This window comes from Zootoca vivipara, chromosome 5 (assembly GCF_965207765.1).
Source record: "Zootoca vivipara chromosome 5, rZooViv2.hap1.1, whole genome shotgun sequence".
In the NCBI taxonomy this organism is placed as follows: domain Eukaryota; kingdom Metazoa; phylum Chordata; class Lepidosauria; order Squamata; family Lacertidae; genus Zootoca; species Zootoca vivipara.
Genome location: NC_142588.1, coordinates 96,466,675 through 96,610,853, shown reverse-complemented (window position 1 = coordinate 96,610,853; position 144,179 = coordinate 96,466,675). Strand labels below are relative to the sequence as shown.

Here is a 144,179-nt window from a genome sequence, read left to right as displayed (position 1 = left end):
CCAGTCAGATTTTGGATGGCCATCTGCCGCCAGAGATTCTCCAGCTGTGATTCCTGCATTGGCAGGGGGTTGGGCTGGAGTTTTCCAGTCAGATTTTGGATGGCCATCTGCCGCCAGAGATTCTCCAGCTGTGATTCCTGCATTGGCAGGGGGTTGGGCTGGATGACCCTTGGGGTCCCTCTTCCAACTCTACAGTTCTAGGGCTCTAAATGGGCATATTGATGAAAACAATGCACCAAGATGCATTGCATTTGGTTTCTTGCAAAAATAAATAAATGTGCACACTAGGGCAAAACTGTGAATGAAAAATGTGCATATTAGGAGTAATGCATATGGAAATATTTGTGAATATTCAAGCTGGCTTTTAAAGAAGTAAATAGATCACAAACTGAAGATGGGTGGGGGTGGAGGAGAAGCTGAATTTGACACATGTGTCCATTTCAGCTTTTGAGTACCAGTTGTCAGTGACCAACCCCCCCCCCCCCAAGAAAAGAAAAAAACAAACCAAAAAACAAACAAACCAGGATTGGAGCTCTTGCCCTCTCCTTATGTTCTTAAGAAGGTCTGCAGAACCTGGTGGTGTAACCCTCCTATTATTCAACTCCATTTTCTCCAGAAATCAAAGTGCCATTGATTTTATTTTTTTACCCGACTTGCTATTTACTGAGCATGAAAAGGCTTCTTTGCCTGCATCCCTTCTGCTCCGCTTATCAATCAAGGAATGTTTATGCCATAGAAAAGCATTTGTTAAGACAACAGCCTCTCTCTGGGTGGCACTTTAATACCCTCACTGTGGAAAAGAAATATAAGAAATAATAAACAGATCTCAGGGGTTTTAATTCATCGTTAATGAGCCTTTCAACATGACTGTAAATGTGTAGGAGCATTTTTTTAAAGATGGAAGGCAACATGAAACGAAATAAAAACTGCAGCTGATATTAAAATCAATGAGACTTAACTACTTTGGAAAAGCGTTTTCTCTCTCTCTCTCTCTGCGTTGGCTGTCAATTAAAGTGTCAGGCATAATTGGTCTATTCTGTAGAAAATGCATCTTCAATAATGTGGAGGGGGGGGGAAGGGAGATGTCGATATTTTCCCTCTCATCCTCTCCTCTTCCCTTTCAGCTTTACATAATAACCATCTCACAGCTAAAATGCATTTAATTTGATCTTAATGCCAGGGTAGCTAGCAGGTTTTAAACTGTGTAAAAAGTTCTTCTTGTCTGTTAACTGCAGAAAGTGCTTCTCTGACACCCGGCTAATAAACTCCACATCTGAAAATGGTCTTTCTCTTGAGTTGATGCTTCTTGGTTGCCGGTTTTGCAATAAACAAAACACTTAAGAGGTTCACCCCATCCAACAGTTAATGGGGACAAATGTCTGCTTTCCATGATTGTCTCTGCTTTTGGCATGGCCCCAGTTCAGGCTGATTCCAGGTTAGCTGACCCACTGACTCCATTTCCAAGCTGCCCTTCAGTGATCGCGATCCTAGGGCAGCTGGCATTAAGACCATAATTAAAAACCAAACCAATGGATGGAGCAACTCCCCAATGAGGAAATGGGGCTTTTTAGCTTAGAGGAAAAGCAAGACATGATGGAGGACACGATGGAGGAAGTGGATAAAGAAGAGTTTTTCTTCCTCTCCCCTAACACTAAAAATCATGGACATGCAACGAAGCTGAAGTAGTTCTTCATGCAGCACATGGTCAAACTATCATAGAATCATGGAATTGTAGAGTTGGAAGGGACCCCAAGGGTCATCTGGTCCAGCCTCCTTTCAATAGAGGAATCTTAGCTAAAGAACCCATGACAGATGGCCACCCAACCTCTGCTTAAAAACCTCCACGGAAGGAGAGTCTGCCAGCTCCCAAGGGAGTCCATTCCACTGTCGAAGTTCTTCCTGGTGTTTAGTTTGAATCTATGGAACTCCCTTCCACAGGAGGCAGTGGTGGCCATCAACTTGGGTGGTCCTAAAAGACAGTTAAGCAAATTAATTAAAGGTAAGGCTGTCGATGTCTACTAGCCAGGATGGCTGTCAAAGGCAGCCATGCTTCTGAATCCCAGTTGCTGGAAACCACAGGAGGGGAGAGGACTCTTGTGTTTGAAGCCTCCTTGCGGGTTTCCCTTCGGGGAGTCTGGTTGTCTACAATGAGAACAGGATGGTGGACTAGATGGGTCATTGGCCTGGTCCAGCAAGGCCTTTTCTATGTTCTTAGGTCAGACATAGGCAAACTTGGCCCTCCAGATGTTTTGAGACTACAATTCCCACCATCCCTGACCCCTGTTCCTGTTAGCTAGGGATGATGGGAGTTGTAGTCCCCAAACATCTGGAGGGCTGAGTTTGCCTATGCCTGTCTTAGGTTCACTAGCTGATTTGGGCTACAATTCCTATCAGCCCCAACCAGCATATGGTCTGGGGCTGGTGAAAGTAGTAGACCCCAAATGGCTGGTGGGCTGTGGAAGGCTGCCTTAGAGATCCAGCAGGCTTTTCTTGTGCCCTTACAAGACAAAGAAATTATATGCAACAAAAATTGGCTTTAGAAATGCAAGCAAGCAAGCTCCCTCTTAATTGACCCCTTCCTATCTTCCCCGTGCAAACTAGGGATAGGTTGGTTTTTTTTAAAAAAAAAAATCTTAACAAATGATGCCTCAACAGTTCTCCTGAACAGACTTAAAACCAAGCTTAATGATAATGAACATCAGAGTTCAGAAGCTCAGCCAGAAATGGCTGCTGCAATGGTGAGGAAGTTGCCCAATTAGGCTAACAAGGTGCAAGTGCTAACATCAGGAAAGCCCTCGGAATAACTGATAATTGAGATGGGAAAGTGAGCGTGAGGCCGGCAGACAAGATAATGGCCGGCATGAGCAATGGGTGGTCGAAGCAGCCTAGAGAGCTTTGTTTTCATCTTGACCCTAGCTAGAGAGGCATCTTGAAATTTCTCTCCATCCAGTTACAGGTAGGTAGCCGTGTTGGTCTGAGTCGAAACAAAATAAAAAAAAATCCTTCAGTAGCACCTTGGTATCTGACGAAGTGTGCATGCACACGAAAGCTCATACCAAAATAAAAACTTAGTTGGTCTTTAAGGTGCTACTGAAGGAATTTTTTTATTTTCTCTCCATCTTGGACAGAGTCACAAATCTCCGAGCTAAAATTCAAGCACCCTGCTCTTCCTCACTTGGGTGCTGTTTTCATGTTTAAATTTAAAGAAAGAGTTCAAGCTGTACGGATGTCTGATCACAGAAGACAGGAAGGAGGGTTCGGCAAACCACAATACTCCTTCAGGGTATGATGATCAAAATCAGAAGCAGAAATGGAGAGATCAGTCCGTTTCACTTCTCTCGGTTTCTCATTTATGCCCCCAGTCTTAAATTCAGCACTCATTTCGTGTTGCTGTGAAAAGTTTCCCAACACCCTCAATCTTTCCCAACACCAGGGTCTTTTCCAGGGAGTCTTCTCTTCTCATGAGGTGGCCAAAGTATTGGAGCTTCAGCTTCACGATCCGTCCTTCCAGTGAGCACTCAGGTTTGATCTTCTTGCAGTCCATGGGACTCTCAAGAGTCTCCTCCAGCAGAATGTAGGCATCCTATATATCGAAATGAGCAAACCAGTCATATTTTAGGGAGCAGGATAGCAGGCAGGGCCCATGACTTATATCCTAGGAGCCTACACAACACAAAACACTGTTGCTGTATGTAGGTTTTATTTTAGTTGTTTTTTATCTAATATCAGGCATCCCCAAACTGCGGCCCTCCAGATGTTTTGGCCTACAACTCCCATGATCCCTAGCTAACAGGACCAGTGGTCAGGGATGATGGGAATTGTAGTCCAAAACATCTGGAGGGCCGAAGTTTGGGAATGCCTGTCTTATATTTTGGAAATGTACATCCAGGTTTTTTTCCTTTAAATTTTTAGGGCCCCCAAGAGAGTGGGGCGCTAAGCTAGAGCTTGTTTAGCTTAGATGTAAATCTGGCTCTGCCATCCAGTCCAGCATCCTGTTCTCACAGGGGCCAACCAGGTGCCTGTGGGAAACCGGCCAGCAGGATCCAAGCACAAGAGCCCTCTCCCCTCCTACAGCCTCCAACTATTGCAGCTTCCAGCTTCCAGCTACTGCTTTGAGTTTTTCCCTACAATCAAGCAGTAGATAACTTTTATGAAATGAATGAATGAATGAATGAATGAATATTGTCCGATCTTCTTTTAATGCCATCCGTCTGTGGGAGCAAGCATGTTGGCCTGCATCTGCTTTGGGTAAAAACTCTTCTTTTACTCTTATCTTTTTAAGACTAGCCCAATGATTTAAACATTACGTGGCAGTGGATCTGGATCACAAGAAATCCAAATAACTGTTGATTAATTTTCCTGTAGAGAAAAGTGCTTGTTGGAAAGAAGGTTTTGTTCTCGTCAGGGCTGATGGATGGCCGCTTAGAGGTACATGCCATTGTCCGCTTTTCACAAACAGATCGGGGGTAAAAATAGGCATTAGGCATCCATCAGGCATCTGGTGACGGAAACTGTGTCACACATTCATTCGAGGTGCCTTGAATTGTCTGAAAGGAGGACTGGGGGAAACGGAATGGGGCAGCCGTCAAAATAATGTCCGAACCATTGAATTCAGCTCCAGCGCTCCATTTTTCAGTTTCCTATATTCAAGTTTGAAAACTTGACACTTCTCCTTAAAAGTCAGCAGCTAAGAGCAGCTGGAAACCTTCAAAATGTGCACTTTGGTATATTTTGAGGAGAAGCAACAACACGGGCGTTTTGATTGAAGCGCCACGGAGCACAGCTCCTGGCCAGCAAACTGTTATCAGTGACCATCCCATGAGAGATTCAGTCAGACTCTCCATTCAACCTCGGGGATCCTCTCTTGCCTCAAAGGCAACAATTTGAAATCACAGCCCAAGTGTTAAGAGACAGCGGCAGAAACGACTTGGGCACTCTTTTAATGAAGGTCGCCTTTGATTTCCCAGAGTCGAGATTTCTGTCCCTAAAAGGCGATGTTCTTGCCTTCCGGTTTCCATGGCGCTATGCAATTTAGCTGACCAACACATACGGACAAATGCTATCGATAAGATGTGATTATAGAGCCCGTCTTGCAATCACGGCGGGAGGCGGCGGGGACATAATCAGCTTCAAGACATGCCCTTTGGCAGACTTGTCTCGCGTCTCTTTTCTGCAATTCCGTGGCCTTTGCCTCGGCACCGGAAATTCTCCCTCCACGCATCTTTACAGCACACAGATGAAGGAGACAAGTTTCGGGGGAGATCTTGGCTTCCTTCCTTCAAGAAGGACATGACGTCCCTTGACCCGATGGCTAACAGTGGTTTGGCAACATGGTTGACGCTTCTGGCATTGGCCCAGCTCAAGAGATATTCTTATCACATGGATAAGAACAGAGCCCTGATGGTTCGGGTTGAAGGCCCATCTAGTCCTGCATCACGCTCTCACAGTCACCAACTAAAAAGTAGGGTCTCTCCCCACTCATGTTCCTCTTCCCTAGCAATTATTAATTAATTTGTTTGTTTGCATTGGTGTCCCTTGGAAGGTGGTGGACTCTCCTTCCTTGAAGGTTTCTAAGCAGAGGTTGGACGGCCATCTGTCGTGGGTGCTTTAGTTCAGATTTCTGCATTGCAGGGGGTTGGACTAGATGACTCTTGGGGGTCCCTTCCCACTCTACAATTCTATGATTCTATGACACTGAGATGCTGCAAGAAAATAAAACAGAAGCCCCTAAGTATGATCAGTGCATTGCGTCTTATTTTACTTGATGGCCATTCCTTGTTGTGGTTTCTCATATTTGCTCCTGATATTTTAATGTCTCTGTTATTTGATTTCCCTCTGCTTCGCTGTTCTATATGATTTGTTCTGTAACTTTGTGCCTCGCCCCCCCTCCTGCTAATATCCTTTCGTCAGCAGCTCAGCAGTCTGCCACTCTTTCATTGTTGATTTTATTGGCTCATTATTATTGTACTAATGTCATTTTCTTTGCATGGAGAAATATTCGTCTCAATAAAAATAATAATGTTTCCTTAAAAAGGAGAAGGGGGCTGAGCAGAGCAGTGACACATCTGTGAATGGCTCCTCTGCATTATCTCTCCCCAACTGGGTTTCCGTTCTGGCTCACCCCAGCTAAGGAACATGTCTCATAGTTGAGTCTTTATTGACAAAATAAGAACTTGCAGCAACTCCCACAATTCTCTGGACACACACACACACACACACACACACACACACACACACACACACGGCTCTAGCCAGTAAGCAAGTGTTCCCCACAGATCTGTGCCTTGTGCAGGAGTTGCAGCAACAGTGAGACCCCTCCCCTTTGCCAGCTTATATACCCTCCCCTGATAGACTGCACACACTCTACCTGAGACTTCTCCTGTACGGACATCATTGCTGCTCTTCCCATTCCAAGGCCCTCCTGGTTCTAGGAGACAGTGGGGTTAGGAAAGATAGGGCATCTACTGGCCCATCGGTTGCCCGAACAACTTTTCTTCTTCCACCACATCCTGTGCACCTTCTTCCATCTCCCCCCCCCCCCGGCTCCTACCTTGCAGGTTGCGAAACCCTCCCATCAATCCCTGGTTCCCTCACCTATTGCTGATATTAATATTGCACATCTTGAAGCAACTGGGTGCATAATAATTGGTTCGTTTCGGAATAAAACATTCTCCAGACCCATAGGTTTGAGTCAACGCTTTACTTGCGGAACTTTCGTCAAAACAGAACAAAAAAAACTAGTAATGACACATCGAAATCATCTCATAAGACAGGGGTTTTCGACCTTTTTGAGCCCACAGCTCCCTTGACAAACTCCCTTCTTTCTGCGGCACCCCGTGGGACTCAGGAGCCCAGTTAGGTCGCCTGCAGAGCTGGCAGCCTCTCACCCTTTTTCAAACACTCTCCTTTGTGTTCCCTCAGCCTCTTCTCCTCTCCCCTCTCCTTGGGAGTCCTTTGAGCAGCCGCTGCTGCCGCCCCCTTGGTTTCTGAGCTGCCCCTCATGCCCCAAAGAGAGGTGCCTTCTCACACTGCCCCACAGGGGCCTAGGACTTGACTGTCCATTCCCAAGAGCAAGGGCTGACAGACTGGCTGGCTCAACTCCCTTGCCTGTTTGCTTGCCTACCCTGAGGCTGCCTCAGCTCCTGGCAACCGGTGTCCCCTGGCCAGTCCCAGAGGCACCGTTCACCTGAAGAGCTTGTAACCAGGGCTGTGGCAACAAGCTGTGTAAGCCTTTGGGTGGCAGAGAGGGCATCAGAGGAGAGAGGGAAGGAAAGAGGGCCAGAGGCCAGGGTTGCCCACAACACCCCTGGCCACAATTCAAGGCACCCCAGGGTGCCACGGCACACTGGTTGAAAACCACTGCCATAAGACATATGCCAGTCCCAGGCATAGGTTCATCTTCTGAGATATAAAATAACTTATAATCGGAGGTGACAAACATAGTTCTTTCTCACGCATACAGGCTCCATTAGCCTGTCTTCCAGCCCCAAAGCTGTTGAGCTACTGAAGAGCCATTATCTCACATCTTACTCCCACTCTGGCTGGGAACAAAAGACCAAAGACCAACTCCCCAAGATGCTGATTTGCAATTCAATAGCCTCCCATGGGATCTAAGGTTAAACACACACGTGTTAGAGCAGAGAACAATAACTGTTTATTATCAACCCATCTAGGTTCTTAGAGGCCTCTTCTTGCTCTTCTTTAGCTTCAGTGGAAACTTCCTGTTAAGCAATACACACAGGCACCCTCCATTGCAGTGTGATTTAAACAATTATTCTTAACATCACCTGTTGCTTCCCTGATCCCCTGCCTCCTCCACATGCTCTTCAGAGCCAGTATCTCTAGGGGATGTGACCCTGTTCCCACAGTGGCCAACCAGATGCCCCAGTAGGACCCTCGTACCTACGGGACCGCCTCTCCTGCTATGACATCTTTCCACAGGGCCTGCAAGACGGAGCTGTTCTGACTTCCCCTCCCCTTTCATAAAAACTTGCATGAAAGTGGCCTTCCAATTGTTCTCACAGGCCCATATAAGTTCAGCATAAACAGTTGGGCCTGGTGAGCATTTAAGGTCCCCAACACAAATCTGCAGATTGCCATTTGATTGGATTTTATTCTGATCCTGATCTGATTTTAAGATGTATTTTAATTGATTGCCTGATTTTATGTTAATGTGTTACCATATACATTTGATGTTAGCTGCTCTGAGCCTGGTTTTGGCCGGGGAGGGCGGAGTATAAATAACAATTATTATTATTATTATTATTATTATTATTATTATTATTAGCTCTCAAGCAGGACCAGAATTCAACAGCAGCTAATATTCACAGAACTGTAGAATTGGAAGGGGATCCCAGGGGTCATCTAGCCCAACCCCCCTGCAATGCAGGAATCACAGCTAAGTTCAGAGTGACCAATAAATGAAAGCAGCATTTTATCTTTCATATGTACGATTATTTCATTTTTTTTTCTGAACAGGAAGCGAAGAAGGAGAAATACACCCATCTAGGCATGCTCCAAAGTAAGCCCCGGGCCATCTTACCCATAGGTGCTAGGGGTGCGGGGCACCCGGGTGCCGGGCTCTCAGGCGTGCCAGGCTGAGAGTCCGGGGCTCGCGAGTTGAGTCTGCGGAAGAGTCCGCCCGTTGTTCAGAGTGCCGCGGCAGGCTCTTCTGCTGCGGGTGGTTCTGTGCCACGTATTTGGGGGCGTCCGAGCCAGCGAGATACTGAGGCGGCCGGCTAGCTCCGCCCTCCTGCGCACCTGGGAGTGGGCAACGGGGGGGCGCGCGCGCTGGGTGGATCTTTGCACCCCGGGGCTGCATATGCTTAAGACAGCCCTGAGTAAGCCGAATGGAGTTCAAGGGAAAGTAAGTGAGCTGGAGATTGCAATTGTAGGCTCTTGAAAAGTCTAGGAAGCTATAGGGTCTTTAAAAATGTATGCTCATTTAGATTATTTTGCTCAATGTATTCAGGCTGAGCTGAATTTCTGAGCAAGGTTTGCTGCTAGGGGCATTCTGTTACAATTCATAGACACAATTTCGAAAAATAATAACAACAGTGGAATTGATATGAAAATGGTATTTTAAAAATTTATTTACTCCAAAGCCAGAAAAAAATTAGATACTTCGGGCTGCTGTATTTTACAGTGGGTGAGTGCCAAAGTGGTTTGGGTGGAATAAGCCCAACAACCTCACGCCCCTGCTGTCAGAATCCTGATGTGTATAATTATAAAAGAGAAACTCAAAAGCCCCCCCTCTCCCCTCTCCCCTATTGCCTTGTGTTTGTCACTATTTCTGAAATGCAAGTATTGGAGAAAGATGGTCCTTCAGGGAAAGAGAAACAAATGTTTTGTTTTAAAGAAAGTGCTTTTGGGGGGGGGGGTTGTTTGCAGAGAAATATAAAATCTTCTTATGTTCAAGGTCTCTAGCATCCACCGGTTGTGGATTTCAAGAGACAAATCTCCAGGGTTTCCTGAGATGACCCTCATAATTATGCCATGGAAGTGACAAAGACTGACGCTAAGGAGCATCTCAACATTTTATCTTGAGAGCTGTTGCGGGGGGGGGGGTTCATTTGCACTCGCTGGGATAGCACACCCACCCACCCATCTGAAGGCACAGGGAATATTTAGTCAGGCTGAATTATGCACACATTAAAGATCAAGTAGCCTGCATATCAGGGCTGATAACTGCAGCGTGTCTGAGAAGACAGGGACCCCGGGAGGAAGTTGAGAGCTGTCACAAGCAAGGATGAGTTTCAGTTGCTAAGGCTCGAGGATGTGGACAAGGTACTCGGATCGGTCAGCTCTAGACACTTGCCCCTCTTGGCTGATAAAATCCAGCAGGGAGGGAACAGCCGGCTGGGCCAGGGAGGTGATCAATGCCTCTTTACAAGAAGGGGTGGTCCCTACCTGTTTGAAGGAGGCAGTGGTAAAGCCACTCCTTGAGAAACCTTCCCAAGCCAGTGTGGTGTAGTGGTTAAGAGCGGTAGACTCATAATCTGGGGAACCAGGTTCGCGTCTCCGCTCCTCCACATGCAGCTGCTGGGTGACCTTGGGCTAGTCACACTTCTCTGAAGTCTCACAGCCTCACTCACCTCACAGAGTGTTTGTTGTGGGGGAGGAAGGGAAAGGAGAATGTTAGCCGCTTTGAGACTCCTTGTTGTTGTTGTTGTTTAGTTGTTTAGTCGTGTCCGACTCTTTGTGACCCCATGGACCAGAGCACGCCAGGCACTCCTGTCTTCCACAGCCTCCTGCAGCTTGGTCAGACTCATGTTGGTAGCTTCGAGAACACTGTCCAACCATCTCGTCCTCTGTCGTCCCCTTCTCCTAGTGCCCTCAATCTTTCCCAACATCAGGGTCTTTTCCAGGGATTCTTCCCTTCTCATGAGGTGGCCAAAATATTGGAGCCTCAGCTTCACGATCTGTCCTTCCAGGGCTGATTTCCTTCAGAATGGAGAGGTTTGATCTTCTTGCAGTCCATGGGACTCTCAAGAGTCTCCTCCAGCACCATAATTCAAAAGCATCAATTCTTTGGCGATCAGCCTTCTTTATGGTCCAGCTCTCACTTCCATACATCACTTCATATATCTTATTCATCTTATTCATATATCTTACATCATAACTTATGATTTAAACCTTAATCTGCAAATTTAGTTATTAAAACGAACTCAAGAGGGGGGATGCGGGGAAGTCTACAGTGTCAAGAATTATGATTGGATAATGGAGATTGAATTTTTTTCTTTTTTCTCTTTTTCTTTTTTCTTGTTTTCCTTTTTCCTTTGTATTTTGGCATAAAATCAATAAAAATTATTATAAAAAAAGAAGAAAAGAAAGTTATTCCTGATGTTTAGCTGGCATCTCCTTTCTTGTAACTTGAATCAATTGGTTTGAGAAAACAAGCTTGCTCCATCTTCCATGTGACAGCCCTTGAGATACAGTAGTACCTCGGGTTACAAATGCTTCAGGTTACAAACTCCGCTAACCCAGAAATAGTACCTCGGGTTGAGAACTTTGCTTCAGGATGAGAACAGAAATCGTGCTCCAGCGGCGCAGCGGCAGCAGGAGGCCCCATTAGCTAAAGTGGTGCTTCAGGTTAAGAACGGACCTCTGGAACGAATTAAGTTCTTAACCAGAGGTACCACTGTATTTGAAGATCAAAGTTATTCCAGCAACTCTGAATATCTCACAGGAGATATTCTGGTGTGATCAAAGTTCTGAGTCATGCAGGGAGCACCCATGAGTTAAACAAAATCCCTGCTCTAGATGACCAGCACATAGAGCCAGAATGGGGCCAGACCATCACAGGATGCAGCAAAGCAGGGATGGGGAGTCTGTAGCCCTCCAGATGTTCTAGACTTTGGATAAACTGCCCACAGTCAACAGGGAGCATTTTAAAAAGAGAGGTGAAACATGGGCCACTTTCCAAGTTCTTCGGCTGCCATTTTTAATGTAGAGGGCTGATGCTATGGGGTGGGGGTGGGGAACTTGATAGAGGGCTGCCCTTTTGATGGCAGTGCCCTCTTCTTTCTAATGTTCAGCCCCACCCAAACCATCGTCCTTGTATCCATTTGGCAACTATCAAGAAAGCCTTATCGGACCATACCAGTGGTAGCCATTCAAAGATCTGCATATGAATGAGCACGCCTTTCAGCTGACCTATAAATAAGCAGACAAAACGAAAGCCCTCTCCCTCATTGGCAAACGGGGAGTCAAGGGAACCCCCTTTAGCCGGAGAGCCTTGTGCCTTAATGCCAATAAACACCCCGACCCAATTAATTCAACTTGTGCTCAATAGACCATTAAATCTTTGTTGTCGCTGGCAATTCCCTGTGCACTTTGATTTCCACAAGGTAATTAATCCCATTAAAATGTAAAGCATATTGGCGGGGTGGAGGGGTGGAGAGGAGCCTTCGAAATGAAAGGCGGTGTTGAATCACGCCATGCCTGATAGCTCCGATTCCCCCTGCTATTTCCTCGATGTTCGTTAGTGCCCATTCATCAGCTGTTTTCAGACGCGGTCTTCACGGTGCGGCGTTCAGCTGGCGTTGAAGAGGCATGCCATTCTCAATGGAAGCCAGGAGAGTTACCCCCCTGGCTTGGAAAGTGCTGCAGCTGAATGACCCCCCCCCCCAAATGGGAGAAAATGGGCAATCAGAGGCACTTTCAGATGGGCGCATAACACAGGCCTGCTATGCGCAACCATTTCCACTGGGGGCACATGACTTCCAAAATGACAATCTGGTGGGAAGCAGACTTATCATCCAGGTGACCACTCCCCAAAACTGGATATACCCCAATTGTGTCTATTTAACATTAGTAAATTGCAATGTACATTGTACAAGATGTTAGGCTTGGTAATACATCCATTTCTCCTTTTTTAATATGATTTTTATTAAATTTTCTGTTTTACAATTTAAAGCACTCATTTTTACATCCTTGAACTATCAATGACTTCCCTTCTTCTCTTTCCATGGTTCATTTTACATAAATCCCTGCATATTTTACAGAAACTATACCATTCAGTATTCCATTATTACATTCATCAACACTGTTGAATTTATCTGAATGCTGCCAGCATTTTCAGCTGTACAGTTATTTCCCATATATTCAATAAACGTTTTCCAATCTTCTCTAAACGCACGTTCTTCTTGTTCTCTAATTCTATATGTTAGGTCTGCAAGCTGAGCATATTCTGTCAACTTGAGTTGTCATTCTTCTTTGGTTGGGACCTCGCTCATTTTCCATTTGGGGGCTAACGAAACACGGGCCACAGTAGTAGCATACACAAATAACCTTTTTTGACACCTGGGAATTTCAGTCTGAATTATCCCCAACAGAAAGGACTCTGGTTTTTGGGGGAAAGTACTTTGAAACATTTTTTTCAAGTCATTATAGATCATTTTCCAATACTCTTTTACCCTTTTACAAGCCCACCACATATGAAAAAATCTATTCCCTCAACCTCTTTGCATCTCCATTTCAATACATCCATTTCTCAAGGTGGCTGACTAGAAACACTCTCCCCTCTTGTGGTTTCAAGTAACTGGTACCCACAAGCTGTGCCGGATTTACGTATAAGCTAAACAAGCTATAGCTTAGGGCTCCACTCTCTTGGGCCCTCCAAAAAAAATTAAAGGAAAAAAAAACCCCTAGATGTACATTTTCAAAATATAAGATAAAAAAACAAATAAAATAAAACCTACATACAGCTACAGTGTTTTGTGTTGTGCATGCTCCTGTAATGTAAGTCATGGGTCCCGCCTGCTAGCCTGCTCCCTAAAATATCACTGGTTTGCTCATTGCTACGTATATACAGTGGTACCTTGGTTCTCAAATTTAATCCGTTCCGGAAGTCTGCTCCAAAACCAAGGTGCGCTTTCCCAAAGAAAGTAATGCAAAACGGATTAATCCGTTCCAGACTTTTAAAAACAACCCCTAAAACAGCAATTTCTTCTTAATTGTATTTCACTATTAATATACTTCCTCTTAATTGTATTTCAGTTCAACAGTTGCTTTGATAAAATACATATTTTGTTATGTGCAAATGGCTTGAGATACCTATTAGGTCCATCGGTGACCATATAGCATAAATTCAACACAAAAAAACAGTGACCATTTGTTGTTGACAAAGGACAGCTGGATATATAAAGGGCCCCATTACCTTCAGTAGCTTAGGGCCTCATCAAACCTAAATCTGGACCTGTCTACAAGCCTTGCTACCTCCAGCTGTGGAGGCAGGGCAGAGCCATCCTAGCTAGTAACCACTGACAGCCTTGTCCTCCATGAATTTGTCTCATCCTCTTTTAAGGCCACCTGGTTTGGTGGCCATCCCTGCCTCCTGAGCCAGTGAGTTCCATAGTTTATGTGCTATGCAAAGAAGTACTTTCTTTTACCCTTCAGCTTCATTGGGTGCCCATGGGTTCCAGTGTTGTGAAAGGGATGCAGACACTCCTTGAATCCTGCTTGTGGGTTTCCCATGAGGGCATCTGGGCCCTACGAGAGCAAGATCCGTACTTCAACTACGTGCTGCATGGAGAAGGAATTTATATTATCTGTCCTGAATCTTGCAACATTCAGCTTCATTGGATGTTCACATATGGGGGTAGGAGGTGGGGGTCAGTCATGTAGAAAGTTTAGTATTCTCTTCTCTAGTGGTTTTCACTATTTCACATGCAAGATCAGGTTTTTGTTGGTGCTTCTGGGTGGGAGACGGCCTTCTGCCGGTACCGGTCCGGAACGCATAGCACAGCATTCACCTCTCCGGACGTTCAAGCAAGCAGCAGAGCTTAGCAGAAGCTGAGGCTGAGGATATGTAGCATCTGGGTTTAGTGATTACAGGGTCAAATAAAGAACAGAGCAATCATGGCGTGTCTCTTCTCCTCCGAGAGAGCACAGCAACAGAACAGAACAAAGAAGAAAGAAGACGAAAGTGGCACAGAGTTCCTTCGGTTCCCACACTTCGAAAGAATGGAATGTCAACACAGAGAGCATGCGATCTAGTAGTCACACATTCTGCAGCTCAAGAGAGAATGAAACTCCTGGCAGATTTAACCCACAGTGAAAACCTCCTTTCTCTGTTTTTTAAGATTAGACTGTTGATGTCCCACCAAAATGACAATGGAATTCTGGAAGCAATGATGGTCCCCAGAGCAAATTTCACACAATTCACTCCAGTTTGGTGCTTCCCAGGCACTGCTCACTAACTTAACTTGTTATTTATTTATTTAGCAGGAGTCCATTCATCGTCACATCCCAGTCATCCCATTTGGTTTAATTTAACTGTGGAGAAGATAAAGAAACATCGATCTCTTCCCTGCTCTCTTTGTTTGCAACCAAATCCACCCCCCACCCCAAGTCTTTAAATAAGGTTGCCGTCAGTGAATCGCAACCAAGACGGTATAATTGCTTTCCATATTTATTCCTTCTTGCCGAACCTCAATCAAATTTTGCTCCATTTCTGAGCTTAAAAAGACGGTTGCTTCTTTCCTCCCCCCTCTCCTAATTACGAGCGTGATGAAAACCGCCGTCAGTTCGGCAAACCCAGCTGCGTCCTTTGTTTCTGTCTGACACCATCGTCGATATTTAAGACTTTGCAATCAGATCTGATGCAGCCAGTGTTTTGTTTTCAACAATGCGGAAGAAAATAAAGATCATGCAGTGAGCATATGCAAAGGTGAATTTTCTGCGGCTTGCAAACAAGCATAATGGCCACAATTCGGCAAAAAATGTTAGAGGTACTTTAGCCAGCTGGAAACACTAGGCATCAGTTCCCAGCCCTTAATCCAGCCTTTGCTAACGAGGTGCCCTTCAGAAGTTTTGGAAAACAGTTTCCACCAGCCCTAGTTAGCACAGGCTGTATGGTTATGGGGCTAATTCGAGTTGCACCCCAAACATCTGGGGGGGGGGGTTAGGTTGGTAAAAGCTGCTTCACTTTTCCTTTTTTCAGAAGAGGAGCCAGCAATGGAGCCGTTGCATTATATGCAGAAGGCATCAGGTTCAACCAAGAGCCTGAAGTTGAAAAGGGGTATCTGTCAAGTAGCGTTCCTGCAAAAAGTCTCAGACATCTGCTGCCGGTTAAAGCAGGTACTGGAATAGATGGGCCAGAGGTTTGACTCATCATATACCAGCTTTTGTATTGTTATAGTTTTTTTGGGGGGGGGCTCACCTCAAAACCCTAGAAATTAATAAATGGTAGGATTTTGATTATTTGGGAAGGGAGAAATAGCTGCAGAGGAATCGCTGGGCTATCCTAATACAAAATGAGCTAGCCAAGCTAGGGCCATTGAGAAATGATACAGGGCCATTGAGAGCCATTGGCGATGCGAGAGAACTGTCCTTTCCCCCTTGCCCTGAGGTGTGAACAAAGACTGGAGGTTTGGAAGGTTACCAGGGTCACCGGGTGTGATGGAAAAGAGAGTTCTTTTTAGCAGGGTGTTCTGGGAAGAAAAAGGTACGAGAAAGACTGGGGTCCATCTTGGGCAGGCTGGCTGAAGGCTGGGAGAGATGCCTTGGACTTCAGGGCTACACTGCTGTGGGGGCAGAGGCGTAGGAAAATAGGGGTGGTGGGGGCAGTGTGCCCCAAGCGACGCGATCCCAGGGGCGCCATCACCACTGCCCGCCCCGCCCCCAAAATACATGCCCCGCCCAAAATGTGCATGGCGAACCCCACCCCAAAACGCGCGCCCCGCGCCCAGAACACGCGCCACGTCACTGGGGGCAGCGCATCTGCTCTCCGCCCCCGGTGGCGGAGCATGAAGCTCCGACGCTGGGGTGGGGGGCAAGCCCCTCTTGAAATGACCAGGCTGTAAGAACGGGACTCCCTCCATGCAGACCAAAGGTGTAAATAGGTGAATAAGCCATATTTCTTAAAGCTACGACAGTCTCCAAAGACCCTGCTTGAGTGCCTAGGACCTCCCTGGGATCTTGCTATCGCTGGGCAGAGAGCGCAGCTCACACCCAACTTTTGTAACCATAGGTTTCTAGTAGCGGAGCCCTAGCTCAGAGTTAAGAGCACCTCTTTGGTCCCAGGTTCCACTCCACCAACTCGAGTTTGAAGATAGCTGAGAAATAACCTACCTAAGCTGGAGGTGGCATGCTTCTGAATACTGGTTGCTGGAAACCAAAGGAAAGGAGAGGTCTCTTGTGCTCGGCTCCTGCTTGTGGATTTCCTCCAGGCAGCTGGTCAGTCCCCATGAGACGCTGGGCTAGATGGGCCATTGACCTGATCCAGCAGGGCTCTCCTTATGTTCTGAAGTTTTTGTTCAACTGCTCCTGTACATGGGATGCAGGGGAAATGCCATGTTCTCTTTTGCGTCAGACCCCCCTACTTAAAAAAAAAACCCCACCCTGCTGGTGATGGCCACTTATTTGCAGAGTGAAAATGATTTCACCCCAGTCAGTATTTGAGCTTCCATCCCAGATAGAAAGGCTGACTTTTTCAGCATCTCTAGATGGCACCGAAATCAGGGAGCATTATATCAATTGTGAAATTACTATGTAGGAACCAGGGTGGGAAACCCAGCAATTCGTTAATGCATAGAAATAACTGGTCGGTTTTCATAATACATTGGAATGATAACGCTTTATTCTGGAAAGTTTCCACCCTGCCTTGCAGTCCCCAAAAGGGACCCCCCCCCCCGGGAGGATTCCAGATCAAAGACACAGAATAAAAAATAGATACAAACAAATGCAAGACACCCATTACATTATTATAACAGTAGCATGCGAGTAGCACAAAGCAACTGGGCCAGTTTAAAAATACATTACAACAGCAGGAGGTTAAAACAAATTGAAGACACAGAGGAATTAATAAATCTTTGCCACAGCCAGTATGATAATGTTGCGCTAAATTCATTATTTTTCCCAGCATAGTATTCTTTTTAAAATTATTTTCTCAGACTTGAATAAAGTGTCCAGCATTAGAATAATAGAATTATGGAATCATAGAATTATAGAGCTGGAAGAGACCCCAAGTTGTCATCTCGTCCAAGCCATTGCCAAAGCAGGAATCACAGCTATAGAATCTCTGACATGTGGGTCCCCTAACTTCTGTTTAAAAAGCTCCAATGAAGGAAAACCCAGGAACTAAGAGGACGAAAACTTTTAAAAAGAATTGGGAAAAAATTATAACTTATCTAGGAGACCACTGCAAGCAGAGGGAAACACTAGCAGGATTTGAAACCCACTTGTACTGTAACAAATACTATGGACAATATGGATTGATATAAAATATAGAATATGGAATAATATTGCACTTGTAAATGTTGACAACAAGACCCATGGAAGGGAAGGGGGGGAGTATCGAGAATCATAGTACTCTCTATATATGGATATGTATTTGGAATGTTATAAATTCATATTTGTAAAATTGAATAAAAATGATTTCCCCCCAAAAAAGAAGCTCCAATAAAAGGAGAGTTCTCCACCTTGTATCCACACCTCACACAGACTCCTTATACAACCTGTTGTTTTTATTTTTAAAGTTTAGTGGGGCTATCAGTTCACACTGCAAATTATTTTTCATCCTGAAGAGGAAGAGAACAACCACCGGCAGATGTTGAAAAATCCTCAAGTATATTTAGTTTTGGAAAATGGCAGAGATTGTGCTTCCTGCACTCAGGGCCTTTTAAAAAAACCGACATAAAGGCGATGATTGTCTTATATAAGATAGCGGGATTGAGGAATGTTCCCCTGACTGCACGGAGAAAGGCGTCTTTATTTGTCGGGCTCATTTCCATTTACCGTAGCTTGCACGAAACGCTACCCATTTTCTCCCTTTCATGCGAGCGCCTTGCCTTTTGTTCCCAGCCTGAAAGCGCAGAGATTTGCCATCTGCGGGACACATGGACTTCCGCTCCTTTGCTTGTGACATCGCCTGCTGACTTGGCTCCCCCCAAAAGTCTTCCCAAAGCCTGAGATCGTTTCAAAGCAGAATCCTCAACTCTGAGAAGCATCCTTGGGTGGGATCCAAGCGAGTCATTGCAAGAGCAGAACGGCTTCTGCTTGCACGACAGAACGGCCCTCTCGCAACCCCAGGAGACCTGCCTGGAATGCCCTCTAATTCAGTTCTGGAGCAGTTGGGGAGTATTTGGGGGGGTTAGTCACCCCATTTGTGCAGTGACTTAGGTGCAGACAACCGTAAGAACATAAGAGCTGGACAAGGAGCTTGCCTGCTAGTCAAGGAGCTTGCCTGCCACTGCCCATTGCTGGCTGGGATGCAGAGAAGACAGGAGGCAAAGGAAGGAAATTACTGTACTTTTCTGTGTATAAGACGAGGGGGGGTTGTTATAAAATAATGTTTAAAAAGGGGGGGTTGTCTTATACATGGATGGTGCATGGGGGATTAGTTGCTGCCTCGAGCAGGAGATTTTCAGCGATCATTGGGCGGGTGATTTTTGGTTGCGGCAATGTCTGTTGTTGATTGGCTGTTGCTGCGGCAATTGGGTGGGTGATTGGCGGCTGCTTGTGGCAAGCGGGCAGACGGTTGGTGGCTTTTGCGATGTGTGCGAGTGGCAGTGTTGGTCAGGTGGGTGAGTGATGTTCGGCAATTCCCCCCCCAAAGGTTAACAACTCTGGGCAATTTACCCCCATTTTCTTAATTTGGAGTTCCCAAATTTGGAGTCCCATCTTATACACGGGGGCGTGTTATACAGTGGTACCTCGGTTTATGAACACAATTGGTTCCGGAAGTCTGTTCATAAACTGAAGTGGTCATAAACTGAAGCGAACTTTCCCATTGAAAGTAATGGAAAATGAATTAATCCGTTCCAGATGGGTCCGCGGCGTTCATAAACCGAAAATTCATAAACCGAGGTGTTCATAAACCGAGGTTCCACTGTACACAGAAAAAATATGGTACTCTTCTATGTTTTACACACACACACACACACACCGATATATCAGCACCCTTTACAAACTATTGTATTGAGATTGAATCCTGACAAGACAGAAGTACTGTTTGTGTGGGACAGGAGGCGGGCGGATGTGGAGGCCTCCCTGGTCCTGAATGGGGTAACTGTGCCCCTGTAGGACCAGGTGTGCAGCCTGGGAGTCATTTTGGACTCACAGCTGTCCATGGAGGTGCAGGTCAATTCTGTGTCCAGGGCAGCTGTTTATCAGCTCCATCTGGTACGCAGGCTGAGACCCTACCTGCCCGTGGACTGTCTCGCCAGAGTGGTGCATGCTCTAGTTATCTCCCGCTTGGACTACTGCAATGCGCTCTACGTGGGGCTACCTTTGAAGGTGACCTGGAAACTACAACTAACCCAGAATGCGGCAGCTAGACTGGTGACTGGGAGCGGCCGCCGAGACCACATAACACTGGTCCTGAAAGACCTACATTGGCTCCCAGTACGTTTCCGAGCACAATTCAAAGTGTTGGTGTTGACTTTTAAAGCCCTAAACGGCCTCGGTCCAGTATACCTGAAGGAGCGTCTCCACCCCCATCGTTCTGCCCAGACACTGAGGTCCAGCGCCGAGGGCCTTCTGGCGGTTCCCTCCCTGTGAGAAGAAGAAGGAAAAAAAAGGGGGTGTTAAAAGGTGGAAGGTGGAGATGATAAACGGTAGTAATACTATCTATATCCATATCTCACCCCCTCTGGGACACCGGCGCTCCGCAAGGCGGGCTCCCCCAGGCCTCGGGGCCCTGGAGCTCCTGTTCTGAGCCTGCCGCAATCGCCGTGTGTGTGTGTGTGTGGTAATGGTTCTCCGGGCTCCCCCCAGCACCCGTGCGGCGGCGGCAGTGGTTTTGGCGGCCCGGGAACCGCTCCGGCAGCGCAGGCACATTGGTCGTTCTCAGGAGCTCCACGGCCGCGTCTTATGGACTCACTGTTAAGACTGTGTTCACGGAAGACAATCTTACTCAGCTACAAGGGATCCTCATTTGCTTGGAATCTGCTTTTTAAACAGTACCACTGTACAGATATTGCCCGTAGTGGAGCAGGCCTGGAGTCAGAAGAGCCATGGAATTGCTTTAACCCTCTTGCAAACCCCCTTATCTGCTTTGAGAACTTCTCGGAACACCCATCGACCTAGCAGAGCCACCAAGATGAGATCATATGAAGATCTTGCTGGACCTGCCCAATGACCCATTTAGTCCTGCCTCCTGTTCTCATGGGCTGTTCTGCCACTTTTGCCAGGGCAAGAGGGGAATCCTGGCAGAAGCTGGCACCTGCTTGGGGGCGCCTGCTTGCGCCCCCGGAATTTTGCACCCGGGGTCATGGCCCTCCTGGTCCCAGGGCCGGCACCTCCATTTAGGCAAACTAGGCCTTGGCCTAGGGCGCCGAAATGGAGGGGGCGCTGTCGAGCCTGCCCGCCGCCCGCCCGCGCTGCCGCCAGCGCCGGGAGCAACGAGCGAGCGGTGGCGGCGGCGGCAGCACCTGTAGCTGAAGCCTTCAGCTATGGGCGCTGTTGCTGCCAACGCCGCCGCACGCTCGCTGCCGCGGCCGCTGAAGAGCTCACAGCGTCCCCTCCATAGGCGGGAGGCGCACGAGCCGAAATGAGAGCTCAGCTCCCTCCCGCCTATGGAGGGGACGCACGCGTCATGACATACGACACACGCGTCATGATGCATGTGCCGGGGGGAGGCGCCATAAGGTGATTTAGCCTAGGGCGCAAAAAGCCCTAGCACCGTGCCTGCCTGGTCTCCACGCCACTGTCTCTGTGATTTCTAATCGTCTCTCCCTCCCACCATGCCTTTCTAAGTGCCTGAAGTCTTTAACATTTCTGCTTGTGAAAAAACTCTCAAAGAATTTCCTTGGCTTTTATTTGAATCCAGTCCACGGTACAAGTACTTTTCAAGCATTAGCATACCGTTATCGGCCTTGTGCATCAATGGGCCTCTCACACTCTCTTCTGAGAATGACTGGAACTCTTTGAGGCTGTAGATTCCTAATTTATCAGATCTCGGATCAGAGCGGTTGTCGGCCCAGGCAGCCGGGCTGAAGCTGTGAGAATGTAATTCTCCTCTTGTCATCACCATCGGGGAGGAAGAGAAGAGGTCAACCTGAGCTATGAAACACCTTCCTCTCTCCAGAGGCCCTGATGCTGATAAACTGAATGGTTTTCATGACGCTCCGAACCCTCTGAGTTTAATGGATCAGAAATTAAAGTGACTCGGGATGAGAAGCACGGCAGGGTCTCAGGGACTGTTGAACAAAGATAAAAATTTGGCATTGTAATCTTCGCCCCTGATAAGTCTCTGAGCGTCTTGCCAGTGGAGGGGTTGGTGTTCCCTGGAGGGGTTTGCTTTGTGGGTTTGCTTTTGAGCATCAAATCCTTGCACACGGGGAATCAGTTTGGAAGCTGCCCTTGATGTCTGGGCAAGGAGAATGGGAACCAATCTAGCAGCGGAAAACTCCAAGGCCTGAAACTTTTTTAAAAGGCACACACTATTTACCGTGTTAGACTGGAGATTAACTTTCAATGCTAAAGCTTTCTTCTTGACCCTGAAGCTGCCTGGCTACAGAGCTGCAGGGCTTCCTTCTGTGACATCAGAGCAGCTGAACCAATGGCAGCCAGTGTTCCAATGACGCTGCAAGCAAATTTGGTTTGGGAAGAGATTTATTGCTCAGACTGAACAGCCAGGCCACAGTCAGCAGTCAGCCCTCTTGGCTTCCTGCATTGTCTGCTGGTCGCTGAGCTTATGGCTGCAATACTCTGTTGGGCCATCTGCAGTGGGGGCGCTGCAGTGTAGCAGAGAGGAAGCGAGTCACACTTTCCTCAGGTTGCTGTGGTGGTTGCTCAAGGCAATTGGTATCTTGTCCTACAAGGAAATAGTAGTTTCCTAGCACAATCGCTCCCTGTTCAGCCATCTGCCTCTAGTCCAGGGTCCCCAAACTACGGCCCGGGGGCCGGATGCGGCCCAATTGGCCTGCCAATCCGGCCCGCGACAACCCCCGCCGCCCGCTGCCGCTCGCTCTTATGGCGCGCAGCGCGGCAGTGCTCTTCCGGGTCGGGAAAAAAGCGCTGAAAATCCTTTGTGCGCATGCGTATGGGCCTCTCCCGACCCGGAAGAGGTCATTTCTGGTGCACGTCCGGGTCGGGGGAGACCCATACGCATGCGCACAACGGATTTTCGGCGCTTTTTCCACCCTGGAAGCGCGCCGCCGCGCCAGTAAGCGCCCGTGCGCATGCGCCCGAGCGCGCACTACCCCGCCCGCCGGCCCGCACAGGCGCGCGCTCCCCCATCCTTTGGCCCCTCGCGCGATCGGCGCGGTGGGAACCAGCCCAAACGCCGGTAAGTCTGGGGATCCCTGTTGTAGATTCTCTGGAGACGTGTTCCCGAAGGAAGGTGAAGAAGAAGAAGAAGAGAGAATGGCTGCTGGCTAGGGGCTTTTATCTGCCAGCTAATCCATCTCATCTGCATGTCTGGAGGAACAGGAAACTGAACTTAGTCAGGTGTTCCTCCAGGTGAGTTCCCTTTTGTGGACACTCTGGGAACTGTTGTGACTTGTCTGCCCCAGTATTTCATCCCACATCCTGATTAGGAAATCACCTGGGGATGAGCCATTAGGAGAGCAAAAAGATGGTGATGAGCCATTAGGAAAGACAAAAGAGAGGGAGCTCTGTGCCTGGTGGCAAATGGGAGGACCCCCTCCTTCAACTCAGGGTTAGTTAGAAGACAAAGGGAGAGTCTAAGGTAGAATTTTAGAGAGGGCCATGATGGAAAAGGGTTGCAGGCTGTTGAAGGCAGCAAGCTGGAGAGAGAGGCTCAGAGTACAATGTCTGATATCTGTTTGCATCCACGTCTGCAGCTACAGATGAAACAAGACCCTCTTGAACACCTCCATCATAGGCTCAAGTTGTATATACGTGTAAATAAACCATATATCATAAAGACACCACAGTCTTCTCTGTACCTCATTTCCAAAAGGTAGCACAAACCCTGGGTAAGCCACATTGGACTCCTGGAATCTCTCGTGCTCGAAGACTGGGGTGGCGTGCAGCAGTACGTATGTCTGTAGTTGTGCTAGGTTCTGAAGAGTGCCTTTTTCTCAAACTCTCTCGTGAAATTTGCCACGCTACTTCCATCGTTACAATGGGACACATAATAGAGGCAATCACGACAAGCATCTAGTCTTACAAAACATTCCACCTGGACCTCTCATCTCACAGAGAGAAAGAGAGCAAATCTCTTTCAGGTGTATTTAAAAAACCTGCCCCCCCCCTTCCTGGAAGCACTAAAGCAAACAAGCAAACAAAAATCATGTAGTATTTGATAGGCAAACTATTCAAAGGCTTTAATCTCGAGTCTTTTATGCAGCTCTCATGACTATAGGAGGGGGGGAAATAAAGTCTCTTCCTCTTTTCCAGTTCCCTCTCCTCTGCCAAACACAAAATGTCTTCCATGTGGACAGCCTTAGAATTTCTATATGTAATGATTTATTTTTAATGGTATTATTGGGAACAGATCCAGAGTGCTTGCAGTGGGAGTCAGGAGGGATGGGTGCAATTATTAGCATGTTTTGAGATCCTACATCTTCTGGGGTTGGGTGCCTTTTTGATGGGTAGATAATTGCCACTACAGTGGTGCCTTGGTTTTTGAACGTAATCCGTTCCGGAAGGCAGAGTCTATTATCAATCCAAATTCCTTTTCTGCACCCACCACAAGGGTAGGTCTTGGGTCCACGTAGGATAGAAAGTTTGAGGATTCCTGGCCTACGGGGAGCCCAAAGAGTGGCTCAAGAGCTTTTCCCATTTGCTCCATCCCCATGTCTACACCTCAGCTGTCCATCTGACCCTCCTGGTGCCCTAATCTGCCCCACTGGACACTGCCAACCTCCACCCCCGATCTGCAGAGCACCGCCTTGTGTTTCTTAGTTGTGGATCCTGAGATTCAGGGGGTTGAGTTTAGCTCCCACCGCTGGCGCACCCCCCTGGGACATGCGCTGCCGCCGCTAACTCTACCTCTGCCAGTCCCTATGGGCGCACCCCATCCCTAGCCCCTATGGGAAGTTTGTCCTGCCCCTATGGGTGGTTCGCCCTGCCCCCGGGCGCACCACCCCAGGTGCCCAATTGGCTTCCTCCATCACTCTCCACAACTTAAGAAAGGTGGTCCATGTTTGCAGTCCACTACAGCATCCTAGCTTCTCCTTTACTCCATGTGTTGAGCTGCTATCTAGAAGAAAAGGAGAGGGGGGAAATGCTGGGGATTTTGCACAAGCTGAGCAACAGAACTTGGAACATTTTGAAAGATGCTGTTGATAAAGTCCAAAGGAACCTGCAGAGTGTGGGGGAATGTTGCTTTGTGTGTGACAGAGGAAGATATTTGTTGAAAATGCCGGCCTCTAATCTTTTTCTCTTCATGTCCTTTTGTTCAGCTGCGGACTCTTTGTCCTGATAAGGCGAACGAAAACCTGTGCATTGCTGGGGGTTGAGCATTTCTCTCTGTGTGTCTGTCTTCCATTTTAATTTTAAATGAAGCACATGCAGAGGAAAGCGGATCTTAGCCGGCTGCGGGAAGCTATGCCAGGCTGGAGAGTTTTACTGGGTAGAAAAGGGAGACTTCTCAACTGGTGAATTAAATGCCCAAGTTTAAGTTGGGGAAGATCCTGGGGCACGTTCTGCTGTACATGGTCAGCCCATGTGGCATGCTGGTTGGGTATGGTAAAAGGTAAAGGTAAAGGACCCCTGGACAGTTAAACCCAGTCAAAGGTGACTATGGGGCTGTGGCGCTCATCTCACTTTCAGGCTGAGGGAGCCAGCGTTTGTCCACAGACAGCTTTCCAGGTCATGTGGCCAGCAGGACTAAACCGCTTCTGGTGCAACGGGACACCGTGACGGAAACCAGAGTGCACAGAAACGCCGTTTACCTTCCATCTGCAGTGGTACATATTTATCTAATTGCACTATTTGGCATGCTTTTGAACTGCTAGGTTGGCAGGAGCTGGGGCAGAGCAACGGGAGCTCACCCTGTTGTGGGGATTCGAACCACCAACCCTTCTGATCGGCAAGCCCAAGAGGCTCAGTGGTTAAGACCACAGCGCCACCCGCATCCCATCCTTGTACACCAGCCTCCTTTCCCTGCCTGGGTAAGGCTTGACCTGGCGATGGAGCTGCTGTGGCCGGGTGTGCCATGCGCCACAGCCCCTTCCCCTCCATGTGTCAGGCTTGACCTGGGGGTGGAGCTGCTGTGGCTGGCAGCCTCTCTCCGGTGTGGCCTGCCCGGCCGAGGAGAGGGGCAGCAGCTCTCTGCAGCCGACCCTCTACTCTGCCCCCAGCGTCAAACATGACCCAGGAGTGGAACTGCAGCAGAGCTGCAGCTGGGCGCAAGGAAGCTGTCTTGGCAACTCCCTCACATGTCAGAGCCAGGCTCTGATGGGGGTCTGTTGTGGGTGTGCCTGGTTGTGCTTCCTCTAGAAAATGTGTGGCACCCCCCCCCCCAAGCTACACGACTGAGAAGATCTCTACTGGAACAGGCCAAGTGGGGCTCATGGTAGCCTAGCATCCTTTTCCAGTGGCCAACCAGGTGCGTGTGGGAAACTCGCAAGCAGGATCCGAGCACAAGAGCCCTCTCCCCTCCTGCAGTTTCCAGAAAGTGGGGTTCAGAAGCATTACTGCTTCCAACAGAGAGTAGCCATCCTGGCTTGTTGTTGTTTAGTCAGGTCCGACTCATGAATTTATCTAATCCTCTTTTAAAACCACCTAGGTTTGTGGCCATCCTAAGCTTTCCAAAGTTTATGCGCTACCTGAAGAAGTCCTTTCTTTTACCTTTCCTGGATCATCCAGATTCCAGCTTCATGGGATGTCCATGGGTTCTAATGTTGTGAGAGGGACACGGACATTCCTCGAATCCTACTTGTGGGTTTCCCATGAGGGCATCTGGCTGGCCACTATGGGAACAGGATGCTGGACTAGTTGGGCCGCTGGCCTGATCCAGCAGGCTTTTCTTATATTCTCGTGTTCTTGTTAAGATAGTGAGGAGATCAGTGCAGTGCAAACACTGGCAGACACAATCTGCCGCTCCTGCTGATGTGTTTGCATCACCTCCCCATCCCCCGTCCCCCAGTAAGAAACAGCAACCCATTCACAGGGAAGCTGCCATAATGGCCCCCTCTCCCAGTGTGCCACTTCCACCTGAGTGGCAGGTCTCAAGGCTGCCCTTTCACCTCCTTCATGAATAGGCCCTGCTCATTCTGCCTTCACTGCTTCTAGGGTCTGACCCAGCTGGGGCCGATGCAAATTGCTGTTATTATTTTCCTGTTTTTCACCCAGGGTGGTCACAGGGTGTGTTACACCAATGAAAACCCACAATAATACAACCACCAGACTTAACATGGACACTGGTACCAGAGCCTGCAATAAACCCAGATGCCAACTTTGCTGCCACATACACCCAGACAACACCATTACTGGCCCCAACAACATCCAACATACCATCTCAGGACTATTTAATTGCTCATCCTCTAACATTGTGTATGCCATCAAATGCCAACAGTGCCCTTCAGCTCTCTATATTGGACAAACAGGCCAAACCCTACGCCAAAGGATAAATGGACATAAATCTGACATCAGGAACCAGAAGACAGAAAAACCAGTAGGAGAACACTTCAATCTCCCAGGACATTCTATACAAGATCTCAAAGTAGCTGTCTTACTACAAAAGAATTTCAGAAATAGACTGGAAAGAGAAGTTGCTGAATTGCAACTTATCACCAAGCTCAAAACCATGGAGGGACCTGGTTTGAACAGAGATATCGGATTCTTATCTCATTATACATGATAAGCGATCTTCAGCCATCTCAACCCTTGCTTTTTCATGCAAAACCATTTGCAGTCGTTTGCGGTCATCAACAGCTATCAGTCAGTCAATCACCCATTTCCACCACCCTTCTGAGTGATCCCCCCTCCCCATCCCCACCCCTCCCCACCCCTTCTCTACATAAGTGCCTGGAAACTTCCATTTCACTGTATCTGAAGAAGTGTGCATGCACACGAAAGCTCATACAAAAATAAAAACTTAGTTGGTCTTTAAGGTGCTACTGAAGGAATTTTTTTATTTTACTTCGATCCAGACCAACACGGCTACCTACCTGTAACCAATGAAAACCCAATATCGAAAACAATTTAAAATAACCAGATCACAGTAATGGGATGTGGGTGGTACTGTGGGTTAAACCACTGAGCCTAGGGCTTGCCGATCATAGAATCATAGAATCATAGAATCATAGAGTTGGAAGAGACCACAAGGGCCATCTAGTCCAACCCCCTGCCAAGCAGGAAACACCATCAAAGCATTCCTGACAGATGGCTGTCAAGCCTCTGCTTAAAGACCTCCAAAGAAGGAGACTCCACCACACTCCTTGGCAGCAAATTCCACTGCCGAACAGCTCTTACTGTCAGGAAGTTCTTCCTAATGTTTAGGTGGAATTTTCTTTCTTGTAGTTTGAATCCGTTGCTCCTTGTCCGCTTCTCTGGAGCAGCAGAAAACAACCTTTCTCCCTCCTCTATATGACATCCTTTTATATATTTGAACATGGTTATCATATCACCCCTTAACCTTCTCTTCTCCAGGCTAAACATACCCAGCTCCCTAAGCCGTTCCTCATAAGGCATCGTTTCCAGGCCTTTGACCATTTTGGTTGCCCTCTTCTGGACACGTTCCAGCTTATCAGTATCCTTCTTGAACTGTGGTGCCCAGAACTGGACACAGTACTCCAGGTGAGGTCTGACCAGAGCAGAATACAGTGGTACTATTACTTCCCTTGATCTAGATGCTATACTCCTATTGATGCAGCCCAGAATTGCATTGGCTTTTTTAGCTGCTGCATCACACTGCTGACTCATGTCAAGTTTGTGGTCTACCAAGACTCCTAGATCCTTTTCACATGTACTGCTCTCAAGCCAGGTGTCTCCCATCCTGTATTTGTGCCTTTCATTTTTTTTGCCCAAGTGTAGTATTTTACATTTCTCCTTGTTAAAATTCATCTTGTTTGCTTTGGCCCAGTTGTCTAATCTGTTAAGGTCATTCTGAAGTGTGATCCTGTCCTCTGGGGTGTTAGCCACCCCTCCCAATTTGGTGTCGTCTGCAAACTTGCTCAGGATGCCCTCAAGCCCATCATCCAAGTCATTGATAAAGATGTTGAACAAGACTGGGCCCAAGACAGAACCCTGCGGCACCCCACTAGTCACTACTCTCCAGGATGAGGAGGAGCCATTGATGAGCACCCTTTGGGTTCGGTCAGTAAGCCAGTTACAAATCCACTGAATGGTAGCATTGTCTAGCCCACATTTTACCAGCTTCTTTACAAGAATATCATGGGGCACCTTGTCAAAGGCCTTGCTGAAATCAAGATAGGCTACATCCACAGCATTCCCTTCATCTACCAGGCTTGTAATTCTGTCAAAAAATGAGATCAGATTAGTCTGACATGACTTATTTTTCAGGAACCCATGCTGACTTTTAGTGATCACAGAGTTTCTTTCTAGGTGCTCACAGACTGTTTGCTTAATGATCTGCTCTAGAATCTTTCCTGGTATTGATGTCAGGCTGACTGGGCGGTAATTGTTTGGGTCCTCTCTTTCCCCCTTTTTGAAAATAGGGACAACATTTGCCCTCCTCCAGTCTGCTGGAACTTCACCTGTTCTCCAGGAATTTTCAAAGATTATTGCCAGTGGTTCTGAAATCACCTCTGCCAGTTCTTTTAATACTCTTGGATGTAGTTCATCTGGCCCTGGAGACTTGAATACATCTAAACTAGCCAAGTATTCTTGTACTACCTCCTTACTTATTCTGGGCTGTGTTTCCCCTGCTGAATCATCTGCTCCATATTCTTCAGGTCGGGCGTTGTTTTCTTTCTTGGAGAAGACTGAGGCAAAGAAGGCATTGAGGAGTTCTGCCCTTTCTCTGTCCCCTGTTTGCATTTCACCATCTTCTCCTCTGAGTGACCCCACTGTTTCCTTGTTTTTCCTTTTGCTACGGACATACCCATAAAAGCCCTTTTTGTTGCTTTTAACCTCTCTTGCGAGCCTGAGTTCATTCTGTGCTTTAGCTTTTCTGACTTTGTCTCTACACGTGCTGGCTATATGTTTGAATTCCTCTCTGGAGATTTCCCCCCTTTTCCATTTTTTGTACATATCCCTTTTAAATCTTAACTCAGTCAAAAGTTCTTTAGATAGCCAGCCTGGCTTCTTTAGGCACCTTCCATGTTTCCGTCTCATTGGTATTGCCTGAAGGTTGGTGGTTCGAATCCCCGTGATGGGGTGAGCTCCTGTTGCTCAGTCCCAGCTCCAGCCAACCTAGCAGTTTGAAAGCATGTCAAGGTGCAAGTAGATAAATAGGTACCGCTCTGGCGGGAAGGTAAACAGCGTTTCCGTGCACTGCTCTGGTTTGCCAGAAGCGACTTTGTCATGCTGGCCACATGACCTGGAAGCTGTACGCCGGCTCCCTCGGCCAGTAAAGCGAGATGAGTGCCGCAACCCCAGAGTCATCCGTGAATGGACCTAACGGTCAGGGGTCCCTTTACCTTTACCTTTACATCACAGTAATAGGGCGGTTCCTGAAAATACACATCCCAAGTGTTAAAAGCCAGGGTAAAGATGTGTTTCTTCAGCATTCGCCAGAAGCTATACAATGAAAGTGCCAGGTGTACCTCTGTGGGGAGGGAGTTACACATCTTAGGGGCCACCACAGAGAAGGTCCTCTCCTAGGCCAACTCCTCCGCCGGACTTCTCAGGGTCTCCTCTACTGATCTCAGCACCTGAGAAGGTCTGCAGGGAAGAAGGCGGTCTTTCAGGTATTTGGGGCCTGAGTCATTTAGGGCTGTGAACACTCATGTGAGCACCTTGAATTGGGCCCTGAAATGAAATTGCAACCAATGCAGTGGTTTTAAAAAAGGGGTTATGTGAGATCTTAATGGCCGCTGCATTTTGGACCAAACTCAAGTATCCGAGTCGTCTTCAACGGAAGTCCCACATAAAGCACATTGTGACAATCCAGCTGCTGTCCCAAAACAGCTGGAGGGCACCAAGTTGGCGAAGGCAAGCAGCCCTTGCATGGCGTGCGGAGCTGGCTGGGATCCAGCGATGAGACTACGGCTTGAAAAGGTTTTGTTGTTTATTGGGAGAAGTTGACAAGCTTTCCTCTTATTTATCAGGAGGGGAGGGGAGGAGGGGGCCAGTATCTTGAGGCCCAAGGAGAGACAGGTTGTCACTGATCTGCAACAAAACAAGGAAGGGACAATTATATTGTCTGAAGCCAAGCGAGATGCATTAGCATATTGGCATTTAGATGCTAACTGTTATCTGTGCCTCAATTGTTAATTAAAAGGAGTTCCGGTCCTGATTCCTTCTCCGGCTGTGCTCTTTGCCGGTTCCTCCACTGTTATTTATGGCCATTCTTTGCTCCTGCCTGCCCCCCTCTCCAGTGCCCACAACTGGAGTGCCTCGGTGGTCGTCCTTCTGTGGGGAAAGAGAGAGGAGGCCAAAGGAATGGGGAAGAGAGGGACTTGCGCGTAGCGTAGCGGGCCTTGTCTCCCACGAGCACTTGTGGGACCCGAGGCTCCGTGTCAAGCAGATAAGAGCCGGCAAAAGGGGAGAGGACAAAACGAAACAAAACACCCAAGCGGTTGTCGCCCGTCACAATGAAGCGCTATCCTGGGGGCGCAGGATGCTAATCGCTGCCAAGTGTGCCGCTCAGATAACAATGCCCATTTCAGCTCAGCAATGGGGATGGATTTATTCAGACTCCAAAACAAAAACCCAAATGCACACATATACACACTGCGTTTCAAGGCAAGAGGATGATATCCCAGATTCCAAATTAGGCAGGGATACACCCCCCCACCCCAATGGAAGTGGCCTTGTGTCCTAATTCCTGGAGGCTGTCCCACTAGGTATGGGGTCAGCAGGGAGCCGGTCCACTGTCCCTCAGGCCTTGGGGGGGGCAGGTGGACTATATAAGGAAACAGTGGGGTCACTTAGAGCAGTGTTTCTCAACCTTTTTTGGGCCACGGCACACTTGTTCCGTGAAAAAAATCACGAGGCACACCACCATTAAAAAGGTTAAAAAAATTAACTCTGTCCCGCCCTATATTATAATTATGACCATAAGAAACACTTGCCAAATATTGCTTTCCGGCGGGTCAACGTTGTGTATTGGCGGCCGCCAGGCTCGATTGCACTGAGCTTTGGGAAAGAGGAGGAGAAATATTGCTTTCCGGCGGGTTAGTGCCGGGTATTGGCGGCCGCCAGGCACGTGACAATGCAAATCGCCCTTCTCGTCGCCGCACGTCGCGGCACACCAGCCAGCGTCTCACGGCACACTAGTGTGCCGCGGAACAGTGGTTGAGAAACGCTGACTTAGAGGAGAAGATGGTGAAGTGCAAACAGGGGACAGAGAAAGGGCAGAACTCCTCAATGCCTTCTTTGCCTCAGTCTTCTCCAAGAAAGAAAACAACGCCCGACCTGAAGAATAGGGAGCAGATGATTCAGCAGGGGAAACACAGCCCAGAATAAGTAAGGAGGTAGTACAAGAATCCTTGGCTAGTTTAGATGTATTCAAGTCTCCAGGGCCAGATGAACTACATCCAAGAGTATTAAAAGAACGGGCAGAGGTGATTTCAGAACCACTAGCAATAATCTTATCTCATTTTTTGACAGAATTACAAGCCTGGTAGATGAAGGGAACGCTGTGGATGTAGCCTATCTTGATTTCAGCAAGGCCTTTGACAAGGTGCCCCATGATATTCTTGTAAAGAAGCTGGTAAAATGCGGGCTAGACAATGCTACCATTGAGTGGATTTGTAACTGGCTGACTGACCGAACCCAAAGGGTGCTCATCAATGGCTCCTCCTCATCCTGGAGAGTAGTGACTAGTGGGGTGCCACAGGGTTCTGTCTTGGGCCCAGTCTTATTCAACATATTTATCAATGACTTGGATGATGGGCTTGAGGGCATCCTGAGCAAGTTTGCAGACGACACCAAATTGGGAGGGGTGGCTAATACCCCAGAGGACAGGATCACACTTCAAAATGACCTTAACAGATTAGACAACTGGGCCAAAGCAAACAAGATGAATTTTAACAAGGAGAAATGTAAAGTACTACACTTGGGCAAAAAAAATGAAAGGCACAAATATAGGATGGGAGACACCTGGCTTGAGAGCAGTACATGTGAAAAGGATCTAGGAGTCTTGGTAGACCACAAACTTGACATGAGTCAGCAGTGTGATGCAGCAGCTAAAAAAGCCAATGCAATTCTGGGCTGCATCAATAGGAGTATAGCATGATAGCCATGTTCAAATATATGAAAGGATGTCATATGGAGGAGGGAGAAAGATTGTTTTCTGCTGCTCCAGAGAAGCGGACACGGAGCAATAGATTCAAACTTCAAGAAAGAAGATTCCACCTCAACATTAGGAAGAACTTCCTGACAGTAAGAGCTGTTCGGCAGTGGAATTTGCTACCAAGGAGTGTGGTGGAGTCTCATTCTTGGAGGTCTTTAAGCAGAGGCTTGACAGGCATATGTCAAGAATCCTTTGATGGTGTTTCCTGCTTGGCAGGGGGTTGGACTGGATGGCCCTTGTGGTCTCTTCCAACTCTATGATTCTATGATTCTATGATTCTATATTTTGGGTGAAAAAAATGAACGAATTCCTATGCCCCACAAGTAACCCAGAGATGCATATTAAATAAAACCACACATTCTACTCATGTAAAAACACACTGATTCCCGGACTGTCCGTGGGCTGGATTGAGAAGGCGATTGGGCCGGATCCGGCCCCCGGGCCTTAGTTTGCCTACCCATGCGCTAGGTGTTCCTCATCTGTTGTGAAGACTTGATCAGGCATTCCCCTTCTGCTTTCAAATACAGTAATACCTTGGGTTACAAATGCGATCCATTTCGGATCGCAGTTCGTAACCCGAATAGTTCGTAAACCGAACACGACCCGAAGCGCCATTTTGCGCATGCGCAGACCGCGCGCGCCCCTTCTGCGCACGCGCGTGCCGCGAAAACACTTCCGGGTTTGCGCAGTTCGTAACCCGAACTGTTTGCAAACCGAGGTGTTCGTAACCCGAGGCACGACTGTATATTTTAAAATTTCATATGTAATACTCCTCACCCCCAAGCCCCCATATACTCTCAGGGAAGGGGGGGGGTTCTGCCATCCTCTGCGTCCTCCTCCCCTCTCCCAATTAACCTCCGTCTCCACGGCTCAGTGGTGGGAGGGAGCACACAGGAAGGGTCGCCAGGGGCCTCACCCCCCCCCATGTGGCATTGCCAAGGTGCCACCCCAAACTAGGTCTCAGGTTTGGGCCCTGAAATCTCAGGATCTGGGGTGCGCCTGACCTGGCAGCCCTGGTGCCAATCCTATGCAGACTGCCAGACCTAAGGTGGGCATAGACTGAATTGGGAACGTGAAGGAGAAAAGCCCTTTAGAGCTGCGGTATTTGCCATCTCTTGGAATAATTGGGGTCAGGGCAGGCTCTAGCTTTGAAGTAAACCCCCCCCCCCCCCGCAAAAGTAACCTCTAGTTGGATCCTTCCAACCCCACGTGGTAAAATGTATTTCTATTCATTTCATAGTTGTCATTTCTAAAATTGCAGCTATCCTTCTCAATTAGCCTGTCTGGATTTTATTATTATTTATATATTATTATTTATTGTTATTATTATTTTGCAAGGCATCAGCGGCTACCCTATTCCTATTCCACAGCTAGGGGTTCATCCCCCCTGTCTCCAAGGTCTTAATATTCCCCTAATGAGGCTTCACCGAAATGACAGATCCTTCCCCCCACCCCGCATTTTTTTTTTTCAAGCAAAGGCAAAACAGCCTTCAGATGTAATTGCCATGAGTTTTTATGGCCCTAAAAGGAGCAGTAAGATAGGATTAGTCTTAGTTAAGTGTGACTCACCCTTCTATCTGTTTCGGATTGAAACAAATGACAATGTTTGCTTTCGATTATTAGATTAGCCATATTGAAATCCTTATTAGGGGCTTACGATTGGGGTGGGTGGGCTGGGGAGAGGAATGCTTCTGCGTGGTGCCTGGAAAACAGCAAGTACTCTAGGCATGCCTTATCACAACATGGGGGTACCCCTACTCCGCTGAATCTGTGACAGAGTGTTACCATTATTCACCAAGAATTGTTGGGCTGGGTCTAATCTGGACACAAAGGGTGCCACAAAGCTCTGTCCTGGGCCCGTAGTTCTTCAACATCTTTATAAACGACTTGGATGAAGTAAAATAAAAAAATTTCTTCAAACTTAGTTGGTCTTTAAGGTGCTACTGAAGGAATTTTTTTATTTTACTTCGACCCAGACCAACACGGCTACCTACCTGTAACCAGACTTGGATGAAGGAATTGAGGGGATGCTTATTAAATCTACAGGTGACACCAAACTTTTTGGGGGGAGAGGGTAGGGTAGCCAATGCCGCAGAAGACAGAATCAGAATTTGAAATGACCTTAACAAATTGGAGAACTAGGCCCAAGCTTTGCTTTGATACTTTGAATGCTTTGGTGGTGTTTCCTGCTTGGCAGGGGGTTGGACTGGATGGCCCTTGTGGTCTCTTCCAACTCTAGGATTCTATGATTCTAAGACTGCGTGACAAAGCCCCCCAGAAATCCCAATAACTCACAACTGACACAATATTTTAGGTTTGGTTTTTGGGCATTATTTTGGCCACAACTTTGTTCAAAATACATTTTAATTCTGAGTGTTGGCTTAGGCTTTGGTTAATCCATCTGTCTCCTCTAAGGGACAGGACCATTTCCATCTGACCCCCATTGGGTCAGGACCATACCATCTGCCCGGTTGGGCAGGACCAATTCCATCTGACCATTTGGGTCAGGACCAGCTCCGACTTACCTAGTGGTTGGTAAGTCAAGTAAACACCCCAAGGGATTAGAGGTACGGTTCGCAGGCACTCTCCTTCCCCCAAGGAGTGTTCCCCAAGGCTCGGCTCTGTAATGGACACACCATCCTTGCCTATGGCAGGATGAATGGACTAGAGTCCCTGAGCCCCAGGATTCCTTTAATGGAATACTTCTATAAGGAGCAAGTAAGGGGGGTAGGCATTTTATGCCATGCCCCTCCTATACCATTTTAACCAAAGCCTAACGGCCAACCTAACAAGTTGTGACAAATTGCTTGTCAGTAGGCAAAAACCAAATGGCAACAGCCAATCAGCCAAGTGGGAAAATTCCTACTGGGCCCCTGAATACAGGCGACCCCCGCAAAATGGGCAAGCAGTGTCCACTAAGCCTAAAGGCAGCGGTGGGCGGGCGGGAGATTCGCAAGCTTTTTCAAGAGTGGGGAAAAGCGAGACTAACTTGGTCATTAAGTAAGAAGTGGCTGTCAATCAAATTCAAGGCACGCCCCGTGACTCAGCCTAAATAACAGCCCACCCCCTCCCAGATTTCTTTTGGGCTCGTCCGCAAACGCCACTACACTCTATGAGTGTAATGGTCTTTCTAAGCTAACAAAATGAATTTCAGTAGGGACAAATGGAAGGTTCTGCAGTTAGGCAGGAAGAACCAGCAGACAAATATAAGAAGGGGGATACTTGGCTTACGAGTAGTACATGTGAAAAGGATCTAGGGGTCTTAGTAGACCACAGGCTTAACATGAGTCCACAGTGTGATGCAGCAGCAAAAATGCTAATGCTATTCTAGGCTACATCTACAGAATATAGTGTCCAGATCAAGGGAAGTCATAAAAAAGGTAAAGGACCCCTGACAGTTAAGTCCAGTCGCGAACGACTCTGGGGTTGCCGCACTTATCTCGCTTTACTGGCCGAGGGAGCCGACGTTTGTCCGCAGACAGTTTTCCCAGGTCATGTGGCCAGCATGACTAAGCCGCTTCTGGCAAACCAGAGCAGCACATGGAAACGCCGTTTACCTTCCCGATGGAGCGGTACCTATTTATCTACTTTCACTTTGACGTGCTTTCGAGCTGCTAGGTTGGCAGGAGCTGGGACTGAGCAATGGGAGCTCACCACGTCAAGGGGATTTGAACCGCCAACCTTCCGATCGACAAGCCCTAGGCTCAGTGGTTTACACAACAGCGCCACTCTATTCTGCCTTGGTCAGACCACACTTGGAATACTGCGTCCAGTTCTGGGCATCAGAATTTTAAAAAGATATTGACAAGCTAAAACTTGTGCAGAGGAGGGCAACCAAGATGATTAAGGGTCTGGAAACCAAGCCTTACGGGGAATGGTTGAGGGAGTTGGGGATGAGGGAGTTGAGACTAAGAGGAGATAAGATAGCCATCTTCAAATAGCTAAAGGACTTTCACATGGAGGACGGATTAAGTCCCCAACCTGGCTCAGCAGAAGAGACAGTGACTTGCTCAAGGACTCAGCTGGCAAAGCCAAGACCACAGAAAGCCCCCAGAGGCCCCAGTGGACAATTTTGAGCTAGAACAGGCATCCCCAAACCGTGGCCCTGCAGATGTTTTGGCCTACAACGCCCATGATCCCTAGCTAACAGGACCAGTGGTCAGGGATGATGGGAATTGTAGTCCAAAACATCTGGAGGGCCGACGTTTGGGGATGCCTGAGCTAGAGGGACTCACAGTCTTGCTCACTATAAGGTAGCTTCCTATTCTTTTGTCCCATAAGGCACAACAGACAGGCACCGGTATCTTTCCCCATTGGCTGGCGCTGATGGGATTTGTAGTCCAAACAATCTGGAGGGCACCAGGTTGGGGAACACTGGAATAGGAGGCACTTCTGTTTGCCTGGCATATAAATAAATCACCACCCCAGCCTCAAAACCTAAATACATAGAAAGTAGAGTTTGGGGTAGCTGCAGCGTTCCCCTTAGTTTTCATATCCTAAACACCTTTGGACACTGTTTATGTTTGGTGGAATAGAGAAATGTTTCTGCAGTGAGGAATGGACAACCAGCCAGAAGCACTTTGTCAGCAAGTTGCACTGTGGTGCACTTTTATGGCTCTCTGCTTCAGGCATTCCTAAAACTCTGAGGGCTGCCAGCGCCATTGGGAATCCTTCAGACAGGCTCTCCTCCAGCACATCAGGTTCTTAATTCTCTTGCCAGGCATCTCTGTGTTTGTTAGACAGGCAAGCAGGCAGATAGACAGACAGGCAGGCAGAGAGCACAATGTGAGAAGCAGTCTGTGCAGCCCAGTCTAAGGGAAAATTCAACATCCCAAGTCCATCGAAAACATCCTAGCTCTGTAAAGGGCCAGGCCGCACATCCGTGGTTCCCCAACCCACCCAGAAATAATGAGCTATGAGGGAGCTTAGTTAGTTAGAGCATGGTGCTGATAACAACAGGGTCACAGGTTCGATCCCCATATGGGACAGCTGCATATCCCTGCGTTGCAGGGGGTTGGACTAGATGATCCTCAGGGTCCCTTCCAACTTTACAATTCTAAGTTCTCCATGAGGTTTAACTCAGAGTAGACACACTTAAATTAATGGGATCCTAGATGGCTTGCACTTTCCACTCACCAGCTCAGAGGTAGTGAAACACATGCCTGCGGGTCAAATGTGGACCTTCAGGTCTATCTGTTTGGCCCTTAGGAATCTCTGCGGGCCACGCTCCTGCTGTAGCCACACACACCTTCCCCAGGCTACACTTTTCGCTAGCCCTGCTTCACACCCACCTGCAGTATTTCTGGCTGGCTGGAATGGATCCTCAAACCATGATGTCATGGGCTGGATGGGCACAGAGGAATGGTGGGAGGAACCAACTGGGAAACCATGGAGGGAAGGAGGCTCAGAGCCCAGGGAGTGGTGTGGGACGATGACGAGTGGTCAGAGAGAGAAAGAGAAGACTGGGAAGAGGAGGTGTCAGAAGCTGAAGAGGCAGCGGGGCTGAGTGAGTGAAGTCAACATCCAGAGGGGGTCGAGAGGCCAGCTGGATCATGCCCTTCCAGCCAACGCTGGATGATCCCCCGATCTCTGGTGTGACGTAAACCAGCGACTCAGACTTCAAAAGCCTGAGCACTGTCACGGTCCGGTCAGCGGGCGGTTGAAGCCCTGGCTGAGGACGTCAGGACCAGAGGCAAGATGGTGGTGTAGAAGCAGGAACAGGTGCAGGGCTGAGGGTCCAGCAACAGGCAGTCGCAGGGTCAAGGAGCAAGGCAGAGGCGAAGGTCTGGGAGTCAAGCAGCAAGGCGTTGGCAAAGCAAAGGTCCAAGGATCGAGGATCAAGGCGTTGGCAAGTCATGGGTCCACGGAGCAAGGCGGCGGCGAGGCAGGGGTCCAAGGAACAAGGCGGTGGCAAGGCAAGGGTCCAAGGGTTGAGGATCAAGGCGTTGGCAAGGCAAGGGTCCACTGAGCAAGGCATCGGCGAGGCAGGGGTCCAAGGAACAAGGCGGCGGCAAGGCAAGGGTCCAAGGGTCGAGGATCAAGGCGTTGGCAAGGCAAGGGTCCAAGGGTCGAGGATCAAGGCGGCGGCAAAGGCGAGGGTCCAAGGAGCACGGAACAAGAGGCCAGATGCAACCAGGCAGGGATAGCGTTGCTGTGGCCAAGAGCTGAAGGGAAATGCTGAGCTTTTATCCCTCCCAGCTCCTGCCACCAGGTGCAGTGAGGTATCAAGTGGCCTCACCTGTGTGGCCACTCCTTGCTTCTCCAGCACAAGCTGAGGCAGGCCTCAGTCCTGCAAAGCACTACAGGCCTGACTTCTGCCCATACTCCTGACAAGCACACTATATTAGCAGAGTGCACTGCGCAAACAGAAGCGGCGTGAAGGGGCTTGTGAAAGCGTAATTACAAGCAGATTTATTAAGCATAAATCAGGACAGAGAAAACATGTTGTCTCTCTCTCGTCTCCTCAGAGAGAGTTGCAAAAGCTATACACAACGGAAGTACCCAGCAATCTGTGCTGGTATGTAGACAGACATGTGACATGCAACAGTTCCGTGTCTGCTCTAAAGGTGGAATGGGATTTCCCAACAAGTGAGGGGAGTCGATGGCAGAGAAAAATCCAGAATCAGAAGCAGAAGCTGAGGCAAGAGAATGGGTGAAGGGAGGCCAAGAGGCAGAAATGAGGCTGGCTAGTGAAGAGTCCTGGGTGTCTCCCCCTCCTGCTGTGATGAGCTCCCTTCCCCCTTGTCTCTGAGAACCAGAAGAGGCATGAAAAGGGTGGAGGAGAGGTTGACTTAATGCAGGCACAGTCTCTGATTGCTTGGGGAAAGCCCTGGAGAGGAAGGGACTTAGATGGCTGTGGGGAGGCAAGGACTTTCAATTTCAGCAGCTGATTGCCATGGGGCAAGACTTATTGGGGGTGAGCTGCTGTGCTCATTAGGCATGACACTCAACCAAGTCTGTGGAGATCATGTTGGCGCTAATAAGCATTTAACTCAAAGCTGAACGGTGCGATTTACTGCCAGCTCGCTCTTATACTCCTACTCAATAGGAGTATAGCATCTAGATCTAGGGAAGTAATAGTACCACTGTATTCTGCTCTGGTCAGACCTCACCTGGAGTACTGTGTCCAGTTCTGGGCACCACAGTTCAAGAAGGATACTGACAAGCTGGAATGTGTCCAGAAGAGGGCAACCAAAATGGTCAAAGGCCTGGAAACGATGCCTTATGAGGAACGGCTTAGGGAGCTGGGTATGTTTAGCCTGGAGAAGAGAAGGTTAAGGGGTGATATGATAGCCATGTTCAAATATATGAAAGGATGTCATATGGAGGAGGGAGAAAGATTGTTTTCTGCTGTTCCAGAGAAGCGGACACGGAGCAATGGATTCAAACTTCAAGAAAGAAGATTCCACCTCAACATTAGGAAGAACTTCCTGACAGTAAGAGCTGTTCGGCAGTGGAATTTGCTGCCAAGAAGTGTGGTGCAGTCTCCTTCTTTGGAGGTCTTTAAGCAGAGGCTTGACAGGCTTGACAGTCAAGAATGCTTTGATGGTGTTTCCTGCTTGGCAGGGGGTTGGACTGGATGGCCCTTGTGGTCTCTTCCAACTCTATGATTCTATGATTCTTTGACACCTGCCTAGAGGAAGGACAGAGAGGGAATGTGAGTATAAAAGTGATAGCCACTGCCCTGCCCACTTTTTCCATAGGCTCCGCCCATCACTGGCATGTGGCCCCTGGAATATTGCACAGGAGGGACTGCGGCCCTGGAACTGGAAAAGGGCTCCCCTCTCCTGCTTTAAATGCAGCTGATGTGAGGGATTGAACCAGGCACATTCTGCATGCAACTCAGGCATTCTCCATCCAAGCTACAGTCCCTTCACAGAGCCGCTGCTGCTTGATATTATTATATGATTATAGAACAATTAACCCACAAAAATCCCTGTGCATCAGTTGTCCCCATGATTCACCCATTAATTCATTTCAACCAGTTAATAAGAGAAAACAATCCCTGTCTCCACGCACTACCAAATAATCAATTTACCAAGCCTGAGCTTGGTCCCACTGATTACTGAGAACTTACACAACCCATTAATCAATATATTCATCACAAACAAGACTCTAAAAATGCCTCTTAAAAGCCTGAACGAAAGGGCACCCTTAACCATTCATCCAATCTCCCCAATCATGCAAAAACATTAATTCTACAGCAGAGTCAACAATCTATAGATTTGCCCCACCCCAATCACAATGCAGAAATAATATTTTTTAAATGCAGTAATAGGAGGACAAAGTCATCAGTTAATTCCATCACCTCCCGCGGCTGCAATACATTTATTAATGGAAGCTGAAACGGCAGATGGATTAATCTTTTCCAGCCCCCCACCCCCACCCTGCCTCCACTCATTTGCCATGAAAACAATTCCCCTCTCCCCCAACTAATTTATTAATTTTGGGGAGCCACCCACAATCAGCCTGCCTCAACTTCCCAGTTCAGCCTGCACAACAAGCATATGGTGAGCAAAGTACCTCAACCAAGACTCCCGAGTAAGGTTAGAAGCTTACTGTAGAATGAACAAGTGGAGAGGTTTAGTTCCAACTAAATATGAGAGGAAACTTTCAGACAGTGAGAGCTATTCAGTAGTGGAATGGACTTCTTCATAAAGTGGACTATCCTTCCTTGGAGGTTTTCAAGCAGAGGTTGGATGGCCACCTGTCTGGGGCGCTTTAGCTGAGATTCCTGCACTGCAAGGATTTGACTAGATGACCCTTGGGGTCCCTTCCAGCTCTACAATTCTATGATTCTACACTTCTGTGCTTCCCTTTGGGGCATCAGGTTGGCCAATGAGAGAACAAGAAGCTGGACAAAGTGGGCCCTTGGGTCTTTGGCCTGGTCCAACAAAGCTCTTATTATTTTCTCATTGAAAAGAAATCTGAAAAGAAGGGAAAACAGAGTTGTGAATGTTCCCAGAGGGGAAAGAAGAAGAAGAAGAAGAAGAAGAAGAAGAAGAAGAAGAAGAAGAAGAAGAAGAAGAAGAAGAAGAAGAAGAAGAAGAAGAAGAAGAAGAAGAAGTCTCAGCTGTGGTGGGTTGTCAAGCTAAGCTGTGGCTTTGATTGACTTCTCACCATAGCTGCCAAGTTTTCCGTTTTCTCATGAGGAAGCCTATTCAGCATAAGGGGATTTCCCTTAAAAAAAGGGAGAACTTGGCAGCTATGCTTCTCACCAAATATGAGGGGAAACTTTCAGACGGTGAGAGCTATTCGGTAGTGGAACGGCCTTCCTCATAAGGTGGTAGACGTTCCCTCCTTGGAGGTTTTCAAGCAGAGGTTGGGTAGCCATCATAGCTGCCAAGTTTTCCCTTTTCTCACGAGGAAGCCTATTCAGCATAAGGGAATTTCCCTTAAAAAAGGGATAACTTGGCAGCTATGGTAGCCATCTGTCAGGGATGCTTTAGTTGAGATTCCTGCACTGCAGGGGGATGGACTAGATGACCCTAGGGGTCCCTTCATTATAAGGTTGCCATATTTCAAAAAGTGAAAATCTGGACACAATTCCCCCCCCCCCCAATTATTCCTCTTATGGATCTGGAATTGGCTACATTGCAGGAAGCAAAGAGTAGGAATAAATGGGCAGTTCATTGAATGGGCAGAAGTGCTTCTCAATATCAGCTGCTGGAAACCATTGGAGCAGAGAGTGCTCACAGGCACAGATCCTGCTCGTGCTTTTTCCACAGGCTGCCGTGAGAAGAGATGGGCAATTGGGCTGATCCAGGAGTCTCTTACGACACAAGGCACTGTGCCCAGCGAACACAATTTTTTCGTGCCCCGACGCTGTCCCATCCTAGTCACACAACAATGCTTGCGTTCATTAAAAAAGGAAACAAACCAACAGCTAAAAAATGAGGTGGCGTAGCAGAAGAAAGGGTGGTTTGGAATTGCAATTGTTTTAACTAACCTTTCATTCATCCTCAAACCCGTAAACTGCCCCCCCCACTTCATGTTTCAGTGTTGACATTCAGCCTGCATTTAACAATGCTGAGCTCTTTTTGAAATTAAAATAATCAAGGAAGGAACACAACACCCTGTATGGAAAGGTATCATTATGTTTAAAAAGGGGGTTGTTATCTCCTCACGCTGAGCTGTGAGGATGTTTCTGAAAACTGTATCTTCCTTTGACAGAAATTAGTTCAATATTATCTCTACTCCTTTGTGTGTGTGTTGCGGGGGGGGGGGAGTGTCAGGGCATAGCTGCCAAGTTTTCACTTTTCTCGCGAGGAAGCCTATTCAGCATAAGGGAAAATCCCTGTAAAAAAGGGATAACTTGGCAGCTATGGTGTCAGGGTAAAAATCCTTCAAAGAATGCATTGGGTCTTCCTGGCGTGTAATCTACTTATGAGATGGAGCAGGGGGTGTGGGAGGAGAGGGGAAAATAGGCCAATTATGCATATTTTAAAATGCAGACAAGGTGGGCAGGATGTAAATCATGGACAAACAAACACGCTTTCGCGTCTCTCCGGGAAGAAGTGTGCTTACAGCAATTGTTGTTAACAACACAGGAACATCAGGCGCTGCTTGGAGCTCGCTGTGTTGGACGTAGAAGACGGAGCATCCCTAACAATTTGAAACATGACATTTAAAGGTTATAGACAGCATTTATTATTTACACCGTGCTGTCATAGAATCGTAGAATCATGAATGGTGGAGCTGGAAGGGACCCTGAGCATAGGAGCCGAGGTCCCTTCGGCACCCCCACCCCAGGGTTGATGGGCATTGCCAGGGCTGGTTTTCTAGAAAAAGAGTTCCCAGAACTCACCATGAATGTAGAATGGCAATAGCACCCACCTGAGAGGTGCCCGAACTGAGTTATGGTGAGTTTCCCCTGGGGGGAAAAAAAGCCCTGGGCATTGCCATTCAAATGTGTGCATGTGCTATGTCTTGTGATTGATTATGTGGGGTCGGGCTTACCTGCCCCCCAGTATTTTGTTCAAGTTGGGCACACCCTGACCCCAAGGGCCATCTAGGGCAGCCTCCTGCAATGTAGGAAGGTAAACTAAAGCGTCCCTGACAAATGGCCATCCAACCTCTGTTTGAAAAACTCCAATGAAGGACAGTCCATCACTTTCTGAGGGAGTCCATTTTGCTATCAAAGTTCTCGCCATCAGAAAGTTCTTCCTGATGTTTAGTCGGAATCTCCTTTCTCGTAACTTGAAGCCATTAGTACATGAGGATAGGAGTATAGCATCTAGATCAAGGGATGTAATAATACCACTGTATTCTGCTCTGGTCAGACCTCACCTGGAGTCATACCGGCCAAGTCTCCCGCTGAAAAATGCGGGATCAGCAGCAGCGTGGCACCGGACGTTGTGTAGAAGCAACTTCCGGGGCCGCTCTGCCCATGTGTGGGCACCAGAAATAGGGCAGAGTGGCACCGGAAGTTGCTTCTATGCATGCCCATCTTGGGGACGGCCACCGCCATGCAGCCACCACCAAGATGGCTGCCGAGCATGCGTAGAAGCAACTTCTGGTGCCGCTCTGCCCTATTTCCGGTGCCCACACATGGGCAGAGCAGCACCCAAAATGGGGGCTCCCTGGTAGGTAGGAAATCCAGGGGTTTCCCGTGAAAAATGGGATACTTGGCAGCTAAGCCTGGAGTACTGTGTCCAGTTCTGGGCACCACAGTTCAAGAAGGATACCAACAAGCTGGAACATGTCCAGAGGAGGGCAACCAAAATGGCTAAAGGCCTGGAAACAATGCCTTATGGGGAATGGCTTAGGGAGCTGGGTATGTTTAGCCTGGAGAAGAGAAGGTTAAGGGGTGATATGATAGCCATGCTCAAATATATGAAAGGATGTCATATGGAGGAGGGAGAAAGGTTGTTTTCTGCTGCTCCAGAGAAGTGGACACGGAGCAATGGATTCAAACTACAAGAAAGAAGATTCCACCTAAACATTAGGAATTTGCTACCAAGGAGTGTGGTGGAGTCTCCTTCTTTGGAGGTCTTTAAGCTAGGGTTAGTGATGTATGGAAGTGAGAGCTGGACCATAAAGAAGGCTGATCGCCGAAGAATTGATGCTTTTGAATTATGGTGCTGGAGGAGACTCTTGAGAGTCCCATGGACTGCAAGAAGACCAAACCTATCCATTCTGAAGGAAATCAGCCCTGAGTGCTCACTGGAAGGACAGATCGTGAAGCTGAGGCTCCAAGACTTTGGCCACCTCATGAGAAGAGAAGAATCCTTGGAAAAGACCCTGATGTTGGGAAAGATGTAGGGCACTAGGAGAAGGGGACGTCAGAGGACAAGATGGTTGGACAGTGTTCTCGAAGCTACGAACATGAGTTTGACCAAACTGCAGGAGGCAGTGCAAAACAGGAGTGCCTGGCGTGCTATGGTCCATGGGGTCACGAAGAGTCGGACACGACTAAACGACAAACAACAACAACAAAGCGGAGGCTTGACAGCCATCTGTCAGGAATGCTTTGATAGTGTTTCCTGCTCGGCAGGGGGTTGGACTGGATGGCCCTTGTGGTCTCTTCCAACTCTATGATTCTATGATTCTATAAGTCCTACTCACCAGAGCAGGAGAAAACAAGCTGGCTCCATCTTCTATGTGGCAGCCCTTCAGATATTTGAAGATAGCTATCACATCTCCTCTCAGTCTCCTCTTTTCCAGGCTCCCTCAACCATTCCTCATAAGGCTAGGTTTCCAGACCTTTGATCATCTTGGTCGCTCTCCTTAAATGGTGGCACCAGAACTAGACTCAATATTCCAGTTGTGGACCAAGGCTGAATAGAGTGGTCCTATTACTTCTCCTGATCTGGACAGTATACAGGCAATCACAATTTACCTGTCTGTGGGGGTTACCTTCTAAGGCACCATGTATTTAAGTGAAATCGCATATATTTGAAACACTTGCAAACACTTTGGTTAAAAAATGTGTTGAGTTTAGCATGAGCAGAGAAATTAACTCATAAACTCATCTCGTCAAAGGCTTGGAGGACCCTGAATAATCATGTGCTCTTTCGTGGGATTCTATTTTATATATGACAAATACAGACATACAGGACTCCACAGTACAGTGGTACCTCTACTTACGAATAACTCTACTTATGAATGTTTCTACTTACGAATGGAGCTCCATCTGCCATCTTGGATGTGGTTTAGATAGGATTTTTTCTACTTACGAATTTTTAGATAGGGTTGCTTCGACTTACAATTTTCTTTCTCCCAGTGCATTCCTATGGGATTCAACTTACAATTTTTTTCGACTTACGAATATGTGTTTGGAACGCATTAAATTCGTAAGTAGAGGTACCACTGTACAAAGTGAAATTCGGTTTTCCTAATGGCCTAACCTAATATTAACACTTACCCAAATATACTGACCTGCTTGTTTGTACTTCTATCATTTTTATTGAATTGATAGGCTTGATTTACTTCAATAAAACCTTTAAAAAAAACCCACAAAACTTTTATTTCTTTTTTTTAAAAAATAATTGCTGTGGCAATGTCAAAACCAAACATGAGATGGAAAAATGAGAAACTAAGACAAACCAAAACTGAACAGCTTATCTATCCCGAGATGAGCCTGAGCAAGTTGCCATGTCAACCTCTCCACCAAGTGCGGCCAGGATCTCTTACTCCCACCGACGAGTCGATTCTGAAAGCATCATTTGAAGCAAACTTGCTATGGCCCTGACATTAAACACGTCCGAATACTGCGATGCTCTTTCAACTACCCCACCTGGGAGGCGAGCAAGTGAGAGCCAGACTGAGTCAATGTTTCTGCTTGGTCTAAAATAGGTCTTGTGATGATCAGTCAGGGGAGAGGAAAGTGGACCCAAAATGGATATTGTGGGAGAATGAGCCAATCAGACGTCACGTCCCACTTCAGAAATAAAGCCAGGCCTTTTTATGATCATTTGTGTTATTCTTTCTGTACACGCAAACTCCGCCGGCGAGGCGGAGATGGTGCTTTTGAAAAGAAAGTGGCCCACATGGGAGAAACAGATGTCCGGTCCTATCACACCCCACTTAGTCATCTCTCTTGTGATGGGAATATCGGTCTGCGAGACGGTCTATAGATAGAGACTTGGTTTTGTTCCGGATGCTCTGGGCAAAAGGGAGAAGTTAATTCATCAAAGTGGAAGGTCACCCGATAGCCGCCTCATCTAACTGCAAGGCAGAACCACCTGTTAAAGTACAGGACTTGCTCACACAGGTGGCAGTGGCGGCTGCCAGTCTAAATGGCTTTAAAACAGGATTAGAATTTTTTTATGGAGGAGGAGAGGGTTGTAGATGGCTACTAGCCAGGATGGCTGCGCTCTGCCTCCACAGTCGGAGGCAGGTGAAAGGTAAAAAGGTAAAGGACCCCTGGATAGTTAAGTCCAGTAAAAGGTTACCATGAGGTGCGGCAGTCATCTCACTTTTCAGGCCAAGGTTGCCAGTGTTTGTCCACAGACAGCTTTCCGGGTCATGTGGCCAGCAGGACTAAACCCCTTCTGGCGTAACAGGACACCAGAGCACAACGAAATGCTGTTTACCTTCCCACCGCAGCAGTACCTATTTATCTACTAGCACTGGTGTGCTTTCGAGCTGCTAGGTTGGCAGAAGCTGGGACAGAGCAACAGGAGCTCACCCCACCGCAGGGATTCGAACTGCTGACCTTCTGATTGGCAAGCCCCAGAGGCTCAGTGGTTTAGACCACAGCGCCATCTGCATCAGAGGCAGTAATGCTTCTGAATCCCAGTTGCTGGAAACCTCAGGAAGGGAGAGCTGCTCTCGTGCTGAAATTATGTTTGTGGGATTCCCACAGTCATCTGGTTGGCCACCGTGAGAAAAGCAGTGTTGTTTTTCTAGAAAAAAGGGGTGTCGGAACTCACCATGAACACCTCTGTTGTTCTCTTATAATGGCAATGGCACCTACCTGAGAAGTGCTGGAACAGAGTTCTGGAGTGTTCTGGCTGGGAAAAAAAAGCCATTGAGAACAGGATACTGGAATAGATAGGTGGGCCTGATCCAACAGGCACTTCCCGTCTTCCTATGTTCTTATGCAAGTACAAGTTTGCAATGCAGATTGGGTCATCTGGACTCAGGAGGCAATTTAGTGATTTACAAGGTGCATTTCAGCAAGACCTCCCAATCTGACAATACGAGGGGCTTCATGGAGGGTTAGCCACCTACTGGTTCCACAACACAAGACTCTTACTTCAGATGTTGTGAGACTCCAACTCCCACTGGTCCCAACCAGCGTAGTCAATGGCCATGGAAGGTGGGCGTTGGAGTCTACTAACACACGGAGAAAGGGCCACAAATTCCTCATCCCTGCTTGAAACGAGAACAGACACAAGTCGTGCTCTTTAGATGCCCCAGGTGGGGCAATGCCCCCGCTGGCTTCACCCCAGCTAAGACTCTGAATTCTCTGCATCAAAACAAAGAGAACTCACCTTCCTTTGCCCCCAGGGGAAGGCAACCCATCCTCACTGACAGCAAAGTTTTCTTGTTCCCAACCCGGAGGCAGAAATCCAGGAGCAGAATTACCAGCAGCGAATGCGTTTTGCATTGATGAGAAAATTACAGTCATTGAGCTTTGGGTTGTGTGACAAGTAATTTCTTTGCATACTCCCATCCCCACCACCTCCCGAAAAGAAAAGAGAGAGAGAGAGAGAAGCCCATCATGTAGATCAACTGTAGGAGGAAAGTGTCAGCCGCAATTTTGTAAGTTAATGAAATAAATCAGTCAGACGGAAAGAAGAGATGGGGCTATATGGCTCTGCAATCTGACGAGAGCACGGCGAGCCGAGTTGAAGCATCTTCCAAGGTACACAAAACTTCAAGAGAAGATCAGAGCCAGCTCTGGTCTTGCACAAATGAAGTAAACAACAAGGGAGGTCTGTTCAGTGCCAAACAAAGATGGAGGGTGACGTCTCCTCTCCATTGGAAGGAGGCCCAAATGGGGCAAGTGCCAGCAGACGGCCAGGTTGGGTGCTGGCTAAGGACCCCAGGAGCTCAGAAGAGCCCCTCATCGCTGCCCTGCTTGCTGAGACTCATTTTAGCGGGGTGGGTGGTGGGTGGTGCTGGAGTCCTGTGTCCAGTTCTGGGCAACACAGTTTAAGAAGGATATTGACAAGCTGGAAGGTGTGCAGAGGAGGAGGGGGACCAAATTGATCAAGGGTCTGGAAACCAAGCCTTAGGAGGAATGGTTGAGGGAGTGGGGTATGTTTTTTTGTTTTTGTTTTTAATCTAGATTTTCAAGATAGCCTACAAAAGAGAACCATAAAACAAATATAAAACAGATCCAAAACATCAGAAACAAAAGCAATTATCTCTGGGTATGTTTAGCCTGGAGACTCTCTCGGAAGGTGGTGGACTGGCCTTTATTGGAAGTTATTTTTTAACGGAGATTGAATGGCCATCTGTCATGGATGCTTTAGCTCGGGCATAGGCAAACTTGGCACTTCAGATGTTTTGGGACTACAACTCCCATCATCCCTAGCTAACAGGACCAGTGGTCAGGGATGATGGGAATTGTAGTCTCAAAACATCTGGAGTGCCAAGTTTGCCTATACCTTTTTTTTTGCTGATGCAGGGGATTGACTAGATGATCCTTGGGGTCCCTTCCAGCTCTACAATTCTATGATTCTATGCTTGTGTGCTTCCCTTTGGGGAATCTTCTTGGTCACTGTGAGAACAAGATGCAGGACAAAGTGGGCCATTGGTCTGATCCAACAAAGCTCTTATTATTTTCTCATTGAAGAAATCTGAAAGGGAGGGGAAACAAAGTTGTGAATTTTCCCAGAGGGTTCAGCATCCTGGGACCCTAAAAAAAATGTCTCTGCTATGGTTGGTTGTCAAGATGGGCTGTGGCTTTGATTGGCTTCTCACCAACTCTGGATGTCCAGTTCAGAGTCCAGGGATGGGGGGCTTGCACCCTGCAAATCTTGCTTTCCCCCAGTACTTCCCAGTGAGCAACAGCAACTGCTTAGCATGGCAGAGCAGGCAAAACCGATTTTACAAAAGCAACTTTTCAGCGGCAGAAATATAATCGAAACATACCTGTTTGGTAAGGATGCAATATCCCAGCTGTCTAGAAGTGAGGAAGTGGGGAGGAATCCCCCCTGCCTCTCAGCAAAGGACTGAGAATTTTGTTTAACATAAAATTGATTTTCATGTTCGCCTGTTCATTAATTTTCATGGCACCAGCTGTACAGTTCTTTATTTTTTCCCCCAGCAGATGGAATTATTAATATATGAAGGGACTTGGGCAACATTTGCAAAGAAGGTGCTCCTGACCAGAGTTTTAAAGAGGGGCAGGTATGTGTCACAATCTCAGATGTTTGGGGGTGGGGGTGGACAACGGAACTTGTTCCTACAGGAGGCAGGGTATATCTTCCCAAAGATGTACCCACGGCCCCGTGGAGATGACCTTCTGCCACCCCACACCTGCCACCAAGGCCATGCGGGAATGTTAAGGATAAGAAAGGATATATTGATTAAATATTATCCTTCCTTCACTCACGCTAGTGAGTGATGTAGCAGAGCAGATTCCCCTCAATATAGCAGGAAGCTAGTTTGCAGATTCATTTGAATCTCTTTAGTTAAGTAGTCCAATCTGGCCTGCCTCGGATGGATTATTCCTGGTGTCCCCTTTGATCCCTCTTAAAAGAATAAAGACACAAGAGTCTTTCCTTAAAAGTAACAAGAAGTTTACTCACATTTCAGTTCACGATTTGATCCCTGAAAGGCAGGCTTTACTTAGTAGTTACATACTGGTAACAACCTGTGAGTTTATCTTACGTGGAGATGTTAGAAATTTCACTCCTCTGAAGCTGCATTTGTGATTGGTGCAAATCACATGCCTGTCTGAGAAGAGTGTGGGAAACGGAAGGCAGTCTGGTCTCTTCCGCTGTATGTACTTTTTTGGAATGTACTTTCACTTTTACTTGTGCCTGTTCTCTCGGAGCTGGACGCCATTATGCTTTTGTCTGTACATAGTGTGTAAATAAATAGTAGATTAGCTCTACGATGTCTCACGCTTCTTGCTGTGTTATGCCAGAAGCTCAGTGTGCATATATCATTATGAATGGGCCAAAGCAAACAAGATTAATTTTAACAAGGAGAAGTGTAAAGTACTACACTTGGGCAAAAAAAAAAAAAAAATGAAAGGCACAAATACAGGATGGGTGACACCTGGCTTGAGAGCAGTACATGTGAAAAGAATTGAGGAGTCTTGGTAGACCACAAACTTGACATGAGTCAGCAGTGTGATGCAGCAGCTAAAAAAGCCAATGCAATTCTGGGCTGCATCAATAGGAGTATAGCATCTAAATCAAGGGAAGTAATAGTCCCACTGTATTCTGCTCTGGTCAGACCTCACCTGGAGTACTGTGTCCAGTTCTGGGCACCACAGTTCAAGAAGGATACTGACAAGCTGGAACGTGTCCAGAAGAGGGCAACCAAAATGGTCAAAGGCCTGGAAACAATGCTTGGTAGCTGTGGAATTTGCTGCCAAGGAGTGTGGTGGAGTCTCCTTCTTTGGAGGTCTTTAAGCAGAGGCTTGACAGCCATATGTCAAGAATGCTTTGATGGTGTTTCCTGCTTGGCAGGGGGTTGGACTGGATGGCCCTTGTGGTCTCTTCCAACTCTATGATTCTATGTATGTTGCTAGACGCACACTGGAAGAGAAGGGAGATGCCTTTTCCAGAGCTGCACGTACTGGAGGGCGCTCAGAGTTCCAGGGGCTTGCAGGCACCCCAGGGCGTTTCCTAACAGGAGACTGAGCTCATGTGCTGCTGGCCGAGAGCCAGCAGACAGCAAAAATCACATTAAGAGAACGAAGTGGCTACAGGAGAGCAGCAAGCAAGAGAGGGATCTAGAGAGAGAAAATGGATGCATGACTCAGCTCTTTTGCGGAATCAGCCAGAGTCATGCCCATCTCCCAGATCACATGCAGGGGGAGGATGCTCCGGACCAGTGGAACAGGAAGTTACACAGGAAGTAACACCCCCTCCCTCTGCCTACTCTAGGGAAACAAGGAATGTTGTACTTGACTGTTCCAATGGATTACATCCCACAGGCCAGCCACGAGGCCTCCACTGAGGCCCACTGTGGCTGCAGACACACCCCAGAAGTTGGGCCACACTTCTGAAGCACGTCCATGGCCCCAACGGGCCCCAACAGAGGCCCCAATGTGGAGCCCTGGTCCAGTTGCCATGGCGGCACTGGAGAGCCAGCAGAGACAAGGTAGCGGGCAGTGCTGGTGGGCAGAGGTCAAGCAGCATGCACCCTCACGATGTGACAGCTGGGCAACCCCCAGAGATGGTGCATGTGGCTGTTGGTAAGGCTGAACTCCCTGAAGTCTTGGGCCAAATGGTTCGTGAGTCTCCAAGGAGCTTCAAGTGCTCTGTCAAGACTGCGCCACCTGCAAATTGCATCTCTCGGACTTGCCACAGCTTTGCCTTGTCTTGGATACATGCCAGGTTGAACAGACCCACAAATAATGAATACAGTGGTACCTTGGTTCTCAAACTTAATCCGTTCCGGAAGTCCGTTCCAAAACCAAAGTGTTCCAAAACCAAGGTGCGCTTTCCCATAGAAAGTAATGCAAAATGGATTAATCCGTTCTAGACTTTTAAAAACAACCCCTAAAACAGAAATTTAACATGAATTTGAGTACCTAACGAGACCATTGATCCATAAAATGAAAGCAATAAACAATGTACTGCAGTCACACAATCAATCAGTCAGTAGCTGAACTGGGTTCCACACAGTCACACACACAAAAAGAGCTGCAAAAACAAAAACGCAAAATAAATAGCAAAAACAGACACACCTCAGCATAACACTCAAAATGGAAGTGTGGCACTCAAATTGGAAGTGTAACACTCAAACCGGAGCATGTTCAGCTTCCAAAAAAAGTTCGCAAACTGGAACACTTACTTCTGGGTTTGCAATGTTTGGATTCCAAGGTGTTCGAGCACCAAGGTGTTTGAGAACCAAGGTACCACTCTAATACCATTCCTAGAATGGCCTTGTTCTCTTCATTTGGTTTGCTTTCCCTCTCAGGACCAAAGTAGAGGTGACATTAAACATTTCAAACACGTTTTTTTTAGATTGGCGTTCTGCAATGCCAAATTTGGGAAAGTGCGAACTCTGAAGGATCGCTGCATTTTGGCCCACGTGCTGTTTTTGCAAAGTTCAAACTAGGCAGATTCGTGTTTAAAATGTGAACCCAATTGAAATTCTCCCCAGTTCCCAACAGAGCGCACCCCTGGCAGCCCCACCCTAAACCAAACACCATATCCTGTGGGCACACTGCTGGGAATTACAATGGAGAAGTTCTCCAAGACTTTTCAGGGCTTCAGGCAAAGTTCCGAGTGCCTTTAGGAGGCCAAAGAGCCTGTCTTTTATGTTCTAAAATCAAGGTGTCACCAGAAATGTGGAGCTGAGCAAAGAGAGGAATACTTGGCTGGATTGCCGCGGGAGATCCTGCCCCATTAGTGGGCTCAAATTAAGTACCATTTGTGTTAACGGGTTAGCAGATTTTGATTAAAAAATAATTAGCTTCTGCCTTCCTGGAGCAACTTCCAAATGAGCTTTGGGCAGGAAGTGGTCGCCGTGTGGAGGTTGCAGCTCAGTTCTTCCAGTGTTCATTTAATTAAATATCTGGGTAAAAAGCCTGGGGAAGTGTAAGTTTCTTTTTATAGGTGGGAGTCCCCACCGTCTGCTAATCTGGTGAAAGGAAAGCCGCTATTCCTACCCTGGTGGAGCCAAAAGCCACCCCAAGGAGCTTTTCCTTGAGATTTTGCAATGGGAGGGCTAATTTCGATGATGGTGGCAGGCTGCTGCAGACCAATAGGTAAAGATTTTGACCCACCCAGCCAATCGAGGAAGGGGGAAACCGGGCATGTGTCAAAACAGTGCATGTGATTGGCTAAACCGCCTCCTACCATACCCCCCCCCGCTATCTTCTGTTTCTTGTGGGGTGGTACTCCTGGTTAAGAACACAAGAAGAGTTCTGCTGGATCAGGCCCATGGCCCATCTAGTCCAGCATCCTATTTGCACAGTGGCCAACCAGATGCTTGTTGGAAATCAGCAAGCAGGATCCAAGCACAAGAGCAACTTCTCCCTCCTGTGGATTCCAGCCACTAGCATTCAGAAGTATTGCTTTGTCCAGCTGCGGAGGTGGATAATAGCTGTCATGATTAGTAGTCCTTGATAGCCGTCTCCTCCATGACTTGGTCTAATCCTCTTTTAAAATAGTTTAGGTTGGTGGCCATCACTGCTCCCAAATGATCCTGTGTGTTTGTGTCCTGAATTTCCCAACACTGAGCTTCGTTGGAGATCAAGTAGGGCTCTCTCTCTCTCTCTCTCTCTCTCTCTCTCTCTCTCTCTCTCTCTCTCTCTCTCTCTCTCTCTCTCTCCTGTAGTGTGTTACCCCTGGTTCTAGATTTCCCTATTGCAATAAGACTATAGCCCTGTCTAAGTGTTCTAGACGCAGGTGGCGCTGTGGTCTAACCCACAGAGCCTAGGGCGGTTCGAATCCCCGCGACGGGGTGAGCTCCCGTTGTTCGGTCCCACCTCCTGCCAACCTAGCAGTTCAAAAGCACGTCAAAGTGCAAGAAGATAAATAGGTACCGCTACAGCAGGAAGGTAAACGGCATTTCCGTGCACTGCTCTGGTTTGCCAGAAGCGGCTTTGTCGGCCAGCTCCGTCAGCCAATAACACGAGATGAGCATCGCAACTCCAGAATCGGTCACGACTGGACCTAATGATCAGGGGTCCCTTTACCTTTTTAAGTTTTCTACATGTTGTGTTCACTCATCATGCAAAGGGGCTCCCAGAAAAGACAAGCAAACACACAGGCATACCTGTGTAGAATTCGTTTTGGGGCGCCTTTCTATGGCATTCACATAGACAGGCTATCAGTTGGGTGCCATTATGTGTTATTTCCTCCTTTCAAAGACAACAGGAAGCCAAGAAGCCCATATCCTTGGAGGACGCAAGTCATGGTCATTTGGAAGCATCTAATGATTCCGTTAACTTTTTTCTCATCGCCACATGAGTGTGGCCTTTATGTATCTCTTTCTAGGAATGAGAGACCCCCCATTAGGAGAAGACACGATTGAGTACAGGTTGGTCAGAGAGGCGTGGAGGCTGTAATGAAAAAGGCAGAGGGAACTCTCTTTATGGGCAAACTCCCCTGCTGGCTCTCGGCCGGGAGGTAGAAGACCGTGCACAGAACCCGTCCATGGTGATGATCTCGGAAATTAAAAAAAGATTAACAAGCAGGCCAGATCCCTACCTGGAGAAATCCTGCGCCTTCATTTTACTCAGTGAAATTCACACAAGCTGGCAGCTACTCCTGCGCCGTGTCATACAGTTGATTCACTGGGAGCAGAGCAGAGCTGATTCTTGACACTGGAGTGTCCAGAATCCAGTGGATCAGGGGTGGAGAGCCTCAGGTGCAGGGCTGAAGGTGGCACACATCAGGCCTATATACAGTGGTACCTTGGTTCTCAAACACCTTGGTTCTCAAACGCTTTGGTTCTCAAACACCTTGGTTCTCAAACTCCGAAAACCGGAAGTAAGTGTTCCGGTTATCAAACGTTTTTTGGAAGCCGAACATCCGATGCGGCTGTCGGCTATTCTTTCTGGAGCACCTGCACCAATCAGAACCTGTGCCTTCATTTTGGAACGTTTTGGAAGTCAAATGAACTTCTGGAACTGATTAAGTTTGCCGCTTTTGTTTTTGCTATTTATTTTGTGGTTTTGTTTTTGAGGCTTTTTTGATTAATTTGTTTTTGTGACTGTGTGGAACCCAGTTACTACTACAATACTGTCTTATTTATTTTATGGATGTACTTTATCAATTTTATTAAATTTATGGATGTACTTTATCAATGTACTTTATCAATTTAGGGACGCAGGTGGCGTTATGGGTTAAACCACAGAGCCTAGGGCTTGCCGACCAGAAGGTCAGTGGTTCAAATCCCCACGACGGGATGAGCTCCCATTGCTCTGTCCCAGCTCCTGCCAACCTAGCAGTTCGAAAGCATGTCAAAGTGCAAGTAGATAAATAGGTACCGCTCCAAGCAGGAAGGTAAACGGTGGTTCCATGTGCTGCTCTGGTTTGCCAGAAGCGGCTTTGTCATGCTGGCCACATGACCTGGAAGCTATACGCCGGCTCCCTCGGCCAATAATGCGAGATGAGCGTGCAACCCCAGAGTCGGTCACGACTGGACCTAATGGTCAGGGGTCCCTTTATCTTTACCTTTACATTGATAATTGCTTTCATTTTATGGATCAATGGTCTTGCTAAATAGTAAAATTCATGTTCAGTTGCTGTTTTAGGGGCTGCTTTTAAAAGTCTGGAATGGATTAATTCATTTTGCATTACTTTCTATGGGAAAGCGCACCTTCGTTTTGGAACGCTTTGGTTTTGGAACGGACTTCTGGAACGGATTATGTTTGAGAACCAAGGTACCACTGTATCTGGCCCTCAAAACTCTCCGCCCCAGCAACATGCCCTCTTGGCTCTGCTCTGCACTATCATTGAAAGCTGTTTTCCTGCCTAAAAAATGTCCCCATGCTCTGACAATGCCTTTCATTTGCTTGGATGGAGGATAGTGTGTGTAGAAGCTAGCCTGCTGTAGAAAGGTTACATTTCCATTTGTTGTGCCACCCACTTTTGCCTCTGGAACCACCCGCCACTGACATGTGGCCGTTGGAAGATCATTCAAAAGGGAATGCAGCACTCAGGAGATGAAGTCCCATTCCTTCACCCTCCCACCCACCCACCCCCCAAGCCACCACAACTGCTCTCTTCCACCCAAGCCACAGTCTTTCCCCTTAGAAGAGCAGGGGCATCAGAGTGGCAAGACCCTAAGAGGCTTAACCCATCTCTACCCACCCACAGCTACGTTCCCCATCATTGGGGGTAAATTGTTTGGGGGAGTTGAAATTGAAAAATGGTGGGTGAGGAAAGGGTCAAGCATTCCCTCCCCTGCTGCTTCTCTCCTACAAAGCCATCCTTCCTAAACCAGTATTAGAGAGGTTAAAAGCAACAAAAAGGGCTTTTATGGGTATGTCCGTAGCAAAAGGAAAAACAAGGAAACAGTGGGGTCACTCAGAGGAGAAGATGGTGAAACGCAAACAGGGGACAGAGAAAGGGCAGAACTCCTCAATGCCTTCTTTGCCTCAGTCTTCTCCAAGAAAGAAAACAACGCCCGACCTGAAGAATATGGAGCAGATGATTCAGCAAGGGAAACACAGCCCAGAATAAGTAAGGAGGTAGTACAAGAATACTTGGCTAGTTTAGATGTATTCAAGTCTCCAGGGCCAGATGAACTACATCCAAGAGTATTAAAAGAACTGGCAGAGGTGATTTCAGAACCACTGGCAATAATCTTTGAAAATTCCTGGAGAACAGGCGAAGTTCCAGCAGACTGGAGGAGGGCAAATGTTGTCCCTATTTTCAAAAAGGGGAAAAGAGAGGACCCAAACAATTACCGCCCAGTCAGCCTGACATCAATACCAGGAAAGATTCTAGAGCAGATCATTAAGCAAACAGTCTGTGAGCACCTAGAAAGAAGCTCTGTGATCACTAAAAGTCAGCATGGGTTCCTGAAAAATAAGTCATGTCAGACTAATCTGATCTCATTTTTTGACAGAATTACAAGCCTGGTAGATGAAGGGAACGCTGTGGATGTAGCCTATCTTGATTTCAGCAAGGCCTTTGACAAGGTGCCCCATGATATTCTTGTAAAGAAGCTGGTAAAATGTGGGCTAGACAATGCTACCATTCAGTGGATTTGTAACTGGCTTACTGACCGAACCCAAAGGGTGCTCATCAATGGCTCCTCCTCATCCTGGAGAGTAGTGACTAGTGGGGTGCCACAGGGTTCTGTCTTGGGCCCAGTCTTGTTCAACATCTTTATCAATGACTTGGATGATGGGCTTGAGGGCATCCTGAGTAAGTTTGCAGATGACACCAAATTGGGAGGGGTGGCTAACACCCCAGAGGACAGGATCACACTTCAGAATGACCTTAACAGATTAGACAACTGGGCCAAAGCAAACAAGATGAATTTTAACAAGGAGAAATGTAAGGTACTACACTTGGGCAAAAAAATGAAAGGCACAAATACAGGATGGGAGACACCTGGCTTGAGAGCAGTACATGTGAAAAGAATTGAGGAGTCTTGGTAGACCACAAACTTGACATGAGTCAGCAGTGTGATGCAGCAGCTAAAAAAGCCAATGCAATTCTGGGCTGCATCAATAGGAGTATAGCATCTAGATCAAGGGAAGTAATAGTACCACTGTATTCTGCTCTGGTCAGACCTCACCTGGAGTACTGTGTCCAGTTCTGGGCACCACAGTTCAAGAAGGATACTGATAAGCTGGAACGTGTCCAGAAGAGGGCAACCAAAATGGTCAAAGGCCTGGAAACGATGCCTTATGAGGAACGGCTTAGGGAGCTGGGTATGTTTAGCCTGGAGAAGAGAAGGTTAAGGGGTGATATGATAACCATGTTCAAATATATAAAAGGATGTCATATAAAGGAGGGAGAAAGGTTGTTTTCTGCTGCTCCAGAGAAGCGGACAAGGAGCAACGGATTCAAACTACAAGAAAGAAAATTCCACCTAAACATTAGGAAGAACTTCCTGACAGTAAGAGCTGTTCGGCAGTGGAATTTGCTGCCAAGGAGTGTGGTGGAGTCTCCTTCTTTGGAGGTCTTTAAGCAGAGGCTTGACAGCCATCTGTCAGGAATGCTTTGATGGTGTTTCCTGCTTGGCAGGGGGTTGGACTGGATGGCCCTTGTGGTCTCTTCCAAATCTATGATTCTATGATTCTATGATTACTATTTTTTAAAAGCAACAGTTTCTTATTACATTTGCATGGAATACGTAGATAGCACCACTGCTTAACAGGAGATAAAATGCCTCATAATCTCAACCTTGTTCTGCCTCCTGAAACCCGTCTCTTCTAGGGGCCAATAATGTGTGCTTCAAATGCGCTCGATGTGAGGCTTCCCTTGTGCCTGACGCCAGAAGCTGCTGCTAAGTGCAGAAAGGTGCAGCGAGGTTGCTGGCGCGAGTGAGGCCTTGCCAGCATATAGCACCCATGCCCAGAGACCTGTGCTGGTTGCTGATTTGCTACTAAGCCAAGTTCAATGTGTTACTAGTTACAGGTAGGTAGCCGTGTTGGTCTGAGTCGAAGCAAAATAAGAAAATTCCTTCAGTAGCACCTTAAAGACCAACTAAGTTTATATTTTGGTATGAGCTTTCGTGTGCATGCACACTTCTTCAGATACACTAGAAACAGAAGTGTCAGACCCTATATATATATACAGAGGGTGGGAGGGGGGTGGGAATGGGAGATGGGCTGATGGGAGTGGTAAACCTGTAGATGGGTGTTAATGGCTGCTGATGGCTGCAATTAGTCCTGGGCTGAGGTGCTAAAGAAAGCTTGATCATGCATAATGAGATAAGAATCCGATATCTCTATTCATCCCAGGTGCTTCCATGGTTTTAAGCTTGGTAATGATTTCCAATTCAGCAACTTCCCTTTCCAGTCTGTTCCTGAAAGGGAAGTTGCTGAATTGGAAATCAAAATTGGAACAGACTGGAAAGGGAAGTTGCTGAATTGGAAATCATTACCAAGCTTAAAACCATGGAAGCACCTGGGATGAATAGAGATATCGGATTCTTATCTCATTATGCATGATCAAGCTTTCTTTAGCACCTCAGCCCAGGACTAATTGCAGCCATCAGCAGCCATTAACACCCATCTACAGGTTTACCACTCCCATCAGCCCATCTCCCATTCCCACCCACCCCCACCACCCTCTGTATATATATAGGGTCTGACACTTCTGTTTCTAGTGTATCTGAAGAAGTGTGCATGCACACGAAAGCTCATACCAAAATATAAACTTAGTTGGTCTTTAAGGTGCTACTGAAGGAATTTTTTCAATGTGTTACTATTAGTCTGGAAACCAGGCCTTATGGGGAATGGTTGAGGGAACCGGGTATGTTTAGCCTGGATGAGAGGAATCATAGAATCATAGAATCCTAGAGTTGGAAGAGACCACAAGGGCCATCCAGTCCAACCCCCTGCCAAGCAGGAAATACCATCAAAGCATTCTTGACATATGCCTGTCAAGCCTCTGCTTAAAGACCTCCAAAGAAGGAGACTCCACCACACTCCTTGGCAGCAAATTCCACTGCCGAACAGCTCTTACTGTCAGGAAGTTCTTCCTAATGTTTAGGTGGAATCCTCTTTCTTGTAGCTTGAATCCATTGCTCTGTGTCCGCTTCTCTGGAGCAGCAGAAAACAGGAGAGATATGACACCCACTTTCCGATATCTCAAGGGCTGTTACTTGGACGATGGAGCCAGCTTGTTTTCTGCTGCTGCTGAGGAGAGGAACCAAACCAATGGATTCAAGTTACAGGGAAAGAGTTTCCTACTGAACATCAGGAAGAACTTTCCGACAGTAAGAGCCATTTGACAATGGTGTCCATCAGAAGGTGGTGGGACTCTCCTTTGGAGGTTTTTAAACAGGTTGGATGATCATCTTTCATGGATACTTCAGTTGAGAATCCTGCATTGCAGGGTTCTACAATATCTAAAGCTCATAACAAATTGGGACCAGTTTACGCCAGTCCCAGAATTTAGAGAGCAGTATCCTCCTTTGTAGGGACGCGGGTGGCGCTGTGGGTTAAACCACAGAGCCTCGGGCTTGCCGATCAGAAGGTCGGTGGTTTGAATCCCCGCGACGCGGTGAGCTCCCGTTGCTCTGTCCCAGCTCCTGCCAACCTTGCATGTCAAAGTGCAAGTAGATAAATAGGTAAACCCTCTGGAGGGAAGGTAAACGGCGTTTCCATGTGCTGCTCTGGTTCGCCAGAAGTGGCTTTGTCATGCTGGCCACATGACATGGAAGCAGTACGCCAGCTCCCTCGGCCAATAATACGAGATGAGTGCCGCAACCCCAGAGTCGGTGACGACTGGACCTAATGGTCAGGGGTCCCTTTACCTTTACCTTTTTCCTCCTTTGTGGTTGAGTGTCCCACCCTCTCAGTCTCCTGCATTCAGACCTTCTAGTTCAAACCAGGCAGGCTCTCTGATGCATGTGTGAGGTGCATTGCCTGCATTTAAAAATATCCCTCTCCTAGGCTTGAGTGGTCCACTCTCAGCAGCCCTTCGGCGTCCAAGTATTAAGTGCTCAAAGCTGAAGGAGGACATTTGTTCTCTCCTGAAGAAGTGTTTTTCTCTTCCGGCTGCCTGCAGCACAAATACAGGGCGGGAGGCCTCCTCCTTCCTGTGGAGACATCAAAGCAGCCTTGGGCAACCTGGTGCCCTCCAGATGTTGATGGGAGTGGCAGTCCAAATCACCCGGGTGGCCACCAGCTGGCGAATGATGCATCAGGGCCTCTCTGCTTCTCCCCTCCCCCCCCCCTTGGCAACCAATGCAACTTTTATCTCTTTCTTTCTGAAAAGAAAAAAAAGTCACCAAGTACCCCTCCATATTTTTCAAAACAAGCCAGTGGTTGGGAAAGGGAGGGTCAGTGGGTGGGTGCTGTTCTGAGTCTGGGCCAACTCAACTTTTGGGAGCAGTGAGAAAGTCATTCTCTTCATCTCCTGCTTCCAGGAGCATCTTGCTGTCCAGCGTTGGACACAGGAACCCTGTCTGGATGGACCTTTGGTCCGATGCACCGGACGTTCTTACCTCTGGCTAGACCTAAGAAGGCCTAGGAAGAGGAGAAATTGCCCCATGCCATTGACAGTGGCGTCTTCTGGGCAGAGAATCGAAATTGCAGACATTACTTCTCCTTCTTGAGTTCAAAATGGGTTAGATGGTCTGACATAGTAATTATTTTTCATGCTGAGGACTGCGTAGTCTGGTTCTCAATGTACGCTTGTGGAAACCTCTTAATCATAACAAAACAGAATGCAGGGCAAACATTAATTCTGTTATTCCTGCAGGGACTATTAAAACTATTTTTTTTTTAATCAGCAAAGTGAAAAATAACAGAATACAAAGCAGGCCCTGGCGATATTCTGGTCTGGAAACTTCAAGCTTAAAAGGGTCCTTAAAATCGAAAGCGTCTACTTTTCCAAACAGAAAGAAGGTAGGAGCAGAATCATAAGTAGGAAGCCAAAGGACAGCCTTGGGTTAACACAGAGCTCACGCCTGGAAAAGGCCATGCCTTAAGAAAAGAGTTTCTGAGCATGTGCATCATTGCAAGGTCGCTACCAAAATGGGTTTGAATTCAAGCTTTGGAAGCAAAATTGCGATTCTGGCTGGATGGCTGCCTAAGTGAAACCAGTTTGGATCAGCTGGGATTGATACCGGGAGCCTCTTGCCCTATGTGATGAGCATACCTTCCAAGTTCCTTCTTGAAAAATAAGGGACCGGACCGGAAGTAGAAAACCGGAAGTAGCGCCGCCGCCATTTTGGAACTGGGCGGAGCAGCATCAAAAGTTGCTTCTGAGCATGCTCCGCCCAGTTCCAAAATGGCCGCCATGCCAGAATAAACTGGGGGGAAACAAAAAACCCCGGGTTTTTTTGGCTGGGCTGGGAACAGCTGGAAAAACGGGGGTTTCCCAGGGAATACGGGAGAGTTGGCACCTATGGTGATGAGGTCTCTTCATGGTAACTCATTTGAAGGTGCAGAATAGAGGAGAGCAAGTGTGGCCAGCGGCGGAGCATATGCCTGCGCTGCCCAGGACAGGTGCGCTCCTGAGGGGGGGCGTGGCTGCTGAGAGTGCCCTCCCAGGTGTGGGATAGCCGCTCAGGTGCCCGGAGCAGCGTGCGCGCCCTGCAGCCAGGGGCGGAGTGAGCCGCCCATGGCGGACATTCAGCGCGCAGCCCACCCATGACTCCCAAGCCTCCCCCAAACTATCAAAATGAGGGTGGATGGGGGGAATGCCGCCAGCAAAGCGACGCAGCTCCACCCCTTCCCCCAACCGCTTGGGGTAGGCTTGGGAGTCACGGGCGGGTGGCGTGCCGAATGTCACCCCCCCCCTCAGTGAGGGCACCCAGGGCGGTTCACCCCCCACTGCCCCCCTTTCCATGCCCCTGAGTGTGGCAAACTTATGTCCCACCTGAGACATTTCTGCCCTGCAACTCCCATCTGTCTGAACATGCATGGCCAATTTCCTTCCAGCTCTGCAATTCAATTATTCTGTGGGAGTTGTAGGGGAGGTGAGACCGCTCACCTGTCAGTCACCCGTCATAATGATGACAGCAGGCAACTGACAGCTGTCCAAGTTCAGAGGGGTTCGCTGTCACCAGCAGTCAGCTATTGGCAGCTGCAGTGACCTCCTGGCGTCAGACTTAAAGATGCCCATGGGGGGGGGGGCACAAACCCACAGCTGGATAAGCTATTGGAATCCCCAAACTGGTATAGAGGTTTCTGGAAAGCTCCCACAAATTGCTAAGCTGCTGCTGCTTCTTCTTCTTCTTCTTCTTCTTCTTCTTCTTCTTCTTCTTCTTCTTCTTCTTCTTCTTCTTCTTCTTCTTCTTCTTCTTCTTCTTCCCCTTCCCCTTCCCTTTCCCCTTCCCCTTCCCCTTCCCCTTCCCCTTCCCCTTCCCCTTCCCCTTCCCCTTCCCCTTCCCCTTCCTCTTCTTCCCCTTCTTCCCCTTCTTCCCCTTCTTCCCCTTCCCCTTCCCCCCGCCAATGTGGTGCAGTGGTTAAGAGCAGTAGACTCATATCTGGGGAACCGGGTTCGCTTCCCCGCTCCTCCACATGCAGCTGCTGGGTGACCTTGGGCTAGTCACACTTCTCTGAAGTCTCTCAGCCCCACCCACCTCACAGAGGGTTTGTTGTGGGGGAGGAAGGGAAAGGAGATTGTTAGCCGCTTTGAGACTCCTTCGGGTAGTGATAAAGCGGGATATCAAATCCAAACTCTTCTTCTTTTTCTTCTTCCCCTTCTCCTTCTTCATATATTAATCACCTTCAGCGCGGGGCCAAAAGATACATGTTTTTTGCGTTGGGCTGCAAGTGATCCCCACAGCACCAGAAGTAGGGATCTGAGCCGGAGGTAGGAGCAGGTTGGCTCCTGGAGAATGGAGTCCCCCCTCACTCTGCCGCCTGCTGTCTCCTGCTTACCATCGCATTGCAGAAGCTGTGCACCCTCAAAGGTGAGCCGTGGCTGGTGCTTTGGTCCAGGGGTGAGGGGAGTCTGCCTCCTCACCAGTCCAGCCCCTCTGCTGCTTTTGCCCCTGGCTGGTGTGTGTGTGTGTGTGTGATTGCCTTTGCAAACCGGATCCGGGGGTCTCGCATTCTGATGTTCATCAGCGGGGTGTTGGAGGAAATGATCATTTAAAATAGTCAAAGCCACAAAGACACTTAAGACAAAAAGCCAAGGAAGTAGCCACAATGGCTGCGCTCTCCCTTTTTTAAAGGGATTTTCCCTTATGCTGAATAGGCTTCCTCGCGAGAAAAGGGGAAACTTGGCAGCTATGCTCCACAGCTGGGGGCAGAAGTGCTTCTGAATACCAGTTTGTGGAAACTACGGGAAGGGGAAAGGGCTGTTCTTCTCAAACCCTGCTTCTGTTTGGCCACTGGGAGAACAGGATGCTGGACTGAAAGACCCTGGCCTGATCCAGCAGGCTTTTCCTATGTTCTTATCTACAAATCTTGAGCACACAGATGGAGCAGATTCCTGCCTAGCCCCCCCCCCCCAATTGTATGGAACACCCAAACCAAAGTGCTCAGGTGGCAAGAAAAAAAGGATTTAAGAGGGACGCTTTAGGAAGAACCTCTTGCTAGTACAAGCTGTTTTACAAGGGAAATGTGGCTGGGTGTTCTACAAGAGATGTTTGCAAGCATAGGTTAGACACACAGAGATCAGGAACGTTGTTGTAATGGATTTCTTGTCTTGCCAGGGGGCTGGATTAAATGATCTCTGAAGAATCTTCACCAGTTGATATTCTGGTTGGGCGGGGGAGAGAAACCCAGAATGTGCAGTTGACGTGTTTGGGGAAGAGGAGGCAAGTTGAGAAAGGGGCACACATGTCGGTTTTCAGACAGCATCTTGTTGGTGAGAGCTAGTCCTGGATTGAGAGCTCCCCGGAGGATGGCCATGATTATTCACCAAGCTAAGTGCAGCTTTGGTGGCAGATCAGGGAGATCTCCCCCCCTCAGGATGCCCTAAGAAGGCTTCATCGACTGGAATGAGTCAGCATCTGTGGCCAATTTACATCTTGCTCTCCCTGCCGGGTCTGTCAGCCGGGTTGATCATGTGAGAGCAGCAAAACTGACTCCCAGGGATAAGCTAATGACCCATCAAGTCCCATGCTGCTTACCCATTGCTGCTGTCAGGGGCTCAGGTGGAAAGGCTGGCGTGAAGCGCCTGTGGCAGGTAGGCAGGTGGCAGGCTGAAGGCCGATTGGAGGCAAGACATTGGGGAGTCAGGAATAATAATAATAATAATAATAATAATAATAATAATAATAATAATAATAATACCTCGCGCATCTGACTGGGTTGCCCCAGCCGCTCTGGGCAGCGTCCAACATAATAGAAACACACCAAAACATCAAACGTTAAAAAATTCCCGATACAGGGCTGCCTTAAGATGTCATCTAAAAGTCAGATAGTTGTTTATCTCCTTGACATCTGATGGGAGGGCGTTCCACAGGGCAGGCGCCGCCACCGAGAAGGCCCTCTGCTTGGTTCCCTGTAACGTTTCACAATGAGGGAACCGCCAGAAGGCCCTCAGAGCTGGACCTCAGTGTCTGGGCTGAACGATGGGATGGGGGAACGCTCCTTCACGTATACAGGCCATTTAGGGCTTAGGAATATATGGATCAGCCTTGTGTTGAATCAGACAGTTGGTCTGTTTAGCTCAGTACTGTCTGCGTTGACTGGCAGTGGCTCTCCAAGGTTCCAGAAAGGGGACATTCCTAGCCCTAACTGCAGGTGCTCTTAGGGACTGAATCTTAGAACTGTAGAGTTGGAAGGGGCCACAAGGGTCATCTAGTCCAACCCCCGGCAATGCAAGAGCCTTTTGCCCAATGTGGGGGCAACCTGGGACCTTCTGCATGCAAAACAGATGCTCTGCCACTGAGCCGTACAGACCAATACATAGGTTGCCTTTGTCCTTGAAGAATTGCCCAGAATGAGATCTAGGGGCATTGTGGCAGATGGTGTCTGTCTGGCTCAGGCTGTGGGACCAGCCAATTCCCAGGCCACATTCACACAACACATTTGAAGTGTCACAACACTGCTTTAAATGGGAATTGATGTTGAAACCGCTCTGGGCTTATGGTGTGGATGAGGTTAGTGTCATGTGTGGTGTGGATTTTTAAGGAGATATCTGCTGAGTTCCCCAGGGGTTGGTGACTCTTGGGGATAAGGCGATCTTGTGTTGCTTTTTTTCTGGTTCTTCAGCTCAAACGAGCCTAATTGTGTTAGACATGGAGGTGGCTCCCCATTGGCTTGACACAACTTTCACTAAGTGATGAGCGGGGGTGGAAATCGGTTAGCCAGATTCAGAAAGCCATCACAGCCAATTGAACAACATAATAAACAAACAGAGAAGCCCCAAAGATCTGAGTCAGGTACCCTCAACTCCCGAGACGTCGACGCCACCAATTTCTTGCAGGCGCACATGATTAATTCTAACGCGGCGGCAATTGTAGTTCAGTTAAATGATCCGTGCAGTGTCGAAATAATGGTCTGCCTCCAAATATCCGGAGATCAACAGAGCGATTCAGGCGGCCGTTTGTTCAAATTAATGAGCCTCCAACTTTTGGGTGGCATAGAAACACAGGGTGGTTTGGACATGCTGTGTTCAAGAATGCACCTTCACACCTGTCAACACCACTTAATGTTGAATGAGTGAGTTCGCCTTACAAGACCATCTATGGTTGATGTTGGGAGGCTACAGACAGGCACAAGGGACTCTGAGACCCCCAAAGCCTGCTCCCTGATTTAACGTACAGTCAGTATATATATAGGGACCCAGGTGGCGCTGTGGGTTAAACCACAGAGCCTAGGGCTTGCTGATCATATGGTCGGCGGTTCGAATCCCTGCAACGGGGTGAGCTCCCGTTGCTCGGTCCCAGCTCCTGCCCACCTAGCAGTTCGAAAGCACATCAAAGTGCAAGTAGATAAATAGGTACCACTCCGGCGGGAAGGTAAACGGCGTTTCCGTGCGCTGCTCTGGTTCGCCAGAAGCAGCTTTGTCATGCTGGCCACATGACCCGGAAGCTGTCTGCAGACAAACGCCGGCTCCCTCGGCCTATAGAGCGAGATGAGCGCCGCAACCCCAGAGTCGGACACGACTGGACCTGATGGTCAGGGGCCCCTTTACCTTTACCTTTAAGTATATATATAGCAATCTAGTCCAGCATCCTGTTCTCACAGTGTCCAACCAGAAGCCTGTAGGTAAGCTGCAAGCAGGAATCGAGCACAAGAGCTCTCTCCCCTCCTGTGAAGGCTCACTGCATCGTCTCTTGACAGATGGATGCCAACTGCTCTGTGCAATCTATGGAGCGGGTGATGAAAAAACCCTCACTTCCCCATTCCCATATACTGTCTATATAAAAGAAACTTTCTTTTAGTTGGGTTCTTTCCAATTAATTTATTTTAATTTGTTTATCTGTGCATTTGAGCTTTCCAAAAAATAAAAAGAAAGCATAGATCAGAGGCAGCTGCAGTAGTTGGCATTCAAATGAGATTCAAATTGTGTAGGTGGTCTCTCTCTCTCTCTCTCTCTCTCTCTCTCTCTCTCTGCCAAAAAGAGAATGGATGCTTATCTGCATATCCATCATGGGACTGCTTTGAAAGAAAGTTTGGGGAGCTTCAGCTGGTGCAGAATGAAGCTACCCAGTTGCTTGTGGGGGCTCAGCAACCAGAACGTTTAACACCAATTCTGTACTAGAGGCATTGTGTGATTCTCCTAGTGATTTGAGCAATATTGGAACAGGTTATTTGAAGGACTGCTTGCACCTGGATGAAGCTGCCAAGAACCAGATCAGCCCCAAAGGCCCTGCCCAGTTGCTCACCATTAAGGTTCCCCAGGTTGGGCAAGAGCTAGGTGCCTTTTTTGTGGTGGCCCCATCCTGTGTTGCAGGGGGTTGGACTTGATGACCCTCAGGATCCCTTCCAGCTCTGCGGTTCTATGATTCTATGAATGGCCCTCCATGGGAAGTAAGCCCAGAGGTGTTGCAAGGCGGGTGTGGTCCGGCCTGGGTGACACCTCCGGGGTGACAAAATGTGAGAGACACTGTGGCTTTGGCGCACGCAGGCTTCCTGCTTTGGCTCTGCAAAAAACTTTGGCTCTGCAAAAAAAAGCTCAACAACTGTGGCTCCACAAAAAGAAAAAGAAATAAAGTCAAACAATTTTTTGCAGGCAAAAAATAAAATAAAATAAATTTCAATGTATGTATTGGGGGGGGGGGTGACAAGAAATTTTCCGCACCGTGTACCACCTGACCTTGCTACGCCACTGAGTAAGCCTGGCTTTTAACTGATCCTGATTTCACACTTTTAGTTTTTGTATAGATGAAACAGGATAACGCTTGTGACTGTGCTGGTCCCTAGGGTTACCCAAGAGGCGTAGTCAAAGTCCGGTTCATGATTCAAAGGTTCAGGGTCGAGACAGTCTGAAGTGGCCGAAGCTGGGAGCAGGGCAGGGCTTCAGGTGAGGTCAGGAACAGGTACGTAGGTTGGGAGCTAAGGCAGGTCAGATGCGTGGGCAGGAAAGCAAGGCAGGAAAGCTGGGCAGGTTGAAGGCAGGAACACTGGCAGGGTCTAGCAACCAACAATGTTGCTCCTGCAACCCGGAACGGGGTTTGGCAGCCTTTTTTTCTAGAACGGGGTAACGGACGGCCCCGATCCCCTGGCGACTCACTTCCTCCCCTTGCCTGGAGACGAGCACTCCTCCTGCGAGTACTCAGGTCTCTTCTTTTATCAGCATTGAGTCTCTGCAGCTCAGGAGACACCGATGGGTTACCGGACCCAGGAGCCGCCTCAGCCCCAGCTGGCAGTGGGCCAGATCCTGGTGACGACCCGGCTGATGGCAACGAGGCATCTCCTGCATCTGGAACCAAGGCAGGCTCAGGCCCCAGACTCGGCTCCGCTGATGCTTGCTGCAGAGCAGGTTGAGCGGACTGAAACTCCTCAGGACCAGGCCCCAAACTTGGTCCAGCCGATGTCCCAGGTAGAGGGTCCAGTACAGGCTGCGATTCCTCCGGCTCAGAGTCCGAGCCCACCAACGCCTGCAGATAGTTCGTTGCATTTTGGCCAGGGTGTTTTGATCAGCTGCATAGCCATTAGTTTCTCCATAAGAACATAAGAAGAGCAGCTGCAGGATTAGGCCAATGGCCCATCTAGTCCAGCATCCTGTTCTCACAATGGTCAACTAGATGCTTGTGGGAAACCAGCAAGCAGGATTCTAGCACCGGAGCCCTCTCCCCTCCTCTGGCTTCCAGCAAATGGTTTTCAGAAGCATTGCTGCCTCCAACTGCCATTGACAGCCCTCCGGCCCTCCATGAATTTGTCTAATCCTCTTTTAAAGCCATCCAAGTTGGTGGTCACCGCTACCTCCTGCAGGAGCAAGTTCCATAATTTCACCTCTGTGCGGCATGCAGGAGGACTCGCTTTTATCCATCCCTAATCTTCCAACAAAATGCATGACATTAATTTTGATCCCTGCACTGTTATCTCTGCAGACTCGAGACGTGACAAGGAGAATCAGTAGGATGTTCTGATCCCCTAGAGAAAGGGGAGGGGAGGTTGGTTTGGGGACAGCATTGCTCACTGTGTCAAAGAGGGCAGAGGGTAATAAACTAGAAAACTCAAGAGGACAGTTCCTCTGCTGAATCACTGCAGAGTGGATAGTTCGGGCCTTAAAATTAATTTAGTACTGGGGACATCCCAGCGCTTCCCTGACCAAAGCTCTTTAGATGGAGAAAGGAACATGGGGAAAAGAAGACTCAGCGGCAACATGATGGCGACCTTGAAATGTCTGAAGGGCTGTCCTGCATTTCACTCTGATGGATGCTTTTTTAGTAGACATATTCATGGAGGAGAAGACTATCAATGACTACTAGCCATGATGGCTATGCCCTGCTTCCATGGGTGGAGGAAGCAATGCTCCTGGAAACCAGTAAGGCACCTGAGTACCAGTTCCTGGAAAGAACAGGAGGAGAGAGCGCTCTTGTGCAGGTTCTTCACAGGCATGTGGTTGGCCACTGTGAGAAGAGGATGCTGGGACTAGGTGGGCCTCCTTTTGTCTGAACCAGCAGCCAGGGCCTTCTACAGTTCTCAAGATGGACCAGGCTTCTCCTCTGTTGTTCTAGAGCAGGCATGTCAAACCTGTGGCCCTCCAGATGTTTTGGCCTACAACTCCCATGATCCCTAGCTAGCAGGACCGGTGGTTGGGGAAGATGGGAATTGTAGTCCAAAACATCTGGAGGGCCACAGGTTTGACATGCCTGCTCTAGAGGGCATCTGAGGGATATTGCAAGGAAGCAGATTTGGGCTAAACATCAAGAGCAACTTCCTACCAGTAATAGCTGTTCAACGGTGGATCAGACTACCGGAGGAGGAGGAGGAGGAGGAGGAGGAGGAGGAGGAGGAGGAGGAGACGGGCTCTCCTTCAATGGAGGTATTTCACTGGAAGGACAGATCGTGAAGTTGAGGCTCCAATACTTTGGCCATCTCATGAGAAGAGAAGACTCCCTGGAAAAGACCCTGATGTTGGGAAAGATGGAGGGCACAAGGAGAAGGGGACGACAGAGGATGAGATGGTTGGACAGTGTTCTCGAAGCCACCAACATGAGTTTGACCAAACTGCGGGAGGCAGTGGAAGACGGGAGTGCCTGGCGTGCTATGGTCCATGGGGTCACGAAGAGTCGGACACGACTAAACGACTAAACAACAACAACAACAACAACAAGCAAAGGCTTGCCAACCAACCCTATTCAACCACCCCACCCCCAATCCCAGTTCAGCAGTAGAGATTCTGTTGGGAAGCTGGGCACCGGTCAGCTTCCTTATCTCCCACTGGGGTGGTGGTGATGGAGATTCTAGGTGTTTAGAATCATAGAATCATAGAGTTGGAAGAGACCACAAGGGCCATCCAGTCCAACCCCCTGCCAAGCAGGAAACACCATCAAAGCATTCCTGACAGATGGCTGTCAAGCCTCTGCTTAAAGACCTCCAAAGAAGGAGACTCCACCACACTCCTTGGCAGCAAATTCCACTGCCGAACAGCTCTTACTGTCAGGAAGTTCTTCCTAATGTTTAGGTGGAATTTTCTTTCTTGTTTACTCTACTTTCTGGTACGAAAGCTCATACCAAAATAAAAACTTAGTTGGTCTTTAAGGTGCTACTGAAGGAATTTTTTTTATTTTACTTCGATCCAGACCAACACGGCTACCTACCTGTAACTCTACTTTCTTGTTTACTCTACTGGGCAGCCAGGAAAAGGAGGGGGTCCTCACCTTGGGCGCTGGCTTGGCAGACTGGAGAGGAAGGGGCTGCTTCTTTGGCTGGGTGCGAAAAGGTTAACCGCCAGATGAAGGAAGCAACATGTATCCACCTCCCCACCGAGGAGACTTCATCCGTTATGAATGTGCCAATATCTTTTCCTGACAAGAGGGCTGTTAATTTTTCATTGAGGTCTGGGCCTCCCCTGCCCACGTCAGTTTAATCTTTTATGGCTTCCCTCACATGTGTGCGGGCATTAAGTCCAGCAGAGGGGAATAATGAATTGATGCAGGTCAGATAATTCGTCAAAGTTAAGAAAAGAAAGAGAAGATGAACGGCAGGGGAGGCGAGGAGAAGGAAGAGGAGAAACAGATTCGGAAAATCAGTTTGAGTCCCACTGTTAAAGGAAACCTGACAGTGTTTATTTCATGACACAAAAACAATGTTTTGGAAACATCTGGACACAAAGGAGAGACAAAACTTAGAATTGTAGAGTTGGAAGGGACCCCGAGAGTCATTTAGTCCAACCCCCTGAGCTGCAGAGAACTTCGTTGAGATGGTGCCTACTCTCAATTGGGAGGCTGTTGTGTGCCAACAAACACAGTTAACAAATCTCTATTGCAGATATTGTAGCAAAGAGTAAGGTTACCGTAACTTCCATTATAGAGCTTCAGTATGCTGATGACAACATAGTGTGCGCACGCTCAGAGGATGACCTCCAAAACATCCTAAATATCTTTGAAGCTTACGAAAAGCTTGGCCTATCACTCAACATCCAAAAAACCAAAGTGCTGCACCAACAAGTACAAAATAACCCCTCTGCGGTGCCACAAATCCAACTCAATGGTGTAACGTTGGAAAATGTTGATCACTTCTCCTACCTACGGTAGGCACTTATCGTTCCACAAGGGCCAACATTGATACTGAAATCCAGCATCGCCTGAGCTCTGCGAGTGTGGCTTTCTCCTGATTGAAGTGCAGAGTGTTTGAGGACCAGAACATCCGCAGGGAAACCAAAATGTTTGTTTACAAAGCTATTGTACTACCAACCTTACTATATGCTTGTGAAACACTTATAAATGCCATCTCCAACTCCTCGGAAGATTCCATCAACAGGGTCTCCGAAAATGTTTACACATCACTTGGGAAGACAGGCGAACTAATATCAGTGTATTGGAAGAAGCAAAGATCACCAGTGTTGAAGCAATGATTCTTCAACATCAACTTCGGTGGACTGGTCATGTTATGCGGATGCCTGATGATCATCTTCCAAAGCAAGTACTCTATTCTGAACTTAAAAATTGAAAGTGTATTGCTGCTGGTCAACAAAAGAGGTTCAAAGACTGTCTCAAGGCAAATCTTAAAAACACCAACAACTGGGAAACACTGGCCTGCAAGCACTCCAGTTGGAGAACAGCCTTTCCCAAAGGTGTCATGGGCTTTGAAGACACTCAAACTAAGGACGCAAGGGAGAAAAGTACTAAGAGGAAGGCATGCTTGGCAAATCCACACCGTGATGAACTCCCACCCGGAAACCAATATCCACACTGTGGAAGGACGTGTGGGTCCAGAATTGGCCTCCACAGTCACTTACGGACTCATTGTTAAAACCGTGTTTATGGAAGACAATCTTACTCGACTACAAGTGATCGCCAAATAAGAAAGAAGAAGAAGAAGATTGCAGATATTAATATTGCACAGCATGAAACAATTTTACACCTTTAGGAATAAAACATTGTCCAGACCCATAAGCATTCTTCAAAGCTTAACTACCAGAACTTCAAAACAGAACAAAACAATCAAGGATATATCCAAATGATATGCCTGTCCAAGACATATGTTCATCTTCTGAAAAATAAAATAACTTATAATCAGAGCTGACAAACACAGCTCTCTCACACAGACTCCATTAGCTCACATTCCTGTCCAAGGCTGTGAGCTCCTGTGAGAGATTCATGTTCAAATCCTTCTCCCACGGAGCCTGGAAACAAAACAGCCCCCCTCCCTAAGATGGTGAATTTGCAATGGAATACCTTCATCACAACCTTGATGGCAGAAAGTGAGGAGGAATTAAAGAACCTTTTAATGAGGGTGAAAGAGGAGAGTGCAAAATATGGTCTGAAGCTCAACATCAAAAAAACCAAGATCATGGCCACTGGTCCCATCACCTCCTGGCAAATAGAAGGGGAAGAAATGGAGGCAGTGAGAGATTTTACTTTCTTGGGCTCCTTGATCACTGCAGATGGTGACAGCAGTCATGAAATTAAAAGACGCCTGCTTCTTGGGAGAAAAGCAATGACAAACCTAGACAGCATCTTAAAAAGCAGAGACATCACCTTGCCGACAAAGGTCCGTATAGTTAAAGCTATGGTATTCCCAGTAGTGATGTATGGAAGTGAGAGCTGGACCATAAAGAAGGCTGATGGCTGAAGAATTGATGCTTTTGAATTATGGTGCTGGAGGAGACTCTTGAGAGTCCCATGGACTGCGAGAAGATCAAACCTATCTGTTCTGAAGGCAATCAGCCGTGAGTGCTCACTGGAAGGACAGATCCTGAAGGTGAGGCTCCAATACTTTGGCCACCTCATGAGAAGAGAAGACTCCCTGGAAAAGACCCTGATGTTGGGAAAGATGGAGGGCACAAGGAGAAGGGGACGACAGAGGACGAGATGGTTGGACAGTGTTCTTGAAGCCATCAACATGAGTCTGACCAAACTGCGGGAGGCAGTGCAAGACAGGAGTGCCTGGTCCATGGGGTCACGAAGAGTCGGACACGACTAAAAGACTAAACAACAACAGCCTGGAGAAGAAAAGAGAGATGGGTTATATGAGAGCCATCTTCAAATATCCAAAGGGGTGTCACTTGGAAGAGGGAGCAGATTTGTTTACTTCTGCTTTGGAGGGTAGGAGCTGGACCAATGGCTTCAAGTTACAAGAAAGGATATTCTGACTCAACACCAGGATGAGATTTCTGGCGGTAAGAGCTGTTTAACGGTGGAACGAACTCCCTCAGGAGGTGGTGGATTCTCCTTAATTGGAGATTTCAAAACAGAGATTGGTTGGCCATCTGTCATGGATGCTTTAGCTGAAATTCCTTTATTGCAAGGGGTTGGACGATATGGCCCTTGGGATGCCTCCCAACTCTACTATTCTATGATTTTATGTGGTGCCCTTAAGAGCCTATGCCCAGTTAGTACCAGTAATAAACTGCTAGTGAACACCACTCACTAATGAGTCCTTTTTCCAGACATTTTCAGAACAGCAGCGAGGAACATAAGACATAAATTTAGGGGAAATGTGCCCTAACCCATGTGATAACCCATGTGATGATTTTAATTTGGGGGTGGTTGGAATTTAGCATTTGCTACAGAAATCGAGGTGTCATGGAGTTTTCACAGCTTCAGACAAACAGCAATTAGATATTTCCAGCCCTTGCACAATTTTTGAGCTTCAGACCAGAGATCAAAGGGGAGAGCCGTGTGTGTTGTCCCACTTTGGGTGATCATTAATCCACTCCGTTTCCCCATCCATGTCAACAGGGAGGAAAACATTGCATTTTGAAAACACTAATGAGCCTGGGTAACGTCTTCCTAACAATGAAGTAAAATCCTTGAAGAATGCTAAATTAAAAGAAAGAAAGTGACGCCTATCGCCTCCTTCACTTGCATTGTGTTTATTATGTGCAGCGCTGAAATCTTACATCCAGGAGACCAGCCTCCTCCTTAACTTGTGACCAAGAGAGTCTGGATTCCAAACACAATTTTCAGCCGTTCACTTTCCTTCAGGAGGGCCAGAGGCTGAGCGTCACCTTGTCCCCAGGTGTGCGTGTGTTGGAACAGAATAAAATGGAAATAAAAATTGAATTAAAAAATAAAGGAATAAAGGAAAGTGTGTGCGTGCGCGCGCGCGCGCAAACAATTGAATTCCATATTTGCTTGTCTAGTATATAGACACACAGGTGGCGCTGTGGTCTAAACAACTGAGCCTCTTGGGCTTGATGATCGGAAGGTCGGCGGTTCGAATCCCCATGATGGGGTGAGCTCCCGTTGCTCTGTCCCAGCTCCTGCCAATTTAGCAGTTTGAAAGCATGCCAGTGCAAGTGGATAAATAGGTACCGCTGCGGCAGGAAGGTAAATGGCATTTCCGTGCGCTCTGGTTTCCATCATGGGGTCCTGTTGCACCAGAAGCGGTTTAGTCCTTTTATATCATTATACTTCATTATACTTCTTCATACAAAGTCTACGTCTATAAGCAATCCGTTCATAAATTGCAAGTGTGGTCATATCTTCAATCCATTGACTGAAGGGGGCCATAGTTTTATCTTTCCAGTTCATCAATAGCAGTCATTTGGCCGTAGTAAGAGCATGGAGAACCCATTTACATTGTCCAGTTGTCAAATTCCATATATTAGGTACCTAACTCGAAATAATATTTTCTTCTGAAAATTTTATTTTTTTCCGCACAGTCATGTTTATACAATCCAACACTTTCTCCCAAAACTTAATAGGTAAAGGACATTGTAAAAACATGTCTTTCAAAGAAGCATTATCCTTATTACATCTCCAACAATGTGCTTTTTAGACAGTCCTTTTCTATATAGACTACAGTAAATTCTAAATATTATTTTCTGCTGTATATGGTAATTTAATATCCATTGACACCTTCACTGCAGAAGCTAAAATGCTTTCCCACTGCCTAGGTGATACAGGAACCTCCATCACATTGTTCCACTCATTTCTATCTTAGTGTTTTTAAGTGTCAGGTGTAACTTCAGCCTGAAAACAGCAGAGTTTGCGCAGGTTTTTCCGGAAGCTTCTGGCGGTAACTTAAATGACCAGGCGTCTGGACGCAGAATAAACTATATACAGGATTTATTAAAATAAAAGAAAATCCAGAGTTTCTATGTACAACTTTAGAACTCAAAAACAAAGTAAAATAAATCATTCCCCCCCCTCTCTCTCTCTCTCTCACACACACACACACACACACACAACCACAACTGATACAGCACCTCTCCTCCTACACTGACCACACACACCACACCACATACTGTGCTAGCTTTCACTGATGACAGGTCTCTGTGCTGATCATCAACCAATGAGAGCAGGGGCGTAGCCAGGATCAAAACTAGGGGGGGGGGCCAAGCCATGGTCGTTCAGGGGCGGGGCCAAGGCACAGAAGTGGAGGGGCCACAAAGTGGGCGGGGCTAAAGGGCCAGCGGGCCTGATGGCATCGTGGCGGCGGCAGCAGCGTCCACCTTGTGCTTCTGGGGCTGGTAGCGTTGGCGGCTACCCTGCTTGGCTGGAGAGGACGGGAGGGTCGGGCAGGCGAGAGGGGGTGGCAGGGCGGGCGAGGGCGAGGCAAGACACGGCCGCAGCCACGACGGCTCCGAGGCGTTGCTGCATATCAGCATAATATTTCAACCATGGTTCAAGCCCCACCTTAGGAAAAAAATCCTGCATTGCAGGGGGTTGGACTAGATGACCCTTGTGGTCCCTTCCGACTACAATTCTACGATTCTATTGATATATTACCATAGCATATGCATCATTCTGCTTTCTTGAATTGTCCTACTCCTAGGCATAGCATCCAACTCCTAGAGGCCTAGGTGCCCCCCCCCCCAAATTACTGGTAAATACCGTATTTGAAAGAGTCATCCCCCCATGTTGATGGGCTTTCTATGTGGGGCTTATCTGCCCCCCCCCCCCGTATTTTATTAAGGATGGAAGAGGGAGGGAAGGAAGGAAGAAATAGAGAGAGGGATAACTCATATTTGTGGGTGCCTCTGGGTGACGCTGTGATGCTGGAACTCTGCATGTACAGGAGCCTTGTAAGCAGCTTTCTCTCTGCTTGATTTACAGCAGGCACGTCCAACAGGTAGATTGTGATCTACCAGTAGATCACTGGATGTCTGTGGTAGATCACTGGTAGGTCACTGGCACCCCTAAAAAAAGCTCACCCAAAATTTTCCTCCTCCCTAAAAAAGTTGAACTATGACCTGAAGCCCTAAACAAAAATGGGCCTCCCTCCCTCCTAAAAGAAGCTTCCCTTCCTTTTAAAAAAACTCAACAGCTTTGACCTGAACCCCCCAAAAGGGGTAGATCACCCCCAGTATTAAACTCTGAGTAGATCAGAGTCTCTTGGGAGGTGGCCACCCCTGATTTACAGTATACAGATGCAGGAGGAGGGGCAGACTGGAACACCAATGCTTTTTATAAACATCACTGTGTCTGTCAAAGCTACAGCCTCCCCCCTTTCTTATTCACTTCTTTTTAGCCTTGCAGAGCCACCTTAGTCAAATTGAATCCTCTGAGTCTGCACCCTCATTAAATCGCCAATAGAACTCTTAATGCTCCTGAATGCTCATTAACAACTCCCACTTAAGAACAATAGGGTGAAATGGTCAGCTATCGAATCTTGCCTGGGGATATATGCTCCATTGTCTTAACTGCTTAACTACTGGTAGCCACTTCGCTTTATTTATTTGATGTGTTTTTGTTACTGCTGTGGTTCCCCCCCCCCCAGCAAGCGGAGACTTAGCTGCTCTTGCTAAAGCAAAGCCCTTTCCACTTCAGTTTTTGGAGGGGAAAAGTGCTGGTTATGGTCTGTAAAATACATTATTTTTTTTGCTTCTGGGGGGGGGGCAGCTGCCCCCTCCTGCCCCCCTGCCTACGCCCATGAATGAGAGCGCAGTTAGTATGGCAGAAGTAGACCTTGGCTTTCTGCCCAGTGTTAATTGCTTGTCCTAGAGTTGGTTGTGTGAAGAAGCAATCTGATGGTTTCTCATGCTACCAATTTTGCAAAACCCGAACATTCTAGAATCTGTGTATCAAAGTGATTTCTTGATAGCAAATACCTATAAATCACAAACGGTTGTAGGAATGTGGAGAACTAAATTTAAGGCTGGAACAATGGAAAACTGCTGGAATCTGACATTGCCAGATTCGCTCATCCCTCAAGAAAGAGCCCTGTATTCCCAAATAGACAGTACGTGTTTGAATCCACCCCACAAAACAGTGGCAGTCTCGAGTCATCCCTTTGTGTGATCCAGCTTTACCTCTCCTTACCTTTGTGAATTTGTTTGGGACATTTACACCAAAACTTAGGTGTCCACTTAAAATGGGAGAGGTGTGTACGTCTAACAAAAACTTCAGTGCACAAAGTGGTTCCCAGGTTTCTTAGTGCAGGGTGAATTTTTGTGTCTGGGAACCTCTACAAAGGTTCCTTTCCCATTTTCCTCCAGGCCTTCAGTAATTAAATTTACGCAACATCCAGGATCGGGCCCTGCTTTCTGTTTGCCTCAATGAATATTGATGGTGCATTTATCCTTAGTTAATATTCATTATGAAGAAGAAATCACATCTATTCACATTTAATTACATCCTCCTCGGTAAACAAATCAAGACCAATTAGAAAGAGTTCTTAGCCCACCCAAACAATCCACACTTGAAGAAAACTGACATTAAATTTTACATCCCACAAACAGGACTTAGCCAAAAAGAAAAAAAGAGAAAGGAAGCAGGATAAATTTGTTCTACTGAAACAAGGAATACTTAAAAAATTAATGGTAGCACAGGAGTTTGGAACAGCCGGGGGTTGGAAATTGAGCCTGGAGTATTCTGTCTGGGCACCATAGTTCAAGAAGGATACAGTACTGATAAGCTGGAACAAGGCAAGTTCACCCATGAGGCAAGTTGAGGAGACCGTATTGGGTAACAGGATCCAGGGGTACAGAAGATCCTGAAGTAGATCTTTAACCCACCCCCTTTGCTCTTGATTGAGATATTCGCTCACCCCTTCTTCCCTGGTGGGGAGATGGGGATGCCATTTTGTGGTTTTGCCAGTGCTGAGCTGGAGCAAAGGAGGATGACCACAGTTAGCAAGGGTCTGGAAACCAAGCCTGATGAGGAACAGTCGAAGGAGCTGGGTATGTTTATAGCCGGGAGGGTGAGAGCCCTCTTCTAATACCTTAAGGGCTGTCATGTGGAAGATGGAGGAAGCTTGTTTTCTGCTGCTCCGGAGGGCAGGACCCAAACCAATGGATTCAAATGACAAGAAAGGAGATTCCAACTAAATATTAAGAAAAGCTTTCTGATGGTAAGAGCTGTTTGACAGTGGAATGGAGCCCCTCAGAAAGTGGGAGGCTCTCTTTCCTTGGAGGTATTTCAACAGCGGTTGGGTGGCCCTCTGCCAGGGATTCCTTAGCTGTGTTTCCCTTTGTGTCCTAGGCATAGCTGCCAAGTCTCCCGTATTCCCCGGGAAACCCCCGTTTTCCCAGCCATTTCCCACTGGCAGCCCAGATTTAACACACACACTCCCCGTAAATCCCCCGGAGAGGCTCCTTCTGCGCGTGTCTGGAGTTTCCGGACATGCGCAGAAGTGATTTCTGGCGCTGCAGCCATTTTGGAAATGGGCAGAGCATGCGTAGAAGCAACTTCCGGTGCCACTCTGCCCAGTTCCAAAATGGCCGCAGCGCAACTTCCGGTGCCACGCCACACCGATCCCAGATTTTTCAATCTGGGAGTTGGCACCTATGATTTTTCAATCTGGGAGTTGGCACCAATCTGGGAGTTGGCACCTTTGTGTCCGTTCCTTTGAGATTCATTCCCTGCCCTGCAGTCATAGGATTGTTGTTTATCATATGACTGTATGTGTTTTGTTCCCACAGAGCGGATGTGACGTGGACAGGATGTTCGTTCATGAAGTAGAACTGTTGTTTCCCTTGTTCTCTCTTCACTGCCTGCTATGCTAGAGAGAGGCAGCCATGCTGAACAGTGGCTTTTAATTTTGTGACTGCTGTCACCATCTGCAGTGATCAAGGAGATCAAGGGGATCCAGGGGATCAAGAGGATCCCCAACTCCCTCATCTCGGTGGCAGATCTCACATTCTGCGAGTAAGAGGCAACATGATAGTTGTGTCTTAGATTGTGGACGTTGCCAGCACTCCGAGCATCAGCATTGGCAACGGCATTCTTGAGGTGGCAAACAGTTTCGTCTACCTCAGGCCCCACCACAACCAGCAACCTCTCCATCGACGCTGAGCTGGCCCAACGTGTTGGCAAGGCTTGCCTCTCTGAAAGGGTGTGGGAAAATGTGAAGCCAACATCCAATACCAAAATGAAGATCTACCCAGCTTGTGTGTTGAGCATACCGCTTTATGATAGTAAGACGTGGGCAGCATTGGCCAAGAATGACACTTCGATGCCTCCCACATGTGCTGCACGAGGAAGATTTTGGGCATTGCATGGCAGGGCAGGATCTCAAACAAAGATGTACTCTCCCAAGCCCACCTTCCCAGCCTGTTTGCACTCCTGTCTTAGCAACATCTTGTGGGAATGTTCAGGGTGGCAGGAGAGGATATATTGTTTATTAATATCCTTCCTAACTTGCGCTAGCAAGTTCCTTATGTAGCTGAGTTACATGCCCTTTCTCACGCACAGCAGAAAGCTGGTTGCAGGTTCGTTAGAACCTCTTACTACAGTATTATGCAATTCAATCTGCCTCAGATTGAATTATATGTTCCTGGTAAATTCCCTTGAATCCCTCTTAAAAGAATAAAGACAACACAATCCTATTTAACAAAAAGTAAATTCACTGATGTTCAGGGAGTACCCAGCATTGATCCTGAAGGCAGGCTTAAAGACTTAAAGTGACAAATAGCAACATGTGGATTTACCCCATATGGGGAACAATACCTGTGCTGTTGTTGGCTGAAAGCCAACAGAGTAGTCCTAGCAAAGAAGCAGACAAAAGGAGAAAGAGAAAAAAGGGGGGAGTGCTATGGGACTCATCCTTTTGTTACCTGGACAGGTAAGGTCACGCCCACCTCTGCACATGCAAGAGGTCACATGCAAGAGGAAGGATGTTCCAGGACAAACGCCGGCTCCCTTGGCCTGAAAGCGAGATGAGCGCTGCAACTCCATAGTCGCCTTTGACTGGACTTAACCATCCAGGGGTCCTTTACCTTTACCTTTTTTACTCCAGCAATTAGAATGATCAATTCTGAGTTAAATTCTCGGAAGCCCGTTAATTTGTCCCCTTTCAGCAGACTTGCCGCTGTAAAGATGACAACCCTTCCTAAACTTTTGGTTTTTTTGTTTATTTATTTATTTCAAGTTTATGTCTCTGGGTAATCTTCCCTGCCCTTCTGTTTCATATCACTAGACAGTTCTGCCCACCATTTGCCTGCACTTCATATCCTGGCCAAATCACCTGGACCAACGTTGAGAGCAAAATCAGGGCCATTCCAAATCTGGGGGGCTTGGATGTCTGGTGTCCTGCTGAATATTCGGTGCAGTGCAGAAATATTAAGAACAGCTGAAGATTATTTGATGTTGGAGAAATCAGATACTCCTCTGCCCTCCGCTGGGTATCAGGCTCTATAGCAGGCAGTCAACCTTTTTTCATATATCTTTTGTTGTTGTTGTTGTTGAATGTTAGAGTGACTTTAACAGCCTGCTTTGGCACCATGGTTGTCCCCTATATGGATTTGGGTGCCACATAATACTCGCTCTGCAATTGCAGGAATTCAATCTTTGTGACCTGTTGGAATGTAATGTAAAAGCGCTGTCTAAAACGTGTAAGATATTATTGGAATGGGAGACAAAGGATGAGCAAGTAAAATCCTCAGTGATACACACTGGGCAATAGATATCTGTCATAATCAGGGCCAGCCCTACGGCCATGGCTGGGTGGCGCAGGGCACCACGGCGCCAGCCCACCAGGAGGGCGCCACGAGCTGCGCCCGCCCGCTGGCCGGCCGGTCCGCCAGTCCGCCGCACAGCTGCGCCTGTGGCAGCCATGCTGCGTGCTGCGCCCACCCACCCACCCACCGCGCTGGGAAGCGGAGCGGGAGGGCACCGGAGAGATCCTCTGTGCCTGCCCGCCCGCCGCGCAGCAGCGCCTGTGGCAGCCGCACTGTGCCCACCCGCCCACCATCAGATAAATGATGACCAGACGGCCCTGGTCATAATATAGACATGGAAACATGGGAACGATTGTAGAATATGGATATAACATTTACAGCATGTTATGGTCTAAGAGATAATTATGTGAAAGTGATATGTCGATGGTATATTGTTGTTGTTTAGTCATTTAGTCGTGTCCGACTCTTCATGACCCCATGGACCATAGCACGCCAGGCACTCCTGTCTTGCACTGCCTCCCGCAGTTTGGTCAAACTCATGTTCGTAGCTTCGAGAACACTGTCCAACCATCTTGTCCTCTGTCGTCCCCTTCTCCTAGTGCCCTCCATCTTTCCCAACATCAGGGTCTTTTCCAAGGATTCTTCCCTTCTCATGAGGTGGCCAAAGTATTGGAGCCTCAGCTTCAGGATCTGTCCTTCCAGTGAGCACTCAGCGCTGATTTCCTTCAGAATGGATAGGTTTGATCTTCTTGCAGTCCATGGGACTCTCAAGAGTCTCCTCCAGCACCATAATTCAAAAGCATCAATTCTTCGGCGATCAGCCTTCTTTATGGTCCAGCTCTCACTTCCATACATCACTACTGGGAAAACCATAGCTTTAACTATACGGACCTTTGTCGGCAAGGTGATGTCTCTGCTTTTTAAGATGCTGTCTAGGTTTGTCATTGCTTTTCTCCCAAGAAGCAGGCGTCTTTTAATTTCGTGACTGCTGTCACCATCTGCAGTGATCAAGGAGCCCAAGAAAGTAAAATCTCTCACTGCCTCCATTTCTTCCCCTTCTATTTGCCAGGAGGTGATGGGACCAGTGGCCATGATCTTGGTTTTTTTGATGTTGAGCTTCAGACCCTATTTTGCGCTCTCCTCTTTCACCCTCATTAAAAGGTTCTTTAATTCCTCCTCGCTTTCTGCCATCAAGGTTGTGTCATCAGCATATCTGAGGTTGTTGATATTTCTTCCGGCAATCTTAATTCCGGCTTGGGATTCATCTAGTCCAGCCTTTCGCATGATGAATTCTGCATATAAGTTAAATAAGCAGGGAGACAATATACAACCTTGTCGTACTCCTTTCCCAATTTTGAACCACTCAGTTGTTCCATATCCAGTTCTAACTGTAGCTTCTTGTCCCACATAGAGATTTCTCAGGAGACAGATGAGGTGATCAGGCACTCCCATTTCTTTAAGAACTTGCCATAGTTTGCTGTGGTCGACACAGTCAAAGGCTTTTGCATAGTCAATGAAGCAGAAGTAGACGTTTTTCTGGAACTCTCTAGCTTTCTCCATAATCCAGCGCATGTTTGCAATTTGGTCTCTAGTTCCTCTGCCCCTTCGAAATCCAGCTTGCACTTCTGGGAGTTCTCAGTCCACATACCACATACGATGGTATCTAACACCGGGTAAATTGGCAAAAATGTATAAATCTAAATCAAATGTTGGAAATGTAAAGAGAAAAAAGGTTCTTTATATCATATGTGGTGGTCTTGTAGTAAGGTGGGGAATGATTATAATGAATTGAAAAGGATTATTAAAATAATGTTTGTAAAAAAAAAAAAACATCCAGAAGCTTTTCTTTTGGGAATTATAGGGACAGAACTACCCCAACTGTAGAGAAACTTATTCATGTCTGCGACTCCAGGAGCAAGAATGTTACTTGCCCAAAAATGGGAAGAAGAAGAAGTCCCAGCAAAAGAAGGGTGGATACAAAAACTTATCTAATACGCAGAAATGGCGAAACTTACCAGAAAAATAAGAAATCAAGACAACAAACTTTTAATGAAAGAATGGAAATGGTTTGTTGAATATTTACAGATAAATTGTAAACAGATAAGAACATTGGCAGGATTATTGTAACAATCTGAAGTTTTATAAGAGTATATATTTAAAGCTGATGAATAAATGAGCAAATTAAGTTAATTTGGATATGCAGAAGATATTGAAAATAAATTTAAGGAACCACAGAAAGAGGGGTAAGGAAGTTTTGAAATGTTAAAATATTGTAAAATTAGTGAAATGTATAAATTTGAAAGGCATTTAAAAAAAGAATTCAATCTTTAGTGTGGCAGCACCTACACTTTGGAACTCCCTGCCTCTTGAGAGCAGGCAGGCATCTCCAATGTACTCTTTTCAATACTAGCTAAAAGCATTTCTGTTTAGACAAGCCTGCCCAGATGTTTAGAAAGTCGGTGCAAGTTATAATCAGTTTTTAGCTTATTATTTTAGGTTTCCAAACGTCTTAGATTACTGTTGATGATTCTTCTTATTGATAATTTTATTGGTTTACTTTTTTCGTAAACCACTTTGTGGTTCTTTTACAGTCAAGTGCTGTATACATTTATTAAATCAACGAAATAAATATATTTGTACCTACAATGTTTGCTTTGGATAATGCAGAATCTAGGTCTTTCTGAGCTTTTGTGTGTGTTTGTGTGTCCTAGAACTGGAGGAAAACTCTCATTCTACCATGCAGAAGAGAACTTCATCTTGTGGGTGGGGGAGACACCCTCCAACCACTATACTATACTGCCCAATTTGGCTTTTATTGACTCTGTAGTGTAGAGGTCACCAGCAAGGTGCCTGCAAGTCCCATGGGGCTCCCTGGGGTCTTCCTATGGTACCCACAAAGTGTCTAAGTCCCCCCACCGTGCTACCCCTTCACACCGAATGATAAACAGGCATCCCCCCTCCCCTATGAAACATGGGTCGTACTCCACTAACTTTTACTCCAAGTAAAATGTCATGTTGTGCAGATGCCTGATTATTGTCTTCCAAAGCAACTACTCTATTCCGTACTTCAAAATGGAAAGTGTAATGCTGGTGGTCAACAAAAGAGGCTTAAAGACTCTCTCAAGGCAAATCTTTAAAAATGTTGTATAAACACCAACAAGTGGGAAACACCTTTACCAAAGGTGTCATGGGCTTTGAAGACACTCGAACTCAGGACGCAAGGGAGAAACGTGCTAAGAGGAGGAAGGCACGCTTGGCAAATCCACACTGTGATCAACTCCCGCCCGGAAACCAATGTCCCCCTGTGGAAGGATGTGCGGATCCAGAATTGGCCTCCACAGTCACTTACGGACTCACTGTTAAAACCGTGTTTATGGAAGACAATCTTACTCAGCTACGAGGGATCGCCAAAGAAGAAAGAAGACGACTCCGAGTAGACTCATTGAAATGCATGGTAATGTTCAGTGGGTCTAGTTAGCTGAGTGCTCCCTATGGAAGTTAAGTTATCCCCCAAAACATATTTACTGTTCATTGGATACTTAAATCTTGCCTCAATCTGCCACCTCGTGGTTGTAGTGGAAATTGTCATTCTTGCTGTCAGCGGCATTTGATTAGCCGCCTTTTAAATCTCAAATGTTGTAGTCCAGGCATCCCCAAACTTCGGCCCTCCAGCTGTTTTGGACTACAATTCCCATCATCCCTGACCACTGGCCCTGCTAGCTAGGGATCATGGGAGTTGTAGGCCAAAACATCTGGAGGGCCGCAGTTTGGGGATGCCTGGAGTAGTCGAGCGCAGAAGTGACACGTTAAGGCAAAATTTAAGTCATTATTATTTTGCGATACTGCTGGGACTTTAAATATTGCTGCAAGAAGCTTTTGTGGAGAAGAGGTCTCAAAAAGCAATGTGGGCATTTTATCAAAATGATTAGATAATGCTCCGTCCATCCTCAGAGGAGCTCAAACTGGTATACATGGTTCCTTTCCACACACATGTTGTCATCACAACAACCCTATGAGATGGGCAGAGAGAAAGAGGGAGGGGGAGGGGGAGGGAGGGAGGGAGGGAGAGAGAGAGAGAGAGAGAGAGAGAGAGAGAGAGGGAGAGGGAGAGGGAGAGAGAGAGAGAGACTGGCTAAAAGACATTTGCAGAGATCTTTCCTGGGGGGTGTAGGAAGTCCTGAAGGGCACCTCTGGATCTGGAAGAGGTCAGAAAGGGAGTGGAACGGGTGAGAATGCAAAGGGACATGACCTGGGGCAGGGTGGGGCGTAATGGGCTGGTGCACATGGGGGCCATGAATGGAACCCCCACAAGTAGTAGTAATTTATTTATTTATTTATACCCCACCCATCTGGCTGGGTTTCCCCAGCCACTCTGGGCGGCTTCCAACGAAAGCTTAAAAATACATTAAAGTATCATTCATTTAAAACTTCTCTACAAATGGTCACCGCCTATATACGAAAGCAGTTCTACCGTTTACTAAACTAGCCAACCTTGTGATAAGGCTCCGTAGCCCCCATAGGAACCAACTCCTAGGGGCCGTGGGAGCTTCAGCCCCATCAACAAAATATTTGGGATGGACATTCCTATGCAAATTATTGTGATTGATTATGAAGGGTGGAGCTCACCTGGCCCCCCCTCCCAACAATATTTTATTCAAGTTGGCACCCAGTAGACCCCAGTTGATTATGGCATAAGTTTTATTGCCTTTGTTTGTCACGAGACTGGATTGTGCTCAATAGCACAGATTTATTGGATCTGGAAGTTCATGACAACAGATCTGGGTGGCACGCATATTTATGGTATGATAAAGTGAAAGTACATAAAGGATTCTTGAACCACACACTGAGATAATCAATCTACAAGGTATGGGATAGATATAAAAACTTATTCGAAAGGAAAACACCTTGGTGGCTCTCACCCTTAGAAGAATTTTCCGTTAAAAAGGTAAATATGAAAGGGAATTGGGCCACCTATAGAGATTTATTAACTGAGGCAGAAGATCAATTAAAATTGAAAACATTTGAAGAATTAAAAGAATATATGATGGGTTGGTTACAATACCATCAGATAAACGATATCTTTAAAATAGATTTTTTAAATGGTTTTGATATAATAAGATAAAGGATTGAAATACTGTAGTTCTGTTGGAGGAAAAGGTGAAAATACTATTGAAAATGTATAAATTACTTTTGGAATGGCATAACAAAAGATGAAGAAGTTAAGGCAGTTATGATACACAGGGCTAGAGATTCTGGATATAATATTCCGTTGTCATCTTGGGAAAAATTATGGAAGGAAGAAATTAAATTTACTGCATGCTGCTCGCTGAAGGAAAATATTATGGAAATGATGTATTGCTGGTATTTAACACCCAGTAAAGTTGCACAAATGTATAAAACGAGTTCAAGCTTATGTTGGAAATGTAAGGGAATGGAAGGTACTTTTTACCATATGTGGTGGTCATGTGACAAAGCAAAAGACTTCTGGGAGATTATTTAGAATGAGTTAAAGAACATGTTTAATAATACATTTATTTAAAAACCAGAAGCCCTTTTATTAGGTACTATAGGTAAAGAGATACCAAGAGAAGTTAAGTGATTATTTTTGTATGCAACAAAAGCAGCGAGAGTATTACTAGCCTAGAAATGGAAGCAAGATGAAATGCCATTGGAAGAGGAGTGGCAAGTGAAACGGACTGGAACAAATTCGCACTTTATTTAAAAGATCACTGTAAAAATTTGAAGACCCTGGCAGGAATGTGAAGATGTTTGTAATGTGAAAGTCTACTATATTTTACTGATGATTCGGAAAACGTAAAAGAGGCAGTTTAATTATGGGATAAAGAAAGAACCCATGGAGGGGCGGAGGGGAGTTCAAAAGAACCTATTGAGTAGAGATGGAAAATGAATATTGTGAGGATGTTAAAAATGTGGAAAATTAATTTTAAAAAATATTATTTTTAAAAAAGTTTATGGTGTAAGTTTTCACAGACTACAGAATAAGTTTTCACTTCATCAGCTGTGTTCTTGCTGTTGTCCCCAAATCTTAAACTGGTGGTTCCCAAAGGGGATAGTGAGGGTTACCTAGGGGAGGTGCCAAGAGCCCAGCGGCCACAGCTGGTGGAAGATAAAGGTATAAATGGCTATCGGACTTTGGAAAACTATCACTGGATCAAGTTCATCAATTCTGTTGAATTCATTAAACTAAATAGTTTTACAGTTATACCATGGCTCCCAAACGGGAGTTGAATGTTCCGGCTCTGAACAATCGAAAAGTATTTTGCAAGCCGAACGTCCGGTGTGTTTTCTGCTATTGTTTTCGGTGCCCCTGCGCAATCAGAAACTAATCGGAAGCTGTGCCTTGGTTTCCAAACATTTGGGATTTCAAACGGACTTCCGGGGCGGATTCTGTTTGACTTCTGAGGTACGACTGTACTTGTTGGCATCTGTCGGTCTCAGGAGACAGTGGAAAATGTGCCTTCAGGGGTAAAGTCAAACCTGTGGCTGGAGAGACCAATACAGGAGAGACATATTTTGAACTTCCTGACAGTAAGAGCTGTTCGGCAGTGGAATTTGCTACCAAGGAGTGTGGTGGAGTCTCCTTCTTTGGAGGTCTTTAAGCAGAGGCTTGACAGGCATATGTCAAGAATGCTTTGATGGTGTTTCCTGCTTGGCAGAGGGTTGGACTGGATGGCCCTTGTGGTCTCTCCCAACTCTACGATTCTATGATTCTATGTTGCAGCTGGGGTAGATGAAGGGACCAGTTTCCAATGAAGTTGCAACTGTTTCAAATTTTATTGAGTCATCATCTTCCTTAGTGGTTTGTGCAAACCACTATTCTCAATACAGTAATGCTTTTTACAAGGGAGGATCCACTGGGGGTGAATATATGGAACTTGTAGGGGGGAGGGCGAAAAAGTTTAGGAACCATTGGCTTCACCTATAACCAATTTGTTAGTCTTTAACATGCCACAAGATTCTTTGTTGCATTTCCTGCGAGAGATGAACAGAGCTCCAGCCCCCCTGGAAGTGGTTAACCTTATAATGGTTACCAGGGGGTAGGCAGCTGCGTGTGCAGAGAGGATTTCACAAATTAATACATGTGGACTGTTTTTTAATTTCTGTATGGTTCTGCTGACTATGCCTTAGTGTTCAGAGGGGAAGGGAAGAAGGGTCGCTCTGTCATCTTGAAGTTACAACTTTTGTCATCTGTAAGATAGCATTTGACTGATATGTGTGGATACACCAAAACCCACTCAGTCAGGCTAGGAGAGGGGTCAGCAAACTTTTTCAGCAGGGGGCTGGTCCACTGTCCCTCAGACCTTGGGGGGGGCAGACTATATATTTTTTTGGGGGGGTGAACAAATTCCTGTGCCCCACAAGTAATCCAGAGGTGCATTTTAAGTAAAAGGATTTTTCTTTAGTAGTCAAGTTACTTTAGAGCCGGTCTAATGTAAATACTGTTTAAGAGAAACAGGTGCCGGTGTTTCTGTTAACTGCTCACAGGCGTGGGCTCTGCTTCTTGTATATAAGGCTCTGCCAGAAAGCCTTCTGCATCTCTTAGTTAGATCTTTCAGTTTGATTCATCTCTAAGTAGATCACTCTCTCAGTTGTTCTCAGTTTAAGAGATTCCCAGTTGAATCTTAGCATGAGAGTTGCTTAGTTATAAAGCTAGTTTGCTGTTAATTCTCAGGTAGTTTAATGGGAGGTTTGTGGGAGGTTTGGAAAGTGGGTAGATAACATTGCTAAGAGAGAAAGCATTTATCTTTAGTTTAAAGTCTCTTTAGAGTTAATTTTTCAGTTAAAGAAACCCAACCGTTTATATTTTCATCTGCATACTTTTACAAGTGTGCAGCTAGTAAGGGGTTTCCTATAAGGGAAATAATACCCTACGCTCTTGGTGGTGTTTTCTTAGCCAGGTCAACTTCTGACTGCGTATACTCTGCGTGAAGCGTACTTTAAAGGGCCGCTGTAAAACTGGGATATATGATTTAGGTTAAGCAAGTTTCAATACCCAATTTTCTCCAATATTATTCTTATTATATATATAATTTTCCAATAGGGCCTTAGTTTGCCTACCCATGGGTTAGGACAGGCACCCCCAAACTTTGGCCCTCCAGATGTTTTGGCCTACAACTCCCATGATCCCTAGCTAACAGGACCAGTGGTCAAGGATGGTTGACCAGTGGTCAAAGATGATGGGAATTGTAGTCCAAAACATCTGGAGGGACGGAGTTCGGGGATTCCTGGGTTAGGAGGAATCACTTCCCAGACTTGTCCCTGTATCCTCCACTTGCCATCAGCCCCAGGCAACATGAGAGGCCAAGGGAGAATGTCTTGCTGGCTGGGGATGGGTGAGACTTTGAATTCTGGGCACCAGGTTGAGGAAGGCTGCATCGGACCTTGAACTGCCACAAAGGGATGCCTCCTCAAGAAACAGCTGCTGGGGCGGGCAGGCAGGAAAAGAAACACACCACACAGCCCTGCTCATGGTTGCTCTCCGCCGTTTTATTTTTGAATTTGTACAGCTATATTTTACAGAACGCATTAATGCAGTTTGACACACCCCCAAACCCTGTCACCCGAGATTGACTGATTGTAACACAAGTGTATAAAATGAGACCAAATTATTATTATTATTATTATTATCTTAAAAAAACAACAACACCTGACATTCTCCATCAAGAGTCTGCAACGACCCCCTTTATAGCGACACCGTACCTCAAAACTGGGCTCTAATTTAGTCGAAAAAAAAGGCACTGCGAGAAAACGCAAAACAAGAGAGAAATAAAAATAAAACCCCAAACGAACATTGTACATATATACAGACTGGGGGAAAGGAAAGAAAGAAAGAAGAAGTAAAACAGAACACGAAATTACGTTTTTTAAATTATTTTAAATTCCTTCTGCAGCTTTGTTGGTTTAATACACACTTTTTTTGTAAATTGTAAACCTTCACTTGCAAAAAATACAAATACACACTCAATGCTCTTAGACAAAATATTTTCTCACTAATACAGATGCAATACTTTTAAAATATCTTGTTAAGTGCTTTGTCACAATAAAGACTCCCAGATCAGCCATCTGCCTGCAGAGGCTTAGCAGGAGACTTTAATGCACACACACACATATATATATACATATATATATATATATGTGCATTCAATATCTCTTTTTTAAAGGTTTATATTTTGTATATATTTTATTTATATATATATATATATATATTTTCATATATTTACAACTCTGCCATAGATTCCATCACCTTTGGTTAAAAAGTTAAAGCCCTCTCCATTCTGATAGCATATACAATCTCTTCCCCCCCCCCCGCCCCGCTCTTTCGTTAAAAAACGCACAATTTGCAAAAGAAAAAAGAAAAAGAAAAGAAAAAAGAAACACAATTTGTTCCCATGAAACGATCTACATTCCTCATCTCCTGGCTGCGAAAGGGTCGGGCCTTTTGCCGCACAGACTTTTAAAAGACAGGGGTTCCCCCCCCCCAACCCAAACTCTCTTGCACATAAACACACACACACACAAAATGTCGATCTGACTATATATATATAGATATATAGAGAGAGCGATATATAGATATAGATATATATATATATACTTTTTAAAAATTCACATAATTGGGAAGCAGGGAAAAAAAGAAAGAAATGTAAAACCCGTTTCATGATACTATTTCTCTCTTTCTCCTTTGCAACTGCCCTCTGGGCTTCGAGAGGCACTCCATTGTGTGACAAGAAAGAATAATAAAGTTTTTGTCCCCCGCCCCCCCCTAAAGTGTTACAAGTTTCCTTTGGACATCGCGCCTGCCCCCACTGCCCCTTCCTCCTCTTTTGTCGAGAAACAGGTCCTTCCTTCAGCAAGCCTTCGGGAGCTCGGCGGCGCCTTCCACTGTCGAGACGCGGTACTGCACCTTGGTGTTGGTAATGGCGCCATGCTTCTGGCGCAAGTGGAGGCGCAGTTGGCTTTTGTGGCGGAAGTGCAGGCTGCACTTTTCACACTGGAGGGAGGGGAGGAGAGAGAGAGCGAAAAGGCGTCAAATCAGGGCTCTAAGAACAAGTGGGATCAATGGTTAATGCATATCTTTTAAGCTTTGTGTATATATATTTTTACATTAGTGCAGACATCCCCAAACTTCGGCCCTCCAGATGTTTTGGACTACAATTCCCATCATCCCTGACCACTGGTCCTCTTAGCTAGGAATCATGGGAGTTGTAGGCCAAAACATCTGGAGGGCCGCAGTTTGGGGGTGCCTGCATTAAATTTAGAGCTTTCGATACGTCAGTTTTATATGTGTTACATGTGATTTATGCAGTATTGCTAAGATGCAGGTTTTCTATATACTTCTAAGTAGCAATGTGATTTTATACAGTATTTTATATCGTGGGTTTCTGTGCTGTACCTAGTTACAGGTAGGTAGCCATGTTGGTCTGCCGTAGTTGAAACAAAATAAAAAAAAATTATTTCCAGTAGCACCTTAGAGACCAACTAAGTTTGTCATTGGTATGAGCTTTCATGTTATCTGAAGAAGTGTGCATGCACACGAAAGCTCATGCCAATGACAAACTTAGTTGGTCTCTAAGGTGCTACTGGAAGGAATTTTTTTATTTTGTGCTGTACCTATTCATCTTATACGTGAGTGGCCTGTGCCCTGTGCCCTGAGAATGAATAAAACCACGACTTTAAAAAGCTACCCAGGTTTGTGGCCACTGCTAGCTGCTGGGTGGGGAGGGGGGAGCACCAGTTTGGCAAAACCTGGCTTGCAAGATCCTAGAATGGTAGAGTTGGGAGGGACCCCCTGGGTCATCTAGTTCAACCCCCTGCAATGCAGGAATCTCCAGCCGCGGGGCATTCAGACGCCATGACTTACATGGTAGGGCTTTTCCCCAGTGTGGATTCGCAGGTGACTCTTGAGCGTCTGCAGGTGCCGGAAGCGGGTCCCACAGATTTCGCACGGGTAGGGCTTCTCCCCGGTGTGGATCAGCACATGAGCTCTCAGGTGTGCTACCTGGCGAAAGGAATACAGGTGTCAAAAGGGGCCTGAGTTCATTCGGGGGGGGGGGGTCAAAAGAAACAGAATTAATAAGAAACCACTCAGGCGACAAGGTTAAAAAAGAATGGGATTGCTTTAAAAACTACCTGGCAAAAAATGGCTCCAAAAACGATACTTGGTTGTGTGCCTAGACTAACTTCACAGGAATAAGGGGATTTTCTTTTTATAACTGAATACAGATTACTTAAATGTAAGAGAAGTGTTGAAGCCACAAAGAGATAGAAGGAAGGCAATAAACATATAAGGGACTCAAACCAGTTTTGGGGAACAGAAAGAAAGTGACTGTAAGGCGGGGGGGGGGGGGGAGAAGAAATATGAAGGTAACTTCTTTCTAGGAGTTTTGTGTATAGAATATTCAAATTATGGTTTGTGCTCCTTAAATAATTTTGTGTATTTGACGAATATCTTTTCCTTTTTCTATTTTTTTTGTATTTTCTTTTCTTTTTAGTATACGTGGGTGTAAGGATGAATTTATTCTCTTTTTTATAAGTTTTAAAAATGCAATAAAGATTACACAGTGGCACCTCAGTTTAAGTACACAATTGGTTCTGGAAGTCTGTACTTAACCTGAAGCGAACTTTCCCATTGAAAGTAATAGAAAGTGGATTAATCCGTTCCAGATGGGTCCGCAGAGTACTTAAACGGAAAGTACTCAAACAGAAGCGTACTTAAACCGAGGTATGACTGTAGTACAAAATTCACACACACAGAGAGAGAGAGAGAGAGAGAGAGAGAGAGAAGAAAAAACACTCCGGGAGTTCAAAGAGTCATCTCCGTCTACCAACTACCTACCTGGACGAACCTCGCCCCACAGGTCTCACACTTGTAGGGCTTCTCTCCCGAGTGGATCCGCGTGTGGGTCTTCAGGTTGGCTGGCCGGTTGAACTGGGCCCCACAGATGCTGCAGCGATACGGCTTCTCGCCTGTCTCGACAAACAGAACGGAGCCTGTTTAGTGTCGCAGTATGAAGCAAAAGAAAGGAAAAAAAGAGAAGGTCCTGCTATGAAAGTGTGTGTGGCCCACCTAGAAGGGAGGGCGCTCCTTTTGCTAAAGAATGGGGCCTGGCCGATTAGGGTGCCCCCTCGCCTTCAAAACTCTCAGCGCCGCCAAGGCCCCCAACGGACAGGAGCGCCATAGATAGTGGCCTTATACCGAGCCACACCATTACTCCCTGCAGCTCAGTATTGTCAACACGGGTTGGCAGCATCTCCTAGCCCTACCAGGAGACGCCGTGGGGGATTTAACCTGGGACCTTATTATAATAACAATATAATAATTTATTATTTATACCCCACCCATCTGGCTGGGTTTCCCCAGCCACTCTGGGCAGCTCCCAACAGGACATTAAAAGCACAATCAAACATCAAACATTAAAAACTTCCCTGTACAGGGCTGCCTTCAGATGTTGTCTAAAAGTCAGACAGTTGATTATTTCCTTGACATCTGACGGGAGGGCATTCCACAGGGCGGGCGCCACCACCGAGAAGGCCCTCTGTCTGGTTCCCTGTAACCTCGGCTTCTTGCCGGGAGGGAACCGCCAGAAGGCCCTCGGAGCTGGACCTCAGTGCCCGGGCTGAACGATGGGGGCAGCGGTGGAGGAAGCCGCACGGATGCCCATAGGGGCAGGGCACACTGTGGGGCCTCCGGAGTCTGCCTGCCTCTTCTCACTCAGCTGCCCTACAGCTGGGGGGGGGGGGAGGCAGCGGGCGGACCGTTTGGGCAGAGCGGAGCCTGCGCGCACCAAGCCACCACGTCTGTCCCAGGAGAGATGTGTGGCTCGGGCGCGCTGCAGGCCCCACGGTGAGTGCCACCTGGCATTTTGTCACCCCCCTCATCGGTGACACACAGGGCGGACCACACCCCCTTCCTCCACCCCTGGATGGGGGTGGAGACGCTCCTTCAGAGTATACTGGACACTCTGTCACTGAGCAACAGCCCCTTCCCAATATTCTAGTTCACTCTTTGCACCGAACACATGCACAAGCTGCCTCTACACAAGGGGTGGTGTGTATGCTTGTGAATTTGTACAGCTCAACCATCAGGAGTGTTCGGACATCAATGCTGTTCAGCAGTGGGGACCCCTGGTCATGCAAGTAGACCCCCACCCCCTGAAGGCATAAATGTGCAGTCTGTTTACGCGGAAAGTTGAGCTGCAAACTCACGTCACTCACATGTAATGTTCAACAAGTGCACATAATCGTTGAGCGATTCCATTCGGCATGTGTGCACTTTCACACAAACACATGAAGGAGCATCTCCACCCCCATCGTTCTGCCCGGACACTGAGGTTCAGCTCCGAGGGCCTTCTGGCGGTTCCTTCCCCGCGAGAGGTGAGGTTACAGGGAACCAGGCAGAGGGCCTTCTCGGTAGTGGCACCTCCCACCAGATGCCAAAGAGAAAAACAAGTACCAGACTTTTAGAGGACATCTGAAGGCAGCCCTGTTTAGGGAAGCTTTTAATGTTTAACAGACTATTGTATTTTAATATTTTGTTGGAAGCCGCCCAGAGTGGCTGGGGAAACCCAGCCAGATGGGCGGGGGTATAAATATATTATATTATTATTAAATATATTATATTATTATTCTTATGTACCTGCATCCATTGCAACCAAACGTACAGCATACACAGATCAGACTGCACACACTTTTCCCCACGTTACATGTGAATAACTCTACAAGGATACAGCTCAGCTCTCTGCGTACCCAGATTGCACACTCGTTAAAATGTTACATGCGAGCCCCCCCTCTTGATTTCCCTTAAACCAGATAAGGACTTGCCCCCATTTTACAGATGGGGAACGGAGGTTGCAAATGCCCGAGCCAAGGCCAGCCAGAGAGTCCATGGCCAAGGCGAGGTCATTTGAACTGAAGACTCCCTGGCTCAAAGCTCGCTCTCTTAACTCGACGATACTGCCTGTCTCAGATCCTTCCGCTGCCACAGATCACAGAGTGCTTTACAAACAGAAACAGCTTTGTCCCTTGAGAAAGGGCACCTCGACACGGTGCAAGGACACAAATTTCCACCGTCCTCAGACAATGGTCAGGGAAGGTGGGAATTGTTGCCTGCCATTCATCTGGAGGTTCCCATTCCTGCACCAGTTCTCCCACTTTTGGTCCTCACGCAAGGTTTTGGGGGTTTAGTTTCATTTCAGCCAGACATACGGGGGGAAATGGAAGGTGGGACGGACTCCTTGAGGAGCTGGTGGACTCTTGTTCCTTGGAGGTGTTTTAGCAGTAGTTGGGTGGCCAGGGATGCTTTAGCTGAGATTCCTACATTGCAGGGGGTTGGTATAGATGTCCCTTGGGGAGCCCTCCTATGATTCCTTGTAGGTTTTCAAACAGAGCTTGGGTGGGCAGCTGTCAGGGGTGCATTAGCTGAGATTCCCGCGCCGCAGGGGATCCCTTCCAGGTCTACCATTCCATGATCCTATCACCTCTGAAGGTGGTGGACTCTCCTTCGCCGGAGACTTTTAAACAGAGTTCAGAGGCTGTGTGTCTGGGGGTCAGACTAGATGACCGCTAGTTGCCCCTTCCAACCCGGGAATCCTGCGGTTCCACGGCCCCAGGCCGCGCAGCTCCCTCGGCCTGACCGTCCACCATCCCGACAGACCTCGCCCCTGCCCCCGTGGCGGCCCGGAAGCGCCCCCTGGAGAGGGCCGTACCTGTGTGCACAGTTTTATGGCTGGCAAGGTTCCCTTTGTAGCGGAAGGAGGCCTGGCAACGGTCACACTTGTAGGGCTTGTCGCTGTGCATTTGGAGGGAGTGTCTCTTCAGGGACGCCTCTTCCGAAAAGCGGCAGTGGCACTCGTTGCAGAAAAAGGTTCCGTTCTCTGTCGGGGGACCGAAGGAGGGAGAGGCGGCCGGGAGTCAGAGGAAGCGAAGCGCAAGAGCCAAGCACACACAAACACACACACACACATGGGGAGCTAGCTTGTGCTGATATTGCCGCTTGGGGAGGGGGAGGTCCAGTGGGATGCCCAATCCCTCCTCGGTGGAAATCCTTGTCTGCCAGAGCCAACGGGGCCTAGTGCTTGGGGCCGGACTTGGGTTTGAATCCCCATGAACTCGCTGGGTTTGACTTTTGGGGCCAGTCCCTGCCTTCTCTGAGCCTAGCCTACCTCGCAGGGTTGTCGTTGTGGGGTTTAAAGGGGGGAGACGGAAGCCACGTGCTCGACCTTGGAGGAGGAAAGGGTGGGATACAGATGCATTGGATAAGATAAAGAGCTGGCGCCCTCTTTTAGGGCGCAGGCTTCTCCTGGCAGAGTGGGGCAAATGCCAGGAGACCCTGCCGTTGATATCAAGCCCCGTTGGCACGGATACCAGAGCTGATCTGGCTCAGCTGGTGGGAAGGGGGAAGGGGCGCCGTGCAAAACTCCAGGCGTGTGGGTGGAGAAGAGGATCTTGGTACTACATGCCAGCTGGGTGGCACACAATGTTGGATGGCTTTGACACTCCCCCCCCCCCTCCAAATCCAGGCCTTATCCTATGAAAGTCACGTCTGGCCTCCGCAAAAAGAGGTTTGTACAGCACTATGTGATCCGAAAGGATGTGAAACGGCTCTGCCCACCCCAGAGAGATAGAGATTCTGAACCAGATGTTGCTGGACCTAGAGAAACACGTTTTTAAAATCGAATTTGAAAGTTTTCAATCCAATTTTGCAGAATTTCAGAACCTTGGATCGCTTTGGCTTTAGGTTTTTGGAACCTGAATTTGGGACATTCTGAATTTCCAAATTCCGGCATGCAATATTTGGATTGCGAAGATGACACTGTAAAAGGGATGGTGCGGCACAGGAATGATCTGATTCCAGAAACAAACCATTCGACTCTGGTCTGGTTTTTTTAAGAGAGCTTTTTTATAAAACAAATCAAAACCCTTTGAATTGGGAACGCCACCCAATCATTATCTGAACAGATTTCATTGGCAGAAGAGGGATTTCCTGCTTGCTACGTGTTGTATCTTATAAGGCCAGAGATTGGCTTCTGGGTGCCTACATATTATGTGCCTATACCGTGTTTCCCCCTTTTTAAGGCGTAGTCATAAAATAAGCCATAGCAGCATTTCTAAGCATTTGAGAAATATAAGCCGTACCCTGAAAATAAGCCATAGTGATAGGCGCTGTGCGGAATAGAGCACTGAGCTCCCCGAGTCAGCAGCAGCAACGCCGGCCGCAGCAGTGTTTGCTGAGTCCTTTCTTGCTTTTGGGACTTGGTTACTGTGCTGGCTTGGGATGGTGTGTGTGCAATTGCTGTTGCTGCTTCGTGTTTTTCAGCCAGATTCTCTGGGTTCTAAGCACTTTCCCCCGTTTGTTTGTGAAGCAGCACTCGGCTGCAGCCCTTGCCTCTCCCGGCGGCTGCATGAATGCTCGATCCCCAGGAGGCTGCAGTTGATCGCTATCTCCTTTTCCATTTCTTTTGTCTTTGAGCACCCGGCCCCACCCCCTCTCCCCTTCGTGGAATGAAGAACGGAGTTTTAGAAGCATTTCCTCATTATAAAAAAAGGTCAGGAACTTTTACTTTAACCTCAAAAATGGGATATTTCCTCTCTCTAAAAACAACTCTGACCTGAACACCAATAAAACGGGGGTAGATCACTTCCAGTTTATAAATCCGCAAGTAGATCGCAGTCTCCTGGAAGTTGGGCTCTATACTTTGGCTGATTGCAAGCCTTTGCATCTTTAAAAAACAAAAACCATGCGCTTCTCAGTCTTAATTTTCCTTTAATTCACCCCCCTATACCCTCCTCCAACCATTGCCTCCTTCCATTCCTTACCCCCCTCCCTCTCTCCCCACTTCCCTCACTCCTGTGCGATCTCATTTAGTCATATACTTGCTTTTTCTGTTGTGTTGTCTATTTTATATTTAATATTATTACCCTTTATGATGTTACTTTTTCCCTTGCGATAATTATTATTTTTTATCTTTAACTTTCCTTTCCATATTTTTCCATATATAACTCAACACTTTCCCATTCCTTCTTAACTCTTTGGATAGAGTGCCCCCCCCTATTATTGTTGTTAATTTTACAATTCCTGGATTTTTTATGCTACAGGGCTATGGGGCTTCACTATTTGACCCCCCCCCCAGGTTGGGATTTTTAAAATAGTTCTGTGGGTCCCAGGGCGCAGAATCACCCCCGATCCTTTCCTTTGTCTAAACAGACCTCTTCCCCCCTGACTTTGGAAGGCTGTGCTTCAAGGGTGATACCAGGGGTTTTTAAGACCTGCACCTCTTAAGGATTGTTACGGTCCATAACTTCCATTGCTTTCTACAGGGTTGGGGGTTTAAAGCACTGCCACCCCACCCCACCCTGCAGGCGCTCGGAACTGGCAGCGCCAACAACGCGCCCAGCAGCGCGCAGAAGAGAGCACCGAGCGTCCTGAGCCAGTGGGTCCCAGTTGTACCAGCACTTTAAAAAAAAGACACCCCCTGAAATAAGCCACTGCGTGTTTTTTTGAGGGAAAAAAGTTATAAGACGGTGTCTTAAAAAAGGGGAAACACGGTAGAATGAGCAAGCGGGGAAATGAGAGCATGCAGGGAACATAGGGAATCTGCTTTATGGCGAATCAGACCATTGGTCCGTCTGATCCACTATCTCCCACAATGCTCTCCAGGGTTTCAGGCAGAGAGCAATCCCAGCCCTGCCTGGCAACGCCAACCTGGGACTGAACCCACCGGGGCCTTCTGCGAGCCAAGCAGGTTCCCGGCGCCGAGCTACGGAACTCCATTGCCAAAATAGCCGTGAAATGGATTGGCTGGGGGCGGCTCTGGGCTTACCACAGCTGGAGTCGGAGTATTCCGATTGTGTTTCTCCCATCTCTTCTCCGAAGTGTGAGCCGGGGGTATGAAGGCACATCTCAGAATGCTGGGGGGATTGCGAACCGCAGGAGCTGCACTTGGAAGAATGCAAGTACAAAGGCGACTGGTCCTCGCTGCCCCGAGGAGACCCATCTAGCGACCTAGGCAGAGCAGGTGGGGGAAGGAGTGTAAGCAACGTAGATGGAATCACAGAATTGTAGAGTTGGGAGGGGGTCCCTGAGGGTCATCCAGTCCAACCCGCGGCAGTGCAAGGAGTCCCAGCTAAAGAACCCCTTCGGCAGATGGCCACCCAAGCCCTGTTTCATGGCAACCCGTTTCATCTCTCCTCCTCCTCCTCTCAGGACACCAGAACTGGTGGGCATCCAAAGTGTTGGAAGATTCAGAGCAAATAAAAGAAAGTCCTTCTCCACACAGCGCAGAGTTAAACTGCGGAACTCACTGCCACAGGAGGCAGTGACGGCCACCAAGCCAGACAGCTTTAAAAGAGGACTGGGCAAATTCATGGAGTAGGGGGACTATCGATGGCTTCTAGCCACCATGACCATGCTCTGCCCCACACAGTTGCTGGATGTTGCTGGAAGTGGCCCTATTGAACTGCAAAAAGAAGATGCCTTACTTCCTAAGAACTACAGGTGTCTAAAATCTTGGCCTAATCTGGCAGCTGCCCCGTATCTATCCAATATTATTTATGAATCTCATAGATGGGCCTTTTCCAGAGCCTGATTTGATACAAAGCCTTCAGCTGTGTTACACAGCAAATTCTTGCGTATACCAATCGAAGAGCGCTTTTGTCCATGCATGTCCAACAAGGTGGAATCTGTTATTCACATTCTTTTATTCTGTGAATTCTATAGTGAAGAACGATCGCGACTCATTTTACCCCTATTATCAAAATTCACACCCTTGCAATATTAACTGGAATTTCCCCCTGAAACATTACGCAAATTCCTTCTGGAAGATTCTTTGAGCTCAGTATCCTACGCTGTGGCCAAATTTTGCACCTTAGCTATTAAAAAAACGTAAATCTCTTTTATTGAATAACATATTATAACGATTTGTCCTGCTCTCGGATGATGATATTGCTGCTACAGCTCTTAGTTAAATCTCTTATTCTTTTATGGTGTTTTATTCCGCTGGACCTGTATTTTAAGTATTGTATATTCAATTAGTATATTGACTGTTAAAACCCCATATCAGTCGTTTTTATTGCTTATGTAGAGAATTATGCAGAATTTCTGGTTTGATATGCTGCCTGTTTGCCGTAATAAAGATTGACTGGCTGGCTGGAAGTGGCAGGAGGGGAGAGGGGTTCTTGCACTCGGATCCTGCTAGCAGGCTTCCGACAGGCATCTGGTCGGCCCCTGTGAGAACAGGATGCTGGGTGGGCCATTATGCAACAGGCTCCCCTGATGTTCTTATTTGGGGGAGGGGGCTAGGAAAAGGCAGGCCTGCATCTCACCCCTCTTTGCTCTGCCTGAAGCTGAAGGCTTCAGCGATGGTTAGGAGGGGGGTGGAGAAAGAAAATGGAAGCTCTCCACCTCTTTGCCCCCTCCTGCCACACTCAGTGGGTCCTCGGTGAGCTTGTAAGGAGCCCCAGCAAACCGGGAGCTCTTACCTGTTGACGATGTTGTTCAGCCTGCTCGCCTGCGGGATTGTCGAGTCCTCCCCATTGACACTCATCTTGGTGGGGGACTGGACATCCAAGTTCTCTGGCTCCATCGACTGCTGGCAGGTCAGGGAGGGGGCATAGGCGCGGGGGGAGAGGGTGCCCGCCTCGCCCTGCTCAGGCCCATCCGGCTTGGCACTCTGGTTGAGGGAGTTGAGCACAATGAACTTGTACTTCTTCCAGTTGCAAGCCTTGGGGTCGGTGGGGCTTTTGGCCGATGGCGGTCCGCCGGGACCTTGCCCGATGCAGGCGTTCTTGCTGCTGCTGGACTCGGTGGGCGAGTTGGGCTGGCAGTCCGACTTCTGGGGGCTCTGGGGGCTGACCAGGACCTTGCGGTTCATGGGGGCGTTGCTTGCCTCGAAGCGCTGGCTGATGTCGTCTTCGGAGGGGGACCTCTCCTCATCCTTCCCTGCCTTGTCACAGGGGAAGTAGGCGCTGTTGCGGGCTACCAAGGGGGCGGCGGGCTTGGGGGCAGGGGCGGCGCTGTAGTGCAGATCGCTTTTGACCTCTTCGGCAGCAGCTTTCTTCGGGGAGTAGATGGCGGCCTGGCACATGCCGGGAGACACCTCGGTGATGCTACGGGCATAATCTGCAGCGCCCGTCCGGGATGCGCCGCACGGCAGCGCCCGCTCCCTCGGGAAAGGGTTGGGCCTGGAAATGTCCGAGAGGGGCATCCTTGCTTCCCGCAGCTCATCGTCTGAGAAGAGGTACCCGCCGACGGGCATGGGGCTGTATCCAGTGTAGGAGATGGGGGAGCCCGAAAGACCACCGTACAAGCCGGGGACGAATGCTCTTCCGTCGCAGATGGGCCCATTTCGGAGAGGCAGCCCGCTTTCAGAGACTTCCCTGCTGCTCCTGTATCCCATCATGTCCGGGTGGCTGGCCAGGCGACCGCCCAGAAAGTCTTCCCGCTGAGTCTTCACAGCAGACATCATCTCTGTGTCACTGGACGTGGCGGGGAGGGAAAGAGAGAGAGAGAGAAACGTTGGAATAATTTATAGGTCATGGTCACAACATGCCCAATTCCTTCTTCCTACATAAGAACACAGAGAGAGGAAATGCCCCGATGCATTTTCATCAGCAAAACCAGATACTGTCCTCTGCCCGAGCTGCAACCAAGCATGTCTCTCCCGTATCTACAGCCACAGCAGGCACTGTGACTCTCCAACAGTTTCATAGAATTGTAGAGTTGGAAGGGACCCCGAGGATCATCTTGTCCAACCCCCTGCAAGGCAGGAATATCCAGCTGTCCCATATGAGGATCGAACCTGCAACCTTGGCATTAGCGCCATGCTCTAACCAACTGAGCTATCCATGCGCCAGTTTGCCTTCACCCCCGAAGGCGCACTCTTCTTCCATTGTCTCCTGAGACAGATGGATGCCAACCAACCAACATAAGAGTATAAGATGAGCCTGCTGGATCAGGCCAATGGGGGCTCATTTGGGGCGGAACTAAGGCTGGTGGGTGGCAGAGCTAACATGGCAGATCCCTAACAGGGAGGACTGGTCAGGTTCTGCTGGACCCAGCAGCAGAAAGAGCTACCCTAAGAGCATACAATGTTCTCAAAAAGGGCATAACCATGGACCGACCTCACTGAGGTTAACCCGGGCCAACTCACCTGGTGTTGACCAGCCTCCGGCACGTATCTACCACGTGCTCCATCTGCAGGTAGAGAGCCGTGGTCATGACGGCCATGATGTTGCTCTCCCGCAGGTTGAGACGGGAGGTGTACATGAACTCAAGGAGGATGCCGAACCCTTCGGGGTTGATCTCTGGGTCCAAGTTGATGACGTTCAAATTGCACTTCAGCTGATCGGTGAAAATGCTGTAGAAAAGGCCGCTGGGAGGAAGAGAAGAAGAAGAAGAAGAAACTAAGTGGAGAAGGGTTTATTTATCCATTTTACAGCCCACCTTCCTTCCAAGGACCCCAATGTTCATGGCTGTTACTCAGAAGCATTGCCACCTCTGACCGTGGAGGCAGAGCATAGCCAAGAAGCCATCGGCAGCCCTCTGCTCCATCAATTAGTCTCAAGCCACCCCAATCGGTGGCCATGCCTGCCTCCTCCGCCAGCGAGTTCCACAGTTAACTACTGCTGTGTGAAGAAGGGACTTCCTTTTAGAATCATAGAATCCTAGAGTTGGAAGAGACCCCAAGGGCCATCCAGTCCAACCCCCTGCCAAGCAGGAACACCATCAAAGCATTCTTGACATATGCCTTGTCAAGACCTCCAAAGAAGGAGACTCCACCACACTCCTTGGTAGCAAATTCCACTGCCGAACAGCTCTTACTGTCAGGAAGTTCTTCCTAATGTTTTAGCAGCCCTGAATCTCCTGGCACTCCGCTTTGGGGGATGTTGGTGAGTTCTGGGGTCGTTCTCCTCACCTGCAGGCCATCAGGACAGTTTTGTGGGCTCGGAACTGTTCCCGGTTGACGATGATGACCACGTCCGTCAGGATATCCCTGCTCCTGAGGCGGTTGAGATTGAGGAGGACGTCGCTCGCGTGTCGGGTGAACTGGATGCAACTGTCTGCCGGTGAAGCCATCTTGGGTCTGTCCTGTTGATGTGCAGAAGAAGGGAGCAAAGGCGGAAATTATTATGAGCATTGCAGAGGGGGGGTGTCGGGGGGGGGCTCTTTACTTCAGCAGGAGGAGCTCATCTAGAGAACACACACCTGAGGCTCCAGTCAAGACTTCCTCAACCTGGGGCCCTCGAGAAGGTTCGGACTACAACTCCATTCAGCCCCACACACTCCAAACACATGGTTTGAGTCCCACCTCAAAGCTGTTGTGAAGGAGCGGCAGCCCATAGAGAAGCAGGCCTGCTAGATATTACTAGCCGTGCATGGGACCTTAAAGAAGAGCCTCCATAGCCAGCGGCAGTGTACCTCTAACATAGGTCACAAGTGAACAGCGTGGAACTGCAACCCACCTCCATGCCCTGCTTGTAAGCTCCCAAAGGCAACTGGAAAGTGAAGCTTTCGCTGGTTGGGATTGGCCTGATCTAGAAAAGGCCACCCCAAACTGGAAAGATGCCATGCCAGGCTGGCAGTTCCTGGGAGCTGAACGTTTTCACTGGTGAAAATTCCTCAGAGAGGATTTTTCTGCCTAAGGAGGATTGTCAGCTTATTTCACCTGTCCCAGAAATTTGCCTGAAGGCTCATTTTGAATTTTAGGACCGGATGGCTGAATGCTGGCGGTTGTCCCCGTTGCCTTTTAGTTGGCATTTTGAAACCACCTTTTAAAATTATTTCAAAGTGTCTCATGGCGGGTCTTGTTTGCCTTTTCTGGTTTTGACTCTCTGAAAGCTGCTCTGAGGCCCCAGGGGGTCACAAACATGGCCAAGAAATTTAAGGAAAACCAAAACACCGAGAAGTAGAGGCCTCGAAGTAATCCCCTCCCGAAGAGGGGCAGGTGGAAGGAAACCTTCGACACCCGACTGCGGAAGGGCAGCCTCCGCCAAACCCACCCACTCGGTTCCCATCAGCAAGGGAGGGAGGACGCCACTTGGGTTTTTATTTCCTTAAATCAAGCCAGACGCCCTCCTGAAAAACGCTTCCAGCTGAGCCAGCTGCAATATTCCATTCGATACACTTGAAGGAATGAGGCATGCAATTACGGGCCGTACCTCCTGCTTCAATTCACAGTCGAAGGGTTTCTTTCAGACCTGCACAGACAAAACACAAAGAACCTCGTAAGTAAATATATAAGCAGAGCCTGCATGAATGAGCCAGTGGCCCTTCTAGTCTAGCATTCTGTTCTTAAAGTGGCCAAGCAGATGCGCCAATGGGAAAACCGCAAAGCATTCATATAATTATCATTCATTGTGTTTATATTCTGCCATTCTTCTAAGCTGGGATTCAAGGCGGCTCCTGACGTTTAAAAACAACATTAAGAAATGCAAAGTAATGAATGCAAACTGGTTAAAAACAATAATTAAAATACACCAGGACACGTTGAGAAGCAGCAATTAAAACTACAGTTGGCCCCGACAGCAGCCCAGCGGTCAGCAATGTCTGTACCCCAAAGGCCTTTCTGAAACCAGAAGGATAACAAAGAGGGAGTCAGGCTGCCCTCTCTTGGGAGTGAATTCGTAGAATCAGAGAGTTGGAGGGACCCCAAGGAATCTCCTTCCTTGTAATCATAGAGTTGGAAGGGACCGAAAGTACAGCCAATGCCACAATATGGGAGCAGCCACAGAAAAGGCTCTGTCTAGGTCACCACCATCTGTGTTTCGGATGTTGATGAGACTAAGGGAACTCAGCGAGACCGAGAGAAGATGCTCACCCAGGGATCTCAGCATCTAGGCAGGTTCATAATGGGAGAGGTGATCTTTCAGGTAGCTTGGGCACTTTGAATTGTGCCCAGAAACAGATCAGTAGCGAGTGAAGTCGTTTTAACAAGGGACTGACATGTTCCCTTTGTTTGGCAACATTCAGCAGTCTGGAAGTGTGGCATACACAACAACAACAACAACCTTTATATGCTGCCCATCTGACTGGGTTGCCCCCAGCCATTCTGGGTTTGCTCCTAACAAAATATTAAAAATAAAACAAAACTACAGTGCTAACCAGGTATTAACATGACGGGGAGCCAAGTGGCCAATGCTTTTTTTATATAGTACAGTGTGAAAGTTATAACTCCATTGAAGATGCTGAGTGCACAACCTGTAGTTTTCTTTCACCTACTCCGCTCCAAAGGCATTTGGGCCACAGAATCAGGGTGGGGTTTGTCAGAACAGCAACCAAACCCAACACACACTTCTGCAAAACTCCCTCCCATGGCCCTTTCCCAAACGTCACAAGCCACACAACAGATGTGTGGTTGTTTTTCAAAAAAATTATGGAGATGTTGGGCTCTTACACAAAAAGCAAAGCAGAATCTCGTGGCACCACAAATCTATCATGCCATAAAGCTCCCATGGACTCGAGCCTATGTCGTCAGATACTCGGTGCAAAATCTTAGGTGGCAGGTATCTAAAAGGAGAATATCGAAAGGTGGGAGTTGAATGGCAATGGAATGCAAAGATTACAGGTGGTGAAGATTACAGTTTAAATATAGTTTCGCTGCAACAGATGCAGTTTGCACCTCGAGCACCTCTCCCGATTCAGATGGGACAGAGAGATGGAGCTGAGTGCGAACCATGTATTGATGACACTTCACTCCAGACCTCCTGATGACAACTCCCAGATGTCAGCCAGCAAAGGGGACAAAATGTGGGACCCTGTGGGAGACCGTAGGACAATTCCTGTGGTGCCAACAATAACCTCCCATAATAGTCAACTTCAAATGTCTCAAGGGCTGTCACATGGGAGATGGAGCAAGTCTGTTTTCTGCAGACTCCTTTGGAAGGTGGTGGAGTCTTCTTCCTTGGAGAGTGTTACGCAGAGGTTGGATGGCCATCTGTCATGTAAATTGCATCCAGTTGAGATTCCTGCATTGCAGGGGGTTGTACTAGATGACCCTTGGGGTGCCCTACAATCCTCTGATCCGCAGCGATGGGAATGGAGGTGGAACCAAAAGCATCCCATACGTTATTGCTTTTTTAATGCCACAGTTCTTTCTTTTAAAGCTAGCTCGGGACGGATCCCCCGTCTTCCCAGCGTTGCATTTTGAAATCTCAATAAAAACAGCGCTGTAAAAAAAATCTGTTATGTGGCTCTTGTGATCTGGCCCTTAAAAACACTCCCACACCCACAAATGAAAAACAGTGTGGGATGCGTGGCGCTGAATTGCAATGCAGCATCTAATTGCCAGCGTAAAAAATGTGTGCCATTACGATTCCATTCCAGAGACTTGAAAGGGAGAGCAGCCCCTCCAGAATGCCGCCTGGAATCTTGCATAATTGCCGCTTCAGATTTTGAAGGCTCAGGGGGGAGCCTCTCTTGACACAGCTCCTCTCAAGCCATCAAGCTTGAAGAGGGAGTGTCAGGGGTGGGTTGCGGCGGTTGTGATGACACAAGACTCAGGGAGCTACCGGCAGCTCGAACAGGCTTGCCAGCGCCTAACATCTGGGCTCAGAGATCTGCGCTGGCTGCTCATTAGCTACCAGACCAAATTCAAGGTGTTACTCTTGGTACACAAAGCCATTAACAACCTGGGAGCGGTTTACCTGGGAGATTGCTTCATCCCAGATGTGCCCACATGATCTCTTCCATCAGTGGAACGGGCACCCCAGGTGCCAAATCACACCTGTTCTGCATGTGTAAGAACTCAATGTTTGAGTGTGACAGTGCCTATACTTTGGAACTCCCTGCCTATTGATATCAGCGTATTCTTTTCAGCACCTGTTAAAAACATTCTTGTTTAGACAAGCCTGTCCTGGTGCTTAGAAACTTGATGTGTGTTTTAACCCGTTTCAGTATTTTGACTTTTTGTATGTTTTCGAGGTACAGTGGTAATTTTTTCTTGACTTTCCCGTTTTATCTTTTTGTAAACTGCTCTGAGGATATTTTTTTAAAACAACCCATCAAGCATTGTATAAATTCCATGAAATAAAAATGAATGGACAGCAACAACAGCAAGAGGGCCCAATGCTCTGCCTCCAGATTCCTGCGCTCAAGCGGGAAAACTTTTGATATTTTTTTAAAAAAATCAATGTTTATATTAAGATTTTTAAAAACAAATAACAAGTCTAGTATAGCGAAAACATCAATCATGTTGCAAAAAGACTTGCCACAATTGCAAAAAAAGATTGCATAGGAGCTGATAAGGTATTTTGGCACGGTTTGCGGAAGAGTGCACAATAAAATCTTGCTGGGGGCCTTCAAAGTTTAGCAACTCCTGCAAAGTTGGCAGAAGTGATCTCATACCCCACATACATGCAAGCACCCTTTCCGAACTCCTCGTTTCTCCTTCAGTTTCTGAAGGCAACCACCCCCTTTCCTGCTCATAGCCTACTCCTGCTTTGCTTAAATGTGCAAAACGTTGCTCCAGTCGCCCATCAGTATGCCCCCACCATCACCTGTTTGTGGACAACCCAGAGGCACCTTGGATTTTCTTGATCTCTCGACCAGAGTTTCCACTTTTTAATAGCTGGGTTGTTTTACTGAGATTGTTTTATAGTGCGTTTTAATTACGGGTGGTATAATGTTTGTGTAATTGGCGGCTACACTTTGTAAACCACTCAGAAGCCTATTTGGGCATGAAATGAGATATGAATTAAATTATCGTCATCATCTGGTCGGCAGCTGCGGGACAAAAGGATACTGGCCTCAGTAAGCCTTCTGTTCTGATTTGCAGCTGTTTCACCTTGCTTAAATCCCTTGCTTAAATCAGCTGGACCAAAGGCAGTTGGGTGTTTGGCTTGTTAATAGCCATTGGGGGAAGCTGTGATTCCTGCAGTGCAGGAGGTTGGACCGGATGACTCTTGGGGGTCCCATCCAATTCTACAGTTCTGTGAAAGGAAGCCCTTGGTCCCCACTTCCACCCTTCGCTAGTTAGGGATTGGAACTATACATTTTGCCATTTTTGAACAGCCTGTTTCCTATACCAAAAAGAAGAAAAGAAAGCATGTTGACCATTAACTCTCCACACCAGACCTCACTTTCAGATGCAGAGAGATCCCCTTTCCGTGCATCTCCAACTCAGCTGCCATTCTCCACTTTAAAACAAAAACCGCTACGCTAAAATTAATCATCGTCACGCTTGCCCTCGTCGGAAAGGGTTTCACACTAAAATCGTAACCACCTTTTCTCTCCGCAAGAGGGCAACCCAGCATGAGAAATACACCACCAAAGTCCCATCTTGCAGTTCCTTTTATTGAAGGAATTTAGATCCCAAGCCAGCCTTGCAATCATTTACCAGCTACCCACCTATTCAGCTGGCACAACAGAATGGAAAGCTACCGGAGTCTCATCCAATCGCCTGCCTTCCAGCTCCACACAAGGTCACCGCCTTCCCTAAGCTGTAAATCCTTACACCAACAGAAGCTGGCCCAATAAAAGATGGACATCAATATCTCCCAATGCTTCAGGGAAAGAGGATACAAAACGCTCGTGCCATTTCTCACCATGCACAAGAGAAATCAAGACTCCTCTAGGGAAATCGTAGGGCTGTGTCCACAATTTAAGAAGGATGTCGATGAGCTGGAATGTGTGCAGAGGAGGGCGACCGAGATGATCAAGGGTCTGGAAACCAAGCCTTATGAGGGACGGTTGAGCGAGTTGGGGATGAGGGAGTTGAGAGGAAGAGGAGAAAAGATATCCGAAGGGCTGCCAAATGGAAGATAGAGCAGGACCCAAACCAATGCATTCAAGTTGCAAGTCAGGAGATTCCAACTAAACATTGGGAAGAGCTTTCTGAGACATTGGAACAGAATTGCTCAGAAGGTTGTGGACTCTTTCCTTGGCGGTAGGATGGCCATCTGTCGTGGATGGCTGTGGTTCCTGCATTGCAGGGGTTTGGACTAGAAGATGCCTGGTGTCTCTTCCAACTCTGCCTTTAGACAGTATCTGGAAAGCAATTCCGTCATCCCCAAACACCCTTCATTCTTCCACTTTTTGACGGCTGCATCACCAACTGCTGCATTTGGGTTCTTTTTCACAGAATCGCAGAATTGGAAAGGGACCCAAAGGGTCATTGGGTTCAAGCCCTTCCAGTGCAGGAAATTTTAACTGCATTTCGTACTGTTTTATATTTCAGTTGCAAGGCACGCCCTCACCAAAAAAAGGTGATTTTTTATTTTTAAAGTATATTTCTTATGCTTCAGCACCACCACCACTGCCTGGAAACTTTTAACATAACTTTTTTGAATCGCGTTAATTGTTTTGGTGGATTTGCTGTCGCTGTTGGCTTTGTCTCTATGCTGCTCGGCTTGATATTACAGTGACTGCAATGTGTTGTTGTTCCTTCATGCTGCTGTGATCATTCTGAGCTCCTTTTTTGCTCAAAAAATGCAAATGCCAAAGCGAATCCGAAGGGACCCTAGTATCCCTTGGAAGGAACCCAGCCGCAGTTGTGAGGGTCTCCCCACCCCCACCCCACCCCCTGGCCGAAGCAGATCTGCAATGGCAAACCGTCCTCCCGGCAGGACAACTTATATGCACAACATGGTCATTGGAATAGCAGCTGCTCTCCTGGCTCTGCTCTCGGCTCGCCCAAGGCGATGCTGAAATCATAAAGCTTCAGCGAGGGCAGGAAGATAGGAAACAACTGCTTTAGACAGAGTCCTAGTGCTGGTCTGGCTAGCTCAGTATTTCCCACACTGGCTGGCAGCAGCTTCTCTCCAGGGTTTCAAGGCAGATATCCTAGGGACAGAGAGAGACTTTCTGCCTGCACACTTGGTGCTCTGTCACTGAGCTATAGCCGTTCCAACGTTGGAAATTCAGGTATATAAGCTAGGCGCCAAATGGCACCTTGAATCTAGGTTGTGGTTGCCAACACAGAATGTCAAGTTTGCCCAGGGGTTGGACTAAATGACCCTTGGGATCCCCTTCCAGTGCTACAATTCCACAATTCTTCGATCTCAACTATATTGCTTGTTCTTACAATTCGCTTGTCCCAGTATGTAAGAAGAGGAAGCACACACGGCGGAAACAGAAATGGTATTAACTACCGAGTAAGGCAGAGGTTTTTAATCCTGGTGCCCAGAAATCTCCACACGGTTGCAAATTGGACCTGCACCAGTGGCAAAACGTGCCTGGCGCCTGGCTAATTTCGAACACTGGCCCTGTTCCTGGTGCTCATGCACTCTATGCAAGGCAATTGGACCCCAAACTGGAGTTCTGCAGCAGATTGATGCAGAAAGAGTTCTCGGAAGAGGGGGAAATTTGGAAGTCACTGATCCTGGCCACAGCTTTTCTCGCAATGAGCAAGATCAGTAAAGATGCTCGCTGGGTTTCCCCCCTCCTGGTGGAAGGACTTGAGAGGCCTTCCTTCTCTCACTTCCCAAGTCGGCCGTCCCCGTCTGCTGTCTAAGACAAGCGACTTGAGATTAGACAGCAGCAGCGAGAGGAAAATGGAGGTGGGGGCGATGAGAATGGAGGCCAACCACAGCTCTGAGCCTCGAAACTCCTTAGTCAGTGCATATCAAAGAGACTTTGATTCTGCCAGCTTCCTCTCTTCCTCCCCTCCTGTATTGTGTGCCTAAGAGGTTACCACACTGAGCATTTTGTTCCAAGTTCCTGTGTGATCCAGTTTCCTTCTAGGAAACACAATGGCAGAGAAAGGGAGCAGGTTTGTTAGCCTGTAACCAGGAAAACAAAAAGCCAGACACACACACACCGCTCTCCACTTAAGAATTGCTGAAAGAAGACTAGAGAGGTAGGAAGCACTTTTTTTTGCAATGACTCAGGTAAGGAGGCCTTCAACTTTGTTAGATGTCCTTCCTCCACTCTTCAGAGTGCTAGGAACATGAGGAGAGGCTCCTGGATTAGGCCAGGGCCCCCCATCTCATCTACCACCTTGTTCTCACAGTAGCTAGCCAGATGCCTGTAGTGAACCCGCAAGCAGGATTCGAACACAACACCCCTCTTGTGGGCTTCCAGCAGCTGGCGTTCAGAATCACTTGCTGCCTTCAACTGCGGAGGGCAGAGCATTGCCATTGTGGCTAGCTGCCACCCTCCATGAATTTGTCCAGTTCTCTTTTAAAGCCACCACCGCCTCTTGTGGGATGGAGTTCCGTAGGTTAACTATGTGCTTCACGAATAAGTCCTTTCATCCAACCATCCAGAATCTTCCAACATTCAGCTTCATTAGATGCCTACAAGTTCTAGGGTTAGTGTTAAAAGGGCGCCGTCTCTGGTGGCAATCACTGCCTCCTGTGGCAGCGAGTTCCACAGTTTAACCCTGCACTGGGTGAAGAAGGACCTTCGTTCTAAAAACATCACAACCCTGCTCAGCGGTGGTGCACATTTTGCTAAATCCATGCTTTGCTTTTCAACTCAGCAGACTCACAAACCAGCTGACCATGAATACAAACATACAGCCAATTACAAATGCATGCTGGCCATGCAAAAGCATTATGAGAAGGTTGCATGCAAGAAGACGCCCGGCTGAATTTCCAGCATTGTCAGTTAAAGCGATCTGAGCATAGGAGCATAGGAACCCACTGGCCCATTGAGCTTAGTATTGTCGGCCCTGACTTACAGCGGCTCTCCGTGGTTTCAGGCGGAGAATTTTCCCAGACCTACCCGGAGACGCTGAGGATTTGAACCTGGGACATTCTGTTTGAAAAGGACATGCTCTGCTACTAAGCTACGGTGCTTCTTCCCACAAAGGTGCAGGCGACATAAGGTATATTTGAATCAAGCAGTAGATCTCCCTGCAAGTAGATTCTCAAGTGCCAAGGTGCTCACCCCGACATGCCCAGCCTTCAGAACTTGCCAACACTCCCCCTTTTCTTCCTGCTCAGGGCACCCCATACCCCCCCCCCCTGACTCACGCACAGACACACACTCTTCTCTGCGCAAAATGTTTGAGTTGTTGTTGCTTTTTCAAAGGCCAATTCCCGTATGCAAGAAAATTAGTCTCTCCCTACACACACACACACGTATAAAAGATCTGATAACAGGTCTGGAAACCAAGCCTTATGAGGAATGGTTGAGGGAGTTGGGTAAGGAGAAGGAGAGGGAATATGAGAGCCATCTTCAAATATCTGAAGCGCTGCCACATGAACGATGGAACAAGCTTGTTCTCCGCTGCTCTGGAGGGTAGGACCCAAACCAACGGATTGCAATGAGAAGGAAAGCATAGCTGCCAAGTTTTCCCTTTTCTTGCGAGGAAGCCTATTCAGCATAAGGGAAAATCCCTTTAAAAAAGGGATAACTTGGCAGCTATGCAGGAAAGGAGATTACAACTAAACTTCAGGAATAACTTTCTGGTGGTAATAACTGCTGGATTCCGGGATTTCACAAACACCCTCCTCCTCTGCCAGGAGCCGCGGGGGGATCAGTGACCCTCCCGGTTGGATTTCAACCAGGGATGGAAGCTCCAACTCAAATGTTCTGAGACAAACGGGATCAGCTATGGACCTGGGTTCAAATCCTGGCTCGCTTACGCAGGCGTGCCAGCTGGTCCTGGGGAAAGTTTGATCACTACATCGCAGCTGCAGAAGGGAAACCTCGGCAGAGATGCAGCAAAAGAGGATGAACTAAGGGTTAGAGTCCTTGGGGATTTCCTTACAGACCAGGCAGGCTAGTTAATTATAGGACAAGCTACATTTTATTCTATAATCAATGGACACTGTGGGGCAGGGACCCATGGGTAGGCTAAGAGGAAAGAGGGAGGCAAGGGGGAACTAGAGGTGTCAATGACTACCAGACCATCTTCAGAAGCAGACCCAAGTTGCGTGGACAACAGAGGTTTGGCAATCGTCGCCTAAAGGGTGCCACAATCCCCATCCCTGGGCTCAACAAAGGGTTGGATCCAGACTTAGTTATGCTTAGAGGAGACCCAGTGAAACTGATTAGATTTCCCCTCAATTACAGTGGATCTGCTAACAAATTTACTAAGGTCTGGAAGCCAACCGCTGACATCTTCAGAAGGGGAGAATTTCTTATGGCCTCCGGTTCATTTGGGCATTTGACTTACAGACGCAAACAAGAACCTCCTAATATTTCAACTGTTCCTCCCCCAGAAAGAGAAAGTCGTAGTAGCATCACCACCGAGAATATTTTGATGGGGTGGGGGACCTTGGACCCACATTTGGGCTATCACACAAAGTTATAAAGACCCCCCGAGCAATTTGGAAGTTGTCTATCTTAAATTTGCACAGTAGTTAATTTTGCATTGCGGTCATTTGATTGCTTTGTCTTTTAATGAAAAGCGCTTTGAGGTTTTCTTTGCATTCAAGCAGTGTATAACTTTTATGAAACGGGTAAATAAAATCAACCTTTGTGTTGGGTGGCTAAGTTTCATGAGAATCGTTTGATGAATGAATCAAGAGCACAGATAATAAAGCAGTAACCATAACATGCAAGAGGTTTTAATAATAATAATAATAATAATAATAATAATTTATATGCCGACAATGAGTAAGAGAACAGATTAAAAGTGGAGGAGGGGGACCTGCAAACAGAGAGTTTTTATATAACCTGCCACTGGGAGAGCGAGAGCAAGAGTAAAAACAGGACTCCGTGGCCGTAACCACTTCCCCAAAGCCATCTCTTTCTTCACCCCCCACCCGCTCCCTTGCCTCCCCAGCAACCACAAGTGAAACTGACCCAAAAAACAAAGTGAAAGTTCGTGGGAGACGAAGGAGGAAGAGTAAACAAGCTTCTCGCACGCGGACCACCGTGCAAATACCAGTGTTGTATTTCGCTCCAACCAGCTCAGACGTCGCTAATGGAACTTCTTCCAGTGCAGAGCTAACCTTTGCCAAGCCAGTGCCCTCCAGGTGTCTCAGATAAAACACCTGGAGTGTTCTGGCTTGGCCAAGGACAACAGAGCCAACCTCGATGGGCCCAGTTCTGAATTGGCTCAGTACTTCCAAGTACATATTTGGAGGGAGGCGGAATTCATTGTTCAGTTTTCCAAGGGTTCCTCGGCACACAGAGACTACAGTGAAACATGAGCAACACAAAACCCATTATCAAGCACACAGAAAGTCCATTTATTTCAATGGGAGGGTTAAGCACGCGTTTACTGAAACTGAAAGGGGCTTTTGCATGGCTGAACTCCTAGGATCAGGTTTTTTTCTGATTGACTGGTATTTTGGTTTTGTTTTTTTTAAAAAAAAGCTAACTCTGATGTGTCCTGCTGGCTTTTGAGTTACCAGCATCTCATCTCCAAATTCAAGTTTCAAAACTGACCCCAGGCCGCCACCAATGAACACCCCCACTCACCTCTCCACACCTTTGCAGAACTCAAAAGTTTTCTTCAAATTAAGCTACAGCTCTTGGCATCCTTTAGTTTGGGAAGCTGAAATCTGATGCTGCATCCACAAGCCCCATTGAAATGAGAAGTTGTGCAAGGCAATCCAGTGGGTGCTTGCATATATAGGGAGACATACTCCTCCAACAGGTAGCTCTCTTGCTGCTGCCCCCAAATCATTTGACTTCTGGTATCCCAGAATTGTCAAATTGAATTGACCCTCCAAGGGAATCTAGCTTCACCGCTAAAGCATCCCTGACGGGTGGCCAGCCAAACTCTGCTTAAAAACCTCCAAGGAAGGAGGAGAATCCACCAGCTCTCTTTCCACTCTCAAACAGATCCTACTCTCAAAAGTTCTTCCTGATGTTTAGTTGGAATCTCGCTTTCTTGCAATCTGAATCCATTGGTTTGAGCCCTACCCTCGAGGCAGGAGAAGACAAGCTAGTTCCTTTGCCGACCTCGCGCCCTCCATAGATTGGACTGCAAATCCCATCAACGTCCCACAAGTGGGCTACGCCTAGGTTAAGGGGCCATGCTTTGAGCTGGGAACCCACGGGTGCAAATAAAGCTACCATTCTTCCAGATACCTATCTGGGAGAGGGCACCAGGGTGATGAAGGCCGATTTTAACCAAACCAGGTGATCTTTGCACAGCCAAGAGTCATCAGAAGACCCAACACTCAGGGGATAAAGATCTATTTCCTTTTACAGGTTGCCTGAGGTGCTAACCTCCGATTTGGAACCAAATGTAATCCTGAGAGTTGATGGACCCTTTCCCGGGTGAAATTCTGCACTTTGCCCCCCCACCACCACCTATATGAGAAGACCTTCTACTTGAGAGTAGTTACCCATCCATTCAGCTGGATAAATGTCAGTTATTGATCCAGGTTCTCTCTCTTTTCAAATAGGTTGTCTCAATTTACTCTGAAGCAAACTTGGGCATCCCCACCACCATCACTCCAAGGGTTGAAGGCAGTCTGTAGTTTGTATTCCTCCTTTAAAGCTCTCCCTGCGGCGTCGCAAACAATAATTAAAACTATTTTTTAAATTTTAAAAAAAACCCTCCGATCAAGCCTCTCTTTGTATTTTGATTTGATGGAAGTGGAAAAACACAAGCCTTGTACTAGATGGTGAGGAGGTTTCTCCTACTGCCAAACTCGTCTAGTGTGTCAAACCCTGGAGCTTCCTGGTTTGATTGTAAGACCCAGGAGTCAGGAACCTGCAGTTTTCCAGTTGAAGCTGGACTCCAACACCTGCCTGTCAGTCAACCCAAGGATGGCCAACGGGATGAGGAGAGGCCAGCGATCATCTAGACGACCAAGGTCCACCATTCCTATTTTAGACTCTGCGAAACTCCTTTCTATTGCTCATATACATAGTTTAAACGTGGGGCAGAACCACACATAAGAACATAAGGAGAGCCTGGCTGGATCAGGCCTACGACCCATCAAATCCAGCATCCTGTTCTCACGGTGGCCAACCAGATGCCTTTCTGGGGAAACCTACAAGCAGGATCTGAGCACAAGGGCAACACTCTCCCCTTCTGGGTCTCCAGCCCTTATTCAAACTCCCTGGTCTGCCCGTGGTTTTGAAGCCTCGCTTTCCCCATCTACAAAATGGGCCTCTCATGAGTTTATTTTAAACTCATGTTTTAATTTATTAAATTTCGATACAGCCCTTCATCTGAGGGTCATAGGGCGGGTTTGCCGGTGGACAGAGACGATTCAAAGCCAAAACAAAACTCCGGAAACAAACTCTAAAGCCTTTTGCAAAGCGTTTGAAAGTTGGGCAAAGACTGCTTTATACAACAGGCAGCACCTCACCCACAGCACAGGGGCAAATCTCAACAGCACTCTCCACATTTCACAGCACCCATAAGGGAAGGCTATTTTGCAATACAGTATGCACACCCCACAGATTTGTCAAATAGGGGGCAGGTTGGGGGGCGGGGCGGGGAGGGGAGAGCGATCCTGCTCGGCTATTCCACATTTAACCACCAGAGGTCAATCTTGCCCCACACACAAACATACCGATTTAAATCAGAAGTCCTCCGCCCCCCCCTCCAACTCACAACAAAGTTTTCCCACCCCCCACACTCCGGAGGAGAAGACACTTCTAAACACCTTCTGTCATGTGAAGGACGGGGAAACCCTCGATTTTTTTTTTAATAAAGAGGTTTAGATTTCTAATAACTTTCCCTTACACCTGGGTAACTTTGTCCCCAAGAGAACATGATTCCCCCCCTCTCTCCCCCCCACTCCAGCTTCCCCCACTGGTAAATATAGATCGCTTTATTCTAAGGAAACGCTTTAAGAAATTTACAAAAAAAAGTGCAGGAGGGGGAGAGAGCGAGGATTGAACTCTTGAGAGTTGGCTGCGCTCGATCTCCTTTCGCCTTGGCCGCTCCTTAAGCAAACAAACAAGACTTTGCCACCTTCTCCATGGCCCAGCTCTCGCCCTCCAAAGCATTTCAATTTTAATTTGGGGAGGGGGTAGCAAAACAAACCTGCACCCCTGACTCGTGGGTCTCCCCCCCCCGACCTTGTCCAAACCCAGATCCTAAATTTTGCCCCCCTCTCTCTGCAGGGATTAAGGAGATCAGTTTACAGACGGGTAAGTGTTAATAAAACGCGTCTCCTTCCCCCGCTATTAATTCCTGTGTTTCCTTCCAGGAACGCTTCTTCCAAGTGTCTGGGTTGGTTTGTTTTTTAAAGGGGCCGTTCTGGAGAGGGATGGGAAGCCTGGAGCAACCAGCGAGGCTTAACTGCGCGGTAACTGCCCCACTTCCATAGTCAGGGGGTAGAGAAAGTTGGGGTCTCCTCCCATCTCACCACCACACCTATTTCAAGGCTTAATGTCTAGGGGAGCGGAGTGGCAAAATGTGGCTAGTATGGAATTGAGGAAGGGGTCTGCTATTCCAGGGTAGGTGACTCCAGAGTAAGATAGCAAAATGACACACACACACACACCAAAAAAAAAAATGTAAACCGCACTCCAGGCTTGCCTGCCTCTTGGCTGATCTTCCCTTCACCAATCCTAACGTCCAGCAAGAACATCTATATATTAAATTCTAGTGTTCCCCATATCTATTACAGGTATCTTTCTAATGCAATGGGTTTTCTTCTTCTTCTAAAAGCTGGGCTCGTGTTTCGGAAACCAGACTTCCCTACATCCTTCAGAGAGGCTCATTTTTTAATTGTTTCTTGAAAATAAAGTCGCGCCACATTTGCTATCGGGCGTGGGGGGGGGGGAGAGAGAAGAAGAGAAAACAGGGATTAATATTAATCCAACAGCCACCTCCACCAGGCAGACTCTGTTTTCATGGCACAGCTTCTGTTCCCAGGCTCAGCTGGCTGCATTTCTCTCTCTCTCTCTCTCTCTCTCTCTCCCCCCCCCCCCCGCGCCACCGTCCCCACGCACACACACGCCGGGGAGCCTGGAAACATTCGCGCGCCGGCAGGACCCGACGCGCGCCAGCCTACATCGAACGCAGATGGAGGCTCCTCGGGGCCGGGACCTGCCTATTTTTCGCTCAGGAAAAACACAACAACCCGGCGCCCGCGGAGGCAGGAACGCGGATATAAATAAACAAGAGGGTCTGTCCCCTAACTTTTTTCCTTCACCCCGCCCTACCCAAATATAACCCACCCTGGAGAATTATGCTGCATGATAAAAGTCTCCCGGCATCGCCAAAGTATCCAAGATGAAGGATTTCGCCTTTCCTAATATTTTGCAAAGACATGAGTCCCCCATATATTCGTCGCTCCCCATATTTTTAAAGAGAGAAACAAAACGCACCGTGGCAAAAAATTTTTTTCCTACAGCTGCATTTTAAAATATATGTTAAATACACACACGCGCGCGCGCATATATATACATGCACATGTGAAATTGCGGTGCGGGGGGAGAGATGTTGGGACCTGCCTGCCTCTCTGGGTTTACGGCCGGCGGAACCAGACAGGTTTTTCTTTGTTTTTCTTTTTCTGGGGCTGTTATGGAAGGGGAACACCAGCCTACGTTGGGTTCGTGCGCGCATCTTGCGCGCCGGGCCAGAGACCTCCGCCTCCCGCGCGCGCGCCCGCCCGCCTTTGGAAGAGCCCCGGCGCTCTCCGGCTTCGCGCGCGGCGCTCCGGCGGCGGCTACCCGGGCCGCGCCGGATGACAGCCGGCCGCGGAGGAGGAGGAAGGAGAGAGGAGGAGGCCGGCCCGGCCATTGGGAGGCGAGTGGCAGGCACGCAGCCCCGACAGCCGCAGAAATACACTCAGAGCGCGAGGCCAGAGAGGCGCCCCCCTCCCTCTCCCCTTCTCCGGCCCCGATCCCGGGAGACGCGCCGCGGCAGGTGCCCAACGCGTCGGGACCCGGCCAATCTTTTGGGGGGCGAGTTGCCCGGACATAAGTCAGTCGTAACCTGGCTTTCTGTCTGCCCCCGAGAAAAGACAAAAATGGATTTGGGGGGGGGGGGTGTTTTCTGAATGTTTCCTCGGGAGTAAGCCCCATTGGGGAAACCCCTCCACCCCAGCGCGCAATCCTATATATGCACGCTTTGGTGGGATTCGGAGCGCCAGCCGGTTGCATGTTTACTTGTGCTTGTTTATTTATATTTGGGTCGCCCGGTGGAACAAACAAACAAACAACCGTCCCCTCCTCCTCCGCTTCTTTCCCTTCCCCGGCTGCCCTTGTGCGTTGCGCCCGCCCGCGAGGCCCTGGTCGGTGGAGCGGCTCCAGGCGAGCGAGGCGAGCTGGCGTTATCGAGCGCCCAAAAGGAAAGAGAATAGAGGGGGGAGAAGGAAAAAACAAAACACGTTTCGGGGGAACCAGTTTTGCAAAGTGATTTTTTTTAGAAAAATAAAAAAATAAGAGGGTGGGGGGAATTTGAAAAATGCCTCCATGGCCAAAAAATATTAAGACCCGGTCACGATGGGACAAACACGAGCAAAGCCGGTCGCCGGCTCTATGCATGGAGAGGACTCGCGGAAAAGAAGTGCCCTGCTCGGCTCGCCCGGTCAGCACAAACACCAGCTTCCCCCGGAGCTCTCTCGCGCGCTCTCGCTCTCTCTCCCTCCCCGCCAGCTTCCTTCCCCGGGCAGCCCTTCCAAAAACACAGCCCAGGAAGCACGCGATCCCAACACAACAGCCACAATCCTCGGCAAAACGCCCCGCGCCTCCTCGCTTTCCAAAATGAAACTGACAAGCGTCAAAACAGCCCCCCTCTCTGCTCCCTGCAAGCAGAAAATGACCAGCTCAGGAGAGAGAGGCAAGCAGGCAAACAGGCAGGCAGCAAACCCCGCCGGGGAGACTGGCCAGCATGGTTTCCCCCCCCCCTCCTGGTGGCTCTGGGCGATTGGAGAGCAAGGGGGAGCCCTGCGCGTCCGCCTGCCTGCCCGCCTTCCACCTGCCGCGCCACGGAGAAGGAAAGAGAGGGGGGCACACACACACATACAACAAGAGAAACAGACCCCCCCTTTGCAAAAGCACCGGCGCCCAACGGGACCAGAGCCTTTTCCCCCCCCCTCCAGCCACCTCCCCCTCCTTGCTCAAGAAAGCCCCCGATTTCCAGGCATCAAAAAGGTGGCAATGGGATGGATGGAAATGAAAGAGGCGCAGCGCGCAACGGAGCCCTGGCACCGCCGTCGCCGCCGCCAGCATCTTGGCTTGCTATTATTGCTCTAAATATTATTATGGTTATTATTATGGTTATTATTAATCATCCTCATCCAACGAGGCCCCGCGCAGGCAGCAGCAGCAGCAGCCCGGACAGCGGCAGCAATGCAAAGCAGCGAGCGAGCGAGAGCGAATCACCTGGTCTCCGCGCTTTCCTAGAAACTCCTTGCATCACCACTTCTAAGAACCCCAGTTCTAAGAATCAACACAGCTCAATTCTCGGAATTTGAGCGGCGGGCGCTACCATCGCAGGCAGCCCGGGGAGGATCCCGGGGGAGGGCTTTCTCCCAGGAGGGGCCCAAGGGAGCCCGGAACCCACTCGGGGACGCCCCCGGGCTTGGAGAGAGGCTTATGAGAAAGGTCCCCGAGGAGACCCCCGGGGAAAAACTTGCGGGAAGGGGCCAGGAGGGAGGTGCGGGGCCCGGGCCCCCCCCGTCGCCGGTGGTAGGTTCCTCTCTGGCAGTCACGTGGGGACCTTGCCTACCGTGACGTCAGGGATCGGCCTCAATACAATGTTGCAGAGTTCTATTCGCTTTCCTCCCCCCCTCCTCCCGCCCTCCTCCCCCCGCTGGAATTCTGAGAACTAATTTGCTTGGCGGTGACATAAGAGAAATCCGGGGATCCGGGGCGAATTCCATTTCGCAGCTTCGGTCCCCACCCCCCACCCCCACCCCAGCATCTCTTTAAGGGGAAAAAAAAAGCTTTAACATCCCCCCCCCCTCGTTCCAAAGGCTTTTGCATTTGCTTTTCAGGTCCTAAGCAAAGAGAGAGGGAGAGAGACCCAAAACATGGTGATAATAATATGCAGCTTTTGATTTGGGGGGGGGGGAGTTGTTGCTTTGACTTTTTTGCTTTTTTCTCTCTCTAACCCCCCCACCCACCCACCTCCGCCAGCAATATTCAGTAGGAAAGGGGAGAAAAAGAAACGAGAGCAGGAGGAGGGCAAAGAGAAATCCTCGTTGCGCCGCAGGCGCTGGTGGGGGTGAAGAATTGGAGTAAGGTTCGTATTTTTTAAAAAACTGAAAAGGGAAGAAGGGGGGGGCAGACCTACAGTTTTTCGGGCTGAGAGCGAGGAAGGAGGAGGAGGAGAAGCCCGTTCAAAAATAAGACACTTTTGTTTTTCTCCTTTGCTTTACTGGGGAATTTTGTGTGTGTGTGTGCAAATACCTTGTCTTTTTTATTATTATTTATCGACAGTGCGTTTGTGGAACGTTCCCTTCAAGCGAGATCTGGGACTTGCTTTTTGCTTTTTTGGAAAACGTCTCCTCTGGGCTCTTGTGATTTCAGAGAAGAAGGGGGAGGATTCGCTGTGAGAAACAAGGTCGTGGTTTGTTTGTGGATTCTTGCTTTTGTTTTGTTTTTTTCCCGTTCTAGATACTTTTTCTAGAAGTTTTTCAGTTTTGTGGGGTTCCCCCTCCGCCTCAAGTGGCTCTTCTATAAACCGAGGACTCTGGATCAAACTCAATTTGCTGGGAGGACTCACTCTGCTATCTTTCGGAAGGATTCTGACGTGGTGGTTCGCTTCTGGGACGCTTTACTTTTTTCCCCTTTCCCCTGTTCAGATTGTGGGCCTACAGGGGTTCCCCAAATGGGCCAGATCCTTTCCTCTTTCTGTTGCAGAGGGAGAGATGCAGGAGCAGCCCGCTTTGCTTATCGTGGAGCCGCAGGCGGGCCTTGCAGCACCCACGCCTGGGTTGCAGATGTGGGGTGGGAGAGATCCAGACCCCCGTGTGCCCTGCAGGCTGGGTCATAGCAGATCTCTGGCTTTGAAGGGGAGTTTTGTGTGTGTGTGTGTGTGTGTGTGTGTGTGTGTGTGTGTTTGGAGGGGGGGTGTTGCATCTGGAGCAAATGTAAAATGAAACCAGGTTTTGGGAATCCCTGGCTGTCAAAACAGTTTTCTGCCTGGAAAGCTTGTCCTTGATTAGAAATGAGAGCAGTTTAATGCGGATCGTTCTGTGTGCTCCAGAGTCTCTGCAAAGCCTTTTTTTAAAAAAAGTTGTGGATTGAATATTATTGCTAGGAATTATTATTTTTTTGGGGGGGTGTTATTTGTTCGCTTTGTAGCATTTCAGAACTGCTTCTGTGTTTGTGTGAACAGGCCTCCCTTCTTTTTAACTGTTGAAGGAGACTTTAGACCTGGAAACATAAGTAGATTGTAAATATATATGTATCTCTGCATGGCCTGGGAGGGGGCATGGAGGGGGGAGACGGTTTGCCAAAAACGATGAGGGTCAAAGGTGTTCTTGTTCTTGTTTTGGAACTTATGAAGTTGCAGATGTCTTTCCGACTCTCCCTGTATCTGGGCCTAGTCAGCATGCCGTCCTCTCAAGCTGAGTTCTCAATTATTTGTTTATTTAATGATAATAAACCTCTAATTGTGATGAGATTGTGGGAGGATCTATAAATAGCTCAGCGACTCTTTCTCTCTTAAACTCTCCCCCCCCCTTTGACAGAAGGGGGAGGGGAAGAGAATCAAGGAAGCTAGATAAACTATGAATGGGAATTTGTTTACAACAATCTCTCCAAGTTTGAATCACAGCACAGTCACACTGGCTAATCAAATTGCTTAGGGAAACTGATTAAATGACATGCAAATTGTTTGAAACACTCAGCTGTAACTTCTCTCTCTCTCTGTGTGTGTGTGTTTAATTCTCAGTATAAATATTGCATAGATCCGCTCAGATCTTTGAGAAAGGAAGAAACATGCGTGATTTGGGGGTTATGCACTTTCCAACGATTGTCTTGCAGAGAATCCAGACTTTGAATGCCGTTTAATAAAAAATTGCAATACAGGAACACGGATTTATCTCATTTTGTAGATTGCAGAGCAAAAGGGCACAATGTTTTGGTGGATGTCTGCAAGTAGAGCCATAAATCAGAGGGATGATTTGCCCCTGCATTTGTTTGCTTGTGTGCAGATAGATAACAACTATATTTACAAGTTATTATTATCCTGAAAATAAAAATCTATATTTTCCCGAAATTTAAATCTCTCGAGTTTGAGGCAGTAAATGGGCTGTTTGAACGGTTTGGCATTTGACCCCCTTATTGCTTTAGCACAATCGCAGTTTGAAGGAGTAGACAAAATTCCTATTGTGTTTCCTTGGAGTATGAAAACTCGTTTCAAATTCATTATTGCAAACCATGCTCCCACCCACTAGATGACAGGACGTCAGCCAATACAGAGCCAAAAAGCATATAAATGCATATGTGTGTCGTAAATAATGGACCATACTGGCTGAAATTATTTACATGGATCCATGCCTGCAGCCCCAAGTAAAATGGACCTCAAGGCTTTGAGTGCTCCTCCTATTTGCGCTCCTCCCTGTGTTACATCCCCCGCCCGCAGCCTAATATTTCCTCCCTATAGGCTGATTTTAGGTGGAGAAGAAATGTATTATTCTTCAAAGCCATTCCCCTTCAGAGGTCAGAGGGTACTGTTCCTAAAGTAGCCAGAGGGGGCACTGCAGAGCAGGAGGGAAAAGCTGTGAATCGCCCTAGCAAATTCCCAGCTGGGTTTCAAGGGCTATTCTCAAGGGACCAACTTCCTTTCCGCCCCCCCTCCCCAGCCCACCAACCCTGCAAAGCAAGCGTCTTTTAGCAAGTGCACACAAACACACACATTGCACCTGCTTCCATGTTTTTAAAGCCTCGGTAGAGAGGCCCCGAGAAAAGGATTTGGGTAGAAAGCAGCTGTTTGTTTATTTGCAATAGAGAAAAAGAAAAGAAAGGGGAGGAATACCTGATTTCTGCCATTTTTCCATCACATGCTTTGAAGTTCCAGTGTTTGCAAAATATCCCTGCGAGGTGTCATCTCCATAAGTATCTGTCCTGGATGCTTTAGCTGAGATTCCTGCATTGAAGGGGGCTGGACTAGATGAACTCTTGGGGGTCCCTTCCAACTCTACGGTTCTATGATTCCAAGTATCTGGGAGGGCTCCCACCTCTGTTACACCCCCATTCCCCACTTTGAAAGTGGAACCTGCCAATTTTAATATGGGAATCACGAGACTGAAGGCCCTCACACAGTTGACTGCGAGGGGGAATTGTCTTATCTAGATCTGCAGCATTGAGAGCCCTAAAAAGACACGATATAAATACGAAGCAAAGTGTGTATGGGGTAAAAAGGTATTGACAGGAGCCTTGATCAATAGGTGGCTATGGAATTCAACCACCCACCATGCATACTGGAGATGAGGGAGAGATTCAGTTCGGTTTTGCATTTAAAGGCAAACTGACCTAATTTGCACTTTCTGAAACTATAAGCAAACCGAAAAGTGGAAGTATCCTTTGAAATCTGCACTTTTCCTGAATTTTGCAAGGCAGTTCTACAGCCCAGTAATGTGTACAAAAATGCATATCCTGGGGCAAAGTAGGCATTAAATGCATACATTACTGGGTTTTTTTCCTTTCTTAAAGAAATCATAACAATCTTTTCAATAGGAGCAAAAGAGAAAAATCATGGACAACTCTGGCACAATGCAATGCAGCAAAATTACATGCAATATTAAGTCTGCTATACACCTGAAAGCCCAAACTAAGTCACTAATATTTTCAAATAAAACTGCCATGCAGATAACTGAATCCCTGGAGGCTCTCTAAACTCCACCATTAATAAACTTTAAGAAGGGATATTGTTCTTTATCAAACAAGCTGAGTTCAGTCTCCCCTTGAATTAATCAGCTGTGGTTAGATGTTTCAAGAGATGTTTAGGTGTTTCGAGAGAGCTATACCTCATGCATTGTTACAACACATCTCTTCTACATTATATTGTAAATTACCCTGTGATCTTCAGATGAAGGGCGGTATAGAAAGTTAATTAATTAATTAAGGCATTTGCCCTTTGCATTTCCAGTCCTTGCCTAACAGAAGCCAACAGCAGAACTGCCCAAGTCTTATTTGATGCTGCAGGATGTATAGGAGGGAAATGTTTTTGCAAAAAAAAAAAAAGTTTATTAAGCAGATCTGCATGCAAAATTGTGCACATTAGGAGATATTTGCAGTAGTGATGATTTTTTATGAAAACTTTGGAAAGTGGTTTTGGTGGTTTTTTTTATAAATACTGATATGGAAACGTGAACTGAATTTAACATTGGAAAAAAGGAGAAACTGAAACTGACCGTTTTGCCCACCCTGAAATATAATCAATAAGGTCCCTTATATTTTGGTTCTGTCTGCAGCTGGTTCATCTATATATTTTCATCCAGCTCTCACTGTGGATCTTGCCCTTTCCATCAATTTTGCTTCATGCAGCTGAGGAGGGAGTTTGGCTTTCACCTCAGGACTCTGCCGGCTAAGTCACTCATTTTTCCCATATAAGTGAATGGAGGAGCTTTTGTTTCATCTGAGAGCAATCAGGAGAAAATGGGGTGGAGGACATCCACTGTGGCCAGCGGGGATGGGCTGGCCCTGCGTGCAGGAAAAAACCCACAACAACAACAACAACATCAACAAGTGGGCATCTGCTTTACATTTGGGTTGGAGCTGCTATTTCTGATCGGATGGAAATTAAAAAGGGCATATTTGAGCCTTGGCTCCCCAGCCAAATGGCTCATTCCTGCTTGCCCACTCCCTGGCCTCGCATTCGGAGAAGTTAGCCTGCTGTTTCCCTTCCTGGAAAAGCTCTGTGCAGGGATAGCATGCGGCACAAAACATTTTAGCCATTTAATTGCCGTGCTCTTAAGCGACCGTTCGATTATCAGTCAGGTTAAAATGCACGTTGCAGAACCCCAGTAAGCGCCCTCAAAATAACCCTCCTTTCCAAAGCTTTACTGATCCAGCAAGGGACTTAAATGCAGGAGCATTTGATGATGCAGTTGAGACGTGAGCATGTTTACTTGGAAGTAAGTCCCAATGATTTCAATGTGCCTTGGAGGAGCTTAGCTGGAGTGCTGCTTCTCGGAGCAGATTTACACTCAAATTCATCCCTTTAAATAAGCTGACATCCTGTCGGTAAACTTGTTTTTTTCGATTGGAGGAATTAAGCATATGTCCTCCGAAGGATGTTGCCCAAATCACCATCACCAAAAAGGCACAGATATTTTGCAATGATGGCCCTGTCACGGGATCTTTTCCTAAGGGGACTGAGGCACAGATTATGAAATCCACATTTTAAAGTCAGGATGGATTCGGACAGAACAATTCTGCTATGCCTTTGCAACTCCAAATAATTTCTGTTTTGATACATTCTCTTGTTTCCCCTCACCCAAATTGTACGGTTCAGAGGGAGGCAGGGAGCAGAACTTTAGCAGGATGGTATCTGGGTGAAGAACTGATGCAGTCCATTTTGCATGCCACAGTGCCCCCGAAAACTGAGAGCAGGGACATTGGAGGGGCAAACAAGAAATCGTGCACTTAAAAGAAGTGTTTGCAAATTTCCAAACTTCAATCAAGTCCCAAACTGGAATCTCCGGCATTGGAAATCTGAATGTGAAGCTTTCCAAAATTTGAAACCCTAGCCTTGTGGGTGTCTTGCTGATTGCACCGGCAGGCATGAAATGTGAAATCTCGTCTGCTGTCAGCTGTCAAGTGCTAAATGTTGGGCCATGCCCTCCTAAGAAATACCGTTGCTTGTCAGCTTTCAAATATTGTCAACTGGCAGTCATCAAAATGTTTGAAATCAAATGATCACGAGGCTGCTTTCAATGCAAGTTAAGAAATATTTGGTGAATATTTTTTGGCAAATATTCGAGCAGCAATTTTGCTCAGGCTGCACTTTTGAAGCAGCAAGCTCCTTTTGGCTCTACGGCCATCCCAAACCCGACGAAGGCTGCTCAGTGATCTCACAGTCAGATCTAACCAAGAAGAGGACCTGGCCTTAGATAGGGTGATCTCCAAGACCCTGAAGGAAAGCTGCCAAATTTATTCTGCCCAATTTATTCATAGGTTTTCTTACTGGCCCTTCACCCCATGGTTTAAGGGCAGGATGCAGCAATATAATAATGTGCAATTCTAGGAAGGAGAACGAGTTCAATTCCAAAAGAAAGCGAAGCCATTCCAAATGGAGCAGGACAGCTCACGGGAAATTAAACCGGTTGCATGTTTGTGCCGACTGCCGTCCTGTCCTGTGACGGTGGCACCCCTTTCCCTCTCCGAGGTGGAAGCCTGACAGCAAGGCCCACGGGGTAACAAGACGGCTGTCATTATATGCAACCCTACCTTCCGTGGCAGGACATAATGTAACTTATAATATGTTTCTTCTTCTTTTTCTCCGTCCTATTTTCAAAATTAACCTCCACTCTCCCCCCCCCCCATGAAAACAAGAGAAGAATGCGTTTTTTAATAACCCAATTAAATCTTCGATTGCAACCATTTGGGGGGGGGAGCATTAACCCATTCAGGGAACACAGACTCATAAACTAGCTTGATAAGTTGCCATTTAGCACATCTTCACTGTGGTTTATAGACCCTCAAAGTGATTTATGTGATGCACAGCAGGAGAGCAGATTTCCATCTCTTTCAGCCCACAAAAAAAAATATTTATGCGAAATTATCTCTGGAATTTTAATCCATGCTTTTTTTTGAATTTTAAAACTTTTGATTTATATCCCACCTTTAGATCCCAAGGCAATGTACAAAACGTCCCCCAGAAGTCTCCCACCTGGATCCTGGCAGGAAGACATGTTTAGCAGCTGCAATGGGGTAGCCTCATGAGTCCTCGGATCATGTATTATTATTATTATTATTATTATTATTATTATTATTATTATTTTATTAGTATTTCTGTGGATACTCAAGGCTATGCAGAACTGGTACCATTTTTTTAGAAGGAAAGCACTGTTTAAAAAGGTGGCACTTACTCTAGTGATTTCATGGCGAGTACCAGTACCGTTTTTTCTAGAAGAAAAGCACTGGTTATTATTATCCAAAGATATATAATAAGGAATGTGTGTGCATATGTGAAACCGGTTGTCATTCCTGACTGATTAACCCAGATTAAGAACAGAGTGGGCATATTCCTTGCATATTATCTGGTGGATATAAAACACATCTGCCTTTGCCCTTGCACCGGTTAATATTATGGGCTACATTATAATGGTGTCGTTTTCTTTTTTCCTTGAACATTTCCTTTCTTCTTCTTCTTCTCAAGAGCCCATAAAATGCAAACAAGGGCATCCACCATTGTTAGCCCCCTTCATCCCTCGAGGTGTCAAAACAACGTTAACCATTGCACTGCCAGCTTTGTACTAGCTACTTCTTAAGCATCCTAGCCCAAATGTGGATTGTTTAGGGCTGGGTGGCGGCTTTCTGTACAGCCCCTGTGCTATTTCCAGGTCTGCCATATAATTTTCTCCTGCTACTACCTTTCTTATTTGTTTGTTCCCAAGCGTCGGTCTAATTCACAGCAGACTGACTGCATGAGGTGTCCCAAGATCTTATCTCTCTGATGTTCAGTTTTTAACTGCCTGCTTGCTTAATGTACATAAACATCACATGGCTGTATGATATTTATATTTTTTAATATTATGCGTGTTCTGGTTTTTATAGAATCAGCACAATGCATGTCACCAAGCTGCTAGGGTTTGCTTTTCTGACTACAGATGCACTTAAATAATTAGCTGAGAACAAGCCTCCAACTGATCTCCAAAACAGCATCCTAGTCTATAGTACCAGTGACGGCAAAATTGTTTTGAGTTGGGTAGTGCACTAAAGCTGGACTTTTGCAAAAGCATCATAATGTGTTCCTTCGTACGATGCATCCCAAACTTCAAATTAAAATTAATTTGTTTAATTCAACAAAATTGATGATCCAATTATCTGGTAGTCATTTATACCTCCAGGACCCCCCTTGCCTCTTAACATCACCTAGGTATTCTCCCCCCCCCCCCGGCGGGTGGTACCACCCAGTTTGGGAACCAGTGTTTTAGATAATTTAAACAAGCGGACTGGCTGATTTAGATACATCCACCATTGCTTAACCTGAGTGTCTAAAGCTGGGATGTCGAATATATGTACCCCATCAGAGCTTCTTGGACTCCAACTGCTATCGTCCTTGTCCTCTGGCCATGCTGGCTGAGGCTGAGATGGGAGTTGGAGTCCAGCAACACCCAGAGGGACACAAATATTCCCCACCCCAGATCCTATAGCCCTTGGGCAGGGGAGAGACCTAAGGTTCACTGGAGAGGACAACCTGGGTGCTGAATTTAGTAGGAATTTTTTGTAGAACTTTGCATCTTCAAACATAACCTCCTCCCTTCCTATGAGCAGACCCAGGGCCGGACTGAGGTTTGATGAGGCCCTCAGCTCCTGGGGCCCTTGATATGTCCAGTTGTCCTTTGTCAACAACAAATTGTCGCTGTTTTTTGTGTTGAATATATGCTATATGGTCATTGATGGACCGCATAGATATCCATTTGCAGATGTGGCCCTGCAACCAGTCCATGCAGAATGTTGGCACCCTATATATAGAAAGGAGCAAACCAGGGATATTTGAGCGAACAGGCGGGGCCCACACAACACAAAACACTGTTGCTGGATGTAGGTTTTATGTTATTAGTTTTTTATCTTATATTTTGGAAATGTACATCCAGGGTTTTTTTTCCTTTGATTTTTTTGGGGGGCCCCAAGAGAGTGGGGCCTAAGCTATAGCTTGTTTAGCTTATACGTAAATCCGGCACAGAACAGAGCCATCATTTCCTTCCCCTAAGAACATCCATGTGTCACAAACGCCTTTCTGTAATGAGAGGCGTGGTTTGAGCATTCCTGGAAATTAGGCTTTTTAGACCTGAAAACCCTTCGCTGCCTCAGAGGTGTGGAAGCTAATTGTGGCTGCTTTGTGGCGACAATCCCTTAAAAGCTTTTGTTTATTAGGCGTGACGGCTTTTTTTCTTTTTAAGGACTTCCATTTTCAGAGGCAGTATCCCTCTGAAAGTCAAATGCTCCAGCACAAATATTGGGGGGCATGCCGAGGGCTCCACACCCTGCTGGCGGGGAATCTGCTTGGGCAGAAAATGCTGGATTAGGTGGGCAAATGGCCTGATCCAGGATGACCCTTCGGTTATTCCTATTCTCCATCTCTTCAACTGAACTTTGGTCATGATCAAGCCTGGGTGAACTTCCACATGGAGTATTACGATCTGGGAGGGTGTAGGCAGATTTATATAAATATATTGCTGCTCTTAGAGGCCAGCCATTTGTCCTGAATGCTCTGTGCTTTAAGTACCATATTTTCCCGTCTATAAGACGCCCCCATGTATTTTTAGGGACTCCGATTTAGGAAAATGGGGGGAGATGCTATCCGTGAATAAGACGAAAATGGGGTGAGATGCTAAGAAAATGGGGGGAGATGCTATCCGTGTATAAGACGAGTCCAGATTTGTTTTAGAGTAAAAGAAAGCATAGCCTTATACACGGAAAAGTACGGTATATTGCCAGGGTGAATATTCCATCATCACCTCATTTCCCCCTCTTTCATTTCCCACTCTCTGGCTGTTTTGCCAAATGTAGGAATACATTTAAGCTTAACCATTTGGACTGCTGGTATTCAAAGGTTTGGTAAATTGCCCTTCTGGAAAAGATATCTCAGAAACGGAAAGTATCTAAAGAATTTGAATGGCCAATGTTTCCTGCCCCCCCCCCAAAAAATACATGGCATTATTTTATTTCATATACAAATATTGAGGCATGCAGTTACCAGCATATGCAAAGGTCTGGCTCATTTAAGACGAGAGAGAACCTTTATTCTCAATAAGGATGGGGCACACACCAGTGGAGAATGCTTTTGTTTTATAAATCTTTATTATTTGCAAAGGGAATCTTTTCATGAGTTAATATATTATTATTTCTTTGGAGCTTCCCTGTACCTTTGTGCCCTTACAGACTGTGACGCTTTGTGGTTTAAATGTCTGATTCTTTGTTTTTCTTCTTGTTGTTATGTTTGCCCTTTGTTCATAAATCAATAAAAGATAATAAATCCGGAATATTAAAGTGGAAAGTGCAACCTTTAGAAATTATAACAGAAATGTGCTGGAAATATCAAAATACCATGGTTAGTTTTCCAGAGCTCGGTGAATAAACATGAGATATATTGACAAAACTATATCTTGTCTTCTTTCTCTGCGTTAAATTATTTCTGCTAAGTTTTGACATTTTGTGTGACGTGCCACACTTTGACAGATGGCGATGTAGTGCAACACCGATTCTTTGCAACGATAATCTTGGTCGCTGCCTGAAGCTTGGGAAATCAGTAAAGGAGTATTCAGCACTCATTGTGCTCTGCCTAATAAATCTAAATAACTCAGCCAATGGATCTGACAAGTAGCCTCACAGTCTCATTAATTTTATTTCCTTTCAACTGCAATCCTACTCACACCGATCTGAGAGCAAGTCCTATCGAACTCAGCGGGACTTTGGAATAAACATGCTAATTTCTAAACTCAATAAGATTGTGGTCAATTCTACAGATGTGTAGGAAAACTGAAAACAAACAGTTGTACCATGAGGGTTTCTTAAAGCGCTCTCTGTATATTTTATCCAATTCATGGGATGTGAAATGCAAATTTGCAAAGCACCCCACAAGGGTTTCTCTCTAAGGGATATTCCCTCGTGAAGTTCTTGCACAACTCTGATCCCATAATGCTTCTCCCCCGCACAATGTCCTATTTTGCTGGACATTATTTCGAGACAGATAATGATGTAAGTACCAGATATTATATGTGAATAAAACTTTGATCATACCGCTTTGAATTCTGTGCCACAGTTAATCACCATGTTTCAATTGAGTCAAAGGAGGACCAATTCCCATTAGGATACCCCGATCATTAAGGGTATCATCACATTCAAATTATTGAAGCCAATGGGGATTTCCCCCTCCCCTCCCCAAATGTGTAATCAATTGATAAGCAATTAAGCAAGTCCTCTTTTGAAATACATCTTTGACTCATCCCATTCCAAATTTTCTTATCCAGCTTATGGTGAAATACATTTCCAATTTGATTTATTTACTTCCTTATTTTCTTTCTTTCTTTCTTTCTTTCTTTCTTTCTTTCTTTCTTTCTTTCTTTCTTTCTTTCTTTCTTTCTTTCTTTCTTTCCTGCAATAACTGGCACAGAGGCAGTTGGACAAACAGGCCAAACCCTGCGCCAAAGGATAAATGGACATAAATCTGACACCAGGAGTCGCAAGAAGTAGGAGAACACTTCAATCTCCCAGGACATTCTATACAAGATCTCAAAGTAGCCGTCTTATTACAAAAGAATTTCAGAAACAGACTTGAAAGAGAAGTTGCTGAATTACAACTTATCATTAAACTGAAAACTATGGAGAGACATGGTTTTAATAGTAGTTGATATTGGAGTCCTGTCTCATTACATATGCTAATCATCAACATACTATCCCTTGCTTTTTCCAGATGGACTAATTGCAGTCGTTAACAGTCGTCAGCAGGTTTACCATACCCATTGAGCCAATCACCCATCTCCTACTACCCTCCTGAGAAAAACCCCACCCTCCCACTATATATAAGGGTCAGGTGACTTCCGCTTCAGTGTATCTGAAGAAGTGTGCATGCACACGAAAGCTTATTCCCAGAACAAACTTAGTTGGTCTCTAAGGTGCGACTAGACAATTTTTTAATTTTAATTTTTATTTCAGAGGCAAATAGTTAACCAAAGAGAAAACGCGCTTCCTGGTTCTGTTCTGATTTTGTGGGGCAAGGGAAGTGACACTGAGCTTAAAGAGCCTTACTCTCGAGTAAGTCCACAACTTTAGAGGCCATTTAGAAATGCTGGCTTAAAGGAAGACACTGGGTGGCTGTTATATGTTTGATTATTATTTAGGAATAGCATTTATGTGTCCCAAGTCTGCAAGGTTTATAACAGCAATGCACATGTCAGCACACAAGACAACAGACATGTACAAACTCAGGTCGCAAATTTGGGAAGGCCCCACTGGGGAAACGCTGTCAATCAAAGCAGACAGTTCTGGACTAAGAAGGATCAATGGATTTGATTCAGGATACAGCAGATTTCCAAGTGCAATCACTGGATTCTTAAACTTGCCCCCATACCACTAAAACAGAATGCTTACATAATAATAATAATAATAATAATAATAATAATAATAATAATAATAATAATAACAACAATTTATTATTTATACCCCGCCCATCTGGCTGGGCTTCCCCAGCCACTCTAGGCGGCTTCCAACAGAAAAATAAAACACAATAATCTATTAAACATTAAAAGCCTCCCTGAACAGGGCTGCCTTCAGATGTCTTCTAAAAGTCTGGTAGTTGTTTTCCTTTTTGACATCTGGTGGGAGGGCATTCCACAGGGCGGGCGCCACCACCGAGAAGGCCCTCTGCCTAGTTCCCTGCAACTTGGCTTCTCGCAACGAGGGAACCGCCAGAAGGCCCTCGGTGCTGGACCTCAGTGTCCGGGCAGAATGATGGATTAAATACATTATATTTCACATTTCTCTAAGCAAACCATGGTGATGTGACAGCTCCCTTCTTCTGTTCCAGATGATGGAGGCATCTTAGTTGAATATAGTTCTCAATATATAGCAAGACAGCAGTGATTTGGGATTTGCTTTCGGGTCGGGGGGGGGGGGAGTTCTCTGCAAGGCGGTAGGGCTAAGTACCGTATTTCATCAGCTGCAGAGAGTGTTTTGCCAGATGTTAACTACTGAGATTTCAAGAGCCTGGACCTGAATGCAAAATCTGGGCTTTCTTAAACAGAGAGCATCTCCCGAGGCACATTTATCTCAACAGTCGCCGTTTTGCCTAACTACATAAACTACAGGCAGCAATCTCCTGGGACATCTTCTTGGACCCGGTCTTGTATTTCACCTCGGCAATGAAAATCACCTAAACTGGTTGCCGAAGAGATATCTTAATAGTTTTGAGGCCTAAACGCATATCACATTCCATCGTAATTCTTTTTACCTCTTTGAGGGTTTAGAATAAAAAAAAACGTATGAATTGTATTAAATGAAAAATAAAAGTAAGTAAAATTCCTTTTTAATTTTTTTAAATAAATAAATACAGGATTTATATAATAGTTCTGTCCTAATCTTACTGATGCTACAAACTGGAATTTAACTTTTAATACTCATTGGTACATTTATTTATGATTGCAGGCTGTATGCAGCGTCAGCCCTACTCGGAGTAAGGCCACTGATTGTAAGCAAGAAATCCCTATGCACCAGAAAGGGACATAGAGCAAAGTGTCGTAAATTAAGCCGGCGTCAATTTACACCAGAGCCAAACCCCAGTCACCGATGGGGCTACTAAGCCTGGCAGACAGAAAGCAAAATCTTTAAAATGACTCAGTGTGACTCCCCTGAATAGGCTTAGGACCTGACCTCTGTCCCCGTCTCTAGTCCTGCCTCTTCCATGCCCCCTCGGCTCAGCATAGGAAAAGATCCTTTTCCAGATCAGGTCCACTGCCCATCTAAACATGAATCCTGTCCTCACAGTGCAGGCAAGAAAAAAAAACTTTCATTTTAATTTTTTTCTCATCTACAATACTGTTTTATTTATTTTATAGTACAGTACACTGATCATTGCTTTCAATTTAAGGGTCAGTGGTCCCGTTAGATAGCAAAATTCAAGTTCAATTGCTGTTTTAGGGATTGTTTCTAAAAGTCTGGAAAGGATTAACCCGTTTTGCTTTACTTTCTATGGGAAAGCGCGCTTTGGTTTCGGAACGCTTTGGTTTTGGAACGGACTTTGGGAACGGATTAAGTTTGAGAACCAAGGTACCACTTTATATAGAAATGAGAAAACCAGTGAAATTTTAGGGAGCAGGCTAGCAGGTGGGGCCCATGACTTACATCATAGGAGCCCACACAACACAAAATACTATTGCTGTTTAATTTTATTTGTTTTTTATCTTATATTTTGGGAATGTACATCCACTTTTTTTCTCTTTAAATTTAAATCCCCTCCAAGAGAGTGGGGCCCTAAGCTATAGCTTGTTTATCTTATACGTAAATCCGGCACTGGGAAACCTAAAAGCAGGATCTGACCACCTTCAACTCCCTCCTCCTTTTATTTCCAGCAATTGGTGTTCGGAAACATCGTTTGATACAGTTCAGTGTCTGGAGCAGTGATTTCTCCCTCTGCTTATTTATTTGCATTTTATTAGTTCCACGTACCCAACTTATTGCAACAATATCAATTGCATACCGCAGATGACACCATAGTAGGGAGAAGAACGTGGGTCCTAGGTTCACTAGGAAAACTTGTCAAAAGGCTCAGTTTAGCTCTATTTCAGGCCCTGTTTTCAGTAACCAGAAATTAATGTTCCCTGTGTGACGATATTTCCGGTTTTTGCAACTATCGTTCTTGCTGTGGCACTGACTTGGGGTGCCAACCAGTCCCTCAGGTCTTGCCATTTACCGTAATAATTCCCAGAGACCTCGAAGAGGTAAAGGTTCCACTTAATTGTGCTATTAAAAGTAGATTAGATCATTAGTCAAATTCGTGGATGAGAAAGGCATGGGGGCTGCTGTGTACCACCTCCACCATTCGGGATATTATGGGCTGTATTCGACTGTGTTCTCTTCTGCATAGGAATTAATGGACCTCAGTTCGTCATCTCAGTGGGTCATTTCAGTGGGTCTACTTTGAGTAATACCAACGATGCACATAATTAATTATCACAAAGGGGAAGAGGGCTGTTGGTTTTATGCATGGCTTCTGGACTTTGCAGATGCACTCTGGAAGGCAAGCTACTGCATTTAATGGGCTGTTGCTCTGATCTAACATGCTTATTAATAATAATAATAATAATAATAACCATTAGCTAAGGTTGCAAGCCTAAATCAGTTTGATTAGTATCTAATCAGCTAAAACTCTAGAAGATCAACAGAGGAGATGCTCATTTTAATTGAGAACTGAGTTATTTTTTATGTATATTTTTACAGAATATCTCTGCAGCCTTTAAAATTTTATACAGGCTCTTAAAGTTGCTCACAAGCTTGAAGGCAGAATTTAAAATATCAGAAGCAGTACTGGTTTTGGAGCCGACCAAAACCTTTTTATTATTATTTTTTTCCAAATATGTAAATTTGACCTGGAATTTAATATATAATTTTATTTTATTTTATTTTATTTTATTTTATAATGTATATTTTTAAACTGCAGATTCCCCCCGTAAAAATTAAGACTAACTTGTTTTTAACACCGAGCTTTTATCAGTAAACTTAATGCAAGTATATATGTAAACCATTTAGAACTTTTGATGATTCAGTGATAGAGAAACCTGGTTAAATAAATTTTTAAAAAATCAATATTTCAGTGATAATGATTATTAATTTTATCCAAGTAACTTTTTATTATATTTTATGAATATTGTGGTATCTATTTTACATTTGTAATTATGTTTCTATGTTGTAAACCAAACTGTGGCTTTCCGACGAAGAAAAGTCAGCAAAGGAAGAACAACCATCAATTCACCTAAGTAAAATCAGCCACAACAGTTTGTTTAAATTTTTAGTTTAGCCCACTGAGCTTCTTTTGATTCAGGTTTGTTATTTGATCAAGGACTGAAACAGAGCGCGAAGCATCATTTACTGCTTCCTAGTGAAAGGTAACCTGCATGGAATTTGGCTAACCTGCACATTCATTTTGATTTAACAGATTAATTAATTGATCCATCAGTTTCATGGCAAATGATCAGCCAACTGACAAATCTTGTAACTGATTGACAGCCCTCGATTTAGGGCTCTTTCCCAGACCCTCCAAGTGTCCCTATTTTCCAGGGACAGCCCTGGATTTGCAGAAGCCGTTCTGGTTTCCAATTTGATCCTAGAATGTCCCACTTTTCCTTCGGATGTCCCTATTTTCACCGGATAAATTTTGGAGTGTATGGAGCGAAGGAGATAAGGCACTAAGCAACCTTTAGAAGACACCAGAAGGCAGCCCTGTATAGGGAAGGTTTCTTTTTTAATGTTTAATGTTTTATTATGTTTCTATATATAAGTTGGAAGCTGCCAAGAGTAGCTGGGGCAACCCAGTCAGATGGGCGGGGAATAAATAATAAAATTGTTATCATTACGGAATAGGATGCCCCTATTTTAATTGGAGAAATGTTGGAGGGTATGCTTTCTCACAAATCCTAGAATTGTACAGTTGGAAGGGACCGCAAGAATCATCTTGCAGTGCAGGAATTTCAGCTAAAGCCTCCTCTCAATTGTATGTTCTCAGTTATCTACATCAGTGCAGACAACAACAACAACAACAACAACAACAACAATTTATTATTTCTACCCTACCTGTCCATCTGCCTGGGTTTCCCCAGCCACTCTGGGCGGCTCCCAACAGAATATGAAAAACACGATAAAATATCAAACATTAAAAACTTCCCTGAAAGTGTCTTCTAAAAGTCAGATAGCTGTTTATTTCCCTGACATCTGATGGGAAGGCGTTCCACAGGGTGGGCGCCACCACCGAGAAGGCCTTCTGCCTGGTTCCCTGCAACCTCGCTTCCCGCAGGGAGGGAACCGCCAGAAGGCCCTCGGAGCTGGACCTCCGTGTCTGGGCTGGACGATGGGGGTGGAGCTGCTCCTTCAGGTATACTGGGCCGAGGCGATTTAGGGCTTTAAAGGTCAGCACCAACACTTTGAATTGCCCTCTCCTCCTCTGTGAATTTCTCTAATCCTCTCATAAAGCCATCTAGGATGGCGGCCATAACTGCCTCTTGTGGGAGAGCGCTCCGCAGTCTAACCATGTGTGGCATCGTTTCTTCCTTTCAAAGCCAACTCTACTTCATAGCCATAATGACTCCATTATACTTGACATGGTTTCATGTGCTCCATGCTATTTGCTCCCCAATCCAACCCCTTCTGGCCCCCATGAAGCATATTTCTGCCCTTCTGGCCCCCATGAAGCATATTGGTGGTGCCTTAGTTGTGGGCACAGAGCTTTCCCCACCAACGCCCTTGTGTTGTGGCCTAGATAGAGTTGAATTGAATGCAATAATCCCACTGGAACGAGCTAGCCAGTGACTCGACAGAACGTGGGCATTTAATTTTGGTTGGGTTATGAAACAGATGCCACTACTGAGAAGGCACTGTGCCTGGTTCCCTGTAACCTCACTTCTCACAGGGAGGGAACCACCAGAAGGCCCTTGGAGGTGGACCTCAGTGTCCGGGCTGAATAATGGGGGTGGATAAGATTATTGCATTGCAGAGGGCTAGATGACGCCTTGGCTCCCTTCCAAGTCTACAATTCTATGATTTTATGAAACCACAGGAGGGGAGAATTACTCTTGTGCTTGAATCCTGCTTGCTGGTTTCCCCACAGGTATCTGGTTGGCCACAGTGAGAGCAGGATGCTGCAGTAGATGGGCCATGGGCCTGATCCCGGGAACAGACTCCCTTGGGAGGTGGTGGACTCTCCTTCCTTGGAGGTTTTAATACCAAGGTTGGATGGCCATTGGTCAGGGATTCTTTGGCTGCCATTCCTGCATTGTAGGGGGTTGGACTAGATGACCCTTGGCGCCCCTTCCAACCATGCCGTTCCGTGATCTAGCAGGCTCTTCTTATTTTCTCGCTCGGATTGGGACAACAGAGGGATGTTTTCCAAACCACAAGGCTGCTTCGACTACAGAAATGGGGGCAAAAGAGGAGCTGTTCCAGATTAATTAATGGCGTGACTTTCTGCGACACACCCTCTCGGAGGAACAAAAAAAGCAGGCCAATGAAACTGGTCCTCCCTTATAAATCGCGCAGACTGTCTCCTGGGCACATTTGGAAGTGGGGAGGAGAGGATGTGCAGAGGGGCAAAGTTTGGAAATCTCAACAGCTGCTCCCAGAAGCTTCCCCCGGAGAAGCTGGCAGCCAGTCCTCATGAATTTTATTTGACTCTTTGAAATGCCAGCCTGCGTTATTTAGTTTAATAAGTTATAGGAGGGGAGAGGAAGGGAGCTGGTGTGTGTGTGTGTGTGTTTGTGTGTAGATGTCTAACACTCTCTGCCCAGCGAGCCGCAGATGTTTTGGCTGTGCCAGGGAGAAGAAGTTCTGCTTTTCCTTGCCGCAAGTCAAGGTCTCGCTGCGACGCCGGGAGAACTCTTCAGAATCCAAAGGCCGCTTCTTTGCCCCGTCTGGGAGCTTTTGAGTTGCCACTGCACGGTTGCAAGGAAACAAAGCAGCAGGGAGAATGTATTGGGGCGGTGCAGGGAGAGAAAGAGACAATTTCACCTTCTTGTCAAAAGGAAATAAAGGGGGCTGGCATGAGATTTGCTTATTCCCCTTTCCTATTTGTTTGACTGTGGAGTGTTTTGGTTGCAAGTCTGGATCTTTTCCTCCCAGCCCAAGGGAGGGGAGCAGTCAAACCAGACTGGCCTGCCTTGTTTTCGTGCAACACTCCCTCCCTACGAACACACACACACACACACACACCTGCCTGCACAAGGCAAGCTGCTCCACACTGCGCTCTGAGCCAGGCCTGCAACGTGCTTTGGGGAGTAGTGAGATGTTGTAGTTTTCCATTCCTGCAGAGTTCCCTTGTTTATCCCAGGCAAGAACCTTTAGACAGGGTGAGCTGCTCTTTCAAGGTGCCCCTGCTCTCCCTCTGGACAAAGTGTGCTCAAAGTCGAAGGGCAGATAAGAGGGGTTTTTTTTAAAAAAAAAGGGGGGGGGGGCTCCAAGGATGGGTGGTGGGCGATTGCCAACGGACAGAGGTCTTTCCCAGCCTCCTTCCCTGAGACAACTGCAGTTCCCCCCCAACCCCACCCACGGATGCACGGAGCAATAAACTACAATAAAAGCCACAAGGCATCATGAAACAGCATCAATTTTAAAAAATAAATAAATACACGGAGCAGCAAAGAAAAACATTGCCATTTTGGATGGCAAACGACCGAATGGCAAACTATTAAAATGAAATTTCCATCTCGGCAAGAGGCTAAAAGCAAAGTCGGACGTGGAAAAAGAAAAGAAATGGCAGAAGGCAGAGGGAACGGTCAGGCATACAATCAGGGCGTTTGGGCTTAATTTAATATTTGCTTAGTATCTAAAGCCTTTAAAAAAGAAGAAAGCAACAACTGAAATGTGAAAAGTATTCAAAACACGAGCATGTTCAGATCCAACCCCTGGCACGATTTCTGAAATCACGTGAAATTTGTTTTCAGCGCTCACAAAAGTTATGCCGAGGAAAGTGAGCGTGATAGAAATTTGGGGGCTGATAGAAATTTGGGGGCACCATTGATTGGTTTGTTGCATTTCAATCCCACCATTTTTCTCCAAGGCGTGCTTCTTCTTCCTCTCCTCATTTTATCCCTACAAGAACGCTGTGAAGTAGGTCCGGCGGAGAGAGTCAGTGAATGGCCCAAGGTCATAGAATCATAGAATATTGGAGTTGGAAGGGACCCCCAAGAGTCATCTAGTCCAACCCCCTGCAATGCAGGAATCTCATTTAAAGCATCCATGACAGACGGCCCTCCCAACTCTGCTGAAAAACTTCCAGGGAAGGAGAGTCCACAACTTCCCGAGGGAAGAGACCCTTCTGCTGTCGTACAGCTCTTACTGTCAGAAAGTTCTTCCTGATGTTTAGTCGGAATCTCCTTTCCTGCAACTTGAATCCATCGGTTCGAGTCCTACCTTCCAGGCAGAGCTGAAGCAACCTGCTCCGGTACCTCGAGCGGCGCGTGTCCCGGGGGTGTGGCACGCCCCAGGGGGCGCCACCGATTGGGGATTGGCATTTTGTCCCCCTCCTTTGGAATGGCACCCGCGGCGGATGCCCCCAAGCTCCCACCACGGAACGTCCCTGCTTCCAGGACAGGAGAAAACAAGCTCGACGCAATGAGCTTTGCAGCCAAGCAGTGCCTTGAACCCTGATCTCCCAACTCCAGGTCTAACACTCTAACCCAGAGGTAGGCAACCTAAGGCCTGTGGGCCAGATGCGGCCCAATCGTCTTCTCAATCCAGCCCGTGGACGGTCTGGGAATCAGTGTGTTTTTACATGAGTAGAATGTGTCCTTTTATTTAAAACTAGCTGGCCCTGCACGCGTTGCTGTGCGTTAGTCTGTGAAATGGAGGGTAATAGCCCCCCTTCAGATCCCCCTGAGTCAAGGCGAGATACTGTGGAGAGGGCAGGTTTCATCCCTGTGTCTCCCCCCACCCTGTTGTGACCCATTACCTATCACTGCCCCCTATTCGGACACCCCACCCCCCCACCCCCAGGCAGGTCCCTACCTCCACTAGGCCTAGTCTGGAAAGCGGCCTAGTCTGTCTGATAATGGCCGCCTTGGTGGTTTCAGTTGCTTGGTTGATGATGTCATTTGGTTTGTGGGTGTGGCTTAGATTTCACAGGAAGGGAGGGGGTGGAGGAGGGTATTACACCACTTGAGGGCGCTGTTTGACTTGGTGGAAATCGAGGTCTGTACCTGCCCAGGTGTGTGATTTGAGGGATTTTTGCCCCCAACAACGCTCGGGGAATGGCCTGGATCGTTGTGTCAAAATTTCAGGATGATCGGTCAAGCGGTTAGGGAGAAAAGTGTAGAACGCAGTTTCACAATTTTTACATTTTTATATATATATAGATGCATCTCTGGGTTATTTGTGGGGCATAGGAATTTGTTCATCCCCCCCCCCAAAAAAAAAAGTCCGGCCCACCACATGGTCTGAGGGACGGTGGATCGGCCCACGGCTGAAAAAGGTTGCTGACTCCTGCTTCAACCACTATGTGACGCTACCTGTGCAGATTATTTGGTCACTTTCCAGCTTCAGGAATCGCCTGCCTCACCCATGTCAGGCTATTCTCATTCTCTTTCTCTTTCTTTCTCTCTCTCTTTCTCTCTTTCTCTCACCCCCCCCCCCCGCAATGGCCTTCTCAGTCTTCTTGCGTAGTCTTTTCACAGAAAACCAATCCTTTACCCATCAAAATTTTGTGAGTGCTAAGGCCCCCGGGCCCCTTGGACTTGGCACCACTGCTTCCAGGGTCAGTGGCAAACGATGGATGCGGATTCTCACAGCTCAAACTTATAAAAACTTACATGTGCACATGTTTCCAAAGAGACTAGTTTGCTTGGCCAACTATATCATTTGAACATGCCCAAATATCGGCACTTGACCTGAAGGAACTGGTGATCAAATTTGCAAAGGAAAAGAATTTCCAATTGAAACTTTTGAGAAACTTGCATTACAAAATCACAATCCACGAGATTATTCCAAATGATCCGTGTGCTAAAACATTTCCCTTTGCATTTAAGGAAAATAATCAAATATCATTGCATCACTTGTTTTTGCAATTTAAAATAAATTTAGCGCTTTCAAATTTTGTGCTTTTCCTTTTCCCCCTGCAAGACATCTGTTTTTGAAAATGGAAATGAGCAATGGGGTGGGGGGGTGCGGGGTTTGCAAATAGTTTGCCTTGTGTACTTACACGATCCTGAATACTATGCTTGCAAAAACTCCACCGGTCTGCAGGAGCGCTGTGTTGCACAATTTGCCACTTATTAGGTGTTAGCAAAGGAAAGGGTCTGATCTAGATTTGCAGGACACCCCAGCAGTAAAATTCCAGGCCCTGTAGACAAACAGGGCTCTGCAAATCCATCCATCTATCTATTCCTTTGCCTATCCTTCTGTCTGCAATTCACAGCTAACAGCTCCTTTGTCTTAAATATCACTCAGCAAGCACACAAATACGGATTAGCATGCCTTATCACACTGCTAAGTAGTCATTGCTATTCTCTGCTGTGTATCCCATGCACAATCTGACTTAATGAGGAAGCAACAGGCCTGCCAATTAGGAGGTGTTAAGCCAATCAATGGCAATTAATCTCTATCACTGACCCACCTTCCTCCAAATCAATTTTTAACTCCTTGCTGAGCAAAGTCTTTATTTTGCTTTTTACGCTGAGTAAGCAGGCAACAGGACAAAAATAGGTCTCCTGTCGGCAGTGGGAGGGAAGGCGGGCAGAGCTTTGCCCAGGTGTGCCCTACTGATTTTGAATATACTATTGATATGCAGTCATATGCGTGAACGCCCCCAAACACTCAAGGTGCGCATACAAATATGCCTTTCTAGGAACACGTCAGCCTGCCGCTTGCAAAGGTTTGAAATGCAAAATGGTACACGCGCATAAAGATAAAAATAAGCGTTTCTCCTGTCCTCATAATTCTAAAATTATTTAGTTTTTTTTTTTTTTGCATATTTATAAAGCACAGCAAGAAACGACCGAAGAGGTCCACAAGAAGAGAGAACACGATAAAATGCAAAAGATAACAAACTCTCAAAACAAGTAAACCATTTCTGAAAACTCTAAAGGCAATCCTAGAATCTTAAAATTGGAAGGTACCCAAGAACCATCTAGTCCAACCTCCTATAAAGCAGGAATCT

At 47.1% G+C, this 144,179-nt stretch overlaps 1 protein-coding gene and 1 long non-coding RNA gene across 6 annotated transcripts; one reads left to right on the top strand and one right to left on the bottom strand.

The window, feature by feature from the left end:
* Window positions 1-90,363: 90,363 nt before the first annotated feature.
* BCL6 (BCL6 transcription repressor) lies at window positions 90,364-121,149 on the bottom strand. 5 transcript variants are annotated; one of them, XM_088669877.1, is made up of 10 exons: window positions 121,031-121,149; window positions 105,049-105,087; window positions 103,806-103,978; window positions 103,041-103,262; window positions 101,371-102,366; window positions 99,714-99,895; window positions 96,600-96,767; window positions 93,731-93,885; window positions 92,756-92,893; window positions 90,364-91,885 (listed from the first exon to the last, which is right to left on the bottom strand). In XM_088669877.1, exons 3-10 carry the CDS (start codon window positions 103,964-103,966, stop codon window positions 91,742-91,744), a joined length of 2,166 nt encoding a protein of 721 aa, XP_088526003.1. In that variant the 5' UTR covers window positions 103,967-103,978; window positions 105,049-105,087; window positions 121,031-121,149; the 3' UTR covers window positions 90,364-91,741. The 5 variants fall into 5 exon arrangements, with proteins under 5 accessions (XP_088526003.1, XP_034988749.3, XP_088526005.1 ...); XM_035132858.3 differs by having other exon boundaries at window positions 93,731-93,861; window positions 121,031-121,148; XM_088669879.1 differs by lacking the exon at window positions 121,031-121,149 and adding an exon at window positions 106,284-118,826.
* A 78-nt stretch (window positions 121,150-121,227) lies between these two features.
* Window positions 121,228-123,688, top strand: LOC132592130 (uncharacterized). The gene is made up of 2 exons (XR_009557545.2): window positions 121,228-121,892; window positions 122,090-123,688. It is a non-coding gene; the product is annotated as an uncharacterized LOC132592130 (long non-coding RNA).
* The last annotated feature ends 20,491 nt before the right edge of the window (window positions 123,689-144,179 follow it).

What these genes read in the sequence shown, in the direction of transcription:
- BCL6 (XM_088669877.1), bottom strand. Translation starts at nt 103,966, where the DNA reads ATGGCTTCACCGGCAGACAGTTGCATCCAGTTCACCCGACACGCGAGC. An exon ending in CCATAAAACTGTGCACACAG is followed by an intron (nt 93,886 to 96,599) that starts GTACGGCCCTCT and finishes GACACTAAACAG; the next exon opens with GCTCCGTTCTGTTTGTCGAG. An exon ending in CTGGGGAAAAGCCCTACCAT is followed by an intron (nt 91,886 to 92,755) that starts GTAAGTCATGGC and finishes CCCTCCCTCCAG; the next exon opens with TGTGAAAAGTGCAGCCTGCA.